This window comes from Rhinoraja longicauda, chromosome 30, assembly GCF_053455715.1.
Source record: "Rhinoraja longicauda isolate Sanriku21f chromosome 30, sRhiLon1.1, whole genome shotgun sequence".
In the NCBI taxonomy this organism is placed as follows: Eukaryota; Metazoa; Chordata; class Chondrichthyes; order Rajiformes; family Arhynchobatidae; genus Rhinoraja; species Rhinoraja longicauda.
This window is the reverse complement of record NC_135982.1, coordinates 24,160,465-24,284,534: the sequence shown is the minus strand read 5'-3', so window position 1 is coordinate 24,284,534 and position 124,070 is coordinate 24,160,465. Positions and strand designations below refer to the sequence as shown.

The window sequence follows — 124,070 nt, the reverse complement described above, 5'->3', positions numbered from 1 at the left end:
CATATATTTTTCTCAGTTTTTAGTTCTGTTGTGATTAGTTCTGTGTTTTGTGCGTTTGTGTTCTGCGGGTTTGCATTTGGCTCCTGAGAGAGTGCAAGTTGATTTTTCTCCTGTGAATTGTGAGCAAGGGGTCACTATCTCAGAATAAAGGCTATGACATTCGAGGCAAGGATGAAAAGTGAGGGTAATAAATCTTTGGAATTTTCCAACAAGAACTATGGAGTCTCAGTTGTATAGTGTATTTAATAAAGAGTTTGGTGCATTTTTAGACGTTAAAGGAATGGGGATATGGGGTTAGTGCAAGGTAACAGAACTTAAGTAAAAGATCAACTGCAATTCTATTGAACAGTGAAGCAGGTACATGGGACTGAATGGCCTAGATTTGCTTCCGTTTATTTTGTTCTTGTGTCCTAATGACAGAATTATGTTCTCTTTTACCAGGGAGATGGCTGTTTAAGGAGGAATCCCAGTTTGAAATACGAAACTTGTTGTGAAATGCTTGGACAACAGACGAAGAAGGATGTCTTCCAACAGCCCACCGAGGTGGTAATGTCTGAATCCCTGCAGAAAAGAGAAGAATCTCGAGCAGCACTTTGCACTCCCTCAATGCTCAGACTCAAGAAGCAAGGTTGGGGCCTTGGCTCAGGGGATGGAGCTGGCATGGAGCTGGCAGACAGACTTCCTGTCAGTAAGGCCAAAGCAGTTTCCAATGTAGAGAAAAGCTGTTCCACGTCAGCAGTTATGTCACCCGGAGAAAGTTTTATTACAGCAGAACCATTGGGCCAGAAATGGAACACGCAAAAGCTGGATCCAAAAAGTAACCATGTGACTGAATATTTTCAAAGCTCAACTCCTTTTACCAAACCTCCTAACCCAACATTAACAGATCAACCAGAGCTCCCTATCCCAGCATCAAGTACAACAGGAGCTGACTGCAACAGAAGCAGTTCCCAACACTATTCCCACTTCCTTCAGTCCCTCAATGAGAAGCCAAACCCAAGATCCAAGCTAGATTCACCGTTATATGTGGACCTGCTGTTGGATGTGGGCAATGATCGACAAGGCAAGCATTTAATCAGAAATACTCAAAAACCAAAATCAATCCTCTTGGAACCACGTAACAAGATGGTGAAGGTTGGTCTATTCTTATTTCCATTACTGTTGTTGCTGCAAGCTTTTTCTATGTTTGGTATTTCAAAGTTCAGAAGGTCTGAATTTCCAGCTTCTGTTTTTTTTTTTTTGAGTTAAAGGGTAATTTGTTCCAGCAAGGTATGCTGCTGGCTGGAATGGACATGTACAGGGAATTGTGATAAGTCTAAAGTGACTGGCCAGAGAGGAAGGGTATAGGGAATGTGAAGATAGCAGAACTGAAGGGTGTGGAATAGACGGATCTGAGCATTGTGGTCGGAGTGGCGTGAATGGGTACAGGAACTATGAGTATGCCAAAGAAAACTGGCACAGGGGTATAAGAACCGTGTCTTGGCATAAATGGATAAAATGGTCAGAGTGGTTTCTAAAACTTAATGATGCAGTGTATCAACTGCCTGTCACTGTGATGCATGGGCGTAGATAGTGGGATTTGCAACCTCTGTCCCTGCGTATGCTAGATTTATCTGTTGTCAATGTAGTTCAGTCTATTAAACCTTTCTGTTTAATTTCCAGGCAGATATAGGTCATGTGACATTCCTGTCCCCAGACGAGGAATCCAGCTTCAACACCGAGGTTCAGTCTGTGCAACCCCTTCTGGGCTACGATTGGATAGCAGGTAATAAGCTGGGTTGTGTTACATTTGTTCTGGGATTTCAACTGTTCACCTGGGCTACAGGGATGCCTGGAGCATTTCCAGCTTGTGACCTTTGTGTTGGTCCCTGCTGTTGCACCTCTCCACTGTGAGATCTCTTTTGTGCAAGTTGATTGTTTTTAATTTTCTGGTTGGTTCTCATCAGGTCTGATAGACGTGGACTCACAGCTGTCAGAAAAATCTGAAGAGTATTTCTTGGAACTGCAGAATTTCCGACGGGTGAACAAAGAAGAATGCCTTCACCAAGAGTACATGGAGTAAGTATGTGTTTGGGGTTTCTAGACAGTGCAAGAGTGATCTTGGGATATTGGAATTGGGTGGGGGAGTGTGGAAGTCCAGAATAAGGAGATATATCTTCTCAAGATAACAAATCCAATACTGAAGGCTGGGGTCAAAAGGAATTCCTTAACTTGCTTTAAATGATTGGAGTTATCCTGTAATTCGTGGAGGCTTTGTCATTGAATATTGTCAAGACTGAGAATACAGTATATTTTTGGTCACATAGTGAACTGAGGAATGTAGACCTAGGACAGAAAAGTAAAATTGTTGCAGGTCAGCAATCGTAGAACATTCGGTCGTGTGGAATGGCAGAATGCAGCCAGTGAGAATTTAATTGTTCAGATTCATTTCCAGTGAATATGATCAATAAACACGCTTGAATCTTGAATGTGCATGAGGGGGCTCTGCGACTCGGTATGATTAGCCAGCTGCAGCGGGCGAAGAATAGGAGCACATGGTCATTTCCTTTTTCTGGGGATTACAGTTGGTGAATGGTCAGCTGTTTAATCCATGGCCAAAGAAAACTAGCTGGTAGAAAGCTGCAATGTTCAGTAGATCTGTCGGTCTTTAATCATCTGATGTCTTCTACTTTTAGAGAAGAAGAGCAAAATGATAAGGTCACAGATCAAGAGGAACTCAACTACAACAGTCAAATTCACCAATGTGAGTGTTGTTCTTTGTGGGGCAATGGTGTTTTATAGAGTTATTCAGCCTGGAAAAAAAGCCCATCGGTCCATCCCATCTTTGTCGATCAAGATGCCCATCTAAGCCCTTCCCATCGGCCCTTGTTTGAGCCATATCCCATTGTACTTTTCCTATCCTTTTCTGCAAGCTAAAGTTATAATTTGTTCCAGTGATGGCTCAGTGGGTAATAATGCGGAGTCATTAAGAATACGCATTGAGCTGAAAAATATTTTTAGATTACGGAAGAAAGAAGATTTGTGGCAATTTGGTAGCAAAAAGTGTTGAGGCCAAAGATCAAATCATCCACGACCTTATTGAATGGCTTGGCAGGCAAAGTGGTCAACAACCCCTTATTGTTGCATTCCCATGACTCCAGTTGATGGATAGTATTTATTACTAGGCTCTATGGAAAGCTGGAGAGCTGTGCTCCATTAAGAATGTTGTTGCCAGTTGACAATAGGGATAGGTGTGATTCTGTCTTTCAGGCACACATTCTTACCGTGTTAACAGTCGCCTGTTTGCAGTTCCATTGGAACCAGCAGCAGCATGTGCTGTTTGTAAAACTCCCAAGTCAAAGCGACCGCACACCATGGAGGAGCCTGCTTATATCAGGTGAGATCCTGCCCATTACTGCACCTACTACATGCCTACATCATTACTTTGCAGATTGTTGTTGAAAGCATAAACCAAGATACGAATATACTGGAAAGTAATTTTGGTAAATTTACCATACAATAGTGTAGCTCCAGCGAGACTGGAGGGTTTTTTCTTCTTTCTTAGACCAATATCATGGATGTAGTTTGTTTCCTTTTTAAACTATTAAAAAAAAAAAATAAACATCAGAAATTCCCCTGTCCACATGTAGCATTGATATTGGTGTTGCAACAGATCATCTAGGTAGATGGAGGGATCACAGTGACTAGTTTACGTAAATAGATTCTGTTATATAATTGAGCATAGGAATTTAGAAATGGGGGAAAGGTATAAAGATGGCCATCTGTAAGATTTGTAATAGTTACATTTTTAATATTTATATCTCCAATTTCTAAGTTTAGTGTTTTACAGCGGTGGGTAAAAAATAATCAACAGTGAAGAAGGCTAATTTCTGTGGTTTCCAAAGGGATTTATGCTAGGTGAATTGAACAAAATGTTGGTAAAGTAAAGCAGTTAATGAGCTATGGGAAGCCCTTGCAGGTTTTGGCTATGCATCTGACACATTTCACTTTTCCTTAGACTGAACATCATGGATGACTAAACATCTAGAGCTTAAATGGAAACAGAAAAGCCTGCTTATAAGTACCACAACCAGGCAGAAAATAGAAACTTCAATTGAGAAATGAGATAGGGTGAAAGAAGTGTACAGGAATAGATTAGCCTGTATTGGAATGGGGAGAGAATCAGCCTCTTATTAACCGACAAATAGCTAGACTGGAGTAAAATGTTAGGACTGAATTGGAACCAAAAAAATGTTTTTCTTGTGTAAGCAACGGGATATTGGTGGAATGTTGTCTTGCAGTATATTGCATCTGGCATGACAAAAGATGAGGTTTATTTTTTCAGTAAGGGAAAAGGCAGTGAATTGATGTGGGAGATTGTACTGATTTTGAAGATGGCAGGATGTTCATTTAAAACAAAAAGCATAGGGTTCCTTGGATCTATAATTAGATGCCAAAGGTTACAAAAACAACTAAATTACACCAGATATTACGAATCACTAACTGGGCCTTGAATGCAAACACTAGTTTCAAGCAAACAAGATTTCAGCTACAAGGGGAGTGTAAAAAAAAAAATAGGATTGCTCTCTTACAGATAAATTTAAGATTACTGAACCCATTATCTTTTTGTTCCTGCCACGAAATGTATTCCTAATGTCCATTCGCATCTCTCTTACAGTCTGAATGGAAAAGATTGCTCGCAACCTTGATGTTGTGGTACATAAGAACATGAAAAAAATAGATACCGGAGAAGGCTATTGGACTCCTTGTGCCTGTTCCACTATTCAGTACAATCTTGGCCGATCTTTTGCCTCAGTTACACTTTTTCCCCACTAGCCCTTTATTTTTGTCGGAAAGAACTGCAGATGTTGGTTTAAATCGAAGGTAGACCCAAAATGCTGGAGTAACTCAACGGGTCAGGCAGCATTTCTAGAAGGAAGGAATGGGTGACATTTCGGGTCGAGACAATTCGTCAGCCCTTTATTTTTGTTTTATCCTTATGTGAAGTTCGAATAGAGATTTACTGTATATGCTTTTCTCTGGGCTAATGAGTGATTCTGCCTCATCATTTTCTCACTCCAATTATCAGTGGCAATTCTGTTTCTTTATTCATTGCTCTTTAAATGACAGATTTTTCAGTCACTGTATGAGAAGGATTGGCAAATGTTAGTGTTCTCAAAAACAATCTGAATTAATTGGACAAATTCAATGTTTATACTTTCAGGGTCAGTATCCCCAGATCAACTCTGCTCCCTCCACACATATACAAGCCTCACCGTAGGAAGAGCTTCAATCCTACTGATAGTCTGTCACTACCTTCGGTAAGTTTTGATGTGTTTGCATGCTTGAAATGTAATTGTTGTGTCAGTCCTCTTCATACAATTAAACCTCGGTGTACAGTCTTCAAATGAAAAATTCTAAATATCCTGAATTTTTGGTGGCTCTATGTTTGGCTGGAGTCTATAAGAAATGTTTAGAGGGATATGGGTCAAACGTGGACTAATGGGGCTAGTTTAGATGGGCATCTTGGACATGAGGGAGTTGGGCTGAAGGACCTGTACAGTACTGCATCTCTGGTTCCTTTATCAATATGCACTCAGGTCAATTTTTGCTAAGACATCTTCAAAAGTGATTTATTATCCAGTTATCCTTTAAAAAAAATAATTGCTCTTACTTTTTTTACTGATAGGTAAAGGACTATTATCTACCATAATGTTTAAATATATTATGAATATCAGAGGACAACATTAGCCAGGCTTTGCTTATTTTCCCATATGCCATTTAGCTTTGCCCTTTTCTTCATCTACTAAATTTCTGAAAAATCAACGCTCCAGAGAATGGCTCGCATACTTGCACGCAAAGATCATTAAATATAAGCCTTCATAGCTGGATCCATTAGTGCTGAGACTTGTTTAGATTTTATACATTTTCAACTGATTCTGCAAGGAGTACAAAGTGTAGTTTTGGCTTCCACACCTTACGAAGGATATGTTTGTGTACTTGCCTTGGAGTTAACGTGGTATCTGTTTACTGCATTGATTCATCGGATGAAGGGTTTGCTCTTTGAAGAGAGAATGAATAAAGTTAACTTGTGTTCCCGAGAGTTTAGAAGAATGAGAGATTGAAATGTACAGGAAATGACAGGGATTGAGAGGATGGATCTCAAGGCCAAGAATCCGCTTCTCTCTGTTGGAGAGTTTAAAGATAAGTTGTCATAGTTTTAAGGAAACGGTGATGTTTTTGAACTGATGAGAAATTTATTTGTGTAGACGATTGCAAATCTTTGGAGTTTTCTCCAAAATGTTTGACCATTTTATGTTAAGATCAATAAGCTTTGATCATTTAGGGAATTCGGATATTAAATTGGATAGGAAAATAGAAGAAGATAGACACAAAAACCCAGAGTAACTCAGCGGAGCAGGCAGCATCTCTGAAGAAAAGGAATAGGTGAAGTTTCGGGTCAAGACAAGGCCAAGTTCAAGGAGCCAAATTTGTTTAATTCCATCTTTGTTATGTGCTAATGTAGCTAATCAACAATCAGCACTTTGTGCTGAGAAAGGTATAGGAACAGGCCGCAGGTGAGGGTTGGCTCAGGCTTGGTTATGTGTTTTACACTGTCAAAGTATTGTGAATGTACATTTTTTTAAAGTGTCTGATCTTACCCTGTTTTGCCTCATAGCACTGTCTATTGGGCTGGGAAAGTTCCATGCCTTCTACAACCCCCGTAGCAAGCACCTTGGATTTGCACAGTGCATTGGAAGACAAAAAGACTTCTGTGCCATTGAGTCTTAATCACACCTTAATCATGGTAAGATGCTAATACTGTACTGTTATTTAATATCCTGCCATATCCAATAGTTAATGAAACACCTCTGGTCATTGTGGCTGAATGTGAATCACTCAATATCAAATGGTGCAAAATGTTGAAAGGTTTTCAGCTGTATTGAAAGGCATCTATGGGATTTAGTCTCCATGCATAACTCCTTGTAAACAGAATCGGTTTAAGGTACTACCTCTGCAGTAGTGGGACTTTTATTCGAGGTGAACTTGATCTAATTGGCGCCTTGTCATATTTTACAGAAAATTATTATCTGCTTCTTCAAATAACTTTCTCTCACTTCACAACTTGTGGCAACGTTAATTGAATTCTTTCCTGCCTTTGACTCCTTAACTTCACATTTAAATTCTTTTCACCGTGGACAATTTGCTCAGGTCAATATTCAGCTTTTTCATAAATTTTAAAATAAAGGTGGATTCAGCCCAAGGTGTGACCAACATCTCTGTGAATTACTTTGTGTCCTATTATGGAAAAATAAAAATGGCATTCCACAACTGACTGAACCCAAGGCTAGCCTCAATTTGGGGGAGAAAAGTTAGTGAAACTTAAAGTGGAGGCATAATATACAGAAAAGAGTGTAAAGGTTCAATAGTGGTGCACTCTTTACTGTAATTTTTGTGAAGAAAGAGCTGACTGGTAACAACATTGTGCTTTTGTTTTAGAGTGCTGCTGCAGTGTCTCGAGTGGCTGGAGGCACCAGAACAGATGAGTTGCTGGACTTCTCACGTTCAACTCGGTACCAATTTCAGAAACTAGAGCAAAGCCTGAAATTGAGTTAAAAATCAGGTTTCATTCACCTTCCTAGCCTTTGGATGTGCACACACCCACATATCAAGAGCTCATTGTATTCATAGGTACGGTTTCCCTTCATAATACTGGAACGTATCTTGTCTCTGAATCTGAGCTTCTCAATCCTGTTGTGCAAGTTTCTTACCTGGTGTACAACTACCTCAAGTGCCGTATTTTCAGTAAGATAGAATGCTGAAGGGAGCCCCAGGAATTTTTTCTTCATTTCTGATTTTGCAGTCTTTCTTGGAGGGAAAACTACAGCTGATGCACAAGTAACAGCATTACTCTCTCCGTTCGATGAGCGGGCTGTTTTGTACATCCATGTGAATGGACATTCATTGTAATGGGGCTATGTGCTAGGGGTGAGACTATCTATGCATATCCCAATTAGTTGCCTTAATTGGTGGTTGCTTCTCCTGCTGTGAGTTTTTATTTGCTGTTGGTAGATGTTATTTCTTTCTGGGTTGAAAATTCTTGTCATCTGTAAAAGATGTGTAGCAAACTGCTGAGGAGATTCGTGCAGGGTTATTGCTTTTATATTTTTGTGCTTTTAATATGGTTTTATTGTTTGTTTTTATTCATTGAAAAAATGCTGATCTAATTATTAAAAATCAATAATGAGTTGGTGTGAATGGTATTTCTACAAATGCAGTGTGGCAATGTTTTTGAGGTATGGGTAATATATCATAATGATAAACTATAAGGTCACTAATAATTTATTAATTAGTAGAGCCACTCGTTACATTTTTGACTGATATTTTTGAAATGGCTTCACCTGGATAGATGCGCAGCTTTTGATTGCCCTTGTTGTGTGTCTTCAGCCTGATCTTACTGTATTTGTATGAAATTGTAAACACTGATTACTGCTTGCAATGCGTGTTCTAGCTGCTGGTGCCAGTCTCCTTTATCGTCCTTCTATTGCAATCAGTTCCTCACTTTGGAATTCTCTTTGTCAAATTTATTTACACCTGTGCTACCTCATTCGGAATATTACCATGGTGTGCCTGTTGCCTTATTGGCAATGTTCAGTGCCTCTTGGTATGTATGTGCGCACGTGCGTGTATGTGTACACATATGCATCGGCCCCTCTTGGGGGGGGGGCTAAGATGATGAGAGGGTGGATAGTGAACGTGGAAATTCATGATATTCAGTATAATTACGCAAGTGTCCTTTCCGATTATATTTTATGTATCCATTGAAATACACAAAGTTTCGTCCCCAAGGCTCTCAATTTACTCACATTGAAGTTCCAAAGATAATGAGATAAATAAGAGAGAATGTTTTGGTTAATGACAAATATTGGCCAGGTCATTAGAGAGAACTCCTTCCTGTACTATAAGAGATATTTTATGTCCATCTCAGGTAGGCAGAGGGTTGCTTTAACACTGTGAGGAAAGTTGCATATTTTGAGTGCCTTCTCAGTTCTGCAACTGAATTATAAGAATAGTCGTGTGCTCAAGTATTTGAACTAAATGATTATCTTGTGACCTTTGTAAATTCTGTGAATTGTGATTTCAACAAATTGTAGACATTTGACTAAAATCTGCCAAACCAGCATGCTTTGTGGTGGCAACAAGATTCTTAAACTGAGCTGTTAAGAATTCACTAAAAGCAGTTGCTTTCTGCTTAGCCTGTTTTTCTACAGACACTAAATTTGCATTGGGAGTCCCCTTCTGAATGAGCAAAGAACTTTGTAAAGCTGCTTACACGTTATGAAGCTAAGGGATAAGCATCACGAATACCGAGGATAGCAATAGATTAATCAAATGGTGTTCATTTTTGCTCATAAATTGTGAACATACTGGTGTGATTGGTAAGGTTTCCTGGGAACCTGAGAACAGTCCACCCTCAATCATGCATGGGTGTACTAGCAGGCTAAATGTGTCAGAATGTGCAGGTATATTGAATGTAATAGTGTGAGAACTGGGCCAAAAAGTGGGGTACGTGGGTACTCTGAGCCACACTTGAGCTTCTTTTGTGGACATGTTGATTTTCCCCCCTTTCATATCTTGTATGGGCATCACCCACAATCACTTCACCTCTGACGTGTATATGTATGGTAATGTGTGTGGTAATATTTTCTGCAAATAAACTTAATATTTAAATTCAATTGAATTGCACTATTCTTATTTGTTATGCTCTGGGGCACACAGGAACTGGACTCAAACGCACGACTCACACACATGAGTCAATTTGGAGAAAATAAAGGCGTTCTTTAATTTTCACATTAAAGAACACTGCGATTCGAACCAAAAACTCTAAACTTACTCAGCTACAAAAACATTAGTTACAAAAATTACTTACTAGCTCTACTACGACCGAGAACACATGAATCAGAGCACATGAATCACAATACGAACTGGCACAGGACAAAGGGAGGCGTGGACTATATATACATGAGGTAAGGGCACACAGGTGGAAACAATCAAGGTGGGGCTGACAATTACAATGGCAGGAAGTCAAGGGACCTGAAATGAGAATCTAAACACAGAACATGACACAAGACTAACAGATCTGACGGGACATTACAGTACCCCCCCCTTTAAGACCGACTCCTGACGGTCCAGGCTGGTCAGGATGAGTCTTGTCAAAGTCCTTGATCAAAGTTTTGTCCAAAATGAAGCTGGCAGGAATCCAGCACCTCTCCTCAGGACCGTAGCCTTCCCAGTCGACCAAAAACTGGCGACCGCGACCTCTCTTGCGGACTGCAAGAAGTGCCTTAACTGTGTAGACCGGACCACCATCGACGAGCCGGGGGGGGTGGCGGGGGCTTGGAGGCGGGAACGAGTGCACTTTCCTTGACCGGTTTTATTTTGCTGACGTGGAATGTAGGGTGAACCCTTAATGACCTGGGGAGTTGTAGACGGACCGAAACAGGGTTAATGACTTTCGAAATGGGAAATGGACCCACGAACCTTGGAGCCAGCTTTCTGGCGTGGACGTGAAGTGGCAAGTCCTTTGTAGACAGCCATACCGTCTGGCCTGGGCGATAATGCGGAGCGGATCTGCGGTGGCGGTCGGCTGCCGCTTTCATCCGGGACTGACCCCGGAGTAGAACCCTCCGAGCTCCGTCCCAGATTCGGCGACAGCGTCGGATCATGGCGTGGGCAGAAGGCACCGTCACCTCACCCTCATAAGCCGAGAACAAGGGGGGCTGGTAGCCGTAGGCACACTGGAAGGGTGTGAGTCCCGTGGCAGCCGAAGGAAGCGTGTTGCGTGCGTACTCGACCCAGATGAGATGGTCGCTCCAGGTGGTCTGGTTCTGCGCGATCAGACAGCGCAAGCAGGTCTCGAGCTCCTGGTTCATCCGCTCAGTCTGGCCATTGGATTGCGGATGGTAACCAGAAGACAGGCTGACGGTGGCACCTATGAGGGAACAAAACTCACTCCAAAACTTGGACACAAACTGAGGACCTCGGTCCGAGACAATGTCTGTAGGGAAACCATGGATACGGAAAACGTGAGACATCATTACCTCTGCCGTCTCTTTGGCAGAGGGGAGCTTGGCCACAGCGATAAAATGTACCATCTTTGAAAATCGGTCTACCACCGTCAGGACAGTTGTGTTACCTTTGGAGGCCGGCAACCCAGTAACAAAGTCAATGGAGATGTGGGACCAGGGCCTCTGAGGGACTGAAAGTGGGTGCAGCAGGCCCGCTTGGGCTTGTCTGGTGGGCTTGCTCCTTGCACAGACAGGGCAGGCGGCCACATATTCAGCTACATCCTTCTCAAGTGAAGGCCACCAAAAACGCTGTTTAACCACAAAAACTTCTCTTGGCACCTGGATGGCATGTGAGCAGGGACGTGTGAGCCCAGTGGATTACCTGGGGGCGCAATGTCACAGGAACAAACAAACAGTTAGTAGGACAGCCACTCGGTGCTGGAGTCTCATCATTAGCCTGCTTCACATCTGTTTCGATCTGCCAAGACACCGCTCCTACCACACGGTTAAGTGGCAGGATGGGTTCGGGTTCTCTGGTATCAGATTCAGGATCATAAAGTCGGGACAGGGCGTCTGGTTTTGTGTTCTGGGAACCGGGCCTGTAAGACAGAGAAAAGTTGAACCTACTAAAAAACAGAGTCCATCTGGCCTGACGTGAGTTGAGTCTCTTGGCTTTACGGATGTATTCCAGGTTCTTGTGATCTGTCCATACCAGAAAAGGCTGCTCGGCCCCCTCCAGCCAGTGCCTCCACTCCCCCAATGCGGCTCTGACCGCCAGCAGTTCTTTGTTTCCGACATCGTAATTTTTTTCTGCGGGGGTCAACTTACGTGACAGGTAGGCGCAGGGATGAATCCGGTTGTCCTTCTCCGCTCTCTGGGAAAGTACCGCCCCAATCCCCTCGTTGGAGGCATCCACCTCCACAATGAACTGTCTCTGGGGATCTGGGATGGTCAGAACAGGAGCGTTGGTGAACAATGTTTTGAGGCGCTGGAAGGCGGCTTCGGCCTGAGGATTCCACTGGAACTGGGTCTTGGAAGACGTGAGAGAGTGCAGAGGAGCAGCAACAGCACTGAAGTCTCTAATAAAACGTCGGTAAAAGTTTGCAAATCCGAGAAACTGTTGCACCTTCTTTCTGTTAGTGGGGGTGGGCCAATCGGCCACCGCACTGACCTTACCAGGGTCCATCTGGATGTGGTCGGCCGATATAATGTAGCCCAGAAAGGACATTGTGTCTGCGTGGAAGTCGCACTTCTCGGCCTTCACATACAGACGGTTAGCTAAGAGCTTCTGCAACACACACTTGACATGACGCTCATGAGACTGTATGTCTGGAGAGAAGATAAGAATGTCATCAAGGTAGACAAAAACACACTCATTGAGAAATTCCCTGAGGACCTCACTCAGCAAATGGCGGCGCTGCCCTAGCAGCTGCGGCTTACCTGCAGTCCATTTGTCTTTGTGTTTTTGTTGTTTTTGTTGTCTTAATTGTAGTTGTGATGTGGTGTTTTTGTGTTTGTGTACTATGTGTGTATGTGGGGGGGAGGGGGGGAACTGTAACATTGTAAATATGTGTCCCTTCCGAACGGAGACCCGACCTTTGTGTTCTGGGCCGTGTCTCCGTTCCTGCTGCGGCCCAACCATCGGCCCAACTCCTGGAGCTGGCGGCCTCCAGGGCTCTGGTTCGCAGAGCCCGCGGACCAGACTCACCATCAGCGGAGCCGGCCGTTCTCGGAGGCTGCGGGAGCGGCTGCGACTCGCCTTAGGCTTGGGCCGCGTGGATGCCGACATCGGGAGCTCCGGCAGCGGCAGCGTGTTCGCCCGCCCCGGATCGCGGGGCTTGGGTCGGCCCGCCGCGGATATTTCACCGTCCGGCGCGGCCTGAAATAGGCCACGGAATTTTCTCTGCTCGGCGGGGGCTTCAATGTCGGGAGCCCCGACCGCCCCGACTTACAGCGGGGCTTGGGTCGGCCCGTTGCGGACATTTCACCGTCCGGCGCAGCCTGGAACATGGCAACGACAACAGCCTGACCGCAGGAGAAGACGGCAGGGGAAGAGAAAAAGACATTCTGGCCTTCCATCACAGTGAGGAGGGGACTGGAGGAGACTCACTGTGATGGATGTTTCTTTTTGGGGGGTTTTGTGTTGGTTGGGGTTGTGTAATTTGCTTATTTTATTGCTCTTATTGTTGGACTGTGGGTGACGAAATTTCGTCCAAAAAACTTGTTTTTTGGATGACAAATAAAGATATCTTGAATCTTGAATCTTGAATCTTGAATCTTGAATAAAAGCTTGGAAGACTGCGGGGGCATTGGTTAACCCGAACGGCATCACCAAATACTCGTAGTGCCCGTTAGGGGTGTTAAACCCAGTTTTCCACTCATCCCCCTCTCTGATTCTCACTAGATGGTATGCATTCCTTAAGTCTAGTTTAGTGAATACTTTGGCTTTGTGCAACAGTTCAAAAGCAGAAGACATCAAAGGAAGTGGGTAACGATTCTTGATCGTAATCTCGTTTAGGAAGCTGTAATCTATGCAGGGACGAAGTGACCCATCTTTCTTGCCCACAAAGAAAAACCCCGCGCCTGCTGCCGAGGAGGACGGGCGAATAATGCCCGTCCTCAGGGAGGACTCAATGTACTCATCCATCGCCTTCCTCTCGGGGCCGGATATGGAGTACAGTCGCCCCTTGGGAATAGGGGCCCCCGGCAGCAGGTTGATAGCGCAGTCGAAAGGTCGATGAGGAGGTAGGGTGGTGGCCCTGGACTTGTTGAACACCTCCTTCAGTTCATGGTAGCAGGGTGGAACCTTCAACAGATCGGGATAGTCATCATCATCATTAGAAATCTTTATTTCTTCAGATTTAAGAACATTTATTCCCAAAACCGCCCCGATCTTCCCGTAACTCACCCCTTTGTTCACTGGTTCAACAAGACATGATTGTGTGCACTCAACCCCCCATCGTCTGATCTTACCAGATCGCCAATCAATCTGAGGATTGTGTTTCTGCAGCCAAGGGAAACCAAAGACCAAGGGATGTTGAGCTGAGTCAAACAAGCGAAAAGACATTATCTCCACATGGTTAGCATTGAACATGACTTTGACAGGTTCTGTACGATGAGTTATCTCAAACAACTGACGTCCATCTAAAGCGCTCGCCACAATAGGTTGCAACAAGGGCACAGATTTAACCTTATACGATCGAGCTAGAGTCCAGTCCATGAGACTCTCGTCGGCTCCGGAGTCGATCAAAACCCCCCGAGTCACAATTTGCTGATTCAGAGTGAGGGTGGCCTGTGTCAGAGGTCGAGGAGGTAAGTCCGAAACGGGGAATTGGCTCACCAGTGTCCTCCTTTTCACTGGTGAGCCACCCCCTTTTACCGAGCAGTCGGCCAGACGGTGTCCTTGTTGACCGCAGTAAAAGCAGGCTCCGTCCTTCAGGCCGCGCTGTCGCTGCTCCGGAGTCAGCCTGGTTCGTCCTAGCTGCATGGGTTCCTCCGACGGCTGAGAGGACGCTGTTTTCTCCGGCCACCGATGGACAGGGAACGATGACTTCTTCGGTGTGAAGGACCCGGAGGCGCGCCCCTGGTGATTGGGAGGACGATCAGCAGCCTGGTGTCTTTCCTTTTCCTTTATCCTGTTATCGACACGAATAGCCCTGGTAATTAATGTCTCTAGATCACTGGCTAACTCAAAAGGTGAAAGTCTGTCCTTTATAGCCTCCGACAACCCATTCATGAATGCATCCACTTGTGCAGGCATATTCCACCCACTGTCTGTTGCAAGGGTTCGGAAGTCAATGGCATAGTCTATCACTGGGCGAGTGTTCTGTTTTAGCTGCAGTAAGACTCGGGAAGCTTCCTTAGCAGAGGAAGTGTGATCAAAAATACTGCTAAATGTTCTTTGGAAGAGGTCTAGATCCTGACAGACTGTGGAGCCCTGAGACCACTCCGCAGTGGCCCATGCTGCGGCTCGTCCCGTCAAATGGGACACAATAAATGCTACCCTGGCCTGGTCTGAGGGGAAGTGTGCAGGGTTATGCTTGAAGTGGAGATCACATTGTACAAGGAATGATCTACAATTCTCCGAGTCTCCAGAGAACTTATCTGGTGAAGCCAGGCGTAGAATCAGCGTGGGGTTCGCAGGTGTGGCCGGAACTGCAGGCGGATGGCCGGCTGAAGGTTCAACGTGAGCCAGTGGAGAAGCTGCCGCGGTTGGGTCGAGACGAGCCAGAACCTGATGGAGTTGTACAGCGAGGTGGTTAATCTGGGTCGTCACTGATGATTGGAACTCGCTTTGTCTATCGTTCAGCTCGCGCACCCCGTGACTGACTGAGCGCAGCTGCTCCTCCTGGTGCTGGATCTTAGTGCCCTGGTTGGCAAGGGCTGATTTCCAAATCTTAGAGTCGGCTGAGTCCATATTATGGCCAGTTCATTCTGTTATGCTCTGGGGCACACAGGAACTGGACTCAAACGCACGACTCACACACAAGAGTCAATTTGGAGAAAATAAAGGCGTTCTTTAATTTTCACATTAAAGAACACTGCGATTCGAACCAAAAATTCTAAACTTACTCAGCTACAAAAACATTAGTTACAAAAATTACTTACTAGCTATACTACGACCGAGAGCACATGAATCAGAGCACATGAATCACAATACGAACTGGCACAGGACAAAGGGAGGCGTGGACTATATATACATGAGGTAAGGGCACACAGGTGGAAACAATCAAGGCGGGGCTGACAATTACAATGGCAGGAAGTCAAGGGACCTGAAATGAGAATCTAAACACAGAACATGACACAAGACTAACAGATCTGACGGGACATTACATTATTTGACCTGTACACAGAAGTATTGGCACCTATAAAGATTTGGACTCAAAATGTTCAAGTGAATATAGATTATTTGTACCATTGGGTACAGATGCGTTCTGTATTATGGTGTTGGAACATTTAAACAGTACACCACACATATTGTAAGCCACTGATCAGTCAGTTCACAAACATGCATCAGCAGGTCTGATGGTGAGCTAACCATTTTAAGCACACTGCTGTATCATTCTCCAGTGTGAGTGTGTTGATGCTCTGCCAATTTAACTGTCGACGAGTGAATATTTTGGCATATGTACAGCAGATAAAATAATACGGTAGTCTAGGGAAGTTGGGAAAAGTAATGTACTCGCTGGTTGTTAAAGGACATTAAAAAGATTAGCTTTTCATTGAAGTAGTTTCATGTCAACAGGAAAACTTAATATGCCAATGTCTTAATAGCTAACATTGCGACCCATGGTCACTTGTGGAGTTGAATGAAGTAAGGTATGAAGCAGCCATGGATAGAGAGGAAGTTGATCATTTCAAAGCTGCAGTTAGCATTCTCCAGCAGAATTTCCAGTTGCAATAACAGGGACCAGATCACACAGTATAAAGGATAAATAAAGACTTTAGAAAGTGAGTTACTGATTGAGGAGAATGACGTGTGGTATGATTCCGTGATGAAATAAAAGACAAATATTAAGTTAATTTAGTCAGTATGAGAAAGCAAAATACCCACCTAATGAAGGAAAACAATAGCTGGGTAATAGGGAATGGAGACTGCCTTGTCATGTCATGAAATATCGGAAATTGCAACCCGCAAATCAAATGGATAACAGTTCACAATTTCATAAGTTAGAGGAGTAGAATTAGCCCATTCGGCCGATCCACTTCGCCATTCAATCATGGTTGATCTCTGTTTCCCAATCCCATTTTCCTTCCTTCTCCCCATAACCCTTGACACCTGTTCTAATCAAGAATTTGTCTATCTCTGCCTTAAAAATATACACTGACTTGGCCTCCACAGCCCTCTGTGGCAATGAGTTCCACAGATTAGCTACCCTCTGACTAAAGAAGTTCCTCCTCACCTTTCTAAAAGATCGCCCTTTAATTCTGAGGCTATGACCTCTGTCCTAGACTCTCCCACCGGTGGAAACATCCTTTCCACATCCACTCAATGCCTTTCATAATTCTGTAAGTTTCAATGAGGTCCCACCTCAACCTTCTAAACTCCAGCGAGTAGAGGCCCAGTACTGTCAAATACTGTCAGTGCTCATCATTATGCCAACCCACTCATTCCTGGAATCATTCTTAGAAACCTCCTCTGGACCCTCTCCAGAGCCAGCACATCCTTCCTCAGATATGAGGCCCAAATTTGCTCACAATACTCCAAATGTGGCCTGACCAGTTCAAAAATCATTCAGTGAGTACGAGGTCTGTTGGCCCACAGGGGATATCAGGAAATGAGCAGTGTTGAAAGGCTACGGAGAAATTGATCTCTTCCTCCTCTCCCATGCACCCCCATGGCCATTTTCAACAGGGAGAGAGGAAATATAAATTCATCGAAGCAATTGGATAGCACATAGAACAGTTCAGCACAGGAATGGACTCTACGGCCCACAATGTTTGTGGCGAACATGATGCAAAATGTAACTGATCTTATCTGCCCATACATGATCCATATCCCCAGAGCTGTCACTGGTGTTAAATCCCCCTGCTAGTTAAAATTCCCCACTGGTTAAAATTCCCCGCTGTTTATTTTGGCTTTTTCTTTTACAGAAGTGCTGGAGTGGCGCTCCGTTGAGCTCCGACAGCACTGCACCCCTGCATATCCCTCTATTCCTTGAACTTCCATATGCCTATCTAAAAAAAGTCTCTTAAACACCACAATTACATCTGCCTCTACCACCACTCATGGCAATGCTTTTCAAACCCCCACCCACCACTCTCCATGTAAACAAACGTGTCCCACACGTCTCCATTAAGACATTTCCACCTTGGGATAAAGCTTATAACTGTCTACCCTATCTATGCCTTGATATTCTATCAAGTCTTCCTTCAACTTTGACATTGCAGAAAAAAACAATCCAAGTTTATCCTACCTCTCCTTGTGGCTGAAACCCTTTGATCCAGGCGGCATTCTAGTAATCCCCCTCTGAATCCTCTCCAAAGCCTCCACATCCTTTCTGTAATTGGGCAACCAGGACTGCATGCAATACTCCACCAGCGGCCTACCTAATGTCCTATAGAGTTGCATCGTGACTTCCTGACTCTTATACTCTATGCCCCTAGCAATGAAGGCAAGCATACCATTCGCCTTATTTGCCACCCTATCGATATGTGCTGCCACCTTCAATGAGGGATGAACTTGGATTCTAAGATCCCTCTGCACATCAATGCCGTTCAGAGTCTTGCCATACTTCTCGTCAATAATTTGGAGTTTCTAGAGATAAGATTTGACATTGGAGGCTAAATCCTAACTGACGAGTTAGTGATGAGTTATTGCTACAAAATGAACGCACTGGAAACGCACCTTAAACGCACTTTTTTTCCTTTGGATGTTTTTCTAGCCACTGTTTAAGCAGAGTGTCCCTCCTATATCCATGTGTCGGAAGGAAGCGCAGATGCTGGAGATAGACACAAAAACCTGGAATAGCTCAGCGGGTCAGTGGAGCAACCCGCAGAGTTACTCCTGCTTTCCGTGTCTACCTCCTCCTCTCTACATCTTCGGCTGCGCTGCATGACCGCGTACTCCGAGTTGTCACTTTGCAAACCATCCATGGTGCAGGGAGACATTCCCAGGTTGTGACCCTGAAGCTTAATGTTTCTCTGCGTTAACTTGCAAAGTCGTTGTGTTGTCTGGTGTGAGCACACGCGCATCGTGGGCACGGGCTGGGGGTTGCCTGGTTACACTGAACTGACACTGAAAGATGGTGCCCCAGTCGCCGCTGTTGGTCCTGGCGCTTTTGGTGGGAGGGGCCGCACCCGAGCAGCAGATGAGGCCCTGGCCCAAGGCAGGAGGTAATCAGAGAAGATGGGAGATCCAGGTATGGGCGGCACTGGTCCTCCATGAGAAGCAAGGCCAGGTCCAAGGGAAAGACCTTGGGACCTGCTAACTGGCTGGCTGGAAGAAGTCCAGCTCCACCACCAGTGAAATCAGTAGAGTTTAGAGAAATCGGCCCATGAGACAAACGAGACATATCAAGGCCTGATGATCACATCACAAGGCCAGATGACTTCTTTAAGTAGCCCTCGCTTTCCCTCTCACTCCATCCCCTCTCCCTTCCCAGTTCTCCAGCAGTCTTACTGTCTCCGACTACATTTTATCTCTGTATCCCCTGAAAGTCAGCCTGCAGAAGGGTCTCGACCCGAAATGTCTCCATTCCTTCTCAGAGATGCTGCCTGTCCCGCTGAGTTACTCCAGCCTGACGATCACATAGGTCAGCAGCTGGACATTCATTACTGCAGTCTGGCCCACTGTGTCAAACACTGCTGCGACCTTTTCAAACACCCTCACTCCCCTTAACCTCCCATCGCCTTCCTTTCACTACCATGGGTATGAGTTCGTCCCCATGCTTTTTTTCTCTAGGACTAAAATCTCCAGCCATGGGGTAGGTGTAAAACTGAGTGAGGAGTGGGCCTCTGCTTATGGAATGCCAGGGGCTTTGTCAATGTGACAGAAACTTCACACATTTGTTGAAATGTTGAAGCAGGCCCCAGAAACAAATGTTAAGTAGATATGTCATTGGGACTTGAGGTCTGTCGGTCTACAATGACAAAGGTTTGGGGTTTTCCATTCAAGATAACAAAGATCTCAAATTATAGGGAGTATACACGCAACTTTAAGTAGGGGGATTAAAAAGGAGGGGACACTGGTGATTAGTTGTTTTCCTGATTGGAGGGAAGATTTTAGTGGGTTTTTTCCAATTATTGATGTAGGACCACTGCTCTCTTTGAAATACCACAGCTTAGGACAGTGGGGCTTAATTTCAAAATTGGAATATTGCATTAAATCCAGAAATGTAAAAAGAATAGACCATAGGAAGATATAGTCAGCCAGAAAAATTACATAAGAGACAGCATGGAAACAGACTCTTTGGTCCAATTTATCCATGCCCATCTAAGCTAGATACATTTGCCTGCATTTGACCCATATCCCTCTAAACTTTTCCCATCAGTGCACCTATCTTCTAAATGTTATTCATCTACATGTTTCACCAATTCTTCTGGCAGCTCGGTCCCTATACGTACCACTGTGTGTGTGTGTGTGTGTGAAAAAGTTGCCAGCCAAGTTCTTATTAATACTTTCCCCTCTTACTTTAAACCAGTGCCTTCTAGTTCTTGATTTCCCCAACCCTGAGGAAAATACTGTGTGCATTCACCCTATGTCTCTCATTATGTTATATATCTCTGCAAGATTACCCCTCAATCTTCTACACTCCAATTAATAAAGTCCCAGCCTGTCCAATCTCTCCTGACAACATCCTTATAAATATTTTCTGCACTCTTTCCTGATAGATGCCATCTTTCCTGTACCAGGAGGACCAAATCTGAATGCAATACTCCAAATATTTGGTCACCACAATATCCCAGGTGTGGCCTTACCAATAGTCAATGTATTTGTCACATACACATAAATGTGCAGTGAAATGAAAGATTACCCGCAGTCCAATAATAAGACCAATAAAATTAAGCAATAAAAATATGCAATAACACACACAATCATAAACCAACACCAAACAAAAAGAAACATCCATCACAGTGAGTCTCCTCCAGTCACCTCCTCACTGTGATGGAAGGCCAGAATGTATTTTCTCTTCTCCCGCGGACAGGCTGTTGAACTTGCCACGTCGGCTCCCGACATTGAAGCCCCCGCCGGGCAGAGCAAATCCCGCGGCCTATTCCAGGCCGTGCCGGATGGTGAAAGGTCCGTGGCGGGCCGACCCAAGCCCCACGATTCGGGGCGGGCGATGCCGCTGCCGGAGCTCCCGATGTCGGCCCCCACCCAGGGGCCTGCAACATCCTGCCAACTGCAACATCCCATCCTAACCTCTGTACTCAGTGCCTGTGATGAAGGCCAGTATGCAAAATCCTCCCTACCTTCAATGTCACTTTCAGGAAACTATGTACTTCCTAGGTTCCTGAGTAGTACAATCCTCTTAGGGCCTTAACATTCATTGAGAAACTCATACACTGACTTGACTTCCTAAAATGCAACACCTCACACTTATCTGAATTAAACTCCATTTGCCTTTCCTTTACCAACTAGCTCAGCTGTAATTCTTGATAACCTTCATTATCACGTATTTTGGTGTAATCTGCAAATCTGCCTTGTAGCTTCTCATCCAACTTATTGATATAGATGACAAGCAACCACAGGAGTTGAAGCCAGCATAGATCGGGCACGATCATGTTGAATGGTGAGGCAGGTTTGACTGGCCTATTCATGCTTCTAGTTTCTTGTGTTCTGAAGCCCTGTATCAATAGAGAAACCAAGGATGTAGTGTGCAAATCCTTGAACATGACAAAGATTTTGGAGGATCCTTTTTGAGAAAACATTAGATTATTGGGTTTACTGGGATAGAAATAGAAAATAAAGCAAATGCATTGTCCTGGATTTTATAAAACATTGTTTAGACATCAATGTTGCGTGATCCATTTTAGGAAGCATGTCAGCGATTGTGAAAGTGCATGGGAGGTTTTCAAAATTGCTAGTAAGGATCAAAGACCTGAAGACCTTGAGACACGAGAGAAACCATGATCTTCTTAGAGAAAGTAATGTTAAAGAAAGAACGCTAGTAATCTGAAACACAGGTGCTGGTCACACTTATTTTTTTTAAATAATCGAACTCTGTTGAGTGCAGAATGTGCCAAATTAAGAGATGAGGTATGCTCCTCAGGCTTATGTTGATCTTATGAAATGTAACAAGGAACTACCAGAAATACCCAATAGGGTAGGCAGCATCCGTGGAAAAAGAAAGTTTTAAAAATTTCAGATTTCTATGGTTTTTAATTTTGGATGAATGTTGACTTTCATTGGAATGGCTCTGGATGCCGACGACAGAGAAATCAGAGTCACACGGAGAAAGAGAAATAATATGAAGGGTAGCTGGGAGCTCATTTTCACATTTATTTACAGAATGGAGTTATTCTATAAAGTGTAAAAATATTCAATTGTCATATATACTGACAGCCAAACAATAATATTCTTACTTGCAGCGGCATAACAGACCAGTGGACATAGTGCACATAGATAATATATTATAAATAAGAAATCAATAAATTAGTAACCACTGACACTAGTGCAAAAACAACCCCAAAGTCCTTAGTATAACTAAAGACCTTCATGGTTGAGGTGAGTGTTGTGATCAGAACATTTCTATTTATTTCAAAGTTTTTAAATGGCTAAATGAGGGTGGGGGAGTGCTATGATAAACAAAGCAGCAAGTTCTGAAAGTAATTAAAACAGAACTTGTTTTGTTGGGTGAAGCATTTTATTTGAAATGTTTGCTGTATGTTTTGTTTTCAAATTCTTGGGGAATCCCAGATATTAATCACCATCTGGGAGCACTAAATCTGTTGTAGCGTGGAGTTGGTGTGACAGTCTGTGTCTCCTGTATTCCCAGGTGGTGCAGATTTCCAGTGGATTGAGTGGGAACCCTGGGTATGTATGTGCGACATTGGCAAGCAAGGCCGCATCCGATATTTCGTGGCGTCAACACGTGCTGAAAACACTAACGTGAGCCTAGATGATTTCTGGCAGCTCAAACCATGTTCCGTCAATGACTGTAGGAACTGTCAGCCCAATGAGTGCCCAATGCCAGCAAGCGGAGTTGGATCATCCCCACGATTTGGCCGCCGGTTCTCTCGGCCAGGTCCAGACACCTGGCATGTTCCCAACACCAAACCTGCTGCAGCAGATTCCTACGACAGTCTCCCGGTGATTGACGATGTTGGATAGGAAGAACAGCCAACTGCATACACCTGGGTGGTCAGCATCACAGCTCGAATCAGTCATTGGAAATAAATCGTAATGTAAAGAATCTGTTTAATTTTATGTTTCAATGTCCTCGTATCCCTGTGAGACTGACCATGAAACACAACTTCCATTGACATCCAAATGGCCTGGCACCAGATCTGACCCCTTATCGACACCCACATTTGTTCTCTCGAGGGATATGAGGAGGTTCTTGGACAATCAATCATACTGGGCCAGTCAAGATTGGGCCGATGAGACCCTATACCCAAAGCTAGTTTTGCAACATCAAACAAAAAACATCGCTGGAAGAACTCTGGGTCAAGCAGCATCTGTGGAGGGAGGTGTTGACTTGCACCTTTTGCCTCACAAATCCTGCTCGACCCAATCGGTTATTCCAGAATTCTGTTTTTTTGTTCTAGATTCCAGTATCTGCAGTCTCTTTTGTCTTCAAACGCTCACCGTGATTGTTCTTGTGTGTAGAAATGGAATTGAACATAGCAATAGACAAGGTACAGCAGAAGGCTGGCCACATGGCTGCCTTTACTTTCTTAATTGTATTTCCTCACGTTATTTATTCTCCTTTATCTATATATTCAATCTAATCCTAATTGCTGCCCTTTATGAATCAGCCAATAAACCTGTTTCAGTTCCATGGCCTTGCAGATGTGTAAGAAGTTTTTCTTAACCGTTGTTTTAAATTTCTTACATTCAATTATGTCTAAAACTCCTCATCTTAACACTCTTTCTGGTCAAATTTTATTTTTGTATTTCCTGTAGATGCAGCAGTTGTATTTCCTGTAGCTACAGCACTCATGGGAGCCATGCAGCAACATGAAACCTGCTTGAAGCACTGTTCTATCTTGGTTTAACTGAGACCCAGCCATTTCTAGTGTCCTGCAGTTTATAGATGAGTAGATGTGGAAGGGATATGACTGATGTGCTTCACGGTATGAGTGCAGATATGAACAATGCTGGGTGTTGATGAATGTCATTATGACTGATGTGGATCTGAGACCATGTAAGGGTCAGGGATTGATCTGGAGCACAGAGGCAGACTTTTGGGGATTAGGTCATGAAGCACAGAGACAGATCCTTCGGGATTGGCTCCTGAAATTGATGAGTGCCAGTGTCAAACACCAGAGCCAATATTGTAATCTGAAACCAATTTGGACACTTGGAGGCAAAAGCTCAGCCTTCGAAAAATGAATGAGTTGAAGATCTAAACTGGGCTAAAGATAAAATTGGTTTTAATGTTTATAGAATAGAATCATAGTGCAGATGTGTAATTTTTTGTTGGTTTCAGCAAATTCTGTTTATGCTCCATTTTATTATCTGTTTTTGTCACATTTTGTTTTCTCTTGTAAGATCTGCACTAGGTTTTCTGTTTTTTATTTTGCTTTTAGATTGTTCCTTATCTCTTGGTTGCATACTTATCTTTTGAGCTGCATACTAATTCTGTGTCACAAGAAGTTTTATTTTTACAACTCCTTATGTTAATTTATTTTGCCTATAATCAGCTTGGTCCAGTTCATCATAGCTCGACTCATTACTATACCTACTTCTAAAATTTCACAACGGTTTCTACTTTTAAGATACTTAATTGAATTAAACCATATCATGGTCACTAACTGATCAATATTCATGCGTGGTTTAGCTGTTAACTAAATCTACATTATTGCTCTGTACAAAATCCAATATAAACAGACCTAGAACTGCTTCTGTGATATCTGTCTTGAACATGCTCAAGAAGTTCACCATCATTTTGAGAGTTAGGGCACTGATCCCATCTATATGAAAATGAATTACTGCCAAAATGTAACTTCCCTGTGTGCTTATCCATGCTTATTTACCAATTAAATGAACAATTCATTGAGGAGGTTTCAGAGGTAGGATGGGGCAAGTTAATCGAGAGGTTTGATTTCAAGGATGAGAATTTTATAATCGGAGCACAACCAGGCCGGCAATGAGGGTTAGCAAGCAGAGTGATTGGTGAGCAAGAGTTGGTGGGAATTACAATATTCTCGCAGATTGTTTGGGCGAACACATGGAAGATGGAAGATAACTAACCAGGGGTCCATAGAGTTGTCCGGTCTGTGGTTAACAAATGTCTGAATCAGAAGTAGATGTTCCAAGACAGGGGCAATGGCAGTGGAAGCAGCCAGAACTTGGGAAGGAGTAGATACTGAATTAGAAGCTCAACTCTCAACCAATATTACGTAATACGTTGGCTTCTGCTGTTTGTTTTAAAAAGCTGTTTTAGTATCCTGTGCTCCTCGACAATCTCCTGAAACTGAACTGTTCACTGCAAGAGTCAACACCCAGCTAAGTTAGAATTCTGGTGAACTCATCCAATACATGCCAAGAGCAGGAATGTACATAAGGTCAAGAAGTGAGACAGTCATTGAGAACTCTCGAACCCAGGAGATGCACAGAAAGAATCTGAGCTAGCTCCTCACTGACACGCATGTAAGCCCTCGAAATGAGCAAGTGATCAGGGTGGGGAGGTCTCAGCCACTCAGAAATTTCTCAGCATCTGTGTTGCTGGGAAGTGCTGACTAAAACTGTTAGTTATTAGACCACTTGCCTCAAATCTGAAAGTTGGCTTTGTCATCTCAATAAAGTAACAGAAATTAAAAGGCTACGGGACAAATTTAAGAAGGTGATTAAAAATTCTGCAGTAGTACAGTAAACTAGAAAGTCAAATTGAGTTTTGAAACTATGGCTCATTTCTTATATTTGAAGCTTTCTGTTTGAAGTACAAGCTGACTAGCTGAAAGTGGTGGCAGTTCATTTTGATTGAAGTGGAGTCAAGCAAAGTGCTTTGATTAAGGCACTGATGTTTTTTGCATCATAATAAAAAATATTAAGAATAAGAACATGGCCAATCTTTCACATTGATTTATACTTTCCCATCTCTATCCTTTTATTCCTTTGATGCTAAAAATTGTAACAACTTAGCCTTAAAGGTTGGCCAAGCCTCTAGACTGGAACATTCCAACATTTTACAACCTCTGAATGTTCTCCTCATCCCAGTCCTGAATGCCTGGCCTCTTAACCCTAGTCAATAGCCTCTGGTTCTAGAAACTGCAAGAAGAGAAAACAACTTCCCTGTATTTACTCCGCCTAAGATTTTATATATTTCAGAAATCACATAGAATAGAGGGTTATTTCACGAAATCATTCCTCAGAGAGAAGTTCTTTCCTTCCAGGATTCAATGCAGGGAATCTTAATTGTAGCCCCCTGAAGGCAGGTATCTCCTTCATCAGTTAAATAGCCCATCTGGGTTGCATTTCCCATGTGATGTCTTCCCACAGTTCTTATCGCAGAAAGATGAACATACTGACATATTTAATTCAAAGTTTGTTTACTATCATTTACTAATGTGACTTTTTAAAATAAACATCTGCTTATACATTCTTTGCACCTTTGTAGATAATCTCTCGTATCCCACAATACAATTTATTTGGCACCTTCTTGTCCATCAATTTGTCCCTTTTGCAGCCTCTTTACATGTCCCTGCAGCTTACGTTCTCATCTAGATTTATATCATCGGCAAACTTGGACACTTTAAGTTACATTTGTGACACATCTCTGCTGGTTAATAAAGAAAAACTCACTCATTTTACCTTCCTACATTATTAGGGCCATATATTTGCAAGCCAAAATTCTAGAAGTACACGTCTAACCTGGGTTCAATCTTAATCTATGTGTAGTTATTCCTGTTATAATGTGGGTTTCTGTTGAATGCACCTGTTTGCCCCAGCATCCCAAAGATGTTCTGGTTAATTAGTTACTGTAAATTACCCGCTTTACCTGCTACATGGCAAATGAAACAAACTTTACCCATGCTCATCCACTCTACATGTAGGTGATCTTTTTGATCCTAATTTGTCCCCTAGTTATCCTCGTGCTCCTCATGTGCATAAAAGCATATTGATCATATTGCTTCGTACAATCTCTTTATTTTCCTAATTTCCCTTTTCATTCCACTCCAATAAATTCTATACTCTCCATGGCTCTTTGCTATGTTAAGCTGTTAGTATCTTTCATAAGCTTTAGTTTATTGGCCTCATCTTAATCTCCATACATTTTGTCAATCAGGGGGTCTTGATTTGTCCCAGCAATTTTCTTTGTGGGAATATGTTGACCCTGAACACCTCAAAACTCCTACTTAGAAACAAAGAAAATAGGTGCAGGAGTAGGCCATTCAGCCCATCGAGCCAGCACCACCATTCAATGTGATCGTGGCTGATCATCCAAAATCAGTACCACGTTCCTGCTTTCCCCCCATATCCCTCGATTCTGTTAGCTCTAAGAGCTATATCTAACTCTCTCTTGAAAACATCCAGTGAATTGGCCTCCACTGCCTACTTGATCATCTCTGCTTTCAAACTGATTTACCTTTAGTAATTGTTTCCAGTCCATTTTTGCTAAATCACTTCTCTCTCTCGGAAAGTTGGGTTTTCCCCAATGTTGAACCTTTATGTGCCTTTATCTTTGCCCATTTACATTACTATGCCAAAAATGACATTATTATTTAAATTACCACAGAAGATTTTCCTACTCTCCTTCCACCTGCCCAGCGTCATTCCCTAAAAGAACATCGCTTTACAGCGAATGCAGCGCCGGAGACTCAGGTTCGATCCTGAATACGGGTGCTGCACTGTAAGGAGTTTGTACGTTCTCCCCGTGACCTGCGTGGGTTTACTCCGAGGTCTTCGGTTTCCTCCCACACTCCAAAGACGTACAGGTATGCAGGTTAATTGGCTGGGCAAATGTAAAAATTGTCCCTAGTGGGTGTAGGATAGTGTTAATGTGCGGGGATCGCTGGGCGGCACGGACTTGGAGGGCCGAAAAGGCCTGTTTCCGGCTGTATATATATATGATGATATATATGATCCGAATCACCTGGGTCAGCTGGTTAGAGAGATTCACTATTGCATTTTAGGACGTCTGTATTCTCCATGCTTTTCATGCTGACTCTATTTGAGTTAACATTAGGGTAACATTAACATTAGGATAATTAAATCCCCCACTATGAGTGTTTCTACACATTATAAATTTGGCCATAATGGCCATGACAATAAAATACTCTTGGCTAAGTACATGGAAGAGTCATAGAGTGATACAGTATGGGAACAGGCTCTTCAGCCCAACTTGCCCACACCGGCCAACATGTCCCAGCTATACTACTCCCACCTGCCCGTGTTTGGTCCATATCCCTCCAAACCTGTCCTATTCATGTACCTGTCTAACTGTTTCTTAAATGTTGGGATAGTCCCTGCCTCAACTACCTCCTCTGGCAGCTTGTTCCATACACCCACCACCCTTTGTGTGAAAACGTTACCCCTCAGATTCCTATTAAATCTTTTCCTCTTCACCTTAAACCTATGTCCTCTGGTCCTTGATTCATCCACTCTGGGCAAGAGACTGTGCATCTACCCGATCTATTCCTCTCATGATTTAATACACCTCAATAAGATCATGCCACATCCTCCTGCGCTCCAAGAAATAGAGTCCCAGCATACTCAACCTCTCCCAATAGCTCAGACCCTCTAGGCCTGGTAACATCACAGTAAATCTTCTCTGTACCCTTTCCAGCATGACAACATCTTTCTTTCACATGGTGCCCAGAACTGAACACAACTCACCAACATCTTATACAACTGCAACGTGACCTCCAATGTTGGTCCAACTTCTATACTCAATATTATAAGAAAATAACTGCAGATGCTGGTACAAATCGATTTATTCACAAAATGCTGGAGTAACTCAGCAGGTCAGGCAGCATCTCGGGAGAGAAGGAATGGGTGACGTTTCGGGTCGAGACCCTTCTTCAGACTGATGTCGGGGGTGGGACAAAGGAAGGATATAGGTGGAGACAGGAAGATAGAGGGAGATCTGGGAAGGAGGAGGGGAAGGGAGGGACAGAGGAGCTATCTGAAGTTGGAGAAGTCGACGTTCATACCACCGGGCCGCAAACTGCCCAGGCGAAATATGAGGTGCTGCTCCTCCAATTTCCGGCGGGCCTCACTATGGCACTGGAGGAGGCCCATGACAGAGAGGTCAGACTGGGAATGGGAGGGGGAGTTAAAGTGCTGGGCCACCGGGAGATCAGTTGCGTTAATGCGGACCGAGCGCAGGTGTTCAGCGAAGCGATCGCCGAGCCTGCGCTTGGTTTCGCCGATATAGATAAGTTGACATCTAGAGCAGCGGATGCAATAGATGAGGTTGGAGGAGGTGCAGGTGAACCTCTGTCTCACCTGGAAAGAATGTTTGGGTCCTTTGATGGAGTTGAGGGGGGAGGTAAAGGGACAGGTGTTGCATCTCGTGCGGTTGTAAGGGAAAGTGCCCGGGGTTAGGGTGGTTTGGGTAGGAAGGGACGAGTGGACCAGGGAGTTGCGGAGGGAACGGTCTCTGCGGAACGCAGAGAGGGGAGGGGATGGGAAGATATGGCCAGTGGTGGGGTCCTGTTGTAGGTGACGGAAATGTTGGTGGATAATATGTTGGATCCGCTGGCTGGTGGGGTGGAAGGTGAGAACGAGGGGGATCCTGTCCTTGTTGCGAGTGTGGGGATGGGGAGCAAGAGCGGAGCTGCGGGATGTAGAAGAGACCCTAGTGAGAGCCTCATCTATAATGGAGGAGGGGAAGCCCCGTTTTCTGAAAAACGAGGACATCTCGGAAGCCCTAGTGTGAAACACCTCATCCCGGGCGCAGATGCGGCGTAGACGGAGGAATTGGGAGTAGGGGATAGACTTTTTGCAGGGGACCGGGTGGGAAGAAGTGTCGTCCAGATAGCTGTGCGAGTCGGTGGGCTTGTAATAAATGTCCGTCACTAGTTTTTCTCCTGTGATGGAGATGGTGAGGTCCAGAAACGGGAGGGAGATGTCAGAGATAGTCCAGGTATATTTAAGGGCAGGATGGAAATTGGAGGTGAAGTGTATAAAGTCAGTGAGTTCTGCATGGGTGTAAGAGGTAGCACCAATGCAGTCGTCGATGTAGCGGAGGTAGAGTTCGGGGATGGGGCCAGTGTACGTCTGGAACAGGGATTGTTCGACGTACCCAACAAAGAGGCAGGCGTAGCTAGGGCCCATGCGAGTGCCCATAGCCACGCCTCTGGTTTGGAGGAAGTGGGAGGAGTCAAAGGAGAAGTTGTTGAGGGTAAGAACCAGCTCTGCTAGGCGGAGGAGAGTGTTGGTCGATGGGGATTGGCTGGTTCTACGGTCGAGGAGGAAACGGAGGGCTTCGAGACCATCCTTGTGGGGGATGGAAGTGTAGAGTGACTGGACATCCATGGTGAAAATGAGGGAGTGGGGGCCTGGGAACCGGAAGTTATCCAGGAGATGGAGAGCGTGTGAGGTGTCTTGGACGTAGGTGGGGAGGGATTTGACCAGGGGGGATAGGATGGAGTCGAGGTAGGTAGAGATAAGTTCGGTGGGGCATGAGCAGGCAGAGACAATGGGTCTGCCGGGACAATTGTGTTTGTGGATTTTGGGTAGGAGGTAGAATCGGGCCGTGCGGGGCTGGGGAACTATGAGATTGGAGGCACTGAGGGGTAGTTCGCCGGAGTTGGTGAGGTCGGTGATGGTGCTGGTGATGAAGGTCTGGTGTTTATCGGTGGGGTCATGGTCCAGGGATAGGTAGGAAGAGGTGTCTGATAGTTGTCGTCTGGCCTCGGTGCGGTAGAGGTCAGCACGCCAGACTACCACAGCCCCTCCCTTGTCAGCGGGTTTAATTATTAAGTCCGGGTTGTTGCGGAGTGAGTTGAGGGCTGCACGTTCAGGAGGGGAGAGGTTGGAGTTAGTCAGGGGAGTGGAAAATTTGAGGCGGCCGATGTCACGCCGGCAGTTTGAAATAAAAAGTTCTAGTGGGGGTAGTAGGCCATACTGGGGGGTAAAAGTGGAGGGGGTCCGTTGGAGACGGGAGAAGGGGTCATCAGTGGTGGGTCGGGACTCCTTGCCATGGAAAAAGGCTCAGAGGCGGAGGCGGCGGAAGAAGAGCTCCACGTCATGGCGGACGCGGAACTCGTTGATGTGGGGGCGGAGGGGAACAAAGGTAAGGCCTCTGCTGAGGACCGACCGTTCGGTGTCCGAAAGGGGGAGGTCAGGGGGGATGGTGAACACCCGGCAATGGTGGGGGTTGGGGTCGCATGGAGGCAGGGGGGCAGGTGGAGGGGATGTATGGTGGGGGGGTGGTGGGTTAGCTGGGCAGAGGGGGGCATGAGAACCGATGTGGGGAGTACTGGGGGTCGCCTGGCTGGAGGGGGAAGGGGGAGACCCAGTGGAACCCCTGCTGCAGTTACCTGTAGTAGAGGGTGGGCAGTAGGACCCAGCAGTGCTGAGAGGCTCTGCCTGGTGGGGGCTGTGGACCCAGCGCGGTGTGTGTGGGCCAGGTGGAGCTGCAGCCTGTTGTTGGTCCCGGGGGCCGGGTACAGCGACGGCTGTGACCTGCTGCTGGGCGGTGGAGCGGCGCGGGTCAGCATGGTCGCTGGGGGAGGCCCGCGGGGACCTGGAGTCCGGGTGAGTGACGGTCGGCTCGGTCAGCGGATGGCCGGGGAGGGCGTGGGCGGCGGTGAAGGGGTCGGGAAGGTCGGCGGCAGCGGTGAAGGTGTCGGGAAGGACGTGGGCGGCAGCGGTGAAGGGGTCGGGAAGGACGTGGGCGGCAGCGGCAGTGCAGAGGCCTCGCTCGTCGACGGCAACGGCCCCGGGGAGGCGGTGGAGGTCGGCGGCGGCAGCCTCTATACTCAATACTCTGACTGATGAAGCCAAATGCCTTTTTAACCACCTTATCTATCTGCGACTTGACCTTCAAGGAACCATGCACCTGCACTTCTAGATCCCTCTGCTCTACAAGACACTCTCCAGAGCCCTACCATTCACTGTGTAGGTCCTGCCCATGTTAGACTTCCCAAAATGCAAAACCTCACATTTTTCTGTATTAAATTTCATCAACCATTTCTTAGCCCAGCTGGCCAATCGATCAAGATCCTGCTGCAATTTTTCACAACCATCTTCACTGTCTGCAAATCCGAAGGATTTGTCATGTTTAAATGTTCTCTATGTCCCCAGTTTAGATGTTCGGCACAACATTTGACATCTTTCCCATTTCATTCTTCATTTTATTTTCTCTCACCTCTTCCTCTGATTGACTCAGGGTTTGCTTTTACAATTCTTCTTTGTCCGTTGGTATAGATAATAGGTGCAGGAGTAGGCCATTCGGCCCTTCGAGCCAGCACCACCATTCAATGTGATCATGGCTGATCATTCTCAATTAGTACCCCGTTTCTGCCTTCTCCCCATACCCTCTGACTCCGCTATCCTTAAGAGCTCTATCTAGCTCTCTCTTGAATGCATTCAGAGACTTGGCCTCCATTGCCTTCTGAGGCAGTGAATTCCACAGATTTACAACTCTCTGACTGAAAAAGTTTTTCCTCATCTCCGTTCTAAATGGCCTACCCCTTATTCTTAAAGTGTGGCCCCTGGTTCTGGACTCCCCCAACATTGGGAACATGTTTCCTGCCTCTAACGTGTCCAACCCCTTAATAATCTTATATGTTTTGATAAGATATTTCGATAAAACTACTTACAATTTGTTCATAAGTTCATAAGTTTCAGGAGCAGAATTAGGTAATTCGGCCCATCAAGTCTACTCCACTATTCAATCACGGCTGATCTATCTTTTCCTCTCAATCCCATTCTCCTGCCTTCTTCCCATAACCTCTGACACCCTTACTCATCAAGAATCTGTTCTATTTTTGCATATTTCCTCTCCCGTCTTATTTCTCATTCTTTAGCTTTATTGGCAATTCTTTGATGATTTTTCAAACCCTCTCAACATCTTGTGACATCATTTTATTTAATAATAACCTTAATTTTTCGAGTTAGCCACAGCTGTCGAACTTTTCCAGTGTGATCCCTCAAGAACGTGTATTGAGAAGTATTCCAGTCACCTGTTGCTTATTTACTGAACTACTTCAGGCTTTCATCAGGATTCTGACCTTGTGACTGGATGATGACTATTCCACACGGTCGTTTGCTTGACCCTGTTGGGTCGTAGCACGCATGGTGGTACGCGGGCAGGCGGGACTAGTGTAGCTGGGACATAGACAATAGACAATAGACAATAGGTGCAGGAGTAGGCCATTCAGCCCTTCGAGCCAGCACCGGACATGTTGGCCGGTGTCGGCAAGTTGGGCCGAAGGGTCTATTTCCACTCTGTATGACTATTACTGGGGCTGGAGCGGTCTCTGAGAGAGTACGGGGCGAGGCAGTGGCGGGGGTAACAGCGACGCTATGTTTGATGTTGAACACAAAGTGTTGGAGTAACTCAGTGGGTCAGCCTGAAAAAAAGGATCCCGACTCGAAAGGTCGCCTATCCACGTTCTCCAAAGATGCTGCCTGACCCGCTGAGTGGCTCCAGCATTTTTGTGTTCTACACAAGATTGCAGCACCTGCAGTTCCTTGTGTGTCTGTGATCTGGAGCCTTAAGGAAGGAACCGCAGATGCCGGTTTACACCGAAGACAGACACCAAGTGCTGGAGAAGTCTGTTGATGGGTTCCGATCAGAATCCTTTCTCTCCAGAGATGCTGCCTGACCGACTGAGTTACCACCAAGCGCTGCCTGAACCACTTAGTTTTATACTGCAGCAGTCGGCATTCAGGCTCCACCCACCCATTCCGGGAAACACGTGGACAAAGTTCACCGGCAAAATTCAAAGGCTGCCTTGATTTGAGCTCAGTGTTCTCCAACACGTCCCCAGAGACCGTGGACAGCCAGGATCCGAGGATGAGACGCCCGGGCTCAGTCACTGGTTTGTGGCTCTTGTTGATGGTCACGGCGGCATGTGGAAAGGTAAGTCCACAGTGGTAAATCTTATCTTAGCTGCAGTCAGTGGTCTTGTCTCATTCATTCTCTGCAATTCTCTGCAAAGGGCATTTAAATCCACGTGTGCATGGTCGGACGTTCACGCCCGCCATCGTTCAAGATTAAAGTACTGGGTAGTAATTTCGGGATCTATTCCTTTCCTCCGGAGATGCTGCGTGACCCGCCGAGTTACTCCAGCGTTTTTGTGACCATCTTCGGAGTGAACCAGCGTCTGCAGTTCTTTCCTACACAGAGTAATTTCGCGTCAGCGCTCCAGCGACTGGGATCAATCCACCCATTGAAAAAGCAGGGAATATTCAGCAGGATTCTCTCTACAACGCTTCCCCGCTTCCCAGCGCCGTCCGATTGCTGAAATTGTTAGACAATGAAAGAATAAGATGGAAATAAGCAGCATTTATTGAGTAGAAGGAACTGCAGATGCTGGTTTACACACGAAGATAGACACAAAATGCTGGAGTAACTCAGCGGGACAGGTAGCATCTCTGGAGAGAAGGAATGGGTGATGTTTCGGATGTGAAGAAGGGTCTCGACCCGAAATGTCACCCATCCCTTCTCTGTAGAGACGCTGCTCTGTCCCGCTGAGTAACGCCAGCATTTTGTGTCTGTCTTCTTTATTGAGTAGAGATCTTCCAGAGTAAAATTCGAGCACAGCGCGAGGATTTAGTTGTTCCTGATAGTTTCAACCTCGTCACTCGCAACCTCTCTCTCCACCCCACTCCACACTCTGAAACTGCTCCACAACAAGAGCTCTCGATGAAAACCCACCAGAAAAAAAGCCAGACTCGGGGAACTGCAGGTGATGGAATCTTGAGGAATAAACAAAGTGCTGGAGGAACTCAGCGGGTCAGACAATATCTGGGGAGGAAATGAAGAAGGGTCCAGACTTCAGTCTGAAGACCCGAAACGTCGCCTGTCCATTCCCTCCACAGAATCTGCCTGACCCGCTGCGTTCCTCCAGCAGTTTGTGTTTTCCTCAAACACCAGAAAACCACGGGACCTAAGTCTCTGGTCTGAAGAAGCGTTCCGACCCGAAACGTCTCCGATTCCTTCTCTCCAGGGATGCTGCCTGACCCGCTGAGTCACGCCAGCATCTTGTGTCTAGCTCTGGTCTGGAAGCTCATCCCAGCCACGGTTAGTATTGGTAAGGTCGACACAGGGCAGAGAAAGATAGGAGTGCAGATTGTGATTGAGAATAATGGAACTAATGGGTCTTGACCCGAAACGTCGCCAATTCCTTCTGTGCAGAGATGCCGGGATACTCCAGCATTTTGTGTCTATCTAAAGTTCGATTGTTTCAATTGTGTGAAACAAAAATGTGCATGACACTTTAAAGGAAGCAATATTAGAAATTCTACTGCTGGAAGGACGGCTGAACATTTGAAATATTTGTGGGGGGAAAAAACTTTAAAAAAACATTAGTTAAGAAAATCAACAAATGCCTGGAGCTGAAGATGACTGAGCCAATGTGTGTGTGTGTGAGAGAGAGAGTGTGAGAGAGTGTGAGAGAGTGAGAGAGAGAGTGAGAGTGAGAGAGAGTGTGTGAGAGAGAGTGAGAGAGAGTGTGAGAGTATGTGTGAGAGAGAGAGTGTGAGAGAGTGAGAGAGAGTGTGTGTGTGAGAGTGTGAGAGTATGTGTGAGAGTATGTGAGAGAGTGAGAGAGTGAGAGAGTGTGAGAGAGTGTGTGAGAGAGTGTGAGTGTGTGAGTGTGTGTGTGAGTGTGTGAGTGTGTGTGTGTGAGAGAGAGAGAGAGAGAGAGAGAGAGAGAGAGAGAGAGAGAGAGAGAGAGAGAGAGAGAGAGAGAGAGAGAGAGAGAGAGAGCGAACACGAACACGAACGTGGGTTTGTGTCTTGACGGGATGGGGGTGGGGTTATAAGCGTCTTAGATCGAGGCGGGAACTACGGAAAGGGTTTTTTTGTTCTTTCTTGGACTTGACTAACAGAACATTTCTTTGTGCTGATGACTGTTGTGCTGTTTCATTTTTATTGGAATTGCCGAATGCGTTGATCGCGTTACAAGAGTCTGTATTTGTCATATGTACCGGATATCATATATCATATCATATGTATACAGCCGGACTGTATGAACTGGCTGGAGCCGTGGATGTGTTAGTCACGTCAGATGCCAACGATGTGTAACTGGAGACACAAGGCACCGCAGCTCCTGAAATCCTGAACAAAACAAAATACAAATAATTTACCGTTACTCTAAAAGGAAACACGATAGCCTCCCTATGGTAGAGCAACCATAGTATTGCAAAGTCTGCAGACGTTTGGTGTTGAGGTAGGGTTGTGCAGGGTGCTTCAAGAAGCTGTTAGTTGATGGGAAGAATCTGTCTTGAATGGTTTCTGGAGCTTCTGCACCACCTCCTGGACGGTAACAGGAGAAGAAGGCTTGACCAGGCTGGTGTGGGTCTTTGATGATATCAGCTGCCTTCTGGAGGCAGCGTATCCTGTAAGTCCATTTAATGTTGGGAAGGTCAGAGCCTGTAATGGGGACTGGGCAATGACCACCACTTTCTGCAGCTTTCTTTGTTGTCAGGCGTTGGGAGATGCCGAACCAGGTCGTAATGCAACCGGAGGTTTGATATGGTAATTTGTGACATGCTTCTGAGGAAGTAGAGGCATTGGTAAGTTTTCTTTGTGATGGTTTCAATAAACCAGGTTGTCAGAGATGGATGGTGACAATTCCATTTCTGGAGGGTGGGAAGCACGGTGATGCAGCCGTAGAGTTGCTGCCTTACAGCCCAGAGACCTGGGTTCGATCCTGACCCTGGGTGCCGTCTGTTCGGAGTTTGTACGTTTTCCCCATGACCTGGCTGGGTTTTCTTCAGGATCTCCGGTTTTCTCCCACACTCCAAAGACAGGTTTGTAGGTTAATTGGCTTGGTATAATTGCAAATTCTCCCTAGTATGTGTAGGACAGTGTTAGTGCGTGGGGATCACTGGTCGGCGTGGACTCGGTGGGCCGAAGGGCCTGTTTCTGCGCTGTATCTCCAAGCTAAACTAAACTAATGTGTAGGCCCAGGAACGTGAAGCTGTTGATTCCACTGCCATCCTGCCAATGAAAACAGGTGCATGATCCATTGGCTTTCTCTTCCTAAAGTCAGCAATCAGCTCCTTGCTAACATTGAGAGCAAGATTGTTGTTCTGCACCACTCAACTGGATAATCGATCTCTTTCCTGTACCCTATCTCACTGTTACTGGTTATTCGTCCAACAATGGTGGTATCATTGGGCTTTGGAGCTTTATCTGGCTCTACGATCACGGTTGTAGAGAGAGTAGAGGACTGAGTACACAGCCCTGAGGTGTCACAGTGTTGATGGTCAGTGAGGACGAGGTGTTGGCAATTTGTACTAATCGAGGTTAACTGATAAGCAAGTCAAGGTTTAGTAGCAGAGGCATTTCCCTGAGTTTGACATTGCACTGATATTTGCAATCAATAGTGGCCTCCAGGATGTTGACCAGTGATGGCAGTAGACAAATTGAAGTGGAGTTGATTTGCATCTTACATGCCATCGGGCCCTGTAGGATCTTGTGAAGGTTACTCATCTCCCATCCAAAGTGAGCTTGGAAAGCATTGATGTCAATGGGAGTGATGCATCGCTGTCACTTGAGCTACTAGGCTTCAACTTGTGGCCTGATGGCCTGCAAGCTCTGCCACATTTGCCAAATATCTGTGTGAGCCTCCAGTTTAGTATGAAAATGTCTCCTTATATGAGTGATGGCCTTCTGGAGGTCGGACCTGGACTTCTTATATGACTCCAGATCGAGTGACTTGAATGCTGCAGATCAATAGGTTGTAGATCTACTGGTTCATCCAAGGTTTCTGGTTAGGGAGCATTCGGATGCACTCTTCCACACATTTCCTTTTGAAGTTCGTCACAACCCTGCACATTCGTTTAGGTTGGGTGCAGGGTCCTTTAACGTCATCCATTCTACCGACTCCAAGAGATTGCAACGCCATTGTTCTGTATAATTCCCTTCACTGGAGCTGCCCTCTACCATCGCTGCCTATGCACAGGAAGAAGTAGCACAGCCAGGTGGTCCAATTTTTCCAAAGTGCACAAGCAAAAAGCAATAGGTATCTCAGTGGATTAGCAGTGGCTGAGAGTGATTCTCGGATGCTGCTGGAAATATAGCTGTGGTGGTTTGGTATTGTCTTCTTCAAGATAGCTTTTTGAAGTCCCGGGCAATGATAGTGGTACACTGCCTGGTGTTTGTTGGCGGTGGCTTATAGTTCCTCAAATGCTAGCCGAACGTCAGTCTGGAACGGGATGCAGACTGCAGTCATGAGAGTGGAGGTGAATTTCCTTGGCAGGTAGAAGGGTCGGCACTTCACTGTCAGATGTTCCATGTGGGGCGAGCAGGGGTTGGGCAAGTGCTGTGAAATTCATGTGCTTGGTACGTGCAAGATCAGACACATCAAATTACAAAATGAATGATTGATCTGAATCATTCATTTTCTGAGTAACACATATTTATCAGAGGGAAAGGGCAGTAGATATTGCTCACAAGGGACTCACCATCCAGAAATGTAGCCACTGAGAAAGGGGCATGTTTTATAAAGGTAATTTAAGAAAAAAAACTGCTGATGCTGGAAATCTGAAATAAAAGCCAAAAATGCGGAAAAAAATTCAAACGCATTCATGGAAAGAGGAACAAATCGCACAACATAGAGATTCTGTATAGATCTCCTTGCAGTGGATCACAGGCCAGCTGCTTCACTGGTCAAGGCAGTGCAAGGATCACCTTCTGAGTGAAATGCCTCTCGTAACATTTCGACCCAGTATCAACCTAACCTGAATAGCAATGGTAATTTCCAAATTGTAACCTCTTTGTGGACCCTTTGCTTGTCACTGTTTGAAGGGGAGGTTTACCAGCTTAAAAGTGCATAAATGCAGGCCCGCATCCTACTCAGTAATCTAATCATCAATGGGCTAATTGAGCAACAACTTGCTGTTAGTTCCGCAAACCATCCTCATCATGACAGGAAACACACTTTCGTAACTGGAATAGATCTGGCCACAACCCCACCTCCCCACCTCCCCCCCACCCCCTCCCCCACCTCCCCCTCCCTGTCACTTACCCTCAGTGATACAATCATGCCATTGTGAATGCTTGGAGCAGAAGATAAACGGCAGGGATGTTCAATGTGGTGAGTACCTTCGTAAGTAAGAATGCATTTAATGGGAGGAATGGAAACAGTGGGAGTGATGCGACAGTTCTTTGAATGCGTCTTTACTGGCGAGATGCAATCAGCTGTGATTTGGTTTGGTTCATTCATGACCTACAGATATGGTCAGATAGGATAATCAGAATTGTGACATATGTTCATTCACAAGTCAGGGAGTTCATTTGAGAAATGAATGGAGTATCTTTGATCGGACTTTGCTGGCTTTACCTTGCACTAAATGTTATTCCTTAACATGTATCTATACTCTGTAGATGGCTTGACTAATTATGTATTGTTTTTCCTCTGACTAGATAGCACGCATCAAAAGCTTTTTTGTATCTCTGTACACATGACAATAAACTAAACAGAACAGTACACAATTTTTAAGGTTGCTCTTGATATTCAACAGATGTCAATCAAAAAACTACAAATGTTGAAGATCTTTAATAAAAGCAGAAAATGTTGGAAATATTCAGTGGCCCAGGCAACTGCTGAACGGTATTTGACTGAAATGTCAAGTTTGTTTCTCTTTTTGCATATGCAGCCTGGCCTGCTGAGTGTTTTCAGCATTGTCTGTATTTATTTCTCAATATTTAGCAGACTGAAGGCAAGGAATATATATATATATAAGAAAATAACTGCAGATGCTGGTACAAATCGAAGGTATTTATTCACAAAATGCTGGAGTAACTCAGCAGGTCAGGCAGCATCTCGGGAGAGAAGGAATGGGTGACGTTTCGGGTCGAGACCCTTCTTCAGATTGATGTCAGTGGGGCGGGACAAAGGAAGGATATAGGTGGAGACAGGAAGATAGAGGGAGATCTGGGAAGGAGGAGGGGAAGAGAGGGACAGAGGAACTATCTAAAGTTGGAGAAGTCGATGTTTATACCACTGGGCTGCAAATTGCCCAGGCGAAATATGAGGTGCTGTTCCTCCAATTTCGGGTGGGCCTCACTATGGCACTGGAGGAGGCCTATGACAGAAAGGTCAGACTGGGAATGGGAGGGGGAGTGCTCGGTCACCGGGAGATCAGTTTGGTCAATGCGGACCGAGCGCAGGTGTTCAGCGAAGCGATCGCTGAGCCTGCGCTTGTCGGGCTGGGGATCAGGAGGAGAAAGTCTGGAGGCACCGTTTCCTTTCACGATTGGCAAAGTCATATTACCAACCACATTGGGTTTATTGTCTGATCTGGTAAAAGTTGGCTTACTTGAGAGATGATGGATCTTCTGCATCGAAGGACGGTGGGTATACGGAAAAAGCTGCCAGAGAATGTAGTTGAGGCAGGTATGATAACAGCATTTAAAAGACATTTGGACAAGTACATGGATCGGAAAGGTTCAGAGGGAAGTGGACCAAACATAGGCCATCTGAAGAAGGGTCTTTCCAGAGATGCTGCCTGACCAGCTGAATGACTCCAGCATTTTGTGTCTATCTTAGATGTAAACCAGCATCTGCAGTTCCTTCCTACACAAACAAAAGGGACTAGCTCAGATGGGGGAATCTTGATCGGTATGGAGGATTTGAGCCTGAAGTGACTGTTTCGGTGCTGTGTGACTCTGAAGGAACACATGGGATCTTGGTCCATGTTCGCAACCAGATGAAAGCTCTGCTGACAATGGTGCACTCCCTCATTAGCACAATGATTTGTCCCCCTGGATTAGTCATGGTACACGGCTCGAGAGAGAGAGAGGATTATTTTACAAAAGTAAACCAAAGATCCAGGTTAAAAAAATAGTCTTGATTCCCTCCCAGTAATTATGAGTTCACTGGTAATGTTGAGGTAGCGGGTGGGTCAGCAAATGGCTTCCTCGCCAACTATCTCTATGTCCTTTCTTCTGTTTTTGTTACTTTAAGTACGTGTTAAAGAGTATGTTTTAGTGTTCCTTGGTTCGTTTTATGTGGAGGGGGGGGGGGGGGGGGGGGGGGGCTGGGGGAAACTTTTTTCAAACTCGACGGAGATGCAATTTTTTTTCCGTATCGTATCTCCGTCCCCACTGCGGCCTCACATCGTGGAGTGGCGCGGCCTCACATCGTGGAGTGGCGCGGCCTCACATCGTGGAGTGGCGCGGCCTTCCCTGGAGACCGATGCTTCAACCGCAGGTGCGGCGCGGACATAACATCGTGGAGCTTGCGATCCCTTTGCCGGGGATCGACTGCGTAGAGCTCCAACCGTGGGCCTGTAGACTTTAACATTGTGGAGCCCGCGGTCCCTGGTTAGAGACCGATTCGGGAGCTCCCGACGCGGGAGTTTTGATCACCCTGACGCAAGGGCTTCAGATCTCCGGCTGCGGGGGTTGTGATCTGCCTGACAGCAGATGGTTCGACAGCCCCGACCGTGGGAGAATAAAGAGGGAGAAGATTGGATTTTATTACCTTCCATCACAGTGAGGAATGTGGGGAGCCGCTGTGGTGATGTTTATGTTTATGTGGCTGTGTGTCTTGTTGCTTTTCACCTAGTATGGCTGCATGGTAACTCAAATTTCACTGTACCTTAATTGGTACATGTGACAATAAACTGACCTTGAAACCTTGGGTATCACATCCACGTGACAACCAGGTGTGCAAATGGAACAAGGGGTCCCTCAAACATCGCTGAATGAGTCAAGAGCAGACAAAGCCACTGCTGTGGCATGCACGTCATTAATATGCAAACTGGAACATGCTCTGTCATGTAGGACATTAAAATGGTGATTATATCAGGCTGGACTTTACCATTTCTGTAATGAATCATAGGTAATACGAGACTGTCCCTGGGTGTACATCTGAGCAGCAACTGGGTGTATGTGGAGGGGTGACCTTGTAAGGAGTACACACCTGACTCAAGGATAGAGTGTAACTTGTGTCCTGATGTGAGGGGTGTTGGGCTCATTTGTCTGCAAATTGGGGGAGATCAGGTTGATGCAACGAGGAAAATATATAAAAATCAATTTCATTTAGTGGAATTGAGAGGCCCCCTCTCCTGGTTTTTGGAATGCGTGCCGTGCCTGAGAATCTTGGAGCTCGGAGTGCTGATGGGTGAGTTTCAATCTGTGGCTCAGACTGTGGAGGGTAGTCAGCAGGGAACTAGAGAGACACCGATTCTTCTCCAGGCACCATCACGGTATGAATGGCACTTGGCCCCATCAGCTCATGGGCTGCAATCACAGATCCTTTAAATGTATCTCAGCTCGGGCCTCCCACACTGCAGGAACCTCCCTCAATCCTAGACAGGCACCTCCCTCAATCCTAGACAGACACCACCCTCGGTCCCAGACAGACGGCACCCTCGATCCCAGACGGACGCCACCCTCGATCCCAGACGGACACCACCCTCAATCCTAGACAGACACCTCCCTCAATCCTAGACAGACACCTCCCTCAATCCTAGACAGACACCTCCCTCGGTCCCAGACGGACATTACCCTCGATCCCAGACGGACATTACCCTCGATCCCAGGCAGATACCACCCTCGATCCCAGTCGGACACCACCTTCGGTCCCAGACAGACACCACCCTCGATCCCAGACAGACACCACCCTCGACCCCAGACGGACACCACCCTCGACCCCAGACGGACACCACCCTCGATCCCAGACGGACACCACCCTCGATCCCAGGCAGACGCCACCCTCATTCCCAGAAGGCCAATATCTTGTCCTTGCCAAGGCCTTTCATGTTCCAGACAGGAACCCCCCCCGGCCCCTTCCCCAATGCTATTGCTTTCACCACCTGGGCAGATACCAGCTTCACTCGGGACAGCCCACCCTGAATTGCCGAGCTAACCCCCTCCTCAACATCAGTTGACCCAACCTCTTGAGACACATCTCAGCCCAATCACCCAACACCCACACACACAATATCACAGCATTATCCTTGCCCACCTGCAAACCCTCACTCTCAGACAACCTTCAGCTCCAAATGAATATTACTTTTCACATCGCCCTCACCACCCACCACACCTTTAGCACAAATCATTACACCTGATGTTGCCATCACTCCTCTGCCGTTCATATTATCCCAGCATCATTCTCATGCCCACTCCGCCTGTGTTCAGATCAGTTCAGTTTAGTTTTTTGTCACGTGTACCGAGGTACAGTGAAAAGCTGAGGCCATCTTCACCCTTACTCTCAACTTTGCCCCCATCCTCACTGTTGTATTTGCCCAGACAATGTTATATCACCCAGACATCAGCCTCAACCCTTCTCCACATTCACCCTATTATTACAACCACTGCAAACCTCATCATTATTCCATGTACTCTTAAGTCTAAATCATTAATATATGTGAAAAGTGAAAGTGATCAAATGCCGAGCCTTTGGAACCCCAGAGATGGCAAAAACACTCATCAACCATTATACTTTGCTTGCTTACTCTGAGCGAATTTCAGATGCAATTTCCCAGTCTTCGATGGTTCCCTTTTGGCTTTAACGATTTTAACATCAGCCCCTTCATTAACCTCTTTCCTGACGTTATCTTTACTTATACATCCCCATTATTTTCCTGCATCAACTATACTTCATGTTCTTGTGACTGACTTGCCTTTCTGTCCAGCAAGTATAATAGAACATGGAAAGGTACAGCACAGAAACAGGCCATTCGGCCCACAATGTCTGTGCAGGCCATAATGTTCTTGTTGGACAACATGCGGCCTTGAGTGAGACAGTTTGAAATTAGGGGAGAGTCCCTCATCTGCACAGAAGGAGAGATTAGGACTGAAATTACAAACGATATGAAACTGTTAAACAGGCAGATCTTGTTAATGACAATATGTGGCTTGACTGAGCAGTACAACATCTGTTCTTCTCAAGGTACTGGTGTTCAGCTTCCCACAGTAGGAGAAGCTATGGTTAGATACCGTGTACATCTTTTTATTATCTCCATGGGTTATTTCCAGATGGGTCTCCTCTGATTTTGATGCAAATTCCCTGGCTCTGCACTGCCCTCTATAGCAGCCAGTTCATACTGTTAATTTCACATCTGTTTCAGCTGAAACCTGACTGAGTACAGACAACTTCCCTTTTGTTTAGTTTAATGAAGTACATGATCTAGAACTTGATGGAAAATCTTCCTGTCTGTAATTTGCATACAATTTATATGTGAGGTACATACTGTGATGAGAAACAGCCAAGGGTGAAACTGTAATAAGTTTTAGAAACTCTCTATTCTTCAGCTCATTTCATTAAGTTTCCAAATGAGACATTTTTCCACTGGACTCTTTTCAAAAGGAACAAATGAGATGGAAAGTATAATTTAAGTTCTGCCCACCGTACTGGGCTGTGAGCAAGGAGACCATATGCGGTGGCATTACTGGCCAAACAGTGTTCCCCCCTGCCTTTCCTCTCCAGCTTGCTCTTTCTTTCCACTCTTCTCTTCCTTCACCCTGTCACCACCCCCTTCCCCTTTCCCCACCACCATTCCCCTGGCCTTCCTTTGCCCCCCTCCGGCCTTTGGTTACTGAATAGATTTTGGAATCAGTAGATGATATCATTAATGCAATTAATGATTGCATTACAGTTTAAGGATAAGGGGGAAGTCTTTTAGGACCGAGATGAGAACTTTTTTTTCACACAGAGAGTGGTGAATCTGTGGAATTCTCTGCCACAGAAGGTAGTTGAGGCCAGTTCATTGGCTATATTTAAGAGGGAGTTAGATGTGGCCCTTGTGGCTAAAGGGATCAGGGGGTATGGAGAGAAGGCAGGTATAGGATACTGAGTTGGATGATCAGCCATGATCATATTGAATGGCGGTGCAGGCTCAATGGGCCGAATGGCCTACTCCTGCACCTACTTTCTATGTTTCTATGGTTTGAAAAGCAGTATCTGTATTCCTGTCAATGGGAAATTCCTGTTTGACTGTAACAGTCTCTCTCTCTCTCTCTCTCTTTTCAGAGCTTGAATCATTGGCAGGAGAATGATAATACCTGTAAGGAGAATAAATTCTACAACTCAGAGGCAGAGCGTTGCTGCTCCTTTTGTCCTCCAGGTAAGCATTATCCCCCACTCTCTGATCACCTTCATGTAACACATGGCTCTTCTGTCTCACAGACACAGGCTTGCTTATATCTAAACTAACTCTCATCCACATAATTGAACAAGATTTGTGCCGTAACTGATTCATCCAGAGCAGTGGAATAATGTCAGCAACCAAGCTACAGAGCAAAACTCCCTCTGCACAATCCCATCACATATGTGCTAACTCAGCACAGAGACAAAGTCATTATTTTTAATTTATTTGCGGGCTATGGGTATCATTATAAGTATTAGATTTTTTTTAGATTTTGAGATACAGCGCGGAAACAGGCCCTTCGGCCCACCGGGTTCACGCCGCCCAGCGATCCCCGCACATTAACACTATCCTACACACACTAGGGACAATTTTTACATTGAATTAACTCAGCCAATTAACCTACATACCTGTACGTCTTTGGAGTGTGGGAGGAAACCGAAGATCTCGGAGAAAACCCACGCAGGTCACGGGGAGAACGTACAAACTCCTTACAGTACAGCACCCGTAGTCAGGATCGAACCTAAGTCTCCGGCGTTGCATTCGCTGTAAGGCAGCAACTCTACCGCTGTGCCGCCTATTAGCCACATTGCCCGTCCTTATACGCCCATGAAATGAGGATGTTGTGAAGTGTTACACAAATTGATGGGTCATAAATGGGCCAGACAAGGTGAGGATGGCAGCTTTCCTTCCCTGCCTAATATTGGAAGATAAGGCGTGTGTTTACAGCAACCCAGTAATTATATGATTACTGTCCTGACACTAGCTTTATCATTCCAGATTTATCTGAATTTACCCGAGTTTAAAGTCCCCATTTGTCAAGCTGGGATATGAACTTGTGTCTGTACATGAGTGCCCCAGAGCACTGGCTTAACTACCAATCCATCACACATTTCCACACCGGGCTAATATCCAAGCTGTGGATCATGGAGTCAGCAATAAGAGTTTGGGGAATTTAAATTAAAATAATTCAACACATTTGGAATTAATAGCTGCTCTCAGTAATGGGACCATGAATCCACTAGATAGTTTCCTCAGGAAAGGAAATCTGCCATTTCCCCTTGTCTGACTGTCAGTGATTCCAATGGGGTTGAAGTTTAGCTGGCAAGTTATTCAGTTCACATATAGACACAAAATGCTGGAGTAACTCAGCAGGACAGGCAGCATCTCTGGAGAGAAGGAGCGGGTGACGTTTTGGGTCGAGACCCTTCTCCCACAGAAGGCTGTGGAGGCCAAGTCGATGGATATTTTAAATGCAGAGATGGATAGATTCTTGACTGGTACGGTGTCAGGGGTTATAGAGAGAAGGCAGGAGAATGGGGTTAAGAGGGATAGATAGATCAACCAAAATTGAATGGCGGAGTAGACTTGGTAGGCCGAATGGGCTAATTCTGCTCCTATCACTTAACTTCAGACTGAAAGTCAGCGGAGAGGGAGTCTAGAGATATGGAAGGATAAGGTGTGAAAATGACAGATCAGAGCAGACGATGATAAGGAAATGTAGAATGGTACATTGTTAGCTGAGGGGAACATGACAAAGAGGCATGCAATGAGTAAAATGAATCAGAAGGACAATGAAACTAGCCAGAGAACTAGGGCGGAGGAGTTTCTGCACAAGAAGTGTTTAGGCAGAGACTGAGATCATTCTATTGTATAATTCATGAATAGTAAAACACAAACAGATGCCGAGATGGCACAGGGGACAGGTTCAGACTACAGTACTCCATCTAAACAGCCTGCACCTACTTGATGGACCGAATGGACTACTCGTGTGCTGTAAGTGTTCTCATTTTCTATGGCTGTATTTTATGTGGTGGGTCGGATACATTTAAGGACAGTGACTACAACTGGTAGTTCAACAATCAATCAGCAGCCTCTGTCCACATCAGCATCCCCCCCTCCAATTGTGCTTCTGCTCAGGGCCTCAACGTACTTTTGTCAGAATGAAAGAGCACCGTAACCATTTCCTGATCAGGCTGTATTGGATCTCTGACTCATATCTGGTGTGACTCATAGATTAAAAACCTGTACTCTGATAGACTAAAGTGCCAGACTGGCAGTCACATTTTTAAAGACACCGATTCTAAGAGATAGAAGCGATTTTTGCTTGTCCTCACCCCCAACACACAAAATGCTTCATCCCATGACCACTGGGTCCTGCTCCCTGTGTGCATTAGCTACTTCTCCACATCTTCCAAACTCAACTTACTCTCACACTGCCAAAGCATGTCTACTCTTCGGCTAAACACAAAGTACTGGAGTAACTCAGCGGGTTAGGCAGCATCTGTGGCCTGAAGAAGGGTCCCGACCCGAAACATCACCCGACCATTCCTTCCACAGATTCTGCCTGACCTGCCGAGTTACTCCAGCACTTTGTGTTTTGCTCAAGTTTCCAGCATCTGCAGTTCCTGGTGTCCTCTCTGTATGTCCAGATTGCACCCTGTTGGGTGTAGGTGTGGAGGCAGATTCATTTATAGCATTCAAAAGAAAATAATTCACTGGAGTGCTGTGTGGCTTTTACATGGAACTGGTATGAATTTGATGGGACAAACGTTCTCCTTTAACGTTGTGATTCTGTGCCCCTCGTGCGCTCATGATCTGGGTCATGGCATTTCCTGCAATATGACCAGACTGCAGCATCCGAACAGTAGGAAACGGTTTGGGTGAGCGTTACATTCCTCAGGGAGGCAGCAGCTTGTGTCGTGACTGAAAAGCAATCCATCAACAGCAGCACCATTTCTGAGTAAGAATAAAACTCCCTGACGCACACATGCACGCACGCACACACAAGAGTTAGGTGTAGAGTAAAGTGCCGTCTACACTATTCTGTCAGACACATTAGAACAAAAATGGCATCGTTTAATGCAGAGTAAAGCTCTGTACACCACATAGAATTTGTGGCCATCACTTTGCTGGGTAAATTATTTTGAAATACAGTATTTATCAGTCATAGAGTCAAACAGCACAGAAACAGGCCTTGGCCCAGCTTGTCCATGCCGATCAAGATACCCCATCTAAACTAGTCCCATTTGGCCCATGTCCTGATAAATCCTTCATATCCATGTACCTGTTCAAATATCTTTTTAAATCCTACTATAGTATCTGCCTCAACTACCCCCTGAGCCAGCTCATTTCATATACCCACCACCCTCTGAATGAAAAAGGTGTCCCTCAGGTTCGTATTAAATCTTTCTCCTCATATCTTAAACACTTGTCCTTTTTTTTTATTCCCCTGAGTAAAAGGCCAGAACTATCACCCTCATGATTTTCTACATAAACTCAGTTTAGTTTTCCACTATCTAATCTCATTTATTCTGTTCTAATTTCCATTGTGGCCTCTGGTTCATTTGCTGATCTGCTTTGAATAAAGCTGTATTTTCCCCTTCTCTGCCCCAAATAATGATTTATGTATCTCTTTCAAGTACCACAGCCCTCAGCCGTCTCATTTATAGGCTGTGACTGCCGAGCATTGGAAATGATTGCACACGATAGTTTTGTGTGACGTCAGCTTTCAACTGTATCCTTTCAGCTAAATGGTTTAGAGTTTTACGAAGTGGACAGGCATGTGGATTGCATCAAATTCTCATTGTCTTTCTCTCAATTGTTATCTGATTTTTCTTTCTGACTGGGCAGATTGTAATCGGCAATCGTGATGTCGTGTAAACGCCCATGCATGCTCACTCCATCACTATCTTATTTTCATTATTAATCTCCAACCATCAACAGTTGCAACAACGAGGCCAATGTTCAGGGAGCAGCAGTCAAAGCTGGAGTGAACACTGTGCCGTGTTAGTAGAATATCAGTAAGTGGACCTCACACCACATCTCAAGGTTCCCAGAAGACGATCTGAATACCAGTACCTATTAAAACAGAAACAATGTCCTTGATAAATTCAGTACCGTTGATTCAGAACAATACTGGATGATTTCCTGGAATATGACTAGTGATGATAGAATGGTAAAAAGATACGCAGAGAAGACAGCCCTTCAGTCCACTTTGAAATAACTATCCAATGGCACTCACTCCATCATACTTCTATAGATATTGAATTGAATTGAATACATTTTATTAGCCAAATATGTATACATACAAGGAATTTGCCTTGGTGCTTTGCTCGCAAGGATAACAACATGATATACAGTGGACAAAAATATAACATTATAATTTAAACATGTGAAGAATAAAATAAAATACCAGAGCTAAGGGAGGCTACAAACTTTAGGCTGTTGAGTGGAGCTACTTTTTTTTATATATCAAAAAATACTTTATTCAAGTAATAAATATTTACAAAACATCTTCTTTTTTAACAAACCCATCCGACATTTCCAGAGGTTACACATTCGATACAGGCATTCACTTCCAAATTTACAGAAATTAACCCAGTATCCCTTATTTGGAGGGGCGTCTCTCTCCACCACACCCTGCCCCCCCATGTCCAGCAGCGGAAGGACCCTAGACTGTGGTCCTCCCCCACAGGGCCTTGGCGTTGGCTGCACCGAGCTTCAGTGCGTCCCTCAGCACGTACTTCTGCAGCGGGCCAGTCGGCAACATTCCCCCACGGACAGCTCGCTCCGCTGGGAGGTCAACAAGGATCGGGCAGACCAAAGAGCGTCTTTCACCGAGTTGATGACCTTCCAGCAGCACTCGATGTCAGTCTCTGAATGTGAGAGTAGAGCTACTGCTGGTGGAAAAAAAGCTGTTTTTATGTCTGGCTGTGGCAGCTTTGACAGTCCGGAGTCGCCTCCCAGAGGGAAGTGCTTCAAAGCCAGGGTGAGAGGGGTCAGAGATGATCTTACCCGCTCGCTTCCTGGCCCTTGCAGTGTACAGTGCGTCAGTGGGGTGAAGGTTGCAGCCAACAACCTTCTCGGCTGATCGAACGATGCGCTGCAGCCTCCGGATGTCATGCTTGGTGGCTGAGCCAAACCAGACCATGATGGAGAAGGTGAGGACAGACTGTACGATGGCAGTATAAAACTGGACCATCATTGCCTGTGGCAGATTGAGATACACAACCTTTTCTGCAAGTATTGGCCCTGTTCCTTTTTTAAGATATTACTACATCCTGCTCCACCACTTCTTGAGGCCGAGCGTTTCAGATTGTAACAAGTTGGGTGATCATTAGGAAGGTTAAAGCGAGGCTTGTATACACTGGAATTTAGAAGGATGAGAGGGGATCTTATCGAAACATATGAGATTATTAAGGGGTTGGACACGATAGAGGCAGGAAACATGTTCCCAATGTTGGGGGAGTCCAGAACCAGAGGCCACAGTTTAGGAATAAGGGGTAGGCCATTTAGAATGGAGATGAGGGAAAACTATTTCAGTCAGAGAGTTGTAAATCTGTGGAATTCACTGCCTCAGAAGGCAGTGGAGGCCAAGTCTCTGAATGCATTCAAGAGAAAACTAGATAGAGCTCTTAAGGATAGTGGAGTCAGGGGGTATGGGGAGAAGGCAGGAACGGGGTACTGATTGAGAATGATCAGCCATGATCACATTGAATGGTGGTGCTGGCTCGAAGGGCCCAATGGCCTACTCCTGCACCTATTGTCTATTGTCTATTGAGTGGATGGAGAGTACAGGAATCCCCTGTGATCATTCTCCTCAAAGACACGTATCCCTTTTTGGATACTGTTGTGGGGGAGAGGGAGAAGACTGTTCAACAGCAACCAAGCCTGTGGCTCTGTGGCTCAATAGACAATAGGTGCAGGAGGAAGCCATTCGGCCCTTCGAGCTCAGGGGTGAAGGTGTAAAGTCAGACGGGACCATAGTGATAGGGGACAGACAGGAGATTCTGTGGCTGCAAACAGGGCTCCCCGATAACGTGTTGACTCTCTGATGTCTCTAAGAGGTGCAGAATATTCTCAAGGGGAAGGGTGAGCAGCCAGAGGTAGTTTATGCATGTTGACACAAATAACACAGGTAGATAAAGGGATGAGGTTCTGCGGAGTGAATATAGCGATTAGAAAAAAGATTGATAACAAGATCAGGAGGGATCATCCATTGAGGCTTTGTGAGTGGAGCTGAGAAATAAGAAGGGAATTCTTCTTTCTTTCATATGTCAACTACAACAGTCAAAAGTGGCAATTGGTGCTTCAGAGGACCTTAGTTGACGCTTTGCTGCAAATTTTGCCAGTTCCGTAGAACTACCCAGGGTAGACGTTGAGGACGTAAAGCAGCTCCCACCCCAAGAAGGGGATAATCATCTTGTTGTGTTTAAGAAGATAACTGCAGATGCTGGTACAAATCGAAGGTATTTATTCACAAAATGCTGGAGTAACTCAGCAGGTCAGGCAGCATCTCGGGAGAGAAGGAATGGGTGACGTTTCGGGTCGAGACCCTTCTTCAGACTGATGGTGCTGCCAACTGCGCTGCTGTGCGGCTGTAAAGGTGTCCTTCCTTTTCTCACGAGAATTTGTCTGACCAGTTTGTGAACGATTGTGCTGTCATTTTCCAGTCTTTGATTCCAGTCAAACTAGGCCTGATTTCCAAAATCTAATTTGATTTCAGCTCTTCGTCACATAGACTGTAAAGTAATATATTTTTTGGTGATCTTGATTTCAGGAAAACATCGAAAACAACCTTGCACTTCTGGATCTGACACTGTCTGTCAATCCTGTCCACCCAACAAGTACCAGGACGAATGGAATGATTCATTTGACTGCACTCTCTGTGTTGGGACATGCAGAGATCGTAAGTGTCTTAAATTTATGAGTACATGACAGTTTAAACCCAGTTAATCAAATTCAATAGAAGGGCAATGGCAACTGATAAGCTGATAATGTTACGGGGAAATCATCAGATTAAAAATAACCTAAATTTTTTAATCCGCCTACATTACTAATCATTAATCACCGGTCACCACTGCCACTGCCTCTTACATGGTGTTTACATCGTACTTATCTTGCAGACTAGAATATCTAGAGATTTAACTTTAATGTAATAGGGTGTTCAAATTGCCTCAATAACTCAGATTAGGGTTAGTAGAGTTGGCCAGGCTCTCTGTACTTGTCATTGGTTTTGGATCATGTTGCACTGGGCGAGAGTATACTGACTGGTTGCATCACGGTGTGGTTTGGCAACTCAAATTCCCAGCTACGAAGGAGATTACACAAATTGCTGCCCGGTCCATCACTGGTATTAACTTTTTCACCATGGAAGGGATCTATAAGAGACAATGCTTCAAAAAGGCAGCCAGCGACAAAGGTCCACACATCCTGGTCGTGCTCCCATTTCACTCATACCACCGAGAAGAAGGTGCAGGAGTCTGAAAACCAGGACAAGTTCAAGAACAATTTCTTCCCAACAACCAACAGGCTTCAGAACACTACACAACACTAACTAAACAATGAACAGTTTATAGTCTTTGGTTGCACGAAGGACCTAGGGATTTTTTTGCACTGTTAATATAGAATTAACAAATATTCAATAAATTATTATCTATGTGTGTTGTGTTTACAGGCCTGTTGCACTGTTGCAAGTAAGAATTTCATAGTTTCATTGCCCATACATATGAGAATTAAACATAATCTCTTAGGTAGACACAAAATGCTGGAGTAACTCAGCGGGTCAGGCAGCATCCCGGGAGAGAAGGAATGGGTGACGTTTCGGGTCGAGACCCTTCTTCAGACTGATGTCAGGGGAGGGGGTGGGCCTTTGTCCCTTTCATTTCATCTTTCATGTACTTTGTGTTTTGTGTATTTTGTGTTTTTATGACTGTTGGCAGCTCAATTTCCCACCTGGGATAAATAAAGTTCTGTCATGTCATATCGTGTCGTATTGTTCCACAAATGTGATTAATCTGTTATTATTTCCCTGATGTCTTCCCATGTTTAGCTCTACTACAAGTTCAAAAATGTACCCAAACGACAAGACAGATCTGTGTGTGTAAACCTGGAATGTTCTGCAAAACTAAGACTCTTAACTCCTGTGTGCAATGTATTAAACACAGCAGTTGTGACGCAGGGGAATTCCTGGCCAAAGCAGGTGAGTCAGACTTGGCCCCATTGTGTGGAGCATACACCTAATGGGAAGGGAATTCTGGTGAAAAACTGGGTTTGTTCATGCTCCATTGGGAAGTCATTGGTAGATGATGACATAAAAGCCTCATTCAGTTTCTGACTTTCCATCCCCAATATAAACTCAGACTGAACCAATATCTTGGGTTCTTTATTCCTGGGAGAGAAAAGAACTGGAAATACTTGGTGACTTGGGCCGATGTTAGAATGTGGAGACACTGATATTTAGATTTAGAGATACAGCGCGGAAACAGGCCCTTTGGCCCACCGAGTCCGCGCCGCCCAGCGATCCCCGCACACTAACACTATCCTACACACACTAGGGACAATTTTTACATTTACCCAGTCAATTAACCTACATACCTGTATGTCTTTGGAGTGTGGGAGGAAACCGAAGATCTCGGAGAAAACCCACGCAGGTCACGGGGAGAACGTACAAACTGCGTACAGACGGCGCCCGTAGTCAGGATCGAACCTGGGTCTCCGGCGCTGCATTCGCTGTAAGGCAGCAACTCTACCGCTGCGCCACTGTGCCGCTGGGTCCTGGGTCAGTTCAATGTGGTGGACACTTACTTTCCTGGATCAATACATGTGGTGGATACTTATGTCCTGGGTCAGACTCTGTGGTGGACAGTGATGTCTAGGGTTCAGTCAGTAATGAGTTGCTCAGTGAGATGGACATCGATGTGCTGGCTCAGTTCATGTGGTGACTCTGATGTCCTGGGTCAGTGGTGTGGTGGACAAAATGTCCCTGTCAGATAATCCTTGATGCACTGTACAGAATTATTGAATACTTGGGAAATATTTATTTCGGTTCAAGCTGAGGCAAGAACGCATCATTCTTCTGTCACTGGTATTCAGATTTCTGGACATGGAATTAATTTCCAGATTTTCTTTTCTTTTTTTCTTTACTCCCAATTTATTCGAGAGTAGCGGGATGATAATCATTCTGCTATTCCCAGTTGCACCTCTCTAGGTCCATCTTGTTGCTTGACTTATTCTATTAACAATCTTACACGTCATTCTCACTTAAATTCTCCCATTGCCCACCCTACCACAGACATTTCCCTTACTTAAAGGGGAAAACATTGAGATACTGGAAGTTTGTAATCAAAAAAAGTGCAGAAATCACCAGGAAATCGGGCAGCATCAGTGCAGGCAAAACCTTCCCTTCAGTTTTAATTCTTTCTTCATTTTACCTGGCCTCTGTACCCATTCAAAAATTATTAGATTTCTAAACGTTTCCACTTCAGTGGAAACCCACAAAACTCAAATGTTAATTCTGTGTCTTTCTCCATTGATAACTGATCTTCTGAGTATTTCCAGCACTTTCTGCTCTTTTTATCAGCAGTTTTTGGGCAGCATTTTTTGGTGAATTGTTGGTTGAGTTTAATGTTAACTGAGCTAATTCATTTCAGGCAGCCAATGTGATAATCGGCTTTCATCTTTTATCACCAGGAACCTCCACAGCAAACAATGTTTGCAAGTTCTGCCGTCCAGGCACGTTCTCTGATGTGAAGTCTCTTTCCACCAAGTGCCGGCCGCATACCAAGTGAGTACGAGTTAATGATAGTCCCCCGACTGGTACGGATCAGTACCCCGAATGACTAATTGGATTAATACCCTAATTCCACTTGAGATTCCAGCTCTTGGTGATAAGGGCAGAGGGGCAGAAAGTAACACATCATGCTGGGGGTTTGCTATGGCTCTTTGCTGAGATACTATTTACCGCCTGTAATAGATAGAACATATAAAACGTAGAACAGTACAGCACAGAAACAGGTCCTTTGGACCACAAAGTCTGCGCCGAACACAATGCCAAGATAAACCAATCTCCTCTGCCTGGTCATGAACCATTTCCGCTGATTCCCTGCACTTCCATGTGCCTTTTAAACACCAGTATCCTATCTGCCTCGACCGCCACCCAGGACATAAGGAGGAATTTCTCTAGTCTGTGGAATTCATTGCCACAGACGGCTGTGGAGGCCAAATCATTGGGTATCTTTAAAGCAGAGATTGACAGGTTCTTGATTAGTAAGGGTGTCAAAAGTTATGGGGAGACAGCAGGAGAATGGGGCTGAGAGGGAAAGATGGATCAACCATGTTTTGACGTGTGAGGGTTAGGTTCACATCACAATTCCATTTACCATCCATGACTTTTCTCTTTGTCTATTCTTACTTAAGATGTGCCAGATTGCTAAAAGAAGGTACAGCAACCGAAGATGCTACCTGTGACAAAACTGTCAGCTCGATAACCAACATCCTCCGGCCCAGCACCAACTGGTCCAACACATCCACGTCCGCACCGGTCAAACCTCACCCCCATTCCACCACCCCAAGGGCAGATCACCTGACAACGTTATCCATTGCAGTCACTACACCCAAAGGGAACAGTAAGTCGATTTAGGACTTCTCTCTGAACGAGAATGTTATTCCCCTTGACTAACCTGCAACCCCCTCCCTCAAATGCCCTCCTCAGTCCCTTTCTATCTACTGACTATTCTAGTTCAGGGCACTGGGGAACTGTCAAGAGTCAAGGTAGACACAAAATGCTTGAGTAACTCAGTGGGTCAGGCAGCATCTCGGGAGAGAAGGAATGGGTGACATTTCGGGTAGAGACCCTTCATCAGACTGAAGAAGGGTCTCGACCCGAAACATCACCCATTCCTTCTCTCCTGAGATGCTGCCTGACCCGCTGAGTTACTCCAGCATTTTGTGTCTGCCTTCGATTTGGTTCGATCCTGACTACGGGCGCCGTCTGTACGGAGTTTGTACGTTCTCCCCGTGACCTGCGTGGGTTTTCTCCGAGATCTCCGGTTTCCTCCCACACTCCAAAGACATACAGGTATGTAGGTTAATTGACTGGGTAAATGTAAAAATTGTCCCTAGTGTGTGTAGGATAGTGTTAATGTGTGGGGATCGCTGGGCGGTCCGGACTCGGTGGGCCGAAGGGCCTGTTTCCGCGCTGTATCTCTAAATCTAAAAAAAATCGAAAATCTAAACCAGCATCTGGAGTTTTTTTTCTACTGTCAAGAGTCAAGAGTGTTTTATTGTCATATGTCCCAGATAGAACAATGAAATTCTTACTTGCAGCAGCACAACAGAATATGTAAACATAGTGCACTGTAAACAATAGTTCAGTATGTGTATAAAAAGGTTCAGTGTGTGCATATGTACACGTACTCACATACTGAAGCCAATCCAATTCCTTGTCGGCCAGTTTGCAGTCAGCCAACATCAAAAAGATAAGGAGTTGAGATAAAGGACATGCTGCCCTAGGGAGCGATGCAGAGAGACACGGAGATCGCATGCATTCCAGGGTCAATGTGAAATCTTTCTCCAGAGTTACAGCAACAAGAGTTCGATCAGGTGGAAGCAAATGTGCAGAGGAGATTGAAAGTCAGGATCGGCAAAAAAACAATAAATATTCTAAATAAACCTTCATACTTCGCAAAGGAAGATTCAAGTGAAAACTCCCTCAAACCAAGCATTAGTAACCAAAATAGAAGCTTGAAATAAGGTTCAAAGTAAATAAATCCTCAGGCTTGAACGATGTTTGATTCATGGATGCTGAAAGATAAGGAGCGAAGGTGTGAGACTCTGACAATCATGTCGCTTGGCAGAAGAGAGGACTCGATACAGACCAAACTGACTCGTAAATGGGCATTTGAGACGGGTGTGACTGACTCATCTGATGGTGTATTTGTTATTGTCTCTCTATTTTCCTCTTTCCATTCCTTGTTTTTATCTCTCTCTCTGTTTTTTTTACTTTCTCCATTTCCCTCTGTCTCTTCCCATTTCTGTCTTCTACACTTGTTCTCCACCCACGTCAATCTGCATCCGGTTCTTTGGACCTCCCTCTGCCTCTCATTTGTCACTGGTCACTTTCTCATTCTGTCTTTCACTTGTGTGCTTTGCCTTTCTCAGTTTCTAACTCACCCACTCTGCCACTCCTGGGCCAGTTTCCCAGGTGCATGCTGTGTGTCTCTCCTTCACACATTTCTCTATCTATCTCTTTCACTCTGTGCCCCAACCTATTGGGAGATGTATGTTCCATCTGCCTATCTCTCTGATATACTCCGATCTCTGTCAATGCCATTTGCACCATCTGCAAACCTTTCTCTCTCTTTCTGTCCAGCTCTCATACACTTTGATCTGATGTTGTTGTTTGGTTTGCTACAGAACCGGTGGTCAACCTACTCTTGATAGTTGGATTGGTCCTAGTCTTCCTGCTGATTCTGGTCGTCTCCAGTTTGCTGTTCAGCCGCAAGGACTATTTCAAAAGTCTGCTCTTATCCAACAGAACTAAAGGTAAGGATATCGCAGCCCCATCGGTCATTACATAGACAATAGGTGCAGGAGTAGGCCATTCGGCCCTTCGAACCAGCACCGCCATTCAATGTGATCATGGCTGATCAGCCACAATCAGTACCCCATTCCTGCCTTCTCCCCATACCCCTTGATTCTGCTAGCCCTAAGAGCTCTATCTAACTCTTTTGAATGCATCCAGTGAATCGGCCTCCACTGCCTTCTGAGGCAGAGAATTCCATAAATTCACAACTCTCTGGGTGAAAAAGTTTTTCCTCATCTCAGTTCTAAATGGCCCACCCCTTATTCTTAAACTGTGGCCCCTGGTTCTGGACTCCCCCAACATAGGGAACATGTTTCCTGCATCTAGCCTGTCCTTCTTAGGCCCCCTCGGTCATGGCTGACCATGGGTGATGCATCCTAGTTGGCTGCTTGCTCCACACCTCTGCTAGAGCAGCATCGCTTGTGGCTGAAGAGACCAATGCGGGAGTGACAGTCTCTGTCGCAAAGGTCACATTTGTGTGTGGACTCTGGTCTGTTGAAGTTGCTGCGCTCCTTTCTGCGTGCCCGCTTGTCTGCCGCTGCGTTCAACTAGCCTGTCCAATCCCTTAATAATTTTATATGTTTCTATAAGATCCCCTCTCATCCTTCTAAATTCCTTTTCTCTCTTCACCTCATCTCTTTTTATTGAAGAGTATCCCTCAACTCTCACCTCCCTGCCTTTTCCACATCCTTCAACCTTGCCTGCTCATCAAATCCTTTGAGACTCAATACCTTTTCTCAGTCATCACTTCTTTCTTTTAACACATGGATTTGACTCCTTTCCCATCTGGAATATCTTTCTTGGATATATTTGCACAACTTCTCAGTTGGATTTATTTCCCTTTTACGTAGAATTTAGAGCAATCCAGCAAAGGAACGGGCCCTTCGGCCCACCCAATCTGTAAAAACCATGATGCAAATCCAAACTAATCTCCACCTGTGTGAACATGGTCCATATCCCTCTATTCCCTCTAGTTTGAAGAAGGGACCTGACCTGAAATGTCATCTGCCCATTCCCTCCACAAATGCTGCCTGACCTGCTGAGCTTCTCCAGCACTTTACTAGTGTTTTACTCCCTCTATTCCCTACCTGTTCGTGAAGATCTAAATGCCTGATAAACATTGCTTTTGTCCAAAGCATGGAAGATGTATGATAGATGTTTGTGTTGGGAATGGATCTCCAGAATCAAAGTGAGCTCTCCCTCTCCCTCTCCCTCTCCCTCATCCGTTCTAACCAGGTCTAATCTGATCTGTTTTCTGTTTGAACGTCAGGTTCCATCTACATCATGAGCCCACGCACTGTGTACGTCGGAGTGGAAACCGGTGACTCTGTCAGCCCCGATCAAAAAGATCCCGCTGCCAAACCTCTGGACTCCCACATTCGCTTCCCTCAGCAGGAGTCAGTGAAGTCTCAGAGTCCTGTGGAGACCCACACCTTCCCAGTGGAGGAAGAGGGGAAGGTTTTCCACGACCCAGTACCTGCAGCGGACTGTTAACAAACAGCTGGAGTAAGTTCAACGGCCACAGACTGAAAAACCACTCGTGGACAATGGCAGCTGATGAGGGAAACAGGTTCCAGAGCTGATCTCATTATTGAGGAGCACAAGGCGGAGAATCCAACGTCTCAATTTGATCAGACTGTAAATTTCAACATCTTCACGTAAAGAGTGAAGAATCTCGTGCCTGTTTCTGAGTATTGGACCGTCTGCAGCTACATACATGGGTCTTTATGCAGACGGTGAAATTTACTGCTGGCTGTGAGACCCTGGTACTGGAGATGAGCCGCCTGGTACCAGGAGAGGCACATCCCTGCCACCTCTGCATTCCACAGTCACCAGACGTGAGCTCTTTGATTCTTGTGCTGAGATCTACAGTCTTTACAGTGGCCCACCCGAGCATCTGCTCTGAGGCCCCATCATCAGTCCACTTGTGAGCATCCCCTTCCCCTGATACACACCAAGCCTCTTGGCACAGTGAGTGAGACCCCCTCTTGGTACTCATGCTTAACCTCTGGTATCAGTACTGAACCGTCTACATTTTGGTGGTGAGATGCCTCAGAGGCTGTTTTATAATTGTTTTGCTAGAGTCAGATTTTAAAAGGGGCTTTTACAGACATTCTTTGTGTGTCGTCGACTGACTTTTGGAGCTGTGTCTGATCGTTTGAACACTGGATTTCAGGGGAGCTTTGAGAAAGTTGTTCCGATCGAACTGCATGTAAAGTATGAGGCGTGATAAACCTGTCATGTGAGTGTTACTCTCTAACAGCCAGAAGTTGGGGCTTGTGTCAATGTGCAATGCAGCATGATCAACCTTCAAGGAACAAGCATGTACAGAACCAATTCTATTGTTGTCAGCACCCTCTAGTGGACGAGTGCACAAATAAAAATGTGTAAGAAATACCTGCAGAATTACACAGAAGATAACCACAAAATGCTGGCGCTGTCCCACCACAAATAAAACATGTCTTGTTCCTGGCAGCAAATGTTTAACTGTTTAGTCATGAGTTTTCTTTTGCTGAATGTCTCAACATAATCTTGAGCGGCGCTGTTGTGATAATTGGTGACAAGAATGAGTGAAGGTTAACCAGAATGTTTTCAGAGGTAACTTGTGATTTTCTTTTGAAAGATTTTCTTTGGAAATGTGGAAGAGCTTGGTTTGTTGAGATCAAGTGAAATTTCATTCCTTTATACTTGTACAGTTTCTCATGAAATAGTCAAATAAAGCTGACCACAATTGTTACTTTAAATTCTTATAATTGTTCAGCTGGGTTGAATTTGTGAACAAAATTGGATAGTCTTTTGCTCCAGAAATTGCAGAAGAAACAGACAATTTTCCTCGCATTAGTAGGTGCTAAGACATAGTTGTTTAAAAAAAACCTATTTGAGGAGTTTGTTAAATTAATTGAAGTTGTTCCCTGCTCTCAGTCCTACAGTTCAGTGGTTTAATTTTAATGATTAATCATAATCCAGGAAAATTGTTGTGAACTCTGTCACAGATTGAGTGCGATTACCCCTCACTCAAGGGTACACTGGTAAATTGAGGAGGACGTTACGGGATTGCATAGGTAGTGGAATCTGTCATGTTGATAGAGGAAGCTCCTCAGTGAGAAGAAATAATTGCAAGCAGTCATTCATTACTGCCCAGATACAGGAGGTCAGATGATCGCAGGCTTTGTAACACGACTCAGTGAAGATTCAGGGTGTTAGCTTCAATCTTCAGTGAAAGCAAAGAACAGCCTGAAGAGGACAGACTATTATTGTGCAGGATTCAAAATGAATTAATGAGTGTAGAGAAAAATAATCTCCCTATACCATGGTTGTGGCATCATTCATCGCCTCTGGAATCCAATTGTTTGTTCCCTGTTTGCACCAAGGCTGTGATGATGTCAGGAGCCGAATTCTCGTGGCAAAATGCAACCTGAGCTTTGTGAAAGATTTATCGGTGAGTATACTTGATACTGCCACACTGTTGACAATACCTTCATTCATTTTAGAGTCACAACATCATTCGTGTACAGCACGAATACAGGCCCTGTGGGCCATCATGTCCATGCTGCCCATTGGACCTACTTGCACTGATCCCATTTACTGTGTCAGGTCTGTAGCTTACCATGCCTTGGTGATTGCAGTACTTGTCTAGATGTGTGGATATCACAAGAGTATCTGCCTCCTATCGCACTCCGTATGAAAAGAATTCCGTCAGGTCTCCTAGAAACCTTTTATCTGTCACCTTAAACTTGTACCTTAATTTCTTTGATAGCAACTCATTAATTTGAGGTATTTTCATACCTCTATCAGTTCACCCCACAACCTCCTCTGGTCCAGGGAAAGATAACCCAGCCCATGCAGCCTCTCCTTATAACTGCAATGCTCCCCTCCAGGCAACAACATCCAGGTGCATCTCCTCCACACCTTCTCCATTGCAAACTCCAATTGAACATCAACTGCCAAAGAGGGAATAAAGTCACGAACTGTGCACACGCACGACCGTAAACACAGTGGTAAAAGAGAAAAATCACAATGCTTTGATCTTTATGAATCAGTTCTTCAACTGTGTGGCTTTAGACTTTACTTTTCTAGACTTTGGAGATACATCTCGGAAACAGGCTGTGTGGCCCACCGAATCCATTCCAACCAGCGACCCCCCTGTACACTAACACTATCCGACACACTGGGGACAATTTTTACAATTTATCAAAGCCAATTAACCTACAAATCTGTACGTCTTTGGAGTGTGGGAAGAAAACGGAGCACCTGGAGAATGCCCACATGGTCACAGGAAGAACTCTGTACAGACAGTACTTGCAGTCAGGATCCAACCCAGGTCCCTGGCGCTGTAAGGCAGCAACTCTACTGTTGCACCACCATGCCAGCTCTCCAGGAAACTCTACTCAGTACTGCAGCTTTAGGAGAATCAGGACTGTAGCAATAGTCTGGACTGGAATTTAGAAGGATGAGAGGAGATCTTATCGAAACGTATAAGATTATTAAGGGGTTGGACACGTTAGAGGCAGGAAACATGTTCCCAATGTTGCGGGAGTCCAGAACAAGGGGCCCCAGTTTAAGAAAAAGGGGTAGGCCATTTAGAACTGAGATGAGGAAAAACGTTTTCACCCAGAGAGTTGTGAAGCTGTGGAATTCTCTGCCTCAGAAGGCAGTGGAGGCCAATTCTCTGAATGCATTCAAGAGAGAGCTAGATAGAGCTCTTAAGGATAGCGGAGTCAGGGGGTATGGGGAGAAGGCAGGAACGGGGTATTGATTGAGAATGATCAGCCATGATCACATTGAATGGCGGTGCTGGCTCGAAGGGCCGAATGGCCTACTCCTGCACCTATTGTCTATTGTCTATTATGAGCACAGCCAGGTGTTCACCAGTAATGATTTGGTAAGTGCAATACCGAGTAATGCCTCAAAGTTTGCTGACAATACCCAACTGGGATAAATGGCAAACAGTGTGCATGGGTCCAGTTGACCGTGGCAGGACACAGTTACGCTGACAAAACAGCCACAGAAGTAGGCAAAGACATTTAATGCAGAAATGTGAATTGGTACATTTGACAAAAAGAATGGGTAGAGTTGATACTGATATAATGGCCCGGTTTTAAAATGTGCAGGAACAGAGGAGAAAGGTGTTCACATGTATGGATCTTAGAAGGTGTATGATCATGTTGAAGGAATAGTGTATGAGATCCTAGATTTCACAATGAGAGATATCAGGGGAAGTTTCACAGCTGTGGTTAGGAAACCAAGTTTTACAGCTCTGGTTAGAATATGGTGTCTTCTTCTGTTCAAGAAACATTTGGATGGAATCTAACATCCTTAAAAGGTGCAGAGGAGGCCTAAAGAATGATTCAAGGAATGGATTTTAGCAACACATTTAGTTTGGAGAAACTGGGGCTATTCCCCTTGGAGTAAAGGATTTTGAGGGATTTATAAAGTTCCCACAGTGTCTCCATCCAATCCCCTCTCTACAATGTTGATTAATTCCTTTCCCCTTTGATGTGCCTGACCTAAGCATTTCCAGCATTCTTTTGTGTTTAATTTAGATTACCAACATCATCAGTTCTTTGTTCCCATTTTGAGGCGTATATTTAAAAAGCGTGTGTAAGATTCTGGGAGGCGGCAAAGTAGGCATATGGCACAATTGTCTTCATAGTTTGCACAGAGTGCCCAGGGGGCATTATATGCGGTTCTGGGCACTGTACTGTAGGAAGGATGTGGGCAAGCTGTACAGAGTTCAGAGAAGACTGACTGGTTAACACGCAACAAAGGCTTTTCACTGTACTTTGGTATGTCTGACAATAAACTAAACACAAACTCAAACTAAACGCAAGCTCAAACTCAAACTAAACGTAGGAAGGAACTGCAGATGCTGGTTTACACTGAAGCTAGACACAAAGTGCCACTGTAACTCAGCGGGACAGGCAGCATCTCTGGATGGAGGAATGGGTGACGTTTTGGGTCGAGACCATTCTTCAGACTCGGTCTTGACCCAAAACGTCACCCATTCCTTAAACGCAAAGACCACCAGGTTGGTAACCTTGAGTATTTTTAGTTTGCAGTACAAACATAAACTTACAACTACTAAAAAGACCTTTGCTTTTGAAAATACTGTGGGGAAAATAACTTTGTCGTTGTGAGTCTGAAAGTCTCTAGCCCCTAATCCCTTTTTTGCCACTGACACAATTGCTTTTTGTAAGGCACTTTTTTACAATGTGAAATTTCATATGAAGGCAAATATCGAATCATAGGAGAACTACCAGTCTGTTAGGTCCCTATGGTTAGTAACACCCTCTAGTGGATGAGAACATAATAAAAATAGCATATTTACAGAGTGGTGCATGTCTTAACAATTCAATCAATCTGTCCTCTTGGTTGACGTGGCCAAGTTGGGCTGAAGTGCCTATTTCCATCCTGTATGATTCTAAAAGCATGCAGAGGAAAGGTTTGGATGGGCCAAAGGTAGATAAATAACCTATCTTTGTATTATAGATTCATCGAGTTGTACAGTATGGAAACAGGCCCTTCAGGCCAACTCTTCCATGCTGACCAAGATACCCCATTTAAGCTTACTCCATTTACTCAGATTTGGCCTATATCCCTTTAAATTGTTCCTGTCCGTGTACCTGTCCAAATGTCTTTTAAATGTTGATATTGTACCTGTCTCAACTGCTTCCTCTGGTAGCTTGTTCTGTATATCCACCGTCCTCTGTGTGAAAAAGTTGCCCCTCGGGTTTCTATTAAATCTTTCCCCTCTCACCTTAAACCTATGCCCCCTAATTTCCGACTCCTCTTCTCTGGGGGAAGGTCTGTGTGCATTCACCCTGTCTATCCCAAGTGATCGGCTGGTTTCGCTGCTGCTGGATTATGAAGATCAGAGTTATTTCACTGACATTTTTGACTGAACGTTTATCCCTCTTGTTGAAGTGTTCCTGGAGTCCTCCGCTGGCCCTGTGCTCATTGTTAGTGACTCTCACGACTGAAGGTTGGTGGATTTTTCATCAGCCTGGCAGAAACTTTACACTCAAATTCTAATTTTGGCTTTAAAACGTAAAACTCACTTCAGTGCTTACCACTAACAAGCAGCAGGTTCAGTGTGGCAACTTAATCCAACAGTCACTAAATAGTGAGGGGTTTGAAGATGCGTCCCAGCCAAAACCATTGCTAAACATTCCCTCCATAAATGATGCCTGACCCGCTGAGCTCCTCCAGCACTTGGTGTTTTGCTCAAGATTCCAGCGTCTGCAGTTCTTTGCGTCAGGTTCTAAATACTTCACCCTGTGTCAGTGTTATTATTCAAGGATGTGTGACAGGGAGATGAGAGGATGTAAAGGATTGAAAGGGGCGTGGCTGCGCCTCACCGGCAGTCTCTCTGTCTTTTTTCTGTCTATCTATTGTTACCGTTTAAATGTATGTCTCGACCTATTTTTAGCTCGGTGGGGGGTTGGTGGGGGGTTGGTGGGGGGTTGGTGGGGGGGTGGTGGGGGGGGTGGGGGAAACCTTTTTTCTAAATCTCCTCCTCAACGGAGATGCGACCTTTACCGTGTTGTATCTCCGTTCGCGCTACGGCCTAACACCGGGGAGTCGGCGGCCTCCAGCTAGGATCGACCTTGAAGGTTCCGGTCGCAGGGCCTGGACTTACCATCTCGGAGGCTTCGGCCGTGGGCCCTGTAGACCGCAACATCGGGAGCTCGCAGGTCCCTGGCTGGCGACCGGCTTTTGGGAGCTCCAGCCGTAGCAGCTTCGACCGCCCCGAATCGCGAGGTTCGATCGACCCGCTCGCAGGCCCCTCATCGCCCTGCGCGGCTCGGGCCGCGGCACTTTCCATCGCCCGGTGGAGGCTCAGGACCTTCATCGGCCTGCTCGGCTCGGCCCTGGGGCCTTCCATCGCCCGGCGGGGGTTTCAAAAGTCGGGAGCCTCGATTGCCTCCAGGCAGCAGTTTGACTGCCTGACCGCGGGAGAAGAATGAGGAGGCGATAAGACTTTTCTTTGCCTTCCATCACAGTGAGGGTGTGCCTGTAGCAATCACTGTGATGGTTGTCTGTGTTAAATTGTAATTGTGTGTCTTGTGTTCTTTATTGTTTAGTGTTGGACCGCGACGTGAGAGGACGCTGGCGCTGTTTGTTCGCCACTTCTCCGTCAGGACAGTTCGTTTGTTTGTTTGTTTGTTTTATGTCTTGTTGCTCTGTAAAGCGTCTTTGAGTTTCCTGAAAAGCGCTATATAAATTAAATGTATTATTATTATTATTATTAACTCCATTTTCAACAAAGGTGGTGGCTACAAGGCTGGGAAGAGAATGGAAAAGAGAATGGAAAACAAGAATGATTGGGTTAACGTTTGACAGCACTGGGCCTGTACTCGCTGGAGTTTAGAAGGATGAGGGGAGATCTCATTGAAACTGACTGAATAGTGAAAGGCCTGGATAGAGTGGACGTGGAGAGGATGTTTCCACTAGTGGGAGAGTCTAGGACCAGAGGCCACAGCCTCAGAATAAAAGGACATACCTTTAGAAAGGAGATGAGGAGGAATTTCTTTAGTGAGAGGGTGGCGAATCTGTGAAATTCATTGCCACAGCAAAATATCCAAGTCAATGGATATTTTTAAGTGGAGATTGAAAGATTCTCGATTAGTACAAAATGGAGAGGGTACAGAGGAAATTTACTAGAATGTTCCCTGGGTTTCAGCACTTAAGCTACAGAGAGAGGTTGAACAGGTTGGGTCTTTATTCTTTGGAGCGTAGAAGGTTGAGGGGGGACTTGATAGAGGTTTTTAAAATTTTAAGAGGGACGGACAGAGTTGACGTGGGTAGGCTTTTCCCTTTGAGAGTGGGGAAGATTCCAACAAGGGGACATAACTTCAGAATTAAGGGACAAAAGTTTAGGGGTAACATGAGGGGTAACTTCTTTACTCAGAGGGTGGTGGCTGTATGGAATGAGCTTCCGGTGGAAGTGGTGGAGGCAGGCTTGATTTTATTATTTAAGAGTAAATTGGATAGGTATATGGATGGGATGGGAGGGAATTGGAGGGTTATGGTCTGAGAGCAGGTAGATGAGACTAGGTCAGAGAAAGTGGTCGGCGTGGACTGGTAGGGCCAAACGGGCCTGTTTCCGTGCTGTAATTGTTATATGGTTATATGGTTACAGGTATCAGGGGTTATGGGGAAGTGCCAGGAGAATGGGGTTGAGAGGGAAAGATAGATCATAAGTGATAGGAGCAGAATTAGGTCATTCAGCCTATCAAGTGTACACCTCCATGTAATCATGGCTGATCTATTCCTCCCTCCGAACTCCATGTCCCTGCATTCTCCCCATAACCCTTGACACCCGTACCAATTAAGAATCTATATATCTCTGCCTTTAAAATATCCATTGACTTGGCCTCCACAGCCTCCTGTGGCAAACAGCCACGATTGAATGGCAGAGTAGACTTGATGGTCCAAATGGCCTAATTCTGCTTATGAACTTGTGAAGAAATGTATTCTTCAGACCACAGTATGCGTAAATGGAAATATTCAAATTTTTTGGTTTCTGCATGGTTGAAACACTAAAGAAAGCCAGTAGGGGGCACACAACATCAGTTTGAATATCCGATGTTCTGAGTGAGGTAAACGCAAAATCTCCCACCAAATTATCTCCTCCTCATCATTATCGTCAGCAGCAACAAAAAAATTGTTTTTACGTTATGCCTTTAATGTACAAAAATGTCCCAAATTGCTTTGCAAACTAAACTTGACACAGAATTACTTAAGATATTAGGTCAGATGCACCATTGCTTGTTAGAGAAATAGATACATAGGGATGGATGTCTTCAAAGAGAAACAGAGAGATAGAAGTAGAATATTTTAAGGGGGCAATTTCAAATGGCTGAAGGCATTTTTGACGTTGGTTGAAAGATTAAAGTAGACAATCTTCAACAGGTCAGACTTGGAGAAATGTTGAATGGCTTTAGAGTTTGAGGAAGTTGCAGAAAGAGAGGGAGAGAATTGAAGTCGGGGTTTAGTGGGCAGGGGTGGGAATTGGGCCTGTATTTTATTAAAAAGTGAGAATTTTAAAATTGAGGGAGTTAGATTTAGCTCTTAGGGCTAAAGGAATCAAGGGATATGGTGGAAAAAGCAGGAACAGGGTACTGATTTTAGATGATCATATTGAATGGTGGTGCTGGCTCGAAGGGCCGAATGGCCTACTCCTGCACCTATTTTTCTATGCTCTATGTTTCTATGAAACACAGATGGTTGTAGCCAGTGAGAAGAAGGTGACGAGTGCATCAATAGGAATCCCAGAGAACAGATGATGGAAGGAAAGACTGCAAGAGGTCCCGTAACTTGCAGAATCTACAGAGCTGACAAGGCCATCGAAAACATAAGTACTCATGACTCCAGCCCACTGAGATCTTAGAACAAAGGAGAACTTGTCAAGGACAGAGTGGAAATCCATGCCCATTGGAAGGACCACTTTGAAGACCTCCACAGTTGCCATGTTGTTCATGACATGAGCATCCTTGACTCCATTCTGCAATTGCCTATTCAGTCCAGTCTTGCCATCACTTGTGACTGACGAGTGATTCTAACATATGGGCGGTGAAGAGTCCACAATCTTTTATTTAGCCTACCATTTGTCAATGTAGACAACATCACTGCTGTTAATAGGAAGAGCCGTCGTAGCATTAATGTACATTGGAGTCCATGTCCATAGCTCCCTGAAAGTGGCAACACAAGTAGCCGTGGGCGACCTGGTGGCGCAGCAGTATAGTTGCTGCCTTACAGTGCTTGCAGCGCCGGAGACCCGGGTTTGATCCCGACTATGGGTGCTGTCTGTACGGAGTTTGTACGTTCTTCCCTTGAGTTGCGTGCATTTTCTCCGATATCTTTCGTTTCCTCCCACACTCCAAAGACGTACAGGTTTGTAGGTTAATTAGCTTGGTAAATGTAAAAATTGTCCCTAGTGTGTGTAGGATAGTGTTAATGTGTGGGGATCGCTGGGCGGCACGGACTCGGTGGGCCGAAGGGCCTGTTTCCGCGCTGTATCTCTAAACTAAACTAAACTAAGTAGACAGAGTGAGAAAGGGGTTGTTTGATGTACACGCCTTCATTGGTCGGGGCATTGAGTATAAGGGTCAGGAAGCCATGTTGCAGTTTTGTATGACTTTGGAGTATTGTGTACAGTTCTGGCCGCCCCATTACAGGAAGGATGTGAAGGTTTTGGAGAGAGTGCAGAAGAGGTTACCAGATTAATGCCTGGTTTAGAAGATATTAGCCACGTGAAATTGAACAAACTTGGATTATTTTCTGTAGAATGTCGGAGGATAAGGGGAGACCTGATAAAAATATATAAAATGATGTGAGGCATGGGGCGGGTAGATAGACAGAACCTTTTTCCCCATGGTAGAAATGTCAAAAAATAGAGGGCATAGCTTTAAGGTGAGTGGGCCAAAGTTTAAAGGAGGTATGTTGGGCAAGTTTCTAGCACAGAGAATGGTAGGTACCTGGAACACACTGCCATGGGTGGTGGTGGAGGCAGATACTCTAGTGGTGGTTAAGAGGCTTTTAGATATGCCTGTTCCTGTGCTGCACTGTTCTATGCTCTCTGTTTAACTATACTAATGTTTTCCTCAGCATTTTAATATATCTAATTGGGGTTGAGTGGTTTCCTGCCACACTTACACCTCACCCGAGACCGTCCTGATCTGATGCAATCAAATGTCAAGACTGGTAATTAACAAAAGCTTATCAGAGCAATTTGAGAAACCGTAGAAGATTGGGGGCCGACCATTGGCTGTTTTCTGTTCTGTTTCTCAGGTACATTTGCCTGAGTCAGGGTGAAATGCCCACCAACGGTTAGCATCTGCTGATTTTGTTAAAATTCACTTTGTCGATGTGGTTCAGTTTGTGCTAGACCGTGTCAGAATCTAGAGGACTGTAGTGGAAACATAGAAATTAGCTGCAGGAGTAGGCCATTTGGCCCTTCGAACCAGCACTGCCAGTCAATATGATCATGGCTGATCATCCACAATCAGTACCCCGTTCTTGCTTTTCCCCCCATATCCCTTGATTCCGTTAACCCTAAGAGCTCTATCTAACTCTTTCTTGAAAACATCCAATGAATTGACCTCCACTGCCTTCTGTGGCAGAGAATTCCACAGAGTCACAACTCCCTGGGTGAAAAGGTTTTGCCTCATCTCAGTCCTAAATGACCTACCCCTTATTCTTAGATTGTGACCCCAGGTTCTGGACTCCTCCAACATGGGGCATGGATAAGGTAGATGGCGGGGAACTTCTTCCACTGGTGGAAGGTTCAACAACGAGGGGACATAGATACAGGGTAAGGGGAGGGAGGTTTCAGGGGGATGTGAGAAAGAACGTTTTCACCCAGAGGGTGGTTGGAGTCTGGAACTCACTGCCTGGGGTGGTGGTGGAGTCGGGAACACTCACAACGTTTAAGAGGCATTTGGATGGGCACTTGAAATGCTACAACATTCAGGGCTACGGTCCAAATGCGGGAAAATGGGATTAAAATTAGACTGTGTTTGGTAACGGGTGGCACGGACACGATGGGCCAAAGGGCCTCTTTCTGTGCTGTAGGACTCTATGACTATGACTCTATGGGAACATTTTTCCTACATCTAGCCTGTCCAAGATTTTTTTGTTTCTATGAGTTCCCCTCTCATCCTTCTAAATTCCAGTGAATATAAGGCCAGTCGATCCATTCTTTCATCATGTCAGTCCTGCCATCCTGGGAATTAACCTGGTGAACCTACGCTACACTCCCTCTATAGCAAGAATGTCCTTCCTCAAACTGCACATATTACTCCAGGACCAGAGGTCATAGCCTCAGAATTAAAGGGCGCTCTTTTAGAAAGGAGGTGAGGAGGAACTTCTTTAGTCAGAGGTACTTAATCTGTGGAACTCATTGCCACAGAGGGCTGTGGAGGCCATCGGTGGATTTTTTTGTAAGGCAGAGATGGACAAATTCTTGATTAGAACCGGTGCCAAGGGTTTATGGGGAGGCAGGAGAATGGGGTGGAGGGGGAGAGTTAGGTCAGCTATGATTGAATGGTGGAATAGACTCAATGGGCCGAATGGCCTAATTCTACTCCTATAACTTGTGAGCTCTACCAGCTGCGCCACTGGGAGACCCTGGGTGAACCATGTAGGTGTGGCTGGGTTGAATTGGATGTTCCTGGGCTTCTCTGGCTGATTCCCCCCGAGTTTTGTGTTGGGTTGGAAGTTGGCTCTGATGCAGGGCCCTTTAAGTTGTGCAATGGTCGGCAACACCCCCAGTGAGTCATCTGACGTTGGGTTTCCGAGCACAGTTAATATTTCCGCGCTTCCAGCGGCTCTCGCAGCCAGTTTCCCAGCGCCCGGGTAGCACACTCTGTCCACGGCCCTCCTGCCCGGAGTGAAATGATCTCCCAACGCCTTCTGTACCTGTTCCTGATGGCGCTGCCCGGGGTCGCTGCTCGACAGGTGAGTGAGTGTCTTCTCCACAGAGGTTGACAAGAGATTCTTGAAGTAGAGGTTCCAGGTACAAGCAAGGAATTGGAGAAGGTGGAAGCCGACTATTAGAGGAGGTGGAGTGGAGTGGAGTGGAGAGTAACGGGGAATTGCAGAGAACATGTTAATAAACAGCCGAGAGAGAGAGAAAACAAATTAAATAATTAAACTTTCCTCCCAACTCTGGGTGACCGAGAGCGGAATCCGTTTCTTTTTTTAAAATTTTTTAATTTAATTTTTAACAAAGCACATACATTGTAATAACATAAATGGCTCCTACATGCATGTTACAACTCATAGCACCCAATGATACCTACATTATAAATTCAATTGTACATGTATTGCTCTGTATTATCTCCCCACCCACAACCCCCCCTCCCCACCACCCCCCAGTTAGAAAAAAGAGGAAAGAGAGGAAAAAGAAAGAAAGAAAGAAAGAAAGAAAGAAAGAAAGAAAGAAGGAAACCTGGAGTCAAGAAGGAAACACTTCCGGCTAATTTCTTATTAATTTCTTATTAAGGGTATCAAAGCAATCCTGAATTTATATATTTCCAATTCTTAATCCTAGTTTTAAAGTGAATGGGTTCCAAACTTTCAAACAGAAATCATATCTATTTCTCAGATTATAAGTAGCTTTCAGTTTCTGATTCGGTTCAGGAGAGCCCTTTGAAAATGTTTATTTAAAAACCCCATATGGTTGGATTGAATGATCCTCAAAAGTAGGGAATCGGTCAGAGGCAGAGACTCAAGACGAACGTCAGGGGGTTGAAGGAAGGAAGGGCTGAGACCAGATCTGCCTTTACGTACAGGATATTGCAGCAAAGAATGTTTTCAACATAATTGGTCACTGAGAGCCAAACTGTACTGTTAGCCGGGATCTGCACTGTGTCATTAACACAGTACTTCCCACTGGACCAAAGTGCTGGAGTCGGGCTGTCTGACCCGCGATAGTTCCTCCAGCACTTTGTGTTTTACTCCAGATCCCAGCATCTGCAGTTTCTCGTGTTGCCAATACCGTACTGTATACACAAAGTGTTTCGTGTTCAGGACCTGGTGTAATACACTTTGTGTGGTACACTAACCTGTACACTGTGTTGTACCCGTGTGTGGTACACTCTCCTGTACACTGTGTTGTACCCGTGTGTGGTACACTCTCCTGTACACTGTGTTGTACCAGTGTGTGGTACACTCTCCTGTACACTGTTGTACCCTTGTGTGGTACACTCTCCTGTACACTGTGTTGTACCAGTGTGTGGTACACTCTCCTGTACACTGTTGTACCCTTGTGTGGTACACTTTCCTGTACACTGTGTGGTACCCGTGTGTGGTACACTCTCCTGTACACTGTGTTGTACCCGTGTGTGGTACACTAACCTGTACACTGTGTTGTACCCGTGTGTGGTACACTCTCCTGTACACTGTGTTGTACCCGTGTGTGGAATACCATTCTGTGTAGTTCACTGTGTGGTACACCATCCTGTACACGGTGTAGGAAAGAACTGCAGATGCTGGTTTAAATCGAAGGTAGACAGACACAAAATGCTGGAGTAACTCAGCGGGACAGGCAGGATCTCTGGAGGGAATGAATGGGTGACATTTCGGGTCGAGACCCTTCTTCAGACCAATGTCAGGTGAGGGGGCAGGACAAAGATAGAATGTAGTCGAAGACAGTAAGACTAGTGGGAGAACTGGGAAGAGGGAGGGGATGGAGAGGAAAGCAAGGGCTATCTGAAGTTAGCGAAGTCAATGTTCATACCGCTGGGGTGTAAACTACCCAAGCGAAATATGAGGTGCTGTTCCTCCAATTTGCGTTGGGTCTCACTCTGACAATGGAGGAGGCCCAGGACAGAAAGGTCAGATTGGGAATGGGAGGGGGAGTTGAAGTGCTGAGCCACCGGGAGATCAGGTAGGTTAAAGCAGACTGAGCGGAGGTGTTCAGCGAAACGATCGCCGAGCCTGCGCTTGGTCTCGCCAATGTACAGGAGTTGACACTAGGAACCGCGGATACAGTAGATGAGGTTGGAGAAGGTGCAAATGAACCTCTGCCTCACCTGGAAAGACTGTTTGGGCCCTTGGATGGAGTCGAGGGGGAGATAAAGGGACAACTCGTCCCTTCCCTCCCAAACCACCCCCTCCCCAGGTACTTTCCCTGCAACCGCAGGAGATGCAACACCTGTCCCTTTTACCTCCCCCCTCGACTCCATCCAAGAACCCCGACAGTCTTTCCAGGTGAGGCAGAGGTTCACTTGCACCCAGTGGCTCAGCACTTCAACTCCCCCTCCTATTCCCAGTCTGACCTTTCAGTCCTGGGCCTCCTCTATTGTCAGAGTGAGGCCCAGCGCAAATTGGAGGAACAGCACCTCATATTTCGCTTGGGTAGTTTACACCCCAGGGGTATGAACATTGAGCCCTTGCCTTCAGCCCTTGCTTTCTCTTTCCATCCCCTCCCCTTCCCAGTTCTCCCACTTGTCTTACTGTCTCCAACTACATTCTATCTCTGTCCCGCCCTCTCCCCTGACATCAGTCTGAAGAAGGGACTCGACCAGAAACGTCACCCATTCCTTCTCCTCAGAGATGCTGCCTGTCCCGCTGAATTACTCCAGCATTTTGTGTCCATCCTGTACACTGTGGTTTGCATGGTCCTGTACACTGTGTGTGCATGGTCGTGTACACTGTGTTGTGTGTACACTGTGTTGTGTGTGCATGGTCCTGTACACTATTTGTGTTGTACCTTATCCTGTATACACTGCATACTATCCTGTATACTTTTTTCTCCTCTTCCAATGGCTTTATTCAATAATTGCATATTACAGTGCACCAGAAGGTACAAAAATTGTTCAATAGTCGCATTGCATGAAGCAATCATTATAATACAATAGTGGCATCTTTATCTCCAATGCACTCGACTGCCCGCGGCGACCAGTGTTCACGGAAGGCCTTTAGGGTCCCCGTGGACACCGCGTGTTCCCTCTTCAGGGACACGCGAGCACGGACACAGGCCTGGAAGCGGGGCAGGCTGCCGACTCTGGTGTGACCCGCTGCCTGGACCCGCAAATGGCCATCTTGGCCAGGAGCAGACCGACAGGGAGATCCCATCTTGGCCAGGCCCAGGAGCAGACCGACAGGGAGATCCCACTCTCCCGATCGACCCTCCCCACTCCCTGCTTTGTGCCCAAATAGCAGAATCGTGGGACTAAAATGCAACCAAAACTTGAGGAGCAGCCCCTTCAGATAAATGTACAGGGGCTGCAGCCTCTCACACTCCATATCCACGTGGAACACGTGTACTGTGTTGGACACTGGCGTGTACACTGTTTGCACTCTGTACTGTCCCGTACACTGCTTGTGTTGTGCCTTTTCCTTTACACTGTTTGCACTTTATCCTGTTCTGTCCACTGTTTGATCTGTACCTTGTTGTATCTGTGCTGTGCCTGTCCTGTACCCTGTCCTCTACACTACCTGTCTGTGCTGTGACCAATCCCATATAGTATTACTTCTGTATCCTATCTTCTACACCAAAGGTGGCAGTTCTTGATCTGTACACCATTTGCCCTGTATCTTGTGTAAGCTGTCTGCTGCATTGCTGTTCCCCCCCCACTGTCCACGCTGTACCTTGTCCCTAAGGAAAGGTTAGAACCAGATCAAGTTTTTGCTTCAGTGAATTCTAAAATTAAAAACGTCTTAATCTTAACCCGTAAAAGGGACCACATCACCCCGATTCTGGCCTCTCTCCACTGGCTCCCAGTACAGTACAGAATCAACTTCAAGCTCCTCCTATTCACATACAAAACCCTAAACGGGCTTGCCCCCCCATATCAAAAATCTTTCTAACCCACCACTCTATCTCCAGGTCACTCAGGTCGGCCGACTTGGGGCTACTCACTATCCCGCGGTCTAGGCTTAAGCTCAGGGGTGACTGCGTTTTGCCGTTACCGCTCCTAGACTGTGGAACAGCATCCCTCTCCCCATCAGAACTGCCCCCTCCATCGACTCCTTTAAGTCCAGGCTCAAAACCTATTTCTACTCCCTAGCGTTTGAGGCCCTCTGAGGGGGCGCTGTGAACTGTTTATGTATGTGCTGTTATGTCTGTGTGCCATTGTATGTTCGGTCTTAGTACCTGAACTGATGTACAGCACTCTGGTCAACCTGGGTTGTTTTTAAATGTGCTGTACAAATAAAATTGACTTGACTTGACTTGACTTGACTTGACTATCCCGGGTACAACAACCAGTCGGCTGCTTGCTGGTTTTATTTGACATTTATTCTGAGTGTGAGTTTCACCAGCAAGGCTAGCACTTACTTTTAATCACTAATTCTTCTTTGGATGGTGGTGTTGAACTACCATCCTGATGTGTGTAGGAAGGTAACACCAGATGCTGGTTTAATCCAAAGATAGGCACGAAATGCTGGAGTAACTGAAGGATCTGAGAAGGGTCTCGACCCAAAAGGTCACTCATTCATTCTATCCAGAGATGCTGCCTGACCTGCTGAGTTACTCCAGCATTTTGTGTCTATCTACCATCCAGATCTGTTACAGTCCTACAGTAGCACACCCTGTCCAACAGTAGCTACAGCATGCTGGAGTTATATTACATTTCTGGACCTGTGTCATATTAAAGTGTATTAGTGGAGATATCTGGTGTTTAGTTGTGCCAGACATCACTCGTGCTGGCTGGTACTGTTCTGTAAGAAGCCTCCAGATGTGAAAATGGTCTCTGTCCAGGTTCGCAGCCGATCGTCTCCATGCCTTCCAGACCCGAGTGGGAGTGAATGAGAACAGAATATTGAAGGATATTTTCAGACACACTGCACCACACTGGAATTTTCCGTATGCAAATATTCTCTGTGGTTATATTGATACAGTGTGAAATGGCCCAAAAGAGCTGGCCTTGTTCATGACACCCACATTCTGTAAGAAAAGGGCTTCTATTTATAGAGCTGCCACGGCTTACCTTGGTGATTTATCTGCACCAGACTATGTCTGTAAGCTGCTTCCTCAACCAGCTTGCAGCAAAAGGGGGAAAACATCCTTGATTCCTCTTCTACATCCTTGGCCAATGAGAACTAATTGGAAATCTGGATCAGCACAAAATTGGATAGTGGTTCACAGTTGAATATCTTAATCACTCTCTCTGTACTGTGGTACTGGGAGCAGCTTCACTGCCTTGTCCTCCAGCAAGCATCACCCTCTTCAGGGGAGGAGGAGCGTGAAGCCTTGTGCTGGACATTGAGGTGGCTTGTGGACATCCCTCAAACAAGGGAAGAGATATCACCCCAGTCGGGGCCACATGAGTGGTAAGGTGGTTTTGTGCATAGGCAGGTGATAACACTACTGAGTATGACACGATTGAATGTATAGCCACTATTAATGTATGAAGAGATTTTGCACGGTTATTGTTTTGTATATATTTATTAGTTTTGAATAAAGTTTATATTTGACTTTTTTTTAAAAGCCTACACCCTCAGGGTAAGAAAGGAGGTGAACTCTCATGGAATCAGCACCTCCACAAGGTGGAGTTAGCAGCTCTCTGCAATCCCACCTGCTGTTGATAGATGCATAATCTTTAATGTTGTGTAGTTCCCATGAAACGCCATTGATTCAAAATATTTTGTTACAAATATTGCTTGACCTGACCTTCTTATACATTTCCAGCATCTGTATTTCTCTTGTTTATTTTGAGAAAATATAACGGTTTAAGACGGAATTACCTGGGGGAGGATTCTGAAAAAATGGTTTATGATTTATTACATAGCTGATTACCCGATGACATTTGAAGATAGAGAGTCATAGAGACATACAGCGTGGAAACAGGCACTTCAGACCAACTTGCCCACACCGGCCAACACGTCCCATTTACCCTAGTCCCACCTGCCTGCGTTTGGCCCATACCCTTCTAAACCTGTCCTATAAATGTACCTGTCCTATCAATGTACCTGTCCAAATGTTTCTTTAGTGTTGCGGTAGTACTTGCCTCAACTGCGTCCTCGGGCAATTCGTTCCATACACCCACCATCCTGGGTGTGAAAATGTTACCCCTCAGGTTCGTATTAATTCTACCCCCCCCCAATCATTGCACATGATTCCTGTCTGGTTGAATACCATATTTACAGAGGATGGTGGGTGTATGGAACGAATGGTCAGAGGAAGTAACACGTTAGTCAGTTTTGATTTGGAATTAAATTACTGCACTGGTGGGAACTGGACACACATTAGTGTAATATCAGCTGCACCCAGGATTGTGGAAGGATGTTTAACCAAGCGGTCGGAACTGGGGAATGTTCTGCTCAGACTCTTGCTGTTGGATTTGACAGGCATTTCTATCCTTGTGGAAACCACATAGAGGGACAGCACTGCATTACAAGAAGGAAATTGGTGATGCATTTTGATCTCTCATGTTCTGACCTGCCTTGTGAGTCACTGCGGCGCCCTCTCGGAGCCTCTTCGCTCTGTGCTACATTTCCTGTTTACTAGTGCTGGGAATTTTTCCAAGCTCAATGTTTAGCTGTGATCTGCCAGCCGATTTATGTCCATTAATGATCCAGCCCTTGCTTTCAGACTCTTGCTTATTTGCACCAGGTCTCTGCTCAGAGTTCCTTAACAGCAAAGAGCGGTTCTTGGATTTATTTTTGCGTTTTCCTTTCTCCAGCTGTACAAAACATTTTCAAACAGATCGGCAATGACCTCCCCTTGACCCGTACACCAGTTAGAGTCGAATCTTTGAGGGCAAGGAGGAGAATCTCTCATTTTTCTCATTCTCCCTGCCTCTGTGTGTCTCTCCCTTTATCTGTCTCTTTGTTTTTGTTCTGCGCCTCTCTCTTTATTCTAACTCTCTCTCTCTCACTCTCTCTCTCTCTCTCTCTCTCTCTCTCTCTCTCTCTCTCTCTCTCTCTCTCTCTCTCTCTCTCTCTCTCTCTCTCTCTCTCTCTCTCTCTCTCTCTCTCTCTCTCTCTCTCTCTCTCTCTCTCTCTCTCTCTCTCTCTCTCTCTCTCTCTCTCTCTCTCTCTCTCTCTCTCTCTCTCTCTCTCTCTCTCTCTCTCTCTCTCTCTCTCTCTCTCTCTCTCTCTCTCTCTCTCTCTCTCTCTCTCTCTCTCTCTCTTCCTTTCTTTTTGCCTGTGTGTGTGTGTGTGTATTTTATCTGCCAACTTGGACGTAAATGTAAATGGGTTAGTTAGTGAGTTTGCAGATTACACCAAAATTGGCAGAGTTGTAGACTGTGAGGAAGGCTCTCAATTAATCCAGCCAGATATACATCAGTTACAGATAACAGTGGAAAAATGGCAGATGGATTTCATCCCAGCAAGTGTGAAGTTGGCATGTTGAGAGGCCAAATGTAAGAGGACAATATTCAGTTAATGGCAAGACTCTTAAAAATATTGATGTACACAGGGGTAGACACAAAAGCTGGAATAACTCAACGGGTCAGGCAGCATCTCTGGAAAAAACTGAATAGGTGACATCTGGATTGATCCTTTTTCAGAGATGTACAGAGAGGTCTTGGGGTCCAAGTCCATTGCTTCCTGAAAATGTGCCTTCAGTTGGGGCATTGAGCATATGTGGGGTCAGGAAGTCTTGATGCATCTTTATAAAACTTTGGTTCGACCAGGATTGAAGTATTTTGTGCGGTTCTGGTTGTCCCATTACAGGAAGGATGTGGAGACCTCGAAGTGGGTGCAGAAAGGTTTACCAGAATACTATCTGGACTAGAGGACATTAGCTAAATGGAGAGGTTGGGCAAACTTGGATTATTTTCTTTGGAACATTAGAGGTTGAAGGGCGACCTGTTAAAAGTATAGAAAATTATCAGCAGCATTGATAGTGTAGACAGTCAGAACCTTTTCGTCAGGGTGGAAATGTCAAAGACGGGCATAGCTTTAAGGCGAGAGAGAGGCAAAGTTTAAAGGAGATGTGCAGGGCAAGTTATTTTACACAGAAGGTGGTGAGTACCTGGAACATCCTACCAGGTGTGGTGGTGGAGGTAGATACAGAATTTATCTGAAAAAGTAAATAAATAAACTCAATACTGTTTTCAATTCCTGGTCCTTAACACATGTGCAGGTGACAGGGCTTTGCATTACGGAAAATCATGACGTGTTCTCCAGAGATGCTGTCTGACCCGCTGAGGTACTCCAACACTCTTTTGTCATTTTTGTAAGAGATTTTATACATTTTCATCCAAATGTTTCTGCTCCTCAAAAGTCTCTTTCCATTGGTGCAGCGGTAAGTTTGCTGCCTTACAGCGCCAGAGACTGACTAGGGTCAGGGCCGTTTTTACAGCATTATGGGCCCCTGGGCAAAGCAGTGTACTGGGGCCCCTACCGTTACTCTCCCCCACCCCCCTTTCCCTACCAGCCCCCCCCTGTCGTGCCGGCGAAAAGCACTTACCGAAAAGCACTTAGCGAAAAGCACTTGGCGATGGACTTAGGGTGCTACATTGTTGCGAAAAGCACTTACAGATCGCTGTGAGAAGCACTTAGTGACCGAAACTGTTGCGAAAAAAGCACTTATTGAACCTACATTTTTAAAGTAGTATTTATTTATTGCAAGTCACTTAACATACACAGATCAGCATGGGGCCCCTATGCTCGTGGGCCCCCGGGCAAGTGCCCATCAGGCCCATGCGTTAAGACGGCCCTGACTAGGGTTTGATCCTGACTACAAGTGCTGTCTGTATGGAGTTTACACCTTCCCCCTGTGACTGCGTGGGTTTTCTCCAGGTGCTCCGGTTTCCTCCCACATTCCAAAGACGTGCTGGTGTGCATGATGCTAGAGTGTAGCTTCTGTACAATTGTCCCTAGCGTATAGGATACAACTAGCATGTGGGTGACTGCTGGTCGGTGCTAACGGTGGGCCAAAGGGTCTGTTTCCATGTTGTATCTCTAAAACCTAAAATTACGAATGTATGCTTGGATCTAAAGTAGATGATCTGCTTCCTAATGTTGAATTCCATTTGCTGTAGGTTTTCCTTCCCTCGCCACTTGTCTGTAACTTCTGCTACCATTGACACAATGTTATGTCTCATAATTTATCTTTGGAGTTAAACAATTCCTTCATCCAAAGCACGACGGAAGTCTTCTCTCCTTTGGAGTTGACAATGACATGTTTTCATCCCTGTTACGAAGTATCCAAATAGGCCAATTTGGGACTCATTGACTCAATCACGGGTGGGAAAAGGGGTGCTTAACAGATGGCCAAGGGTTAGGTTGTGAAATGGTGTACCGACTTATCCTTGCAGGGCTGCTTTGAGCTCCGGATGCGAGGATTCGAGGTTCTCGATGCCATTCTGCGGGCTTCTTTTCCATGTTGAGTGGTTCTTGAGTTTAGTTTATTGTCACGTGTACCCACTGGTTAGTGGGGGATGTTACACTTTGTCAGGGACGTAATGACAAGATCTTTGAATTGTTCCCTCTGTTCACTTGGTCATCTCCAGTTTGGAATGAAGTGTCTGATATGGGAGCTGGGACCGCAGCTATTTACAATATACATCAATGACTTGGATGAAGGGATTAAAAGTACCATTAGCAAATTTGCCGATGATGCAAAGCTAGGTGGCAGTGTGAACTGTGAGGAAGATGCTATGAGGTTGCAGGGTGACTTGGACAGGTTGTGTGAGTGGGCGGATGCATGGCAGATGCAGTTTAATGTAGATAAGTGTGAGGTTATCCACTTTGGTGATAAGAATAGGAAGGCAGAGTATTATTTGAATGGTGTCAAGTTAGGAAAAGGGGACGTACAACGTGATCTGGGTGTCTTAGTGATTCAGTCACTGAAAGGAAGCATGCAGGTACAGCAGGCAGTGAAGAAAGCCAATGGAATGTTGGCCTTCATAACATGAGGAGTGGAGTATAGGAGCAAGAGGTCCTTCTGCAGTTGTACAGGGCCCTGGTGAGACCGCACCTGGAGTACTGTGTGCAGTTTTGGTCTCCAAATTTGAGGAAGGATATTCTTGCCATTGAGGGCGTGCAGCGTAGGTTTACTAGGTTAATTCCCGGAATGGCGGGACTGTCATATGTTGAAAGACTGGAGCGACTAGGTTTGTATACACTGGAATTTAGAAGGATGAGAGGGGATCTTATCGAAACGTATAAGATTATTAAGGGGTTGGACATGTTAGAGGCAGGAAACATGTTCCCAATGTTGGGAGTCCAGAACCAGGGGTCACAGTTTAAGAATAAGGGGTAGGCCATTTAGAACAGAGATGAGGAAAAACTTTTTTAGTCAGAGAGTTGTGAATCTGTGGAATTCTCTGAATACATTCAAGAGAGAGCTAGATAGAGCTCTTAAGGATAGCGGAGTCAGGGGGTATGGGGAGAAAGCAGGAACGGGGTACTGATTGAGAATGATCAGCCATGATCACATTGAATGGCGGTGCTTGCTCGAAGGGCCAAATGGCCTACTCCTGCACCTATTGTCTATTTTCTATTGTCTAGTATGGTCCTGGTTGTGCCCATTGGAGTAAAAGGCACATCCTCTTCATTGAATAAGTCAAGTGATTTGGAGCTCAGCATCTGAACTTGTGCATTTGCAAATATGAAATGCTTACCACAGCTTGATAGTTGAATATGAGGTGCTTTTAAAAAAATTGGTTTGGAGGCAAGAAATGTTGAATAATTTCCTATTTGTTCTGCAGATCTGCTTGACTCTGGTGTTGAGCTTATTGGAAGCAGTAGTTTCTTTGTGACGGTATCTCTAAAAAGTTTAACAATTAGATTTTCAAAGTTTGAATTTTTAATATTACAAAAAGATGACTAAAGGTTTTAAAATAAAATGTATTAATTAAATTAGACAGCCAGGTCCTTAAATGGCTTGTGTAGGTAGAGAAGAACTGCAGATGCTGGTTTAAACCAAAAACAAACACAAAAGGCTGCAGTAACTCAGCGGGTCAGGCAGCATCTCTGGAGGAAAGGAGCTGGTGACATTTTGGGTCGATACCCTTCTTAAGCAGCTTATGAGACGATGATCAGCCAAAGGCACCAATTGGTAACAAGGATCGATATGCATACCTGCACCATTTTGTCAACAGAAAAAGCAGTGATTGAAGATAAAGTGTAGCATTATGGCAAGAAAGATTAATAAAATATATTGGGGCAATACTGAACATGTGTCCAAGTTGAGATTGTTAAGATAATTGTTTACTTGGAGATGAATATCTGTGGACAAGCAAAATTGAACTCCACCGTCTCCGTTGATGAAGTCAAAGAATTTTGTCAAATTGGCCATGTACAGCGATTAGTGCTACTTTCTGCATTTCTGATGTGATGTGATGAAAGTTATGTTCATCATGGCTCCTGGGATGATTAGCCTCCATATTGCAATCCAAACTCTTTGGCCGCTGGGAGGAGGAACCTTGCGATGGGTTTCCCTGCGGCACTCAGAAGGAAGATTTGTCTGTCGTTACCGCATTCTGATCTGATTCCTTTCTTGAGGTGGTTATGGGATCTCCTTGGTCCCTGACCCGTTCTCTTCCAAGATATGGGGAAGTTGTGGTAGAAGTTGCAACAAGTTTTAGAGTCACAGCAGACCTTGTTGTTTGTCATTTGGCACCATGTTGGCATTTTGACCTCCAGAGTGATGGGAACAGTTGTATTATTTATTCAATGGTTACAGGTGTGAGGATTAATGTTAGATTGGTGGAATCAATAACCGAGGCCAGATTGTTTGAACTGCTGTATAAAAAACGGTATTTGGACAAATAGGAGTAAGCTGTAAAGTTTTGAACATTCAGCAAATTGGAAATGTAAGTATTCAGGCATATTTTCGAGGTGCAAAAATAAATGGGCAGTCATTATTTTTTTCAATGACCTATCCTTGCATTATAGAGGCATATTGAGTCATAAAGAACAGAAATAAACCCTTTGGCTCAAATCATTCACGCCAAGATGCTCCTTCTAAAGATAGTCCCATTTGTCCATGTTTGGCCCAGGCACCTCTAAATCTTGCTTCTTCATGTACCTATCCAAACATCTTTTAAATACTGTTACTGTATCTGACTCAACCACTTTCTAAAATGTCACCCATTCCTTCTCTCCAGAGATGCTGCCTGTCCCGCTGAGTTGCTCCAGCTTTTTGTGTCTATCTTCGGTTTAAACCAGCACGTGCAGTTTCTTCTTATACATACTTCCTCAGGTAGCTCGTTCTGTATACCAACCACCGTCTTTGTGAAAACGGTGCCTCTCAGATTCTATTAAATCTTTCTCCTCCAGTTATTGATTCCCCTACCTTACGGGAAAAAGATTCTGTGCATTCACTCTATCAGTTGCTCTCATGATTTTACACACCGCTAGAAGATATCCCCTCAGCCCCTCGCCCTATTTAGCAAAGATGTGAAGTGTACCGAGGCTGCAGAGTTGAGATGGGTATCTCTGGGCAGCTTTGGAACATGGAGCTGAGGAGGTGACCAGCGGATGGATGGGATGGGATGGGATGGGATGGGAGGCAGAGCATTGATAGTATTCGTGAGGATGTTGCCAGAGCTGGGGCAGTTTTATTAATGGGGAAACGTTGATTCATATCATGTAACTTCTCTTTATGGGACAGAGGAGGCTGCGGAGAAGTATCAGCAAGCCAGCCCCCATGTAAAAGGGCAATTGGAAGGGGCCATTTTCCTGGGGTTGGTAACCAGAGAAAAAAAGTGTTTGATTCTAGTGTTCACACTACCAGCTACAGAACAATTAAATTCTTACTCCCCGCAGCTTAACAGGCATTTAAACGTAAAGGCTCGGAAACACAAAGAATAGAAGGGTGAATATATATGGTGGGTGTATTTATATGGGATTGTATTGATGCTATGCCCTGTGTGTACACATTTAGTCACCCTGCCTGTATTTGTACCTGTGTTTGTGCAGGATTATCCGCCTCCAAGGAAAAGTGCATCTGACTGCCTGAATAACATGACAGAATACGTCGATAAAGATATTAATTTGTGCTGCAGCAAATGCCAACCAGGTAGGACTGCAGAGTACTCCCTCGATTTTGTTTTCAATGGTGGTAGATCTAACCTCGCTCGGTCAGATGTTTGAAATAATGGTGGGATTGATGGAAACCTTTTTCAATAATGAAGACACAAGGAACTACAGATGTTGTAATCTTTTCTAGCTTTCTCTTTGTCACCCACCCCAACCCCCACTCCAATCAGTCAGATGAAGGGGTCAGAGCTGAAACATGATCTATCATTAGCTCCATGGATGCTACTTCACCAGATGTATTGCTATGATAGGTCCCACTGCACAGAACATGGGGTTTGCACATCTGATAACAAGTTGTGTAAGATTGAAGTTGGGGTATGAGGAGGAGAAAGAGACTGTGGCCTGGTATCATATAGAGAGTTAATGGGAGGGAGGTGTGTGTGTGTGTGCGCATGCACAAGAGGATCCAGGGGAGAGAGCAGTTTAGGAAAAATAGGAGGCTGTTCTGGAGGAATCCACCCATTCACTCAAACCATGGTTGGTCTGTAATCTAAACTTTATTTACTTACAAAAATAAGGCACAAAGTGCTAGAGTAACTCAGCGGATTAGGCAGCAGAGATGCTGCCTGATGCACTGAATTACTCAGCACTTTGGGTTTTATTTTGTAAACCAGCATCTGCAGTTCCTTGTCTCTACCACATTTACTTATCTTGATACCACAAATTTCACACTGATGAGTCTGAATTTTGGGATCAATTCGTTAATTTGTAAATTTCCCCGATGTGGGACGCATAAAGGAATATATATATTATTATTAAACCAACTTACATTTATCAACCTTAGTTTTAAAAGCATGAATTGATCTCAATATTCACAGGCTTTTCCTGAAACACGTTGTAAATTCAGACTCGTCAGTGTGAAATTGTCTCGCTCCTATTTTGATATTGTTACCTTCATTTAGCGTCTGCCATTTCTTGTGACTCCATAGAAATCCATCTGTTATTAACATTAAAAGAATATAATTGGTGTTATGCTGGTTTTGCTATTCACGGACTCTTTATCTTAGTAGTTCAATGTTGTCATGTTAAAAGAGCATATTTGATTTGAACCACAGTATCTGGTGAAAGAATAAAAGGCTGAAAACGACAGACTTTTGGATTGGGAAGTGGTAGAGAGATAGGAAGTCTGATTGCGGGAGCATTTACACACGAATACGCATCAGACTGACGTGAGGCTTGCAAGTTCTAACTTACTCGGATACCATGAAATAAATTGTCGTCTTTCATTGTCGAGAAAGACAAACCGTTTTACTGTCTTTGAAGTCAGTACACGCTGTGGGAATCTGGGTGACGTCTGGGAAGTGAAGGGTTACAGCTTGATAGCTTGGTGTAATAACTGTAATCTCGTGCATGCAAGCACTTGTAGACAATACTCGGATTTAGTTTTCCCCTGAGATTAAGCGAAAAAAATAACAGGAATAGGATTAGTCTGTTCATTCCATCCAAGTTGTAAAGAAAACAATTATTATGACCTAAATTAACACTATCTTGTCCGCACCTTGTAGAGAACATCTTCTGGTCAATCTTTAACTCTCCAATGAAGGCACTAAATTATCCCACTCAGAGAAAAATACCTTCAATCAGATCTTGGAGACCAGGTTACCCAGTTAATTCTGTAATTGTTGGCAGTGATCCAACGCCCAGTGTGCCTGGTCACCTCCTCTGGCTCTAGCCATGATCCCAACCTGCACCCCCTCCATTAGAGGTCAGCCAGGCAAATCCAAACAGCCACAGCTTCCTCCACTTTACCCATGGTGTCCCTTTCACCTGAAGTGGCGGCACGGTAGCGCAGCGGTAGAGTTGCTGCTTTACAGCGAATGCAGCGCCGGAGACTCAGGTTCGATCCTGACTACGGGCGCTGCACTGTAAGGAGTTTGTACGTTCTCCCCGTGACCTGCGTGGGTTTTCTCCGAGATCTTCGGTTTCCTCCCACACTCCAAAGACGTACAGGTTTGTAGGTTAATTGGCTGGGTAAATGTAAAAATTGTCCCTAGTGGGTGTAGGATAGTGTTAATGTACGGGGATCGCTGGGCGGCACGGACTTGGAGGGCCGAAAAGGCCTGTTTCCGGCTGTATTTATATGATATGATATGATAATGCCAAAAGTGTTTCACAACCTGAGAGGGGGGGGGGGTTGGAAATGGGGACTGGGGCACAAGATGGAGTTTTGAGAGGGTCTTGGGACACCGAGCCTGCAGAAGAACCAAGAGCCTGGTCAAACGCACAGAGATCAAGTGTCACGGCTGGCTCCTGTAATGAGTTCACTATTTCATACCTTGGCAAAGCCAGGCCGAGGGTTCACTGCATTTAATCTGCACACGTCATCCTTTTAAGAGGAACCGATTTGTGCGTAGCTGTTGACGTTTGGTCTGTGGGACAATGTATACATTTACTCTATATAAATGAATCAAAATTGCAGAAGTTTCCACATGTGGAGTAATGCCAAGGTGAACTGTGGACTCGTGCTCTCTCTGGCTCTGACACTGCGTTGTCCGGGTATTGAACAGGTGACTCAGATTGGAGGTGGCATGTGGTCCATTTCCAGGAATGACTGATGAGTGTGTTGGAAAAAAATATTCAGACTCAGCTTGTAATTGGAAGGATTGCAGCTGAGATCCAGGATATTTCTGGCGCCCTGTATTAACACGGATCAGGCACCAGTTATCATTGTGAGTCAGAGAGAGTGAGTCAGGGAGGAAGCTCGACAACACAACTATGCCCTGAGAAACCCAAGCTTGCAAATGAAACTCTTGGTGGAGCTTTAGCAGAAATCGCTTGCAGGACTTTTTTTTTTGTCTTGCACTTCCTGTAAGAGCACTGCTGCCTGTAATGAGGCAGAAACTTGTGACCACAGGGCAGGGCAACCCAATAGAACAGAAGCCTGCATAAACATGATCAGGGTGGGCTTTGCCCCTCTCTCTCTCTCTCTCCCTCACCCTCCCGTCTCTCTCTCTCTCTCTCTCTCTCCCTCACCCTCCCGTCTCTCTTTCTTTCTCTCTTTCTCTCTCTCTCTCTCTCTCTCTCTCTCTCTCTCTCTCTCTCTCTCTCTCTCTCTCTCTCTCTCTCTCTCTTTTTCTCTTTCTCTCTCTCTTTTTCTCTTTCTCTCTTTCTCTCTCTCTCTCTCTCTCTCTCTCTCTCTCTCTCTCTCTCTCTCTCTCTCTCTCTCTCTCTCTCTCTCTCTCTCTCTCTTTAGCTCTCGTGTTCCTTTTTCTCTCACATGCACTCTATCTCAACCTTGCTCTCCTTCACCTCTGTCTCGCAGCTGTCTCTCATCCCACTCTCAGAATCTCGGCCCGTCTGTCCAAACCGCCCCATCTCCCTTGCCACTCCTCGCTCCTCTTTGCTGTTTCGCCTCCTCTCCCTCGCCCCCTCCTCTGTCTCTCTTGACTCCCCGCGCTGTCTGCCTTGTCCTCTTTCTCTCTGTTTCCCTCTCACCCCCTCTCCCTGTCTTGACTCTTTCTCTCTTGCCCTCTGCGTTTCTCTCTTGCCCTCTGCGTTTCTCTCTTGCCCTCTGCGTTTCTCTCTTGCCCTCTGCGTTTCTCTCTTGCCCTCTGCGTTTCTCTCTTGCCCTCTGCGTTTCTCTCTTGCCCTCTGCGTTTCTCTCTTGCCCTCTGCGTTTCTCTCTTGCCCTCTGCGTTTCTCTCTTGCCCTCTGCGTTTCTCTCTTGCCCTCTGCGTTTCTCTCTTGCCCTCTGCGTTTCTCTCTTGCCCTCTCTGTTTCTCTCTTGCCCTCTCTGTTTCTCTCTTGCCCTCTCTGTTTCTCTCTTGCCCTCTCTGTTTCTCTCTTGCCCTCTCTGTTTCTCTCTTGCCCTCTGTGTTTCTCTCTTGCCCTCTGTTTCTCTCTTGCCCTCTGTGTTTCTCTCTTGCCCTCTCCGTTTCTCTCTTGCCCTCTCCGTTTCTCTCTTGCCCTCTCTGTTTCTCTCTTGCCCTCTCTGTTTCTCTCTTGCCCTCTGTGTTTCTCTCTTGCCCTCTGCGTTTCTCTCTTGCCCTCTGCGTTTTTCTCTTGCCCTCTGTGTTTCTCTCTTGCCCTCTCTGTTTCTCTCTTGCCCTCTGCGTTTCTCTCTTGCCCTCTGCGTTTCTCTCTTGCCCTCTGTTTCTCTCTTGCCCTCTGTGTTTCTCTCTCGCCCTCTGTGTTTCTCTCTCGCCCTCTGTGTTTCTCTCTTGCCCTCTGTGTTTCTCTCTCGCCCCTTCCCTCTCACCGTGAGTGTTGATCTCTACTTCGCCATCTCACACTGACTCTCGCATTCAACTGCTTGTTCACGTCTCGCTGTTAAAACCTTGTTCTGCTGCTTCTGAGACAATGAAGGGCAGTAGGTCCTTGTGCTGAACTCTTACCCGTGAGAAGCACCCCTTTAGGTTAGAACCCTCTATAATTTGCTTTGTACTGATGAGGAAGATACTGAGCCTCTTGCACCTCAATGCCTGATGGGTCAGATGCAATGCCTGATGGGTCAGATGCAATGCCTGATGGGTCAGATGCAATGCCTGATGGGTCAGATGCAATGCCTGATGGGTCAGATGCAATGCCTGATGGGTCAGATGCAATGCCTGATGGGTCAGATGCAATGCCTGATGGGTCAGATGTACCCCTCTCAGTTTCTCTCAGCTGTCCCCACCCAGATGTGTAGTTCCACTCTCATGAGTTCTAGGAGCAGAAATAGGCCATTCAGCCCATCAAGTCTACTCCGCCATTTCATCGTGACTGATCCCTCTTTACCTCTCAACCACTTTCTCCTGCCTTCTCCCCAAGCCCCTGACACCCTTACTATTCAAGAATCTATCAATCTCCGCCCATTGACATGGTCTCTACAACCATCTGTGGCAATGAATCGAATTTCACTGTACCTTAATCTACTCACTATCCCGCGGTCTAGGCTTAAGCTCAGGGGTGACCTCGCTTTTGCGGTTGCAGCTCCTAGACTGTGGAACAGCATCCCTCTCCCCATCAGAACTGCCCCCTCCATCGACTCCTTTAAGTCCAGGCTCAAAACCTATTTCTACTCCCTAGCGTTTGAGGCTCATTGAGGAGGCGCTGTGAACTGTTTGCGTGCTACTGTATGTTTCATTTTTTTCCTTAGTACCTAATCAGATGTACAGCACTTTGGTCAACGTGGGTTGTTTTTAAATGTGCTATACAAATAAAATTGACTTGACTTGACTTGACTTGACTTAATTGGGACACGTGACAATAAAATACCTTTGATCCTTTGAATTCCACAGATTCGCCACCCTCTGACTAAATAAATTCCTCTTCTGTGAGACTCCAGCGGCTGAATTTCTAAGGCTCAGCAGCAGGAGGTCAGGCTGTAAAGCTGCTCTCCAAACTACACCTCCTTCTCCTCCTCCTCCTCCGCCGCTCACTCCCACTCCAGTCACTGCTCTCCCTGACCCTCAGCCTCTGACCCTCAGCCTCTGACCCTTCTTCCGGCACTCCCTGCTTCCCCCCCTCGCTCTGGCTCTGAGAGATCTCTGCTCAGTGCCAGCGTAGAGAATAGGAAATGGTTGCATTAACTGATTGTAAAACATTCCGGAAATGATCATTGAGGAACTGGAGCCAGAGTGGGGGTCTGAGAGAGGCGAGACCGTGATAAATGATAAACTCCTTGTCTTGGTCTTCAGGAAACTGAGTCATCCAAGTCCTGTTAACACTTTCAGGAATGCAAGGGGTAAGGTAAAACTTTACACCATCTCCTGGTCTAACCTAGGCCCTTGCTTTTGTTGAGCGTCTAAGATGAAAGATCACATAGACGTAGACATAGAACAGTGTGGCACAGGAACACTCGGCCCACAATGTCCTTGCCAAACATGATGCCAAGATAAAGTGAAGATAGGCACAAAGTGCTGGAGTAACTCAACGGGTCAGACAGTATCTCTGGAGAAAAAGGGTGATGTTTTGGATCGGGACCCTTCTTCATTAAACCCCTTTGCTTGTACATGATCCATATCCCTCCGTTCCCTGCATGTCCATGTGCTTATCCAAATGCCTCTTAAACACCACTATTGTTTCTGCCTCCACCACCACCCCTCGTCAGCATCTTTACTTCAGGTTCCTCCTGTGACTGGGTTGAACGTCAACTTACCCCAGCGTCCCTGTGCTGACGTACACACTGGGATTTGCCGCCTCTGCCTGAGAGTTTCTAGTCTTGGATGGCGGTGTGCCCTGGTTTACGCGATCTTGTCTGTGTTACAGGTACCCACGTGGTCCAGCTTTGCACAAAGGAGATGGATACACAATGCAAGCCCTGCGGTGATAAGCAGTTCTTGGAATATTGGAACAAGCTGAAGAAGTGCAAGGGATGTGAAGCTCAGTGCTCGGACGGTACGTGAGGGGAGTCTGGTTACTCAGCAGGGATGAGGTTGCCAAAGTATCTCTGGTCAGGGTCTAGAGAGAGGTCAGCCAGTGATCCCTGTAGTTGGGGAACGGGCTAGTGGTCTTGGTCTTGCGATGGGATCAAGGTTAGCACGGCCTTCGTGATCGAGTATGTTGCTGTTGCTCACCTCTGGGGCTCCTCAGTGTTCCAGGGTTCCTGCTGGAGTTGATATTCTGACGAGAGGAGGGGGGGGGGGGGGAGACACATCCTCACTACTGTACCCCACAATCCATGGAATAAGCTCTGACCTCGCCCTTGCATCCCTATCATATGTCAGTCCATGCATCATCACCTGACCTCGGCCTTCAGCTCAAGGAGTGGGTCAGGGAAGACCGGGCACGAATACCTTGGGAATGGCTGCTTGAGGCAGCAAGAGGCTGATTCTCACTCGGGGTGGCATCACAGAAATGAGAAGAGGATATTCCAGGCTTTCATCCCCACACCTTTGGAATCCCAAGGATTTCTCCAGACTTTACCTGGAGTGTGTTGTAATTGTGAAAATTAATGACAATCTGGGAGTTCAGTTAGGAACAACCTCCCTTGCTTCTCTCCCCTTCCCTTGAGCTGTGCCACACACTCTCAACACTTTCACAGCCGTTCTGCAGTTCAACATGAAAGGCTCCTTCCTTTGTTTGTCCATGGATGCAGCCGACAATTGCGATGTGTTCAGCCAAATTGTGCTGCCAAATGAACAATGATTTGCAGCTTCCCACAGAAAATAATTTGGACAAATCCCAAGAACATCTGAACCAATCTGACATGGTGAGCAAAACACAATGTGCTGGAGGAACTCAGCGGGTCAGGCAGCATCCGTGGAGAGAATGAATAGATGACGTTTCGGGTCGGGACCCACCGTGTTTGACCCACCCTTCAAACATACCTCCTGAACCAAACCTTTAGTTATCTGCTGCAATAATGCGCTCGGACTTGACTTTTCTTTGATAATACCTTGCTGTGCTAGAGATTGGCATGACACAATAGATGTGTGTAAATGGGTATGGAACGCTGCTGAGGAATTGGTGCTGTATAAATGGAAGCTGGTTGCTTGAGGATAGCTCAGCACCTGTGAAGGTACATTAGTTATTCGAGTTGTGGCAGCCAATGGAGGGTTTGGTTTTGGATCTGCTGCTGGGAATCGGCATTGTTTGAGATACAAGGTACTCATACATAGTTCCATGGAAGTTGTACAAATCACATCCCTTTGCATCCTAATGTCAGCACCATGTCTTCCTCCTCACCCCTCTACTACAGACCAGGACGAGGTTCAGTCCTGCACACTGACCACTATGAGGATGTGTCTCTGCCAAGAGGGATCCCATTGCATTGATGCTTCTGGTAAGACGTGTAACCAATGCCAGAAACACTTTGAATGCAAGGAAGGTCAGGGAGTCACCGTGCAAGGTATGGCCAGGTCACTTTTGGGGATCACTGGGTTTCATGAGGGTGCGATGTTCCTGCAAGGTCTAAACCTCTGTTTATGATTTCTAGGAACGAAACATGCCGATGTGAAATGTGCTCCATGTGCTTCTGGAACATTCTCTGACAGAGTCTCTTCCACTGAGCCCTGCAGACCGCACACTGAGTAAGTGTTTCATTGCATTATGCTGATGTTTGTGGCTTTCTGAGAAGTTATCACTCTGCTTCTCATGGACACACGGGTGGCCTCAGATAGTCACTGCTGAGTTACATCGTGGGCTGAGTACAAGGTAAAGCTCCTGCACCACTCCATCAACTACTCCCAGCACAAGACAGCTTGGTCTTGATATTGAGAAAGGAAAGGTCACACGCGCACACATGCAGCTGCGAAAAAAGAGCAGCTGACTCGTGCAACAAAATAAATACATGTGCGTGGGAACATGAACAAGGGAAAGCATGGATTTTGGAAACTGTGGGATATTGTAATTCGCTTGGGTGCTTGCTGCAGTTTGCATTGATTTCCCACCTGCTGCTTTCATTTGTGTCCTCGGACTTCACTCGAGGAATGCACAAGATTTGATGTGCTGCTTGGTTTGCAGGTGTGCAGTGCTGGGGAGAAAGACTTTACATGAGGGAAACAACGGGAAAGACACAGTTTGCAGCTATGAATCACAAGCACAGCCCCCGACTCTGAGGAACATTGTTGCAACGGTTGCAGGTGGTCCTCCACTGACACAGGTATGAGCGCCCCACTCTTGCCATTAGTTGATATCAACTCCCCTCACTGCACCGGTCAGTGGTCCATTCGGAGTAAGGCAGTCTCATTAACCTCGCTCTGGGTTCTTCGGGGTTTGCTTAAGGCTTTGGTGTTGACTCACAGTCTGCTTTGCCTCACTGTCCAGGTCACATCTGAGACTGAGGTGGAACCAACAAACAAGACTCTTCCAGTGGGAGAACCTCCCGTGCACCACATTCCTCGTTCCTGGTTGCTGGGTGAGTTTGAAAGTTTATTTTTCTATTCCCACAAGCCACACTTGACCTGGTGTCCCAGCAGACTCCATCCCCGGTGAGGGATGGAACCTCCTTGCAGGAGTGGTGGAGGAGTCTGCATCCCTCTCCCCTGGGCTGGGGGAGGCTGGTTGGACTGTGCAGCCTCATCATGCTCCAACTTGTAGACATGTCCGCTCCACCCATGGCCTTGCAACTCTCCATCAAATCTGGTCTATGGGGGGGATGAAACCCAACAACCTCTGATCCAAGGCCATGGTTTAGTTCAGTGATACAGCATGGAAACAGGCCCTTCGTCCCACTAAGTTCACACCGACCATTGATCACACTAGTTCTGAGTTATCCCACTTTCACATCCACTCCCCACACACTAGGGGCAATTTACAGCAGTCAATTAACCTACAAAGCAGCACGTCTTTGGGATGTGGGAGGAAACTGGAACACCTGGAGGAAATCCACAAGGTCACTGGGAGAACGTGCCAATTCCCCACAGACAGCACCCTAGGTCAGGATTGAACCCGGGTCTCTAGCGCTGTGAGGCCGCAGCTCTACCAGCCCTTGGTAATGCAGTGATCTCAACCAAACAGTGCCTCTACCTCCCCTCACATTGATTTGTCTCAGTGTTAATATTGAACTTGCTTCTGTTATTTTCCAGGAATTGGCTTCGGGACTTTTGCCTTTATCATTTTGGTAGTTGTGGCAACGGTCTGTGTCCTTCAGAAGAGAAAAGGTACAGTGAGTCATAGAAACATAGAAACATAGGTGCAGGAGTAGGCCGTTCGGCCCTTCGAGCCATCACCGCCATTCTATATGTTCATGGCTGATCATCTAAAATCAGTACCCAGTTCCTGTTTTTTCCCCCCATATCCCTTTATTCCTTTAGCTCTAAGAGTCACTTTGTGGCCTTGAGTCTCTGCTGCTGCCTGCCCTCTGGTGGCCATCCCAGCCACTGCCTGTGAGTGGAGCTCCCAGCCTCTCACAGTGAATGCCTGTGATCTGCGCAGCTTGAACTCATTGTCTGGTTCAAAGTGTCGATCCCCTCTCCTTGCCTGGCTCTGAGCTCCCACGACAGTGTTGACTCTTAACACTTACGTGGCTGAACAAACCACTTGCTCATATCAAATCATGGCGTAAAAGTGCAATGGGAAATCCAAACCTACCTGGGGCCATTTTGGACACGGTCATCTTTGTAAATTCTTCATCATGAACATCAGGAGACTTTGGCCTCCATTGGGAGAGCAGTCCACCAGATCATAGCCCTTAGTCACGATCCCTGGGCATGTCCAGTCTGACCAGCAGGACAAATCCACCAGTGGTTCATAGTCGGGAGAAAGTGGCTCTGGAAGTCTTCAGTGTCTTCTGTGGAACCCATGTGGTCTTGTGGCATTAACTTAAACAGACAAGGATAAACTCTCCTGATTACCGACTGCCCTGGTTCAGCTGAGAGATTGTAACTTCAACCGCTGTGCATCATGTGGAAGAAGCAGTTAGTGCACTCTGGATGAGAGACTCGAATGCCTGTTGTCAGGAGTAACCCATTGGTTGAGTTACTGCTGCTGACGATGAAAGAATCTCTGTAAAGGATAAGCCTATTCAACCCTGACTCACCAATCTTACCTGTCACTGCTGCATCAGCCTGCAATTGATCAAAGTAACCACTGTACAATCCTTGTGGAGACTAACTCTGAGGCAACCATGTTGCACTGTGGGCAATTGGAAGCACAGGAACCATACTCCACCATCCATCCTTGTGGCCCAACGCCTTGCTCTCCACAAAGTCCATCACATTAGAAGATCACTGGACAGCTGATTCACCTCCTGACTCCCCAAAACTTTAGACAGACACAAAAAGCTGGAGTAACTCAGCGGGTCAGGCAGCATCTCTGGAGAAAAGGAATATGTGACGTTTCAGGTTGAGACCCTTCTTTTCAGACTGAGAGTCGGGGGAAAGGGAAACGAGAGAGATAGACGGTGATATAGAGACATACTTCCTTCTTGGGCTGGCCTGGATGAGCGGAACTGCATGCGTACACGTTCCAGGACAAAGCAGGGCACCTGCCTGGTAATTGTAGATGGTCACACCCTCCACCATAATGTGTGAGTGCAAAATGCACAGCAGCAACTCACCAAGGCTGCTTCAGCAGCTCTCCCCAAGCCTGCAGCTCCAACCACAGTACTGGAGCCTGGAGCTGGTGCACAGTAACATCACCACCTGCAGGTTCCCCACCGAGAGGCAGACCGACCGGCCTCCCTTGGCAATGTGTTACAGTCTCTTCATGGTCACTGGGTCACAATTCTGCAGCTCCAAAAAGGCAGCAAGTCAACCAGGTGACTCACAACCCTCCAGGGGAACGGTTTTGTCAGTGATGTCAACGTTCCATTCAAGAATAAATAAAACATGTCATTTGGGAATAGGGAACATTCATTCCTCCACTGTTGTTCCCCCACTGGTGAGTTTGGCACTCCTGGATTGAGACCTGTATTCCTCATCCACCCTACATAATTGATTTAACTCTTTTTTTCTTCTCCTTGTTGTTCCCACAGGGCGGGAGCCTGATCCTAAAGATGAAGTGGTAAGGATTAAAGTTCTCTGTCAACAGATTTTGCATGTGAGCCCACTGACCAAGCTCAGGCAACAGGGCCAGATAGAGAGATACAGCACAGAAACAGGCCTTCAGTCCACCGACTTGGGGCTACTCACTATCCCGCGGTCTTGGCTTAAGCTCAGGGGTGACCGTGCTTTTGCGGTTGCAGCTCCTAGACTGTGGAACAGCATCCCTCTCCCCATCAGAACTGCCCCCTCCATCGACTCCTTTAAGTCCAGGCTCAAAACCTATTTCTACTCCCTAGCGTTTGAGGCCCTCTGAGGGGGCGCTGTGAACTGTTTATGTATGTGCTGTTATGTTTGTGTGCCATTGTATGTTCGTTCTTAGTACCTGAACTGATGTATAGCACTTTGGTCAACGTGGGTTGTTTTTAAATGTGCTGTACAAATAAAATTGACTTGACTTGACACCGAGTCCGCACTGACCATCAGCCACTCAGTTGTATTAATCATTCTTTAACCCCATTTTAAAAATTCTCCCCTTACTCTCAACTCCCCCAGTTTCTTCCACTCACCTATACACTAGATATAATTTAGAGGCCAAATAACCTACCAACTTCCAGGCCCACGGTGTAAGGGAGGAAACTAGAGCACCGGTGGGAACTAGAGCACAGGGAGAATATAGAAACTAGGTGCAGGAGTTGGCCATTCGGCCCTTCGAGCCTGCACCACCATTCAATATGATCATGGCTGATCATCCAACTCAGTATCCCATACCTGCCTTCCCTCCATACCCCCTGATCCCTTTAGCCACAATGTGCAACCTGCACTCTGAACAGCATTGGAGGTCAGGATTGAACCCAGTTCTCTGGCGCCACTGTGCTGTGCCACGCTTTGAATGTCGTGTGTCGCAGGCTCCCTTGGCTTGCTCCACTCCACACATCACTGGAGACAACGGGAGAGTTCCCTCTCGGGGTAGGATCAGTGGTGACCTCCCGCCACAAGGGGCCACAGTACAGCCTTCCTACAATGCACAATTGTTCCATTAGTAGGAGCCAGGAGTTAAGTGTTAATCTGAAGTGGGAGAAGGGTAGTAAATACACAGAGTAAATAACATAATACAATGAGTGCAGATTTTAAAATAGTATGCCATTCCTTTTCTCTTGCCTCGTAACAGGGTGCTGATCATTGTTGGGGCGGGGGGGGGAGGCTGTGTAGTGAGGGAAGGGGTTACGGGGGGAAGGGGTTACGGGGGGAAGGGGTTACGGGGGGAAGGGGTTACGGGGGGAAGGGGTTACGGGGGGAAGGGGTTACGGGGGGAAGGGGTTCCGGGGGGAAGGGGTTCCGGGGGGAAGGGGTTACGGGAGGAAGGGGTTCCGGGGGGAAGGGGTTCCGGGGGGAAGGGGTTCCGGGGGGAAGGGGTTCCGGGGGGAAGGGGTTACGGGGGGGAAGGGGGTTACGGGGGGAAGGGGTTCCGGGGGGAAGGGGTCACAGGGGGAAGGGGTCACAGGGGAAGGGGTCACAGGGGGAAGGGGTTTGGGGAGAAGGATAGAGAGGTGCATCAACACTTTGTGGAGAAAGTGATGATGTTCTTGAGATGTTTTTATTAACCATTTACTTCCTCCGCCAGCCTCTGAAGAACATGGGCCAAGTGGAGACGATCTGTTTAATTAGTGAGAGTGAAACCAAGCAGGTCGCTGGGAGTAGGACCTGCGAGAGGAATGGTGGACCAGGGTCACTGGGCGACCATCGCTATTCATTGTCCAGGTCCAGCAGCGAAGAGTCGCGAGGCCACAGGAAGAAGTCGGAAGCGGGAAGTGGCCTGAAGGAGGAGGATCAGCTGCAGACTCGCGTTGCCCTTATCAGCAATGATTCACAGGTGGATTGTCAAGAAGACCAGGGATACATCAGCCGGGAATCCCGGCCCAGCTCAGGTAAGACAAGGCCAGGTTCATGGAGTTTACATTTAAATCCATACCCGGGACGGAGCAGTCTGGACATGGACAGTCAATGCTGACATCTGATCCAGACCTGGCCCAAAATCCAAACATCAAGCAGAAGACCCCAAACCTTTGCTCAGGAGGCAAAGATGTACTACTAGGCAAAGAACAGAACTGCCCAGTGTTCAATTCACCAGTGTGTTGGTGTGTGAGCCTACCCAACTACCCACAGTACGAGATGAAAGTTGGTTTCTGTAGACTGTCACTCCTGGAAATTAGTGCCTTGATCGAGTTCAGCCAGGGAGTGGCTTGGTCCCTTCATCAAGTGAATTGAGTGGCCAACTCCCCTGAGGCAGTGGCTTCCACTCAGAGGCTGTGGCCCCGCTCCACTGGAGTTCCATGTGATGTGGTGTCCCTGAATGCAGTAGTCCCTGTGAAGGGCTATTTCCCTGAATCCAGAGCTCTCGTGATACAAAGGTTGGTTTAGAACGGAGATGAGGAAGAACTTTTTCAGTCAGAGAGTGGTGAAGGTGTGGAATTCTCTGCCTCAGAAGGCAGTGGAGGCCAGTTCGTTGGATGCTTTCAAGAGAGAGCTGGATAGAGCTCTTAAGGATAGCGGAGTGAGGGGGTATGGGGAGAAGGCAGGAAGGGGGTACTGATTGAGAGTGATCAGCCATGATCACATTGAATGGCGGTGCTGGCTCGAAGGGCTGAATGGCCTACTCCTGCACCTATTGTCTATTGTCTATTGTCACTGATTGGTGTGTCTTTGTTCAGGAACCCCTTCACCTATCATGGAATTCAGTGGAAACCCAACGGTGAGTGTCACAATAAACACCGGCAAGTGTTTCGTCAACTGCTACCATTGTCAGGAGGACAAGTCCTCTGGCCAAGGGTTGGATGTGGACCAGAATCACGCTCCAGAGGAGGAGCAGGGGATTGAAATGGATGAGGGGTTCCCAATCCAGGAGGAACAGAGGGATTCGGATTCGGAGAAGTGGAAGGAGCATGGTGCTTCGGTGGTGGCAATGCACACGGACTGCTGGCTGGACAGCTCAGTGCCGCATCAGGAGGAAGGGAAGGAGTCGCATCTTCCTGTTCAAGACACATCTGGGAATGTTTACTGAGTGTGGAATGAAGGTCACTAAATGGCCTGGATATCTGTGCTGAAGCCACTGGAGAGCTTTGAATGAGGCTCCTGTTTAACTTACTGGTGCTCATTCCCCTGTGAAATTTCAAACTCGTCCTACGTGAACCCAGCGACCGGGAATGGAGAATCTGCCGGGATCTTCAGAGCTGCCGTTGTTTTTTTAAAAAAGAGCAGCTTTCATGATTATGACAACAGTGAACCATTCACACGCTGTTACTGAGGCCAATAAAAGCCTAGTGCTCCCCAACGACCAGCAAAACACTGCCCAGTTCGCTCGCAACAGCAACAGACAGGCAAGGAGGGACATCTGCCCCATCCAACCTGTCTCACCCAGTGAAACTCTCCACGTGTCACGATTTATTCCACTATCTTCTTCACCCAAATCCTCCGGTGGCCTGTCGGAGGATAAAGGCAGGGGAAATTCCGTTATGGCTCCCTCTTGCTCCCGATTGAGGAAGGGACCACATGTAGTACCTACCCCTGCCAGAAACAAGGCTATGTTCCCCACTACCTCTCCCAGCACCAACTTGATACAGGGTTCTTTTGGTGTTCACTGCCAAGGCAAGAATCTGTTCCAGTGCTGCCTTCTTCCCTGAAGACCCTGCTATCTGGCCTTCTAACCCAAGGTAAATTGGTTCTTGTACAACCTGGTGACCCCATATTCCCCAAACAATTTAAGTGAAATGGGCATAGATGCCTTGGAGATTAAAAGAACAGGATGATCTGATGGAAACACCCACAAGCCTCTCGTTGGCTTGAAGCGGGGTAGTTTCCCCTGAATGGGGAGCCCGGAACTGGAGCTCAGGGTAAGGAGCAGTTGTTGAAAAATTGATGAAAAGCAATGTCTTCACTTTGGAACTTCCTGCTCCAGGGGGCTGGATGCTCAGCAACTGAGTGTAGTTAAGAGGTAGAAATATGGATTTCTGGTTTAATGGAATGGTGTATCTGGGGAATGGATGGGTTGTCTTGAGGAAAGTCAGGGGTCTATATCGCTGATGTCCCTGATCTCATGGACCTGGAACAAACTGTCAACTCAAAAACAGCCCATTCCTTCATCACCACATACATTTTAGTCAGATCACCGTGAAATCTTTTCTCCAAAGTGCAGAGACTCAACTCGTGCATATCTTCCTCATTCTACGCTGCTCCCACAGAGCTCAGTCCTGTGAAGTTCTGATGTTCCATCTGCAGGGGTCCATTTCATGTCAGGACCTGCACAGTTCCATGTTTGGACATTTAATGAGCTCTTGATAGTTTTTGTTTTCACACTCCAACTTTCTGAAACTAACGCAACTTCATCAAACATCATTTGAAAGTAGCTTATTCAGATATTCCATTACACACACTGGGTTAAAAATAGCAAATGTAAATGTGAATCTATATAAATGTAGTTAATTTCAGAATTATTAGCGAGCAAATATTGATTTTAAATCAATACCTTTTCACTTCTCCCTCCCATCCAACACCATCTTCACTGCTCTTTCAGAGCTTGTCTGTCTCTCTATCCCTCTACTTTTTCCATTCCTTTCATTTCCCTTCTCTCTATTCCATTCTCTCTTTTGAAGGTTCTCCTGATCTCTCGTACTTCTCTCTCTCATGCTACTCGGTGTCTCTCTGTTTCTCTGTCTCTCGTCTGTCTGTCTGTGTGTGTGTGTGTGTGTCTCTCTCTCTCTCTCTCTCTCTCTCTCTCTCTCTCTCTCTCTCTCTCTCTCTCTCTCTCTCTCTCTCTCTCTCTCTCTCTCTCTCTCTCTCTCTCTCTCTCTCTCTCTCTCTCTCTCTCTCTCTCTCTGTCTCTGTCTCGCTCTGTCTCTCTTGAAATTAAATGAAAGAATAGTGAATATGCAAGAGAGGGTAGAGTGTGGATGATATAAATAAGCTTTTTTTCTGTATAATGGCACATAATAAATACTTTTGTACTAATTTGTATGTTTTATAGAAATAATGGGGATTGAAACAGCTTCCTTTAATCCCAAACCATTCAACAATGTTTAACATGGGTACAGTGGGTGAGTTGGTGTGTATGCAGAAGCCCCATGGTATTATGAGAGTGTTGCCCTGTGCTCCTTCCTTTCATCCCTACTTGGGAACTTGGTGGTGAGAGCACACTGTCCAGAAATGACACATACAGATGTTGGTTATACAAGAACATAGAAAGTACAGCACACAATGTCTATTCGGAATATGATGCCAAAACCACCTCTTACCTGCCTACGCCAAATCCTTATCCCTCAATGTGCCATTCCAATAGTCTCGTAAAAGGCCACTATTGCATCTGCATCCATCCGCACCTCAAGTGAACACACCAGTGCAGTCCTAGTAACAGCAGGACTAGCCTGGTGTTTGACCAATGTCTTCATTCACGTTCTTCAGTGCTATTGGAAATCGGTCTGAAAGTAATACTGAGATGGATGCGGTACTTTGTGTTTTGATCACAATACCAGCATCTGCAGTTCCTTGTGCCTCCATGGGTCGACCATAAGACATAGGAGCAGAATTAGGCTATGCGGCCCATCATGTCTGCTCCACTATTCGGTCATGGCTGTTTTATTTTTCCCTCTCAACCCCATTCTCCTGCCTTCTCCCATAAATAATCAAGAACCTATCAAGTTCCACTTTAAAAATAGCCAAATGACATGGATTCCACAGCTGTCTGTGCCAATGAATTCCATGGATTCACTGCTCTCTGGCTAAAGAAATCCCTCCTCATCTCCACTCTAAAGGTATGTCCTTGTAGTCCATATCCATTCTATCCAAGCCTTTCATTATTCAGTAGGTTTCAATGAGATCGTCTCATCCTTCTAAACGCAAGTGAGAACGTTATATGTTAACCCAATCATCCCCGGGATCATTCTCGTAAACCTCCTCTGGACCCTCTCCAATGCCAGCACATCCTTCCTCAGATATGGGGCCCAAAACAGCTCACAATACTCCAAATGTGGTTTAACCAGTGTCTTGTAAAGCCTCAGCATAACATACTTGCTTTTATATTCTAATCCTCTCGAAATGAACATTGCATTTGCCTTCTTGTACAACCTGGTGACCCCATACCAACCTGACCTGTAAATTAAGCTTTTAGGAATCCTGCACTGGCCTTTCCAAGTCCTTTAGCACTTCTGAATCCTCTCTCCATTTAGCAAATAGTCTTGGCTTTCATTCCTTCCCCTAAAGTACATGACCGTAATGCTTTGCTAAGCTGTATTCCATTTCCCACTCTCCTAACTTTTCCAAGTCCTTCTGTAGACTCCCTGCTTCCTCAACATTACCTGCCCCTACCACCTATTTTTGTGTCATCTGTAAGCTTGGCCACAAAGCCATCAATTCCATCATCCATCCAGATCATTAACCTATAACGTGAAACGCAGACACAACACTGACCCTTGCGGAATACACTGGACACCAATCAGCAATGGCCCCTTTTATTCCCACTATTTGCCATCTGCCAGTCCGCCAGTCTTCTGTCCGTGCTAGTATCTTGCCTCCAATACCATGGGCTCCTATCTTTTTTAGCAGCCTCACGGTGTGGCACCTTATTAAAGGTTGGAGATGTATACATAAAATGACCACACGAGGGCAGCAGATGCCAGGGGCTTTCGAGCTGACAATTCTGCCATTGCCAGTTCAGGTTTCATAAAAACGAAGAAAGAATGGGACACACATTCCGGGATGCCCATTAGTAACAAGACTTCCCTTTTGGTATTGTACAGAAATAAAATATTGCTGTGTACTTACATCTGACCAAACCTCCAACAGAATATCTGCTTGTTAGTCCAAGTTTGGTTGTGAAAGAAGCTACAAAAAAAAAATCGGTATCAGAGTAATGTACAGTGATAATTAAGAGTTAAATTTGGTTCCATTTTTATATTCATATTTATCACCACTGACATTTATATAGGGATTAATCCAGACGTGTGGAACATCCAGGCCATTTAGCTGTAAACTTCACCATGAATCTTTCTGGCCCAGCCTTTGTACCTTCTACAGTGGGCGTGCAGGCACCATTTGGAGACTGTACTCCATAGCTCGAGTTCCTAACTGCCTGGCTACAGGTAGCTCTGGGAGGACTGGTGAACCTTTCCTTACGATCCCTGGAACTCCGATAAGATTGATCAATTGCCAGTGATTCTAGGTCAAAGCTGGAGGGTTCCAGATGTGACTGGAGCCAGCCAGTACATAAAACTGGGCAGAAAGGCACCAAATACCTCGTCACTTTGCTCAAAACAACCTCCAACCTCCCACGCCCACTCCTATGCCTTCACATCACCTGTGTCCCTTCACATCACACACTCCTTCTCTCTGAAATCCAGACTGAGAAGTGTGATAAATGTTTGATAAGTGAACCCCCAAGTCAGATAGAGCCCCTGGAACTGACCAAGTTTGCTGAATCAGTAGCCCTCAACTCAGATGACTGCCTCCAGGTTAGCCCTTGGGCACACTGTGGATCTTGTCCAGGAATGGGAATGTACTGACCCCAGATTCCTCTACTGTCATGCAAGTAAATTACTAAAACCATGCCCTAAAATTCAGGTTTTCCCAATATTTCTCGGCAGCAGGACAAGTTAGACCTCACGTTGATGACTTTTGGATGTTGTCCATCTAGGACAGTGGACTTGACATCATAATCTGTGGTATCCAAATATTGCGATGGGCAGGGGATTAATGGGGAGAAAGAAGGGTCTCGACCCAAAATGTCACCCATTCCATCTAGCCAGATCTGCTGCCTGTCCCGCTGAGTTACTCCATCATTTTGTGTCAATCTTCGATGAATGGGGAGAGTTGGAGTGGTTGAACAGTTTGGTTTTAAGTTCCTCTCCTAGTCCTGTCAAGTTCATGATTTCCAAGGCCTGGTACAGGGACTCCATGGAGGTCGTTTGTTGTTGGCTACACTGTCGGAGCATCTGGTACTGCTGGTCTCTGGAGTGGGCGCCGTCCATCTCGATCCGTTCGTTCGTTCTCGCACTCCTTCAGCTCCAGCAAACGCATCAGTTCCTTCCACCTCCGCACAGGCACCACATTGATGATCTGATACAAAGTTCTTCCACTGAGGGGCATGGAGACTGGAATAAGAAAGCCCCAGTCAGATGTTGCTCTGCTTCCTGGTATACACGGCCCATCTCACCACACTGCCGACTTCCCCGTACACCCTCCCCAAGAACCCACCTCCAGTCTATCCACCTCCCCAGACACCCTCCCATGTACCCATCTCCCTGTAGTATACCCACCTCTCCACACACACCCCCTGTAGTATACCCACCTCTCCACACACCCATGTACCCACCTCCCTGTAGTATACCCACCTCTCCACACACCCTCCCATGTACCCACCTCCCTGTAGTGTACCCACCTCTCCACACACACCCCCCTGTACCCACCTCCCTGAAGTATACCCACCTCCCTGGATTCAGGGAGTCACTGAAGACATCTTAAGATTTCCCAGTCAGCTGCACACAAATGTGTGCAAGATCTCCTATCTACATCAATATCGCCATGGAGGACGGCATGAGAGAGCACCTGGTTTTAATGTTCTGGTGAAATTCTTGCAGGCACAGCAGTGCTTTCATCTATTGGAAAGGATTCTGTTCATTAATGTGCAGTTGCTCTAGGCTTAGATTTGTTATTATCACACTACCAAGGTACAGTGTAAAGCTTTGTTTTACATGCTATCCAAGAGATCAGATAATACTATACATAAATACAATCAAGCCAAACTCAAGTACAATAGGTAGAGCAAAGGGGAAGATACAAAATGCAGAGTGTAGTTCTCAGCATTGTAACGCATCAGTTCCATAGACAAAGTGCAATGTCCGCAATGAGGTAGAGGTGAATCGGGCAATACCCGAGCTTTTGGAAGGACTATTCAGAAGCCTGATGACAGAGGGGAAGAGGCTGTTCCTGAGTCTGATGCACGCTTTCAAGGTTCCGTACCTTCTGACTGATGGGAGCAGGGAGAAGAAAGGATGACTTTGGTTGTTTTTCCAAGGCGGCGAGAAATGTTGTCAATAGTGGGGAATCTGGTCTGTGTGATAGACTGAATTACATCTGCAATTTTTTTGAGGTCTTGGGCAGAGCTATTCCCAAACCAAGCAGATATGCAACCCAATGGTATGCTTTCTATGGTGCATCTGTAGAAGTTTGTAAAAGTCAGTGGAGACATGTAGAATTTCCTCAATCTCCTGTTAGGATTTTGACGAGACCTTGACCACATTTGGTCTCTGTCCTCAACCGTCTCCTCCCAGCTAGAACAAGGAAAGTGTCCCCCCAGTTCTTCCACCCCACGAGCCTCTGGATTGGTCCTCTGTAATCTTCAGCACCTTCAATGAGATTCTATCACCAGACTGATTTTGCCTTCCCTCCTACCATTCTGAATGCACCATTCCCTTTGTGAACTCTTGGTCAACTCTTCCACTGCCACCAACCACTGCTTTTCTCACAGCACTTTCCCCTGCAACTACAGGAGATACCCCCAGCTATTTTTTTTAACTCATCTCTTCCCTCTACCCAAAGACCCCCCCAAAAAAACTTATTTTTATTGAAAATGTTTGTAGAAAGAGAGGGACTGTTCAGACAGTTGGAAGCAGGCTGGGCTGAGGAACTATGGGCAGAAAGCTTGGAGCCTACTTACCTCTATCACACCACTTGCAGCTGTGACATTGACTTCTGTAATTATCAAAGGCAAGGTAAGTGAGCCGTGGGCAGGGCCTACAACTTGGCAGATCCCCAGCTTTCTCGCATGAGGATTCCACGTAGGAGCCTGATCTCCCAAACAATATACCTGTCATTGTAACCTGGGGAAATCTGTCAAATTATCACATCATTGATTTCCCACTTCAACAGCAATTTTCTTGTCCCCCAACTTATTTGCAATCAGAGTTAGTTTGCACATCAACAAAGGTTAGTGTGCATACAGATTGGATATGAAGGGGCAAACAGTATGAAGGGGCAAAAATTCCCTCATATCTCTACAAGGTAACAGCACCTCTAAAAAGTTAAAAACTAGATTTGTAAATTAATTTAAAAAAAATTACAAGATTCTTAATTTTTTTAAATTAAACGTATCAATTAAATTAGGTGGTCAGGCCTTTAAGCAGCATATGGGACGACGATCTGCAATAGACACCAACAGCAAGGCACTGTTTTGGCGACAAAAGCTCTGAATCTAAGTTAATGGAAGGAAACCACTTTGGATTTATTAAAGGCATTTTTTTGAGTGGCTCAGTGAGTTTTTTGATGAAGTAACAGAGAAGGATGAAGAAGGTAAGTCATTGAATAATGCATCTCATAAGATGCCAGACAATAAAAGTTATTGCATGTGATTAACTTGGCGCGGGGAAAATAAGCATTGTCGCGAGACGAAGGGTTGTTTATTACATTGGAAGAATGTGCAGCTCTTTTCCCTGGTCATCAGTAATAGGACTGCAGCTCTTGTTGATATATATTAACAGTTTGCATATTATTTCAAAATTTATAGACGATACAAACTCAGTAAATGTAAACAGTGAGAAGCATGGTAACATATTTCAGGATGGCATAGATTGATGAGATGAGCAAATATGATGGGAAAGGTTTTACTTTTGGAGGTAAGGAAGACAGGCAATGTAAACTAAATGGTACAAACTTACAGCAGGTGGATGCTGGAACAAAACGAGTTGGGATTATTTACACACACATGACATTAAAGATAGCAGGAATGATCGAGAGACTGTTTAACAGGGATATGGTGTCCTTGGATTTATAAATACATGCATGAAAAACAGAAGCAAGGAGATTTATGCTAATAAAAAGGAACTGCAGATGCTGATTTATACCAAAGATAGACACAAAATGTTGGAGTATCAGGCAGGCAGCATCTCTGGAAAAAAATGGATAGATGACGTTTCGGGTCGAGGACCTTCTTTTGTGTCTATCTTAGGTTAATACTCATCTTGTAACAATCCAACTGCTGTATTCTATCCTGTTTTTGGCACTACACTTGAGAAAGGATGTCAAGGATTTAGAACATGCACAGAAATCTACTGCAATGAATGGTACAAGTGAGCAGGACTTCGTTTATGGAGAGGATGCAGAAGAGATTCATCAGAATGTTGTCTAGACCTGCAGACTTGAGTTGCAAGGAGAGGTTCGACGGGCTGGCACTTTTCTCTTTAGAGCGTAAGAAGCTGAGATGTGACCTTTTTGATGCATACAAGGTCAAGAGAGGAATGACGAAGGTGAATGCTCATAGCCTTTATCTCAGGGTAGAGGATTCTAAAACTAGTGGGCATAGGCCTAAGGTAAGAGTGGAGAAGTTTAAGAGTGACCTCAGGGGCATCTTTTTCAATCGGAAGGCAATCAGTATCCTGAATGAGCTGTTAGAGAAAACTATAGAAGTGGATAATTTTATGTCTTTTGAGGGATATTTGGATAGATATATGGATAGGAAGGGTTCAGCCAGTCATGGGGCAAATACAGGCAAATGGGACTATCTCAACATGCCAACTTGGTTAGCATGGATCAGGTGGGCTATATGGAACATTTCTGTGCTGTACAGCTCGATGATTCAATGTGGAAAGTCTGGAGCTCTGATGAAAATTATCAGTCTGAAATATTAACTGGTCCCATCTTTACAGATGCTGCCTGACCACTCAGGTTCTCCAGCATTTTCTGTTACATAACTAAAAAATCTTGGAGATGTTCTCATTAGAGCAGAGCAGGTTTCAGAGCATTGTCAAGATCATGAAGGATTTTAATTGAATAAATCCGATGATACTTGCAGGAATATTGAGGGAGTGGATTTATGGTAAGTGGTTAATGAACAAGAGTTGATGCAAAGATTTAAGCAGTGCATAGTGAGTCCTCTGGGCAGCACTGGGTGAAAGGATGATGGAAGAAGATTTTAACATGAATTCCTGAAGTGATTGAGAAGAAAAACCTGTGGGAAAAGTTAAAGGTTTGGGTAGTGATTGGATGGCTCCATCAGGGGCAAAGTGGCCATGTTTCTCAGGTGTTACACAGATACCTACCTGCTGAACACAATCTGCAGCAGACCAGTGCTTTTGAATCCCAATACTGTTATCAGGGCAGCTTTCACTGTTTCTTTTCCTTCGTTTCTGGTCTCTATCCTTCCAAATTTCCAGTTGCGTGGACTTCCCAATTAACTTCTCCATGTTTCCTCCTGCTCGCGACAAATTCCAGGAGATGTTGGTTGTTAAATGACTGGAAGCCCCAGAAGCAACTATCATGACACAAAGCTGGGATTTGGAGAGAGTGAGCATTAGTCTGGAATTCTTCATTTTCACATTTCTTGTGCATGTTCTATTGGCTAATATACACTAACACCTGCATTTCTTGATATGGGTAGATTGCAAACAGATAAACCTCAGAATCTAGTGCTTCAAATCTGGGTTTTTACTTCCCACAATCAATAAAGTAATGAGTCTGCATATTCCACACTCCATCCACTGTCATCAAGACAGGGAGGCAGCCATGTTTCAGCGAGGCAGGAGCTATAGTAGATAGAGTTAAAAATGAAGTGCCAACCGCGAGATGTCAAGTCACCAGCATACCAAAAACATTTGGACAAAGTGACCTCTTGTTCAATGGATCTGATCAAAGTTCTGTAGCTCTGACACCATGTCATTCAATTAATGACAGGGCTGAGTTCAGGGACAATGTTCACAATGATGACAGAGCCAACACGAGTACATATGGGAAATTGCAGAATGAAGAACATTCCGTCTCTCCAGAGATGGTGCCTGACCCGCTGAATTAATCCAGTATTTTGTGTCTACCTGGGAAAGTTACGAGTTCTGTAATCACCTTTAGCCAGAATTGTCAAGTAGATAATTAATCTTAACCTTCTCTGTGCAAGGCACCATCGCAGATGTACCAGCACTGCCCGCTAATACATTCCAACACCTTTGATTAATTTGATTCTTTATAATTTAATGAAGCAGTTGAGTGCCTGGAAGCTTTGATGTTTGAATAGAACCCAGTTATTGAATACTGAAGACTTGAACTCTTGTGTAACTATAATGTCGCCACCCATCCTTCATATTGGAACATTTCCCACATTCATTAAAAATGGTGTAAATGAAATTCAATCCAACTCCAACAGCCGAACTTCAAACTTCCCTCGAGTAGTGGTAAAGAAGGCAGATGTGATGCTTACCTTCATTGGTTGTGGCATTGAGTATAAGAGTCATAAGTCATTTGGCAGATTTCTAAAACTTTGGTTTGGAGTATTGTGGTTGCCCCATGACAGGAAGGATGTGAAGGCTTTGGAGAGGTCCAGAAGAGGTTTGCCAAGATGCTGACTGCATTAGAGGATATTAACCATCAGTAGATGTTGGTCAAACTTGGAATGTTTTCTCTAGAGTATCAGAGACTAAGGTGAGAGCTGAGAAGTATATAAAGTTATGAGAGGCAGAGATAGGGTAATGATAACCATTTTTCCAGGATGGAAATGTTAAAGACTCGAGGACATATCTTTAAGGTGAGAGGGACAATGTTTATAGGTGGTGTGCGGGGCAAGTTTTTTGACACAATGGATATTTGATTGCTAGACCATCTGTCAGGGGTTGTGGTGGAGGCAGATTCGATAGCGGCATTTAAGAGGTGTTTTGATAAGCACAGAGAATGGAGGGTTATGGATCATGTGCATGGAGGAGGAGATTAGTTTCGGTAGGCATCATATTCAGCACAAACCTCATGAGCCGAATGGCCTGTTCCTGTGCAGTACTGATCTGTGTCATTAAAATCAAGTAGCCAATTCTATCAGAAGCTTTTTAGGGCACTGATCAGACTGCACATGGAGTATTGTGAGTAGATTTGGGCCCCATATCTGAGGAGGGATGTGCTGGCATTGGAGAGGATCTAGAGGTGGTTTACGAGAATGATCCTGGGGATGATTGGGTTAACACATGATAAGTGTTCGATGGCTCGAGACCTGTACCCGCTGGAGTTTAGAAGGATGAAGAGGATCTCATTGAAACTTACAAATAATGAAAGGCCTCAATAGGGTGCATGTGGAGAGGATGTTTTCACCAGTGGGAGAATCTAGGACCAGAGGGCACAGTAGTATAAAAGGACATACCTTTAGAAAGATGAGGAGGAATTTCTTTAGCCAGAGGGTGGTGAATCTGTGGAATTCATTGCCACAGATGGCTGTAGAGGCCAAAGCAGAAATTGATAGGTTCTTGATTACTAAAGGTATCAAAGGTTACGAGGAGAAGGCAAGAGAAAGGGGTTGAGAGAGAAAGATAGATCAGCCACAATTGAATGGCGGAGTAGACTCAATGGGCCAAATGGCCTAATTATACTCCTATGACGTATGAACTTATCTAGCAGTATTTAATCACCAAAACTTGCTTATCAATGTTCATTTTGAATTCTGCCTTGAACTTATAAAGGACATGAGCCAAATTTGAGCAAAATAACTTAATTTCAAAGTGGGCTGAAGATAACTGTTAGTGTCATAAGGGCATCATCGGACTAAATCCGGCACCTGGGAACCTAATAAAGTCAATGAAAACCGAGGGAAAGAAAACGGATACTTTGCACAAGGGTTGTGATTGTTGCAGGCTAATCAGCTCAGTTTCAGAACATTGCTTATGTTCCACAGGACAGACCCCTACAATGTATATTTTTAGCTTCATTATTGATTTCCCCTACTTATAAGATTAGAAAGTGGAACGCTAGTAAAGTGTTCAGGTCTTATTTGGAACCCTTCAGATTGCTGAGCAGTCTGGGCTCACATGCAACAATTAGACAATTAACAGGTTTGGCTGACAAGCAGGAAAACATTGGAAAACACAAAAGAAGGAGCAGTAGTAGGCTCTTTGCCATGCCACTTAAATATGATCGTGGTTAATCATTTATTTCAGTACCACATTCCTCCTGTCTCCCAAAATCCCTTGAAGCCTTTAGCGTCCAGAAATGTATCTATCACCTTCTTAAATATCTGCAGCAAAAAAAATATTGGGCTGTGCATTCAAACAATGATGACCTCCAGCAACAGAGAGATGAAACATCTGCTCTTTGCATTCAGTGACATTGCATTTCTCCACTATCAGAACCTTGGTGAGACAGAAAACTGGTTAGCATTGACCAGAAACGTAACTTGGTCAGTCACGTTACTGTTTGGCAGTAAGTGAAGGTCTGATACTGTTTAAGCTGTGGTGCATGATTCACCTCCTTTCTTCTGTTGGGGGTGAAAAGGCTTAGAGGTTTGAACATGGGCAAGGTAAAAAGGAGAAGCAAAGTGGGACATAAAGAGTCAGAGTGGTTGGGGGAAGGGGATGAATGGGCTGGCAAAGAGTGGGCTTTGCCAGACACTTGTAAGGCACAAATGTTATTTCTATTGAACTCTAGTCTGATTGTAGTCCAGGGCTTGCTGCAGGAGGGCATGGCCTGCTTCATTATCTGAAGAGTTCCAAATGGAACTGAACACTGTACAATTGCCAGTGTTTTTCCACTTCTGTGATTGAGGGAAAGTAACTGTTGAGACATCTACAATAACAAGTCTGGACTCTTGAATGTACTCTCTCCATGCCTGGTAGCTCAACACCAGCGAAATTCAAGTGTGAATACTGTTCAGGGCAAAGTGGTTCAATTGATCACATCCACCATCTTAAATACTCAGTCCTTCTACCACCAGTGCACCACTCATGTAGTGAGTGTCTTCCATAAAGTGCATTACCAACATACTGAGGCTTTCCTGATAGCACATCCCAAACGTACAACTTCTACCATATAGGAACCCCACCATTGGCAAGTTCTACTCCAAATTAAATGCCATCTTCACTTGGAACATGGAAAACTACAGCACAGGAACAGGCCCTTCAGCCCACAATGTCTATCAAAACATGATGCCAGGATAAACTAATCTCACCTGCCTTCACGTGATCCGTATCTCTCCATTCCCTGCATATCGACGTGCCTAGTTAAAAGTCTCAAACGCCACTATCGTATCTACTTCCATCACTATCTCTGGAAGTGCGTTCCTAGCACTCACCACTCAGTGTGTAAAAGAACTTGCCCACACATCTTTATTAAACTTTTGTTTCTCCCACCTTAAAGCTATGCCGTCTAGTCTTTGACATTGCCACCTTCCGAAAAAGGTTCTGATTGTCTACCTTACCTGTATCTCTCTTAATTTTAAATACCACCATTAGAAATATATCATAGTTAATTTATCACTTGGCCATAAACGTCGATCACTGTGGAAGTAACTTCACTTCACTGACTGACCACCTGTCTTTTGAAGGCAGTCGGTGAGATGGGTGTAACAAATGTTGGTTACACACCAATATCCACACTTATACACACCAATATCCACACCCTTGTTCAATACACACTGGCCCTTTGACCTCAGCTTTTTATGTACACAGCTGCCTACATCAAAAAGAATGCTGGAAGTGAATAAGGGAGATAATTCCCAGTCTTTTCCTCCCCTCTACCCTTCCTCTGCGAATTAAAATCTTGGCACTCTGATAAATTATCAACCTGAATTATTAACTCAGTGACAGAAACAAAAAGCTGGAGTAGCTCAGCGGGACAGGCAGCATCTCTGGAGAGAAGGAATGGGTGACGTTTCGGATCGATACCCTTCTTCAGTCAGATTAACTCAGTATTTCCTTCCACAATATGGTCTTGACTTGCTCAGCATTTTCAGTTTTTACTTCAAACTTGCAGTAAGCTGCTTACATTTTTTTTGTCAGTGTTGTCGTCAGCGAAAAAATGGGCTAATCTATTCAAGAGATCAGCATGTCTCATTTGAGTTATCAGATTCCTCTTTGGACACAGAACTGTTACTGCCGCATTCACCTTCCATCCTTTTGCCAACACATTTACCCCCCCTCCCCCCACTGGCTTCCTGTCTACTAACCTTGGTGGCTCCTTCCTCCAGATTGTTCCACTTCCTCTCTGCTCCCTTCCGCCACTTCCCATTTACAAAACATCTGTAACCAGGGTGCCCCGACTACAATCCTCCCTTTTTAAGACGGCGCACATGAATCTGCTCGTTTAATTTTACTTGGTTGCCTCATCACAAAATGCTGGAGTAACTCAGCGGGTCAGGCAGCATCTCTGGAGAGAAGGAACGGGTGACGTTTCGGGAAGGGTCTCGACCCGAAACGTCACCCATTCCTTCTCTCCAGAGATGCTGCCTGACCCGCTGAGTTACTCCAGCATTTTGTGATACCTTCGATTTGTACCAGCACCTGCAGTTATTTTCCTACAGACTGGTTGTCTCTTATGCTCCTTCTTTAGTAGCTGCAGGCCCATCTCAGCAGACTTTAGAGAATGTTTTGAAAAACACGGCTTTTACAGGTAATTTAACTTCCTTCCCCAATACCATTTCTGAGAAGTGTTGAATGCACAGCAGATGCGGAAATAGCGAGTCTGTGCCTTATCCTGGCCTTGCTTTTCTTCTTTTGCACAGTGCTTTCCCTAGCAGTGGAGGAAATGATATTGAAGGGCAACAGCACGTTGTCACAGGTCACGGGCTTTATCTCTGGAGAAGTCCCTGACTGTTCGCTGGAATCCACCCACAATTTTCTCAGCTTGTAGATCATAGGGCCCGGTACAACTGTAGAAGGACCTCTTTGCTCCTATACTCAACTCCTCTTGTTACGAAGGCCAACATTCCATTGGCTTTCTTCACTGCCTGCTGTACCTGCATGCTTCCTTTCATTGACTGATCAAGCTTTCCTTATAAATTCTAGTTTTCCTGTGATATACCCAGGACTTTTGCCTGTACTATTCAGAGTCATAGCGTTGTACAGCACAGAAATAGGCCCTTCGGTCCATCATCTTCATGTTGACTGTTGTACTTGTACAACACCCATTGACCCACATTTGGTCTGTAACCTTCTTTATCTTTGCGATGCAGATAACATCTAGATGTTGTGAGGTTACCTACCTCCACCACCTCCTCTTGTAGCACGGTTCAGATTACAACCACACTCAGTGTGAAAAAAATCCCCTTTTGATTCCCTCTAAATCTCCTACCTCTAATCTTTCCTGACACCCTCGTTTTGAACCATGATTGTTTCCTTGTACTATTCACGCTCTCCCCTCAGTGATATTCGTTTTCAATGCTTCCAGTTCTGTCGATATTTTTTAACTCTTGCCTGCTCATATGATCATCAGTGATAGGAGCAGAATTAGGCAATTCGGCCCATCAAGTCTACGTCGCCATTCAATCATGGCTGATCTATCTCTCCCTCTTAACCCCATTCTCCTGCCTTCTCCCCATAATCTCTGACACCCGTACTAATCAAGAATCTAACTATCTCTGCCTTAAGTATATCCACTGACTTTGCCTCCACAGCCTTCTGTGGCAAAGATTCCACAGATTCACTGCCCTTCTGCTCTTCTTTCTGACCCCCTCATGCTTCCTATATCTGTTGTTTGGAGGGGTGTGTCAGTCTGATGGGAGTGTGGTGTGTCAGAGAGACGGAAAACAAATCGTGAGGTGAATGCAATGAGCTTCCAAACAGAAATGAATGAAAGCCATGGCAGGTAGAGTGCACTGTGGTGAAATATGAGATGATCCATTTCTGCATGAAAAAATTGAAAAGAATATTGTTTATATGGAGGGGAGACTACAAAATGCCTTTGTACAGGGGTGCACAGGTGTACTAAAATGGGAAGCTAACTGGGTTGTTTCATGAGCTAAGGGGGTCTGCTTTGTGAGGTTCAGTTGAGCTGGTCGGGTCTATACACACTTGTTTAGAAGAATTCAAGATGACCTCACTGAACCATAAAATATTCAGAGGGGCTTGTCAGGGCAGATAGTGACGCATCTTCCCTTTCACGGAAGAATCTAGAACAAAGACAAGGAATCACCCGTTTAAGATGGAAGTTTGGCGGTACCCGGGGATTAGGCCACTGCCTGGATCACCCCCCTCGGCACGGGTTGGACAGGGCTGGGGAAGGGACTAGTGCTACGGGGTTTGCCTGAAGGGGTTAGAGAGATAACTCATGCTTGAGACTGAAGAGAGTGTGGATGTTCTGTTGCTGCATTAAAATTACTGTTAATTTTGAAATTCTATAACCTCAATAGCTGCGGTTTATTAAAAACAAAGATAATTGTTTGGATTGCATTGAAAGCTAAGTTTATGGGAAAGGCAGAAAGAATTCAAAATGAATTCAGCGAAAATCTTACTGAATGCAAAACAATTCCAAATAGACTGCAAAAGGCTGCTCCTGATTCTATTCCTAATGTTTGCATTGAGGAGCTTGCGACTAGCCTGCCTGTTATTATGGGCAATAACTTTTACCTGGCAATGTCACTCAGAGGGACATGTCAGTGTGGAGATAGCTCAGTCTCTGGGGGCAGGGAAATGTCGCTCCTGCGGGGTCAGAAACTTTAGGGTTGATCTATAATTCTGGGGAAGTGCATGGGAGAAACTGTTACTCGGGTCAAACGATTATAACTCACAAGAGGCACCGGTCACTCATTGGGGAATGGATATGTGTCACCCCCACCACCTACGACTCACCTTTAACATAAGACAGTACAGCACAGGAACAGGCCCTTCAGCCCAGAAAGTTCATACCGAACATGATACCAAGTTAAACTAATCTCCCCTGCCTCCACACGAGGTGCAGGAGTAGCCATTCTCATTGCCCACATTGAGCTGGAAACACAAATGCTGGCAGGTCAGCAGAAAGCAGCCCCTGAATGACTTCCCAACTACAATGAGCGGCATTACTCGCTGCTAATAATTAGGTCACAGCACTTTCCAACGTGGGTTCTCTCGTTTCATTTCGCTGCAAGGCCTTTATCTGAAATCTTATCTCCACGCAGTAACAAAACCCGAGATGTGTGAGTGTGTGAGCTCCTGTCATGCACTGACTCACAGCTGAACTTCAGGACTGCCTCTCCTCCTTCCACCTCTAACAGTTTAGTTTAGTTTATTTTAGAGATACAGCATGGAAACAGGCCCTTTGCCCACCGTGTCCACGGCAACCATTGATCACCCGTTCACATTTGTTCTATGTTATCCCACTTTCACACCTCCTGCCTATGCACTAGCGCGATTTACAGAGGCCAATTAACCTGCAAACCTTTTAGGATGTGGGAGGAAACCGGAGCACCCAGAGGGAACCCATGCGGTTACAGGGAGAGTGTGCAAATTTCACACAGGCAGGATAGGACCCGGGTCTCTAGTGCTGTGAGACAGCAGCACTACCAGCTGCACCACTGTGCTGCCCAGGCATAGTATTTCGGAAACACTGAGCCACATAATAGTCCAACTCTATAATGTCAGATGATTTTCACGAGCCTCAAAAGGGAGTAACTACAGTATTTACCCATGTGGGCATCGCAGCCGGAGGTCTAAAACTTCCTAGCCTAGTGGCTCTGAGGCTAATGGGAGTGTCCCCAATGATATAACAACTTAGCCTGGCTTCTCATCCCTTTGTTCTGCCTTGGCCACATGTGTAACTGGCAATCTCCCAAAAGGCAACTAGTGCAGTCAAGTTTTTTCCAGTTTTAGAGTTTTTAAGTTGTCGAGTGTAGGTTTACCTCAGTAACCATAGACTGTGGAATTTGTTGTCGTGTCAAGAAGGGAAAGTGGCTGAGGGTTAGAAAGCAGGACACACCACTTAGACACAGCGACTCACTAATAGATCAGTCTGAAGAAGGGCCTCGACCCGAAACTTCACCCATTCGCTCTCTCCTCAGATGCTGCCTGACCTGCTGAGTTATTCCAGCATTTTGTGATACCTTCACTAATAGACTACGTTCCCTCAGAAATCCCATCATTCATTTTCATTGTCAGCCTTTAATCCTCACCCTCACATTGACCTTCATTCTCCTCTTAACCCTCAATCTCAACCCTGTGATCTACACCCTGATATTGTCTCAGTCACATCTCAGCCCTCTCCATTACCTCACGCTTGAATGCTGATAAAAAGGTCATTTATATCTACACCCTAATGGTGTATATGATGTTCCACAATCAATTTGACCAATTCTCTGCATATGGAAACCTTGAACATTGGAAAGATAAATTTATTCTTGGTCAGCATTTATCATTCACACATAATCGTCCTTGTCAATGTGGCAATGTACCATGACCTTCTGTGAGGTCCATACTGTAAGGATACTCCACCAAAATTACTTCCACGGGTTTGATCCAATAATGAAGGAACAGCAGGTCAGAAAGGTGTTGAATATTGAAGTCGACCAGAATCATTGGGATTCTCCTGCTACTCTCATCCATCTAGGTTAACACGCAACAAAAGCTTTTCACTGTATTTCAGTACACGTGACAGTAAAATAAAATAAACTAAACTGGTTGACTCACAATGATGCAGATCCAGTTATAACCTCAGGATCCTGAACTTGATTCCTACTCTTTGTCCCGCCCCCCTGACATCAGTCTGAAGAAGGGTCTCGACACGAAACGTCACCCATTCCTTCTCTCCTGAGACGCTGCCTGACCTGCTGAGTTACTCCAGCATTTTGTGAATGAATACCTTCGATTTGTACCAGCGTCTGCAGTTATTTTCTTACACTACTTGATTCTTACTCTAGTCAGTAGAATAAAACTATCTTCAGTCTGCTGAGGTGATTCGGCCTCCACTGAAATGATGAGTCATTCCAACTTAGTACTTATGGGAATTGGTATACAAAGATAAAATTACCTGTCCAGACCGAAAAACGATTATGTTCAGCACTCATCTCAAAAACTAGTAATCAAAGACGTACAGGTATGTAGGTTAATTGACTGGGTAAATGTAAAAAAATTGTCCCTAGTGTGCGTAGGATAGTGTTAATGTGCGGGGATCGCTGGGCGGCGCGGACTCGGTGGGCCGAAAAGGCCTGTTTCCGCGCTGTATCTGAAATATATCATATATCATATATCATATATCATATATATACAGCCGGAAACAGGCCTTTTTGGCCCTCCAAGTCCGTGCCGCCCAGCGATCCCCGCACATTAACACTATTATATGAAATATGAAAATATGAAAGGAATGTATCTATCCATTATTGTACCTTCAGTGTGAATGCATAATGAAAACACATAGTGGGAGACCTCTTCTGTCCCAGGAATATTTGACGATGACTTGGTTGTTGATCTATTTTCACCATTGAATTTGTACAAAACATTTACAAACGGTGATTCGACCGTTCATTGTCCTTCCCATTAACATATCCTGCATTTCAATGAATCCTAGAGAAAACCTTCCACTTATTTTCTTGACCATATCAGCGTATCATTGCCTCCAATCAGTTATTTTTCTAATTCTCTGCTTAAAGGAATTGGATCCAAGATAGATTAAGTCATAATAGAACTGGATGATGACGCAAAGTTACCAACATTTCTGTGCGAGCCGATGTGCTGAGCTCCATGTCCTCAGCAGTTCCTGTTATTATAAAAGGGTTATCCTGCGCCATATACATAGAAACATAGAAAATAGGCGCAGGAGGAGGCCATTTGGCCCTTCGAGCCAGCACCGCCATTCATTGTGATCATGGCTGATCATCTACAATCAGTAACCTGTGCCTGCCTTCTCTCCATATCCCTTGATTCCATTAGCCCCTAGAGCTCTATCTAACTCTCTTTTAAATTCATCCGGTGAATTGGCCTCCACTGCTTTCTGTGGCAGAGAATTCTACAAATTCACAACTCTCTAGGTGAAAAAGTTTCTTCTCACCTCAGTTTTAAATGCCCCCCCTTTATTCTTAGACTGTGTCCCCCTGGTTCTGGACTCCCCCAACATTGGGAACATTTTTCCTGCATCTAGCTTGTCCAGTCCTTTTATAATTTTATACGTCTTTATAAGATAGATAAAACTCTCTATAGTTTTATTGAAGGTTGGCCATGATTGACACAGCAGCGCTTTAACTTACTTAATTCCAATTTGTCAATTACATCAACATTTTCACAAACATCAACTGTACATTCAAACTAAAAACATGAGTTATTCAAAAAGCAAATATTTTCTAAAGCTCAAAACTAACTGCAGCAGTGGATGTAATTATAACTCAGCATTTTATAAAACAATAGCAACAGACAAAGGACTAAATTCCAACTCAGTGCAAGAGCCAGTTGTCTTGGACATGAGTCACACTCTGCCCATAAGTAAATGGCCCAGACTCTAAACCAGACCATGTCACTGGGACCTAAACTCACACTTGACAACCAGACTGTTGTCTGCCCGCAAGATAACAGTCTGGTACCAAATCTGTCCCCTGCCACACAGCCGTCCGATGAGGAAATATAGCGCCGGAACAGCACTGGGGGAATATTTTCCACAAAGAGCAGGGGTTCATGGAGATGTCTGACCAGAACGTTCTCAAGGACAATTTGGGATGGGCAATAAATGCCGACCTTGCCAGAAATGCTCACATCCCAAAACAGATGATTAACTAAAAAATACAGGCCTTGTATCATGTGCCCTTTGAGCTGGGCTCCACTTGTCATTTACACAATGCCTAATTCAGTAGACAATAGGTGCAGGAGTAGGCCATTCGGCCCTTCGAGCCAGCACCGCCATTCAATGTGATCATGGCTGATCATCCACAATCAGTACCCCGTTCCTGCCCTCTCCCCATACCGCTATTATTAAGAGCTCTATCTAACTCTCTATTGAAAGCATCCAGAGATTTGGCCTCCACTGCCTTCTGAGGCAGAGAATTCCACAGATTTACAACTCCCTGAGTGAAAAAGTTTTTCCTCATCTCCGCTCTAAATAGCCTACCCCTTATTCTTAAATTGTGGCCCTGGTTCAGTTTTAGTACATCCTAAAGAGTCCATATTAGGTAGATACAAGAAACTGCAAATGCTGGAATCTTGCATAGGACACAAAGTACTGGGGTAACTCAGTGGGTCGGGAGCATTTCTGTATGACATGGATAGTCACTAAACAGACATGGCCCAATTCAGGTGAAATAGTGCAATATTAGATAGACACAACAAACTGCAGATGCTGGAACCCTACATAGAACACAAAGTACTGGAGTAACTCAGTGGGTCAGGCAGCATTTCTGGGCCACATGGATAGATGACGCTTTGGTTCCAGTCTGAAGAAGGCTCCTGACCCAAACTATTGCCTATCCATGTTATCTAGAGATGCGGAGTTACTCCAGCACTTTGTGTTCTAATCAATATTAGGCAGACGGCAGGGGAAGAGAAAAGACATTCTAGCCTTCCATCACAGTGAGGAGGTGATTGGAGGACACTCACTGTGATGGATGTTTCTTTTGTTTGGTGTTAGTTTATGATTGTATGTGTTATTGCATTTTTATTGATTATTCTTATTGGTCTTATTGTTGAACTGCGGGTAATTTTTCATTTCACTACACATTTAAGTGTATGTGACAAATAAACGACTATTGACTACTGACAATGTATATTACTTTCACCCAGCATAACTGAGTCATCATTACAAACAAAGTAATTTCTAATTTAACATTTTAATGAAAAGTTCTGATTCAACCACTTAAATCCCTGAATTAATAAAATTGGAGCTTTCAATTTTTAAACGTTACCTGAGTTTGAATTGCGTTACTGAATTTTGCAATATCCTGTCTAAAATTTCAACAAGTTCCAAGAAGTATTTGTTGCTCTGTTCTTTTGCATTATAACTATGTGCATGAAGAGACACAACAGAATGCAGCTCATTTTTAATGAAGTTACATATTGTTTCCAAGAGATGAGAAAGTTACTCCATCTAAAGTTTAAAGATGAATCTCCACATCAACTTTTATCTCACCTCACCTCAGCATTAAAACATCCAGATCACAATCCAGCCCAGTCTGACTCTTAGAAACAGGGAGAGTGTCACAACTTAAAGGGACCACCCTTTTGAAACAGGTTTCCTTTTAATACATTAGTGACTTGCCATCTAAACAAAATATAATAATGGTAAATAATGAGAGTAAAACCCCTAACCCTATTCACAACAGACAAAAATTATTGGGAGAGTGGGGAATTACTGAGAGTATAAATCTGTTGAAACAGATTGTCAGTTTTAGTAAGAAAGTCCGTTACCTTTTGTGATGAACACCAGATAGGAACCTGTTATTTCAGCTCATTCATCCTCAATATTTCAGTTCATTCAGCCTCAGTAACTCACCGCAATCCCGATCCACATCCAGCACCACATGGTGGTCCAGGTCACAGTCCACATGTAGAGCTCCAGCACTCAGATTCTGAGTGAGGCGATTTTTAATTCCGACCCACACAATTTTCAGATCAAGTTTACAATCAATAGATCATTGAGATTGAAATCATTGAGAAAGCGTCAGTGCATGCAGGGGTTGGAACAGGAACAGGCTGAACCACAACCAGTGATATAATGACAAGAGAGAGAGAGAGAGAGAGAGGGAGGGGCAAGGGAATGAGGGATAAAGTGAGGGTGAGGGAGTGAGAGAGTAAGGAGCATAAGGGGAGGAGATTAAAAGGGGAGATAGAAAAAAGAGAGATGGAAGAGGAGGGAGGGTGAGAGGGAGAAAGGGAAAGGCATTGAGGGGTAGAGGGAGGGGGGGAAAGAGAGGGAGAGGGAGAGAGAGACCTCCTCCAACAGCTTGTTCCTTGCACCCACCACCCTTTGTGTGAAAAGGTTCTTATTTAATCTTTCCCCCCTTACCTTAAACCTATGTCCTCTTGTTCTCGATTCCCCAACTCTGGGCCAAAGGGTCTGTGCGTTTACCCAATCTATTCCTTTCACGATTTTGTATACCTCTATAAGATCACCCCTCATCTTCCTGTGCTCCAAGGAATAAAGTCCTACCCTGCTCAATCGAGACCTGGCAACATCCTCATAAATCTTCTCTGCACCTTTCCAGCTTGACATCTTCCTACAACATGATAACCAAAATTGAACACAATACTCTAAATGTGGCCTCACCAACGTCTTACATAACTGCAGCATGACCTCTTATAGTACTCTGACTGATGAAGACCAATGTGCCGAAAGTCCTTTTGACCATCCCATCCACCTGTGATGCCAGTTTCAAGAAACAATGTACCTGCACTCCTAGATCCCTCTGCTCCACAACATTCCCCAAAGCCCTGTCATTCACTGTGTAGGTCCTGCCCATGTTAGACTTCCCAAAATGCAACACTTCATATTTCTCTGTATACAATTCCATCAACCATTCCTCAGCCCACCTGCCCAATACCACAATCATGATCCTGCTGCAATGTTCGAACACTTTCACTAACTTCAATACTACCCACTATTATATCATCTGCAAACTTGCTAATCATGCCATGTATGTTCTCATCCAAATCATTGATACAGATGGCAAAGAGTAACTGACCCAACACCCAACCCTGAAGCACACCACTAGTCACAGGCCTCCAGTCAGAGAAACAAACAATAGCTGGGACCCCAGCTATTTACGATATACTTTAATGACTTAGATGAAGGGATTAAAAGTACCATTAGCAAATTTGCAGATGATACTAAGCTGGGGGGTAGTGTGAATTGTGTGGAAGATGCAATAAGGCTGCAGGGTGACTTGGACAGGTTGTGTGAGTGGGCGGATACATGGCAGATGCAGTTTAATGTAGATAAGTGTGAGGTTATTCACTTTGGAAGTAAGAATAGAAAGGCAGATTATTATCTGAATGGTGTCAAGTTAGGAAGAGGGGATGTTCAACGAGATCTGGGTGTCCTAGTGCATCAGTCACTGAAAGGAAGCATGCAGGTACAGCAGGCAGTGAAGAAAGCCAATGGAATGTTGGCCTTCGTAACAAGAGGAATTGAGTATAGGAGCAAAGAGGTCCTTCTACAGTTGTACCGGGCCCTGGTGAGACCGCACCTGGAGTACTGTGTGCAGTTTTGGTCTCCAAATTTGAGGAAGGATATTCTTGCTATTGAGGGCGTGCAGCGTAGGTTCACTAGGTTAATTCCCGGAATGGCGGGACTGTCGTATGTTGAAAGGCTGGAGCAATTAGGCTTGTATACACTGGAATTTAGAAGGATGAGGGGGGATCTTATTGAAACATATAAGATAATTAGGGGATTGGACACATTAGAGGCAGGAAACATGTTCCCAATGTTGGGGGAGTCCAGAGCAAGAGGCCACAGTTTAAGAATAAGGGGTAGGCCATTTAGAACGGAGATGAGGAAGAACTTTTTCAGTCAGAGAGTGGTGAAGGTGTGGAATTCTCTGCCTCAGAAGGCAGTGGAGGCCAGTTCGTTGGATGCTTTCAAGAGAGAGCTGGATAGAGCTCTTAAGGATAGCGGAGTGAGGGGGTATGGGGAGAAGGCAGGAACAGGGTACTGATTGAGAGTGATCAGCCATGATCGCATTGAATGGCAGTGCTGGCTCGAAGGCTGAATGGCCTACTCCTGCACCTATTGTCTATTGTCTATTGTCTACTGTTTCCTTCCATGAAGCCAATGTTTTATCCATTCAGCTTCCTCTCCTTGGATCCCAAGCGATCTAACCTTCCAGTGGGGAGAGAGAATTAGCGAGGGAAAACATTGAAAGATAAAACAAGAGTTGGTAAGGAAGTGCAAATAGAGTGACAACCTTTACAGAGAGACAGAGAGAATTGCAGACTATAGCAGGACAGGTAAATAATTGCCGCAGAGTGGGAAAGGTTGGCAGAAATTCTGAGCAGAATGATGCAGAGAAACAAAGAAAATGAAAGAAATGCACAGGTAGCAGCAGAGAAAGAGTTAATAGTACAAACAAATTGTGGAGGACAGAGACCAAGGTGAAAGAGAGAGATGGAGAGACTATAAGAGAGAGACATTAATATATTAATACAAGGTTGCACTATAGAAAGCAGCCTGTGTGACGTGTATGACATTGGTGAAGATGTTGAAAAGGTCTAGCAGCACATTAAATGACAAAACTCAGACACAATATAAAATGCTTAATAAATATGAAACTTTATACATTAATAAGGAAAGAACATTATTGCTGTTTTAAGGGAAGCAGAGGAAGAGACATGACATTCCCAAATTGCAAAAACTCTTGCTTTTGGTGTTTAAAAGTTAACAGGTTTGATGAAGAGATTTTCATTCTGGGTGGAGCTCACATCAAATGGAATTTCAATGATTGGGTTGTCTTGGAACAATTCAGAACATTAAGTTTGTGAACAAAGATTCTGTTGTGGAAGCTTGAACAGTTGGACATGGTGCAAACTTCACCAGTGGCCGTTAAGCAGGAGCACCGACCGAGGTCTGTAAATCCACGTGTAGCAGAGATTAGGACTTGGAGCATCAGGCAAGGAGGCAATGATCCTCTGACTCCATCCAAGCCTCACAGTGTACAATCCATTGTTCTAATTAGATTCACAGTGGCGATGTTCCCCCAGATCACCTGAAGATCTCACAACCATTTCAAAGGCAGACAAGTTCACAACTGCCTAGGCACATTGTTCATTACCACCACTAGCTGCTCAGAACAGGAAAAGGGAGGTAAAGGGGAGAAGGGAAGTAGATCCACAGGAGGTAGAGATGGGGAGGGAGAGAGAAGAGTAAGGTAAGTGAGGCAAAAAGTGGGAGGGAAGTGGTCAAATAGAAGTGGAGAGTGGGAGTGTGGAGCAAGCGTATGAAGGGAAAGTGAGAGAAAAGGCGATGAGAGAGGAGGGGAGGAAAGACAAACATGGTGGAGAAGATAGAAGGAGACGTTAGGGGAGGAAAGGCCTTGGCAGTGTTTGTAGACCTGCTGCCAGCTGGGTGACTTTACATTTACAATGAACATGGTATATCTTTTGATTGTCAGGGATTGCTGGGTGAAGTCACCAGCCTGACAACCATTTTCCTCAACTCCCACAACACTGGCTCCACCTGCACAGTATCCTGATTGCTCATTGGCCCCTGCTCCCACTAATCACTCAGTCTGAAATGGGTCCATGAACATCAAAATCATTCTGAGTTTTTTTTAGCATATTGAGAGATACCCTGGGGAATGATGGGTGCCTCAGAAGGTCAGTGTCCTAGTTCCATCACAATTCACCCAACGGAATTCCAGGTCC

The 124,070-nt window shown here is 45.3% G+C and overlaps 4 protein-coding genes across 5 annotated transcripts in view; 3 read left to right on the top strand and 1 right to left on the bottom strand.

Moving 5' to 3' along the window:
- Positions 1-8,104, top strand: part of miip (migration and invasion inhibitory protein) — a 10,927-nt gene extending 2,823 nt beyond the window's left edge. For both annotated transcript variants that reach the window (XM_078425243.1, XM_078425244.1), the window contains exons 3-10: positions 442-1,134; positions 1,663-1,765; positions 1,947-2,058; positions 2,676-2,743; positions 3,250-3,376; positions 5,204-5,300; positions 6,659-6,787; positions 7,480-8,104. In XM_078425243.1, coding sequence (XP_078281369.1) covers positions 442-1,134; positions 1,663-1,765; positions 1,947-2,058; positions 2,676-2,743; positions 3,250-3,376; positions 5,204-5,300; positions 6,659-6,787; positions 7,480-7,596 — 1,446 coding nt within the window. In that variant the 3' untranslated portion in view covers positions 7,597-8,104. The remainder of the gene's footprint in view (positions 1-441; positions 1,135-1,662; positions 1,766-1,946; positions 2,059-2,675; positions 2,744-3,249; positions 3,377-5,203; positions 5,301-6,658; positions 6,788-7,479) is intronic.
- A 25,503-nt stretch (positions 8,105-33,607) lies between these two features.
- Positions 33,608-58,745, top strand: LOC144608141 (tumor necrosis factor receptor superfamily member 3-like). Its single transcript, XM_078425546.1, has 8 exons — positions 33,608-33,694; positions 44,769-44,862; positions 51,446-51,574; positions 52,718-52,867; positions 54,358-54,451; positions 55,084-55,292; positions 57,082-57,210; positions 58,521-58,745. Exons 1-8 carry the CDS (start codon positions 33,629-33,631, stop codon positions 58,742-58,744), a joined length of 1,095 nt encoding a protein of 364 aa, XP_078281672.1. The 5' UTR covers positions 33,608-33,628; the 3' UTR covers position 58,745.
- An 11,836-nt stretch (positions 58,746-70,581) lies between these two features.
- Positions 70,582-99,907, top strand: tnfrsf1b (tumor necrosis factor receptor superfamily, member 1B). The gene is made up of 11 exons (XM_078425148.1): positions 70,582-70,711; positions 83,582-83,681; positions 89,891-90,019; positions 91,323-91,472; positions 91,560-91,653; positions 92,087-92,225; positions 92,390-92,480; positions 93,151-93,225; positions 95,040-95,068; positions 96,671-96,974; positions 97,758-99,907. Exons 1-11 carry the CDS (start codon positions 70,649-70,651, stop codon positions 98,105-98,107), a joined length of 1,524 nt encoding a protein of 507 aa, XP_078281274.1. The 5' UTR covers positions 70,582-70,648; the 3' UTR covers positions 98,108-99,907.
- A 22,938-nt stretch (positions 99,908-122,845) lies between these two features.
- Positions 122,846-124,070, bottom strand: part of LOC144608020 (pleckstrin homology domain-containing family G member 5-like) — a 55,802-nt gene continuing 54,577 nt past the window's right edge. The window contains exon 21 of the mRNA XM_078425246.1: positions 122,846-124,070. This exon is cut by the window's right edge and continues 37 nt beyond it. The gene's annotated coding sequence lies outside the window, so the exon portion shown is untranslated.

Coding starts and splice junctions, on each gene's coding strand:
- LOC144608141 (XM_078425546.1), top strand. CDS start 33,629: ATGAGACGCCCGGGCTCAGTCACTGGTTTGTGGCTCTTGTTGATGGTC. Junction 54,452..55,083: donor AAGTGCCGGCCGCATACCAA/GTGAGTACGAGT, acceptor TTCTTACTTAAG/ATGTGCCAGATTGCTAAAAG. Junction 55,293..57,081: donor CACTACACCCAAAGGGAACA/GTAAGTCGATTT, acceptor GGTTTGCTACAG/AACCGGTGGTCAACCTACTC.
- tnfrsf1b (XM_078425148.1), top strand. CDS start 70,649: ATGATCTCCCAACGCCTTCTGTACCTGTTCCTGATGGCGCTGCCCGGG. Junction 93,226..95,039: donor TGTCCTTCAGAAGAGAAAAG/GTACAGTGAGTC, acceptor TTGTTCCCACAG/GGCGGGAGCCTGATCCTAAA. Junction 95,069..96,670: donor CTGATCCTAAAGATGAAGTG/GTAAGGATTAAA, acceptor TTCCTCCGCCAG/CCTCTGAAGAACATGGGCCA.